This window comes from Apteryx rowi, unplaced genomic scaffold, assembly GCF_003343035.1.
Source record: "Apteryx rowi isolate R43461 unplaced genomic scaffold, aptRow1 scaffold_233, whole genome shotgun sequence".
NCBI classification, from domain to species: Eukaryota; Metazoa; Chordata; class Aves; order Apterygiformes; family Apterygidae; genus Apteryx; species Apteryx rowi.
In genome coordinates, this window is record NW_020448675.1 from 924,511 (window position 1) to 1,027,278 (window position 102,768).

The window sequence follows — 102,768 nt, forward strand, 5'->3', positions numbered from 1 at the left end:
GGGGGCGGGGGAGGCCCTCGAGTCCCGCTTCCCGCCTTGCGGCCCGGCTGCCGGCGAGGTCGGGTTTTGCTTGCTGCGTGTGAGATTTTTTTTCCTTCCCCTTCCCCCTCCCCTCTTTTTTAGTGGCATTTTAAGTCACCCTGGCAGCTCACCGCTGCGGTCTCCTCAGCCAGGAGCTGAAGGCCGCGTTCAGTCACGTTTGCGCCTCCGTAGGTCCCGAGGCCGCCTCCGGTCGCTGCTGTGCGACTTTCATTCAGCGGGCAGCGGTGTGTTTCTAGAGGCTTGTGCTTGGCTAGGTGGTCACTTCTTAAGAAAATATATATACTGGTTTCAAAACATTATTCCTGTGTCGAATCCTTAAAAAATCCTTAGTTCAGTAGTTCTTGGGTGGTGAGCTCTGCAGAGATGAGCTGCTAATCAGTTTTGATTTTGGAGTCATGTAAAATTATTAATAATCAGCCAGGTTCCTCTTGTGTTCTCTAGTGAGCTTTTTATTCCTTTATTCTGACTGTTAACTGGTGAGGAAAGGAGAGAGCCCAGAGGAAATGTGACCCCTTGTCATGCAAAATATGTAATTGCACATAGTTTGTTTAAAATCAGGCATTTGAAATACAGTCTCTGCATTTTTGTGTTTGAGAGGATTTTATTGGGAATTGAGAGGATGAGGAGCAGAGAAATTTGGTCATTTTTACCATTAAGTTGCTCTTTGCAAAGAAGCATTTTGGGGGGGGTAGGTGATAGGCTTCTTGATCTATTTCTGTTTAAGGATGAGTTAGTTAAATTTGTTGATTAGAGTCCTGGGAAATGTTTCTGGTCAAATAACCAGCATTTTTTTTCTACAGTGTGTAAGTAATTGCTGCTTTCTGGCAAGCACTGTTTTTGATAGCCATTATGTGATAGATGCTATACAAATGGTAAAGCTGGCACTGTGAAACTTTACTAGCAAAACTCGCTTTCTGTCTTGCTTGTGACCGTTTCTGAGTCCTATTGGTAAAACCAAAACTGCTGCTGGTAAATTCGAACAAGTCCCTTAACAGCATAAGATGTGCTGGTGCAGTTTCAGTGGCACAGTGCACACAAATAAGCAGAATACTTATAATACCTGTAGAATCTGGGCGTGCATCCTCTGACATAACTGTTCCTGCTATAGTGTCCAGACTGATCAAACTTGAACTCTAGGGCTAAGGAATTCAGTGACTACAAATCTGACCCCTGTTTACAATCCACCCATTTGTTGGGAAATTATTTTCTTCTTGCTCTCGCACCTTTGCGAGAATACTGAYATAGGTCTTACTCCAGGAAGAAATCCAGATAAATACTATGTGTTTGCTTGGTCTAGGGAATGGATTCTGTATTTGCTTGATCTTGGAAAGGATGAAGAATTCTTTGAGAATAGAGATGTGTATTCCAGACTTGCAAAGACGATGTGAAAGGTAGGGTATAAATGCTGATGCCAAGCAAAGAGAAGAATGCTGCAGCTGTGCAGCCAGTTAAAGAATAGTTAAAGCCAGTTAAAGAACACAGAGGACTGCACTGGACCTTTTTTTTTAATGACAAACTTGATATCATATGGAAGAGGAATTCCATGGCTAATTTACCTCTAAGAGAAGATGTCACCTGTTCAGAGAACGGTGTGCCAAGGAGGAGCTCGCTTGGGAGGGCAAATGATGGTGTAGGGCAGCAGGAAAGCCGGAAACTCTCTGAGGCCCTTCAGAACCCAGATCCTCAACTGAATAAAGCAGAATAAAGGGACAGGGCCTTGAGTGTTTTATATAGCAAGCATTAATGAAGGGCAATATGATATATATAAAAATGTGTGTGTGTACACACRTTTATTTATATGTAGATGTGTGTGTGTATATATATATAAAATCTTTTATTCAGTGTTCTCTTCAATTCAGTCTAATTCCTGTCCCCACATAACAAATGAAAACATGGGAAGTGCAAGCCAAGGGTTAGGTCTTAGGGTTTCCAGCTTATATTAAGAGCATTAGAAAAAAATGGCAGTATTTGGAACACCAACAGAAAGAGAACAGGAAAAAGCATCCCAGGACATCCCAAATACTTTTTTTAGGTGACGCTTTTGCTTCAGAATACATAATTTTACAGACAAGCTGTCAGTTTGCAGCTTTTCAGTATATATGGATAAATACTTGCAATTTACATGCAAACCAGTAACTAACATCTATAAACAAAGATCTTGCAGAAGGTACATTCTAAAGCAACTGGTGTGCAGGTTTGCAAATCCAGGTTGTGATTTTTAGATGCTGAGGTTAAATTTGGGAGGGGATGGATGTTGTGTGCGATCATCTAACTGGTGCTGTTAAATGCCCTAGTTTGTAAGGAGATGTTCRTGTTGCAGTTGGGCAGTTGCAAAAGGAGTCTGTTGCTTGCAGAGAAGCTGTTTTATCATACTTGAAAAAGCTTTTTTGCTGCTGCATCATGAAATTTTTCTAGCAAGTAGTTTTAGTGACTTGGTTTGATCTGCTGTAGGACTTTCTTTCACTCTATTATGCCAGCACAGAATGTAATTGCTGTCTATGTCTCCCCTGCCAAAGCCAGTCTCAGTTAATGTGTCTACATTGCACTGCGGGACAGGATCAGGCTTGGTAAGAGCTTCAAGAAGGAAACTGTTCATACCGTAAAATTCTCGTGTTGCTGCTGATCATTCCTTCTAGGTCTGGTTCCAGCACTTGGGGCTCATTTCATGAGCCTGAGTCCACTGTCTCATTGCCTGCAGTTGGTTGATGAGTATCCGGAGCAGCTGGCCGACTTGTGCGCTGTTCTGTCCCCTGTCCCTCTCCTTCATAAGTCTCCTTCATAAGTTCATAACTTCTGAAGAAGAACAGGATGATTTGCCCTCATTTTGGAATGTAAAGAGACCTCTTATGATTTGTTTGGTGCTGGTACTTTGGAGGCAAGATAAAGGCTTTCAAAAAAGGACAATATAGGAGGTTATGGGATGGAACAGAAGAATTGGTGAGAATTTGATGCCAGACTTGCTATTTGCTGAGAATAAACCTGGCTAAAAGAATTCCAGTGAGGTTATGCTCTAGAGAGTGATGCTGGGAAATCAAGATATTTATATGTGATGCCAGTGTCTTTGACTGATGTTATTTGATTTTGTGGTGATTCTATCTGCAAAGACACCCGTACATGGGAACATTTTAGTGAAGTGCTGCATTATGCTAGCTGGAGTCATTCTGGTAAAATTTCATAGTGAAAACAATTCCTTACAGTATGATGTCTAAATTACTTTTGAAAATAAGGCTATAGGATTTTATTTGATCAGAAACTTCTCTAACAAATGATGATGTAATGCAGTATTCACAGACTATTAAATGTAGAATTTATGTCCTGATGAAGACTTTTAACTATTTGTGATGCTTACAATTTGAAAGGCACAAATAATTTGAAAATATATAATATGCATTGAAAAAGAATTCTGGGTAATATTATGATACTTATTCCAAATTTAATTTGCATACTGATTAAATAAAAACACCTGAGTTTTGCAAGACTCCCTTGCTTTGGAGAAAAAGCAGAACTTTTTTGTCTGACATTCAGGGGCAGAAATTAAAAAAAGATAATAGTGATGTGTTTTCATTGTGTTCTGTACTGTAGGGTCTGTTTGGTGTTCCAGAACTGAGTTGTCCAGAAGGATTTCAAGAAGCACAGGACAAAGCATTGCAAGAATCAGAACAGCTAGTCCAGAAGGCATGTTCTACACCACCTGGGCCTGAGATTGTGATGATCTTTGATCAGCTTTCAGATGCCTTGTGCAGAGTAGCAGACTTGGTAAGTTACTTTTATATTACTTGAAGCATTCTTTTAAACTGACTTATTTTAATAGTTTACACCATGTTGTTCTGTTTTATGATTTTCTGCACTGCAGTAAATAGTAGATCAGCTCTGTGAAATTCTGTATTAAGACAGAAAATTAAAAAGGCCCTCTTAACTGAATGAATGTTAGTTACAGAGGCTTTTACTGAATGATCCATAAAGAACTTAGGCACTGAAAGCAACAGGTAAAGCTAAATAATATTATCTTTTATTAATACGGAAAACAATGCAATTGCATTTCCTAGGCTCACTGAATTAGAACACTTGGTCTGACATTCTGTGTATTGCAAGACATTCAGTTTTACCAAGGCTCTTAGTATTGCTCTATAGAAACTGTTTGTCCTAAGCATATCTTTTAAAAAGCATCACTCGTCATTTGAAAAGAGCAGTCCCAATGTTCATACTCACACAAGTCATTAATAGTTCTCTGAATGTTTTGCCTTTGTTTTTCACTTTTGAATTTCTCTGCATGGTTTCCATTTTCAAATACTGTTTCTTATTCTTTGCTAGACTCCAGATCTCTTCTGTTCCAGGCACTTTTTCCTCATGAAAATACTTATGCACTCTGTCAAGTCACTTTAATTTTCCCTTTGTCTCTTACTATAATTTTTATATGGACTCCAATTAATTCCTCATTCTAATCTATCAAAATCTAACTAAAACACAGCTGCCAGAATTCAATTGTCATTGTTTTGTATCACTCTTCCTGAGTTAAAATTACCTCAGTTCCTCATATATACTGCTTTCTGGTTTACACATCCAAAGATGGCCTATTTTTGCAGTGCTCCATCTTGAAGTTTGATGGTGGTTCTCTGTTGGCAGGGTTTTTGAGATCTGCCATTTAGCACATACTCTGTCAATATTATACAGGATTTTAAACAGGCGTTTTTGCCCTAAGAAGTAAAAGTCTTAAGAGCATTACATTTCTTTTCAGTCAAACTGCAATCATGCTGTTAAACAAAGCTGACTTTGTTTCATGTACTTTCTATAAAATCATGTTGAATGGCTTTAATGTATTCCTAATCTTCCGTTCTTTATCATTTGAACACCAGAACCTTCGATTGCCTTTAATTCACATGGGCAGTCATGGAAGCTGTTCTTCTAGCCCCTTTATAGCTTTCTTCCAGCCTTCTGAATTCTTTTAAGTATTTGGAGACTTCCTAAAAATCAGTATCAACAGGAGTGAAGCAAAAACCTATTCCAAATCCAAAAGAACTTCTGGCTTTTATTTTTAAACATATTTCTTCCAACTAGGTACTGATCTCAAAGCTTAACTTGATGGTCTGTACACAAGTTTGAAAACAATCTCTTTACACACATTTGGTGTTGTGCTTTCTTTTGAACTGTGAAGTTTAGTTTTAAAAATGTTTTGTAATAATGTTTAAAGACATCAGAGTATTTCTGTGTTGGAAGGACCGTTTCTGTAAGGTATGCATCTTACTAAAATAATTTCAAGGAGTGTATGGGTTGAAAATTTATTTGGGAAAGAACCGTAAAACATTCACCATCTTTTTTAATAGTTGTCAGCAAAGTTTCCCAATAGACTTAGTTTTTGAGAAAAAGGTTATGCATGCAGATTGCACAGAACTGTAGAAAAAAGTGTTAATATAAGTGGAACAACTTTAAACTCCATTTTGTTTATAAGACAAGATTTTTAATTAATCTTTTTGCCTCACAGTTCTTTTCTTCCTTTTACCATGTCAGGCTGATTTTGTGAAAATTGCCCATCCTGACTTTGCGTTCAGAGAGGCTGCTGAAGAAGCTTGCAGGAACATTGGTACCATGGTAGAGAAGTATGTTTTCTTCTTTATTTTTCAATTGCTGTGTATGTCTTCTATAAATTACTGTTTTATCCATATATGACAATAGCAATCAGAAAAAAAAAACAATAGAAAGTATTGGCATGTGAAAACAAAGTGTCACTCTTGTAGTTATGGGTATTTAAGGATTTAACTTCATTACGGACTCTTATAAAAGGTTGTTCTATTTTGGTTTCAATTTATATTCTGAAGAGAGTTTAAGTTACCAACTGTGTCTATGTTGCTGAAGCCCATCAAAGACTCAGAGCTACATTTTTCTAAGACTCATGACAATTAACTAGCTGTTGTGAAGCACATGTAATACTAATTTGGTTTTAAGATTGAAGCCTTTATAAATCACAACACTTTTTCTCCTGGTATGCTGACCTCTTGAATTCCAGCTCATGAGTGGGGTATGTGAAAGAGGAAGAGGACAGTTTCCCACTAAATAGTGTTTCTATTGTGTTGTCTAATAGAGTTTCTATTTCTGTTTCTAAATAATTTCTATTTAGGACTCTGATATATGACTGAGCTACCCTGGCATGTGTGTGTGCTCTTTTAAAACTCCATTTTATAGAAGATGTTCTTAAAGTTGAAGTTTGGAACTTTTTTTTTTTTTAATCTCAAAATCCGTTCCTGAAAGTTGCCTCTGATGCTCTTGAGCACAGTGATTTGATTTACCTCTCTTTTCCTCTTGACTGCTGAGAAGGTGGAAAGGGATGATCTTTACTCTGTGGATACAGTGTCCTTTCAGAATTTCAGTGTCTGCCCTTTCCATGGCATTCAGGAATAGCCTTCTTAAGTAAAAGCTTTGCCAAGCATCAGTGTGAAGGTGACCCAGACTGCTGCTTCCCTCAGGATTCCTAATAAGGGAAGAGGGAGTGACTGGTTCAGCTGATGTCCCAAAGTAAGTTGCAGAGGCAATGAGGCCTTCTGCACTCTGTGGGAGACAGCAGTGCATCAGTTTGTTTGGTAAGCTTTGCGACTAAAATGGCTGGCTAAAAAAGACAGATTTCTAATTCTAAGAATTGTAATTAAGCAGAATTTATTGCTTTGGTTTTACTCACGTTTGGGAAACCTTTCACTCGGAATTGGATTTTTCAAGACTTAAAGGTTGAGCATGCCACCTGTAGCAGTATGACCTTAATATCTGAATGCTACTTCAGATATAAAATTTGTAGAAAGAAGAAAAATATTCACAAAYTAATCTGAATTTCATAGATTTATAAATTACTATACATGTACAGAACTAGCTGTTGCTGAATGTTCCTTTTCATGGAAAAATGGTATCCCTCAGTAACCACTCTTGTTTAATAGTAAGACTTTGCTTTTGACATTTTGAAAAAGAGATGACTGGGGATAATTCTGTGGAATCATGAGTAGATTGGATGGAGGGGGGTAGTAATCAGTTGTACATTGCCTCTTCCCAGAAAAGAACTAGTGGAATGCAGATTGAGAGCATAGGAAAAGAGGTGCTTTTTCGTTTGCAGTCTCATGAAACTTTGAGACTTCTTGGGAAATGTTGTGTATGCTAAATTTTTCTTTTTCTATTGTGGGTTCAAAGGAAGACCAGGAGCGTTTTTGGAAGAGTGACTGATTGAAGATTGCTAAATACATAAAAACCTTATCTGGCTCATGATGTCTCTGAGTCATAAATTGATGGAGGCTTAAAAACATTTGGGACAGTATTATATACGTTTAGCTGGTTTTGGTCACTTCAGTGGATATCTGCTTTTGGCCACTTTTTGACAAGATGCTGGATTAGAGGGACGTTTAGTGTGACCTAGCATGCTTTTTTCATATGTTTTTATTTAGCCCCTTCCATACGGGGCCTTTTCTGAAGCACAGGCATGATGTGATGCCTTCATTCTGTCTCTGAACTGTGTATTAGTAATTACTGAGTACATTTCACAAAGAGGGATGCAGAAGCTTCCTGCACCCCAGCTGATTTAAGAAGTTAGTGCTCAGAGCTGCCAGGCTAAGGGCTGCTGTCCCCCACAAGTCTGCTGGCGTATTGTGCAAGTGTTTGGTTCCCTACCCTGGATGTGACCAAATAATCCAGGTCAACATATGTGCTTGTAAGAAATGTGCCAGCAAATGTGATGGAAGTAGTATTCTTTGGCATAGGGGCGGTGATGAACAGCTGGAAATGTTCTGGAGATGGTAAGCTCTTACTCTGCTTCTACTCTTTCCTTTAATGGAATTGGAGTTCTTTCACAGTAAGGATTTGAAAACAGTTCTCCCACCCCTGTGCTCTAACTGTGATTTTCATTGCACATAGAAAATAAGCTGCCATGCTTAGACTTGCTCGTATTTCCACAAAATGCCATCCAAAAGTATTTTGCTACTGTGACCTCAGGACCTGCTTCAATGCTAGTGTGTCTGCACATCCTTTGTATATTAATTTTACAGTTTTTAAGTGTGGTGTGAGCTAGAAATCATTTTTAAAATACTGTGCTTGGTTTGGAATGTTGTTTCTGTAAATATTAAGCTCTGCCTTTGAATTAGTAATACCAAGAGACTAAAATATTAGTGTTTGTTGCTAATGCATGATTCTTTTACTCTGTATCTTTCCAGATTAAATACAGATGTTGAACTGTGTCAGAGTTTGAGACAGCTGCTGGCTGATGAAGTTGTTATGGATTCCCTCGATCCAGAAACCAGGTACTTATTAATGCTATAATTTCGGATGTTTAGATAATTCAAATCATTCCTTATTGTGTTTGTGGTTGGTAGTTTGTTAAATTGATTAATACAACTGTGAAACATACCAGGTCTCTGTTACTGATTTAACTTAGTCACTACAAAATTACCTGTACAAGAGTTAGGAAGTTCATAGTTTTGCAGTCTTGGAAGATGTGTGTGACTGTAGAGTGTGAGATATGTTTAAGTTGCATTACTGAGATCTGCAAAAATAAATAATGAGACTGTAAGATTTTCTGTAATAACACCAGCTTGATTAAAATTAGGTCTACTGTGGTGTATATATCAAACAAAGTAAAATTTAACAAGAAAAATAGGGAATAGACTATATAATTTGATTTCAATTTATGCAAACTGAAATGAGAGGACTTCTTTATTCAGTCTGAGAATATCAGGTGTAACTCCTGATTTAGTCTAGAATGCACTAGAAAATTTCGTAATACATAACGCCAGTGTTAATATTTCAGAAAAATAAAAATTCATTTATCATTCAACTTGTGAGATGCTGCAAGATGAATTCTCATCTTTCAAAAGCAAATTATCAGTGGATTCATTTAAAGCTTTCTTTATGTTTGCTGCAGAACACTTTAGTTGCTGCTTATTCAGTTATAGATTTGAATAACTTCTTCCCTGACATGGTAAGACTAGCTTAATGCCTAATGTTTGCCAGTGTTATGAGTATAAGTTACTTCCTTCTTCCTTCTTTAACCACAATCCAAGATGTTAGATTTGAAGGACTCTTTTTCTGATCTGTTAGAATAAATGAAGTGTCGAATTAAAATGGTAATTTGCATAAATTAGTTAAACATGTACATTAATATAGTAGAATTATTTTGAAAGTTGTTTGCAATGCAGACGACAAAAGAAAAATCCTATTTCATTGAGTAATCCTATTTCATTAATAAACTATTAAGGGAATAAAACATAGGAAGTCTGTGTCCATAATAAATATTCTGATATAACAGTTGGAATAAGTAATTGTATTCTCTGTCTCAAGCCAAAGTATAGACTGTAAAAGAYGTCAGACCTAAGTAACTACTAAAAGTAAAAACTGTTAAGAAATTCTTTGCTATGAAATGAGGCTGTTTTAACAGGGATTTACTGTATTTTTAGGCGAGTGGCAGAACTTTTTATGTTTGATTTTGAAATCAGTGGCATTCATTTGGATGAAGAAAAGGTAATTTTTGGCTATAATATATGAATAGACATTTGCCTGACTATGAAAGACCAGATAATGAAACATGCAGGACATGAATCATATGATTCTGTGCCAGTTTATCCCCTGAGATTCCTATTGACCTCAGTAAAATTCTGTCTTCTCAAAAGATGGTTAATTTTGTCTATTTAAATCACTTACATAATTTTTGTTGTTGTTGTTGTTGTCTTAGATATTAATTGGCTGTTCATTTCCCAATTTGGCCTCAAAACTCCTTTTGCTCTTCAGGAGAGTTATAAGCCAACCTGGGAACGTGCTTCTTTTGACTGGTGTCTGCACCAGATATTTTAAATAAATGCATAGCTGTCTGAACAACTTTTTTACAGAGAGAGTAATGCAGCATCCCATGTACTGTGATGATGGTCTAATCAAGTAGAGTATTTTAGAAAGGATCAAGTATATGTCCAGGCTATCCCTTTGGTGCTTACGTAACTAGAAGTTATARATTTCATCCACCTTTGAATGTCTGGGCATGGTCTGATACCTCTTTGGAGTTCTTTACTCCTTTTTGCAATGGTTAATGATGGATTTGCCAAAACCAGTGGCTTTCATCACGGTTTGTGGTATGGGTGCTGTGTGGGATGTCTGTTCATAGCTTGTGTGCCTGTATAAAGTAAATACCTTATTTATTTAAGTCATCCCTCCAACAAGATCTGTACAAAGGCTCTTTTACCATACCAGATTTAGGTGATAAAGTCACTCTGAAGAGCATTGCTGTGATGGTGGTTTGCAACCTGGAAAATGCTTCTAGAATGTTTTTCTTATAATTCCTTTGTACAAATAGCTCGAAACTTGGACTTTATTTCTGATTTATCATTTTTTCCTACGTTTAGTAGCTCTATGAGGCTTCATCCCCTCTCAATTACAGCTTCCCTTGCCTCTTATATTTTGCATATTTCCTTCTTCCCCTGCCTATTCCACTTTTCATCTTCTATTGCTTGCCACTCAGTTTTTCTTTTCTTTCTCATTTCAGACTCCAGACTCCCATCACTATCTAAGTTGAAACTTATTTTCTCTGTTATAAAGAATTACTTTCTCTGTTATAAAGAATTTCTGCTTTTTATAATAAAACTGAAGATGTGCTTAAATAGTAAGGGTGGAAGGGGAGGACTGAGATCTGCAGGTTTTGTCATTCTTTCCACTTTGCAAGTATGTTGTATCTATTACCCCAGCCTTTTTTTTTGAACTATCATCCTGCTGACAATAGAGAACATATTTTACTTAACTGACATGAGCAAGTCCACTGAAGTAAATGAGGTATCTTACAGTAAGGTTAAATATCTGAAATACTGGCATGATAGAAATAAGATCCTAAATTACCAGATTCTCAGGAAAAGGTTGAAATATCATAAATGCATTACTGTTTTCAGAAAATAGTACAATACAACAGTAACAAGAGAACTGTAATTCTGTATCTGTATCTGTACTTAGATTTGTTTAGGGTATTAATAGGATTTATCCATCTTGAGGATCTTTTTCCTCCTCAATGTTTTGCAGAGCAATCAGGTTAGGTCATAATTTTATAAGTGCTTACCAAGTATTTAGCAAAGCCTTTTGTGCATTTTTCTTATTGCAGAAATATAGGCATTTTCTTTCAGAATGAAATCCTGTATGAAATTACATATCTGTATGCGCATTTGATCTTTCTCCTGTTGACTTCAGCCCTCCATTAGGATTTTGTTGATGCTGCAGGTCTAATCGTAAATGTACTATTTTCTGCCCCACTTCTGGAAAATTTCTTTTAAGATTTTGCAAGGTTTGAGGCCTACTTGTACTATGTCTGAAGATATTATGTGTGTTGTACTTTGTTTTTCTTACAGCGTAAAAAGGCAGTCAACCTCAACATCAAAATACTGGATTTATGTAACGAATTTCTGACAGGAACTCACCTTCCCAACAAGATTGACAAACACGTTTTGCCAGAGCACATTCGTTACAATTTTACAGCTGAAGGCAATTACTTACAAGTTGCTGGTCTACATGCTGACTGTCCCGATGATCTGGTGTGTATTCCCTGACTCTCCTATAGCATACTCTATAGTAAAGGTGCAAATCAGTTATTTTAATTGTTATTGAGGCAAGTGCTTATGATTTATGATTACGATGTTTTGACTAGCAAGGAATGTCCATTGGGGACATGATAATTGATGGCAGCTTTCACTGTAGCAACTGTGAAATAATGAAGTTGAAGATCCCAAAGGGAATCAAGAAAGGGAGTAGCCGAATACAGACCCTGAACTTCAGGCAATCAAGCTACAGCTTATTCTGGAAACTGGCATATTGGATCCTATGGGAGGCAGGTCTGGAGGGTAAAGGAGCTCAAGAAAGCTGGCAGGTCTTTAAAGACAGCATCCTCCAAGTGCAAGAATGGTCCATCCTGATACTCAGGAAGAAAAGCAGGTGTATCAGGAGCTAGGCTTGGCTAAGCAGGGAACTCATGACAGACCTCCATCTCCAAAAGGTAGTATACAGGAGGTGGAAGCATGGACAGGATACAAAGGAGGAATTTAGAAATTTTGCCTGTGCACGTGGGGATGGTGTCAGGAAAGTCAAAGTTCAACTGCAGTTGGGACTTGCAAAGGATGTCAATGACAACAAGAAGAGCTTTTACTACTACGTTAGTAGTAAAAGACTGAAAAAGGAAAATTTGGGCTCAGTGCTGAGCAAAGTGGGCAGCATAGTGATAGGAGACACAGGCAAGGCTGAGGTACCCATTGCTTTCTTTGCCTCAGTCTTCACTGAGAAGATTTTTCAGGCCTCTGTGCTTAGTTAAAGGGTTCAAGGAGGAGAAGAATGACCAGCCCTAGATGAGGATCCAGTCACGGATTACTTGAGAGAACTCGACCCCCACAAGTCCATGGGATCAAATGGGCTGCATCCAGGGGTGCTGAGAGAACTGGCTGATGTCCTTCCAAGACTGTTCTCTATCACCTTTGGTAGGTTGTAGAGTTCAGGGGAGATCCCTGATGACTGGAAGAACAAATATGTTCCATCCATCTTCAGAAAGGCTAGTAAACAATTTGGGGAAGTACAGGCTGTAGCTTGACTTCGGTCTGTGGGAAAATCATGGAGCAAGACCTCTTGGAAGGCACTCCTGGGCACGTGAAGGAGAAGGTGGTGATTGGGAGCAGTCATCATGGCTTTACCAAGGGCAAATCTTGCCTGATCAATCTGAATGCCTTCTATGATAATGTGATTGGGCATGTGGGCAAGAGGACAGGGAGCAGTGGATGTTGTTTACTTTGACTTTAGCAAGACTTTTTACACTGTCTCCCACAGTATATTTGTGTCCAACTAGGACATTACAGTCTAGATCAGTGGAAAACTAGATAAGTACAAAACTGGTTGGATGATCAGGTTCAGAGAATAGTGATTAATGCATCATACTCTGCCTGGAGGCTAGTAAAATAACAGAATTGCAGGACATCTATCCTGGGACCTGTTCTGTAATGACCTAGAGGAGGCGACAGATGACACCAAACTGGGGGAACAGTGATACACTGAAGGGCAGGGATGACATTCAGAGGAGTCTAGGCAGGCAAGAGGAATGGTCCAACAGGAACTTTATGAAATTCAAGATGGACAAATGCAAAGTCCTGCACCTGGGAAAGAAGAACTCCTGACAACAATACAGGCTGGGGACTATCTGGCTGAGGAGCAGCTCTGTGGAAACGGCCCTGGAGGTTTGGTAGACAACAAGAGCTGAGCATGAGCCAGTAGTGTGCCCTTGCAGCAAAGAAGACCAACAGCATCCTGGGCTGTATGAACAAGAGCATAATTAATAGATATAGGGAAGCGATTATCCCCATTTACTCAGCACTCATTGGCACAACACATATAATACTGTGTCCAGTTTTGGCCCCCCTAGTACAAGAAGGACATTGACAAACTGGAACAAGTTCAGCAGAGGGCCACTGAGATGGTCAGGAGCTGGAGCAGTAGCAGCGTGAAGAGAGACTGCAGGTGCTGAAGCTGGAGAGACTGGAGAAGAGATGACTTTGGGGGGCCTGACAAGCAGCTTGCCAGTACCTACAGGTAGGTCACGGAGGAGATGGAGCCTGACTCTTCACAGTGATGCATAGCGGGAGACGAGTGACAACAGGCACAAGTTGAAATGAGAAATTCCAACTGGAGAAACTTTCTCAACAGTGAGGACATCCAAGCAGTGGAACGGGCTCATGCAGTCCTCTCCATTCTTGGAGATTTTCAGGCCTGACTGGATAAAGCCTTGTGCAATCTGGTCTTACTCATAGCTGACCCTGCTAGGTTTAGGAAGTTGGACTAGAGACGTCCTGAGGTCCCCCTCCAACCTGAATTCAGTTATTGCTGTTGAATGTTTGCTCAAAAGAATTCAGTTAGAGTTACTTTATAAACTGGAAATTAATTTAAATATGACAGTGTTTCCTTAGTCTTTGAGATGTGACTCAAGGATCAGGAATGTATTATAATACTTGAATGTTCTGTTTTCACTTGGATATAGTTAAGTAATCAGTTAAAACGACTGTAAAATCTTGTTTGTCGTGAAAGAGAAAAAAGCTGATTGTGGTAGAACCCAAACTATGTCATGTATAATCTTTGTAAGAAATTAAAATTGAATTAAAATTATGACACCGATAGGATGTAAATAAGGGAACAGTACTCATTACATACTCATTACTACTCTTGTAGTCTTGAAAATAGTATGATCTGCCAAATTGCTATTGAAGCTAAGAATAATACCTTAATTAAAGAATGTACTTCTCAGAGTCAGATATTTGGAGAAGCTCTTAGGTTGGAAGGGACCTCTGGAGATTATCTAGTCCAACCTCTTGCTTAAAGCATGGCCAGCTAGCTCAGGTTGCTCAGGGCTATGTCCAGTCGAGTTTTGAACAATTCCAAGGATGGCAATTCACAGCCTCTATGGGCAACCTGTGCCAGTGTTTGACCACCTTCACTATGAATTTTCTTCCCTTCATATTGGATGGGAATTTTCCATCTTCCAGCTTGCATCCATTGCATCTCATCTTCTTGGTGTGAACCTTCAAGAAGAGCCTGGTTGCATCCTCTCCATGTCCTACCACTAAGTAGTTGAAGATTAAGATGTCCTCTTAGCCTTTTCTTCTTAAGGCTGGACAAACCCAGCTTTCTCAGCTTCCATTCTGTGTCATGTGCTTCAGCCCCCAACGTCTTGGTAGCCTTAAACTGAGCTTACCAGGTCCTACTCCACAAGTGTCTCACAAGTGCCGAGTAGAAGGGAATTATAACTTCCATGGACCTGTTGGCTATACCCTAGTTAATAGAGCTCAATATGCTGTTGGCCTTTGCTGTGAAGACAAACTTCTGAATCTTGTTCAAGGAAGGGGGACGGGTATCTCTATCTCACTTACTATATTTGCATTTTTTATCTCAAAGCCCAGTTGCAGAAAACAGGTGGGAAATGACAATGAACTTTACAATAAACCCAGGACCTGCATTTCTATTGGGTATATGATCCAAGAGGGATGCTTATTGCAAAGAAGACAAATTTAAGTTGTTGTCTGATTTCTTAAGCCTATTCAGTGTGTAAAAAATAAAGATTGTCTTCAATTGGTTTGTGAAATATAAAAAAACATTTTCCCAAGGTTGCTGAGGTTTGGATGATCTTGTTGAGAGTTACAGAAAGGATCAGAAATAGGAGAAAGAAACTGATTGTTCATTGACAGACAGGCAGACTAAAGTTTGCTGTTTTAAAAGGGGTAGGGCTTTTCTGTCCCTTGTATTTCTCTCCCCTGCCCCTGGCTCTGGTTTTAATCAGATCCTTCTATGAGCCAGTTTAACTGACATGTAGAGAACAATCTGACTTTCTTTTGGGTTTATTTTCAGAAGTTTTAGTGAGTTAAAGCAACTCTAGAGTGGTCTGAGAAGAGCAGATGTTGGCAGGAGAGTGGCAGGTAGCAGAGAGAGAGACTGCAGACAGGAGGAGGGAATAGGACCCTTTTTGGGCAGTCTGGAACAGTTAGGTTATCTCACTGCATTTCCTCATTCCCTTTGTAATAGAAAAGAGAGTGGTAATTGGCAGGCAGTCATAATTATCATTATTAAAAAAAAGTTTTAGGCCTTTTCTTAACAATATCAGTGAAATACAGCTTTAATGTGAGATCTTTTATTGCTTCACTTGTTTCCTTTGTGAATTATGCTATAGTAATGTGACCTTTTTATTTTTTCATATTAGGTGCGAGAAGCTGCTTACAAGATTTTTCTTTACCCAAACGCTGAGCAGTTGAGCTGTTTAGAAGAACTGCTTGCTAGTCGAAACAGTCTGGCACAGTTGGTTGGATATAACACCTTTGCCCACAGGGCTCTTCAGGGAACAATGGCCAAAAATCCAGGTAGAAGATGTGTGTGATAGGATATGCTGAGAAATGAAGTGCACTGCGTTAGGCATGAGGATAAAAGCTGTTAGTCTGTTTTGCTAAATTTGCAGAATGTGGTTCTTCTGGTGAAATATCTTATTGCAGTTATGTTTTGCTATATAAATACTTGTGTTTTCTGTAAATGGCAGTACTAGCTGAGTAGGGACCAGGCTTTTTTATCCAGAATCAATGTTCACTCCTTACATTATGAAGTTGCTATTATCCCAGCATCTAGCAAAGTAAGCGTGGTACTTGCATATTCTCTCGAATGATGGCACAGTGGTCAACAGAGTAGTTAAAATCTCTTGTTCTAAGAAATCTTGTTTTGCTTGGCATGTTTTGATGTAAGCTAACACCTTTTGAAGGAAGGAATCACTGTTTTTTTCTCATTTTATTTCTAGAGACAGTAACACAGTTTCTGGAGAAGCTTTCTGACCAGTTGTCTCAAAGGTGTGTCTTTTCCACTAAATAATTTTTCTAAACAGACTTTTATTTCAAGAATAGAGAGACTCGTGCACTAATAAGTAAGTCAGTACTGCATATTATATGCTCTGATGGAAAGCAGAAGTAAAAAGTAAGACTTTATCTGAGTTTTGAGAGGAACTATCAGCCAAGAATAAATTCCGTGGCTATGAGCAGAGAACACCCGAGACTGAATGTAACAAGTGATGTGCCCAGAAATGTAGGCAACAGCAAACAGGAAAACCAAGTTTAAGTTCTGAAGTTCTGATGCACCTTTCCTGGTCTTCTCCCATATGTATACTTCCATATATTTTACATCTATGAACAAATTTCCCTGTTTGTCCTGCTTGCTTCCCTTAATTCCACACAACACAAAGAGTTTCATCACTGTATATGGTTGGGTATATTGTAAGAAAGAAAATGCTTTGGAAGCACATGACCAGTGTAAGTGGGACTTGATTTGAAGGCACCTGAATGAGAGAAGCAGAACGGAAAGTGCTTTTACTGTAGTATATGGGCCTGTAATTTCAGAGTTCGACCTATCTCTGATGATAGATATTTTCTTATGACAGAACATTCTCACATACTGTACTCCATTAATCAAAAAACTTTAATGAACACTTTCATCATAAAAATATTTTGCAGAACGCAAAAAGATTTTGAAATGATGACAAAGATGAAAGTGAAGCTTAACCCCCAAAATTCAGTAAGTTAAGTTTTCATGTGTGATTTTCTGGCTTTTTTTTATATATATAGTATAAGTTAATGATGTTCTACATGAAAAATAACTCAATTTTAGTATACAACATACAGCATAATTACAGTGAGAAACTTTCCATCTTCTGGCTTCAAATGCTTTTTGATTTCTTAGCTCCTATTAGTATTAAAACCAAGCACTGAGTGCGAGATAGCTGTTAGTTTATAAAAAGTGATATTTTGCTAGCCAAAACTTAAAGTGGTGAAAGTTAATATTGCTTTGTTTTGAATTAATTAATTGACTCATTGAAAAATAAGGGCTATACTTTAGAGTAGGTGCATGTCCAGTTTGCATGCCATCTTATATACATCCTAATTCTGTTTGTAACTATGTTTATCTTTTTATTTTAATTATGTGTATTTCTTGAAATCTGATATGCAGTCCCATATGTATTTGAATAGGAAATGCCATCTTCAAACAAACATTAAAATAGAGGATTCAAATTGTGGCATATGATGCTATTTCCAGTGATGATGTATTTAACACTGAATGTTTCTCATTATGTTTTGAAGTTCTGTGGCTTGTAGAAACTACAAAAATATGCAAAGGAAACAAAACGTTTGCTATGAGTTCATTTGCTGTTTGTTATTGTAATTATAAAATGGAATTCTCTTTCAGAAATTGATGCCATGGGATCACCCTTACTACAGCAGTGTCCTGCGAGCTGAGAGGTAAGCTCCTTATGTTTATGATTGTAATGTCTTTATTTCATCTCTTACAATAAGGATAATGAAAGTCCTCAATGTAAACAGGTTTTCCCTCTTTGAAGATGTACTTCAATGTGAAAAAAATAAAGAATATCTGGAGTGGCAGTTGTAACATTTCTTAGTCACTGTTGGAATGCTTGTAAAAGTTTTTGGCTCCTCTGTTGTTTTACACTGAAATATTGGCCCTCTTTGAAGATATAAGAAGATGAAACAGTTTCAGAACAGCTACAAAATCCTCATTCTAATTTTGCTTTTAGCTCTTAGCTGAACTGCAGTAATGTTTAGAAATAAATTTTGGTCACTGAATACAATCCAGCTCCTGTTCATATTACTGTATGTTGCTTCTTACTGAATTTTCATTCCCTGCCACAAACTTGAAATAGAAACTTGAGTAGACTTTCACTGTTTCACTGGGTGGAATACATTCTCATCTGTCCTGCAAAGGCTGGGGGATAGATCCACAACACAGACTTCAATAGTGCTCAAGAATTTTGTACACAGTGAGATACCAACTGTGAAAGTCATGAGCCCTGCATGTTGCCTTTGTTAGATCAGCAGTGGTGACCTTTTTGATTTGCACTGTAAAAGATACTTTAAAATTGTGTTTCTGTCACAAAAGGGGGGGAAAATCTTGCCTTCACTGCAGATTTGTAGGTTTTTGTTTTTTAAACAAACTTAGACTGGAAGTGTCTGATTAAAGAAGTTTACTCTGGATCAGAAATGTATAATAGTATAAACATGGCATTATGGAAGCAGTGCCAGCAGTTGGCCTGGTTGTTTCGCTGCTTTCTTGTGCGTTGACACTGAGACAATGGTCTTATGAGCAGCAGCTCTAATGTTGGATTTCTCTTAAGATACTGCATGCTTGGGTAGCAGTTGATCTATGTACGTGCAGTACCATTCATGTCCTGGTGCACAGAACTTGCTGTGCAGTGGAGCTCGAGGGATGTTCAGCTGCTGGCTTTGCTCACAGTAATCAGTCCAGGAACATGCAGCACTCCACGGTATATGCGTAGATTACTACTCTGTGACGTGGCATGGGAGTGGCTGCTTTTGCTTTAAATTGGGCAGGTAGCAAACTATTTCTGTGAACACAAAAACAAAATAGTGGTTATTCTGGAGGAGATTCAAGGTCCATCTAGCTCCAAATCCCATCTTAGCAATGGCAAATAGCAGTCTATGGAAGAATGTTGTGATACTTGTTCAAAATACTGTCCTAACTTTTTTATTTCCTAATTTTCTCCATTAAAGCATCTATTTTTAATAATACTCGAATCTCTTTCTAGATTTTACTGGAATGCTAAAAATAAGATTGTGTTAATAAAAGCTATAAGGAATATGTACACATATGCATTTCCTATAGTGTCTGCTTTTCCTGGTTACAGAATTAGTATGTCCCATAAAGGTTAGATCTTTAAGTGTGAAAGGCTCAGTGCTTGTTTTTCTTCCTGGGAGGAGTACTGTTTTATTATCCTTCTTATATMTTCTGATGAAGCTGATCATATAGTAAATGATTTGTTGATGATCACAAATAGATTATTCTGCTCATTTTGGCATTGGGAAGAAAAGTATCTCCTTTCCTCATGGGATTTTGTAAAAGGCACAGTAAAGTTACTTTATTTTAAGAACAGCATGGTAGTCTTCATGAAGTACTCTAGGTAAATGTGACTGCATATTTGTGACTTTCATATTTGTACTTTGTTTACCCACACCCTTTCTTGAATGCCCCAAGAAAGTTACGATATCCTCAGTTCAACTTTTTTTAACTAGAAGATGAGAACCATATGTGTCACATAGCTTTATATGCTAGGAGTTTGACTTTTGGCTATTTGTTTTTACTGTCTCTTTCTAATTGAGCTAATTATAATGTGATATAAAATTATTTCTCTGAGGAGAAGTGATGTAGTTTTCTCTAGGGGGGGTCGCTGAAAAAATCTTTTATAATTTCAGATTTTCTTTTCTTGTATCATGTTTTATTTAAATTTTATTAAAAAACCTAAGTATATTTAATTATAAAGTTTATTTTCTTGTAACATGGAATGACAAAATAGGTTTCCAAACAAGACTTGTTTCCCTGTCATCTCTCATATGAGGACAGGCTGAGAAAGCTGGTACTATTTAGCCTGGAGAAGAGTAGACTGAGGGGGGATCAAATCAATACATATAAATATCTGAAGGGAGGGTGTAAAGAAATTGGAGCCAGACTCTTCTCCGTGGTGCCCAGTGACGGCATGAGAGGCAACGGGCACAAACGGAAACACAGGAAGCTCCATCTGAACATAAGGAAAAACTTTTTTCCTGTAAGGCTGATTGAACACTGGAAGAGGTTGCCCAGAGAGGTTGTGGAGTCTCCATCCTTGGAGATATTCAAAAGCCATCTGGACAGGGTCCCGGCCAACGTGCTCTAGGTGACCCTGCTTGAGCAGGGGGGTTGGACTAGATGATCTCTAAAGGTCCCTTCCAACCCCAACTGCTCTGTGCTTCTGTGACCTGTGGAGATCATCTAGTCCAACCCCCCTGCTCAAGCAGGATCGGCTAGAGCAGGTTGCCCAGGACCATGTCCAGTCAGGTTTTGAATATCTCCAAGGATGGGAGACTCCACAACCTCTCTGGGTAACCTGTTGCCAGCATTAGACCACCCACAAAATAAAAAAGTTTTTTTTTTTTTATTTTGTTTACCTGGAATTTCCTTTATTTCAGCTTGTGCCCCTTGCCTCTTATCCTGAAAAGAGTCTGGCTCCATCATTTTTAGTTTCCCAACTCCCCTCATCTTTATAGACATTGGTAAGATTCCCCCCTGAGCCTTCTTTTCTCCAGGTTAAACAAACCCAGCTCTCTCACCTTTCCTCATATGTCAGATGCTCCAGTCCCTTAATCATCTTCATGGCCCTTCATTGGACTTGCTCCAGTGTGTCCCTGTCTTCTTGCCCAGGACTGAAAACAGCACTCCAKATGTGGCCTCACCAGGACTGAGTAGAGGGGGAGAATCACCTCCCTCAACCTCCKGGCAATGCTCTTCCTGTTGCAGCCCAGGATACTGTTGGCCTTCTTGGCCACAAGGGCACATTGCTGGCTCACATTCAGCTTGTTGTCCACCAGGACTGCCTTTTTTTTTTTTTCCTGCTGATTCTTTCAGTCTAGTTCATGTTTATTTAATGTTGTTAGGTTTGATTCTGAATACTGCATCTGTATTGCTATATAGGAGAGGAACAGGGAGTTGGCCTGGTATTGGACTGCTGGTCATCTGCAATGCTTAATTGTTAACTTGCTCCTGATACTTTTCTGCACTCTGCACCTAAGAAGGTCCTCCAAGACATCCTCCCAGGCACAGTTTTGGAAGTAGCATGTACCAGGGACTAATACCAGTAGTCTGTATGAGGCAATATCATGGAAACATCACTGACCTGCAGCACAGCCCTTATTATTTCAGGCTTTTGGAACTGAAAAAAATGACCGGGGCAAAAAAAAATTGGTGCTGTCTTGGGACATGGAGCACATGCAGGGCAATGTACGGTGTAGGTGGCCACTGCCAACACATGCTGCTTGGCTTCAGGGCTGGAGCATGGTCTCTGGACATTTTCTGTTTAGCAGCATAGAATGTAGTTGACTTGCTTGGAATGGCTACCTATTACCTACACGGGTTCAGTCCTGTGTATCTCTAAGTTTTGTGTGGAAAAAATGCTTCTGTGAATGAATAACCAGGAGAAAATGTTAGTGAGGAAAATAGCTGTCCTGAGGCTCCTTTAAAGTAAAAAAAAAAAAAAAAAAAAAAAAAAAAAAGTTGCTTTTAAAGATTTCAGCACACAGAGAACTGCCTAAGTCTTTTTACCCTTTCCACATTTGTGCCTTACTAATTACACTATGTCCGTGAAGAACTTGATTTTATCTTGTCCTTTTGAAAATGTAAGCAAGCATTAGACAAAGTATTCCTGGTCTGATTTTTTACTTCTTCCTTCATTCTCCAGATTTTGATCACCTGTATTAGTTTGTCTCAAACGGAACTGAAACTCATGACTTATTCTGTAAAATTACATCTTCTCAAACTTCTTTTAATGTGTTTGTCCTATACTAGAACAGTATTAAGGCAACAAGCTTTTGTCAGATACCTCAGAATTAGTTTTAAGGGATGGATATTATATTCTGAAGAATATAGAATGTTCACATCTGTTTGGACTATTGAATTCTAAGGACATTTGCTGTCAAATCAGTTGTCTTCACTGTTTCTGCAGCTGTTACTGAACATTAGTGCTGTTTTGTGGGTTGAACAGCAGGAGGAGCTCCAGACTCAATTCTGAGAGCATGTTTTTTCTTTCTAAAGACTCGTCCACAATAATTTTCTTTCTGTCAGCTTTCAGCAAGTCTTTTCCCTGGAAACTTGATCCCACTTCAAAAACAGAAGTCTCCTATTGATGGTAGCAGGATAGTTTACTTCAAAAAAAATTTTTTTAAATTATATTAAATAGCCTCTCTGGCTTCAAACCCACATTTATGAAAGCTTAATGTTTTTGTAGCTATAGTTTAAGTGGCAGAGAAAATAGATGTCAGTATAAATGTACACTTAACAGAAACCAGAGAAAAAAAGTCTGAAATGCATGGTAGTAGTATCTTGTAAGAAGATAGAGTAATTAGGAGAACCTCAAGAATTTTGGCAGGCTGTGGGTAATAAAACAGTGAGTGCTAGAACATGCTTCAGCCTCTAACAAGTAAGAAGATGTCTAATATGTATATTATAAAAATAATAATACTGCTGAGTTTTAGTGCAGGCAAGTACCATAGTATTAATTAAATCCCATTACTTCTCAGTGAGTGCTGCTGCAGATATAAATAGTTCTCAAGGYCCTGATTCTGCAAAGATGTAATAGCTTTGCTCAACTCTTCTGGGTCATAAAAAAAAGAATGCTGGAAGAAACCTTGGGAGGTCAACTATTTGTCTTGAAGGTGGGATTGACTGTACCTAAACCACCTCTGACAGTTAGAGGCATATAACTGTTCTTAAGAACTGTCAGTGACAAGGTAACCTAGCTGGTGTTGACTCCTGTTTTCCTAACCTTTGTTGCTCACGAGGCTGGGCTGACTTCGCTGGCTGTAACTCACTGTTGGGACTTTTGCCAAACTGTCAGAGATTTTATCCAAGTGGTGACTGGGATATGCTTGCAGGCTATCGCACTCTGCTGGTCAGAAGTAAATGAAACTGGCCCTGGGGATGAACAAATCAATGGAAAATAAGCCTGTTTCCTGCTGTATAGAAGAAAGAAGCCACTACACAACTGTAGGCATTTTGGATCCTGGGCAGAAATTAGGGAATAATTCATTGTCTTTCTTATGGATAGGCTGTAGATAGGCTTCTGGCTTCGGTGGGAGAAACAGGAATTTAGGTTTTTTGGAGGGGTAGGGACAATACCAAGGTACCTCTGGCTCTGGGGATATTTTAAAGACAAATATGCTGAAAGCTGCAACTAATATTGAGGTATGCAAGTTACCTGTAAACAAATTAGTTTACACCTGTTTTTTGTTAAATTATTTTTGGCTTAGGGAAGAATATTCTCTGTTGAGAAGACCATGTGGAAAAATGACCCAGACCTTTTGTGGATTATGTGAGAAAAATGTCACTTCTGTTCAAATTGAAAACTGAAATGGAAAAATGTTGCAAGATTTAAAAAGAGCCAGGAAATCTTCCAACCAAGATGCTCATAGAGAAGGAAAATATCCTATAGCTATCTGTTTATAAGCAAGGAGGGGCATATCTTCTATCAATCAACTAATATAGTTTGAAAAAAAGCCCATTTCACTTAGCAGTCACTAAGCTAGTGGACTAAGTTTGTTGGAGGAAAACCTGAAAGTTATTGAAAGGGCTTGCTGTATTTCTGGAGAGAGAATGGTTATCTAAAAAATATTAGCTGTGCTTGTGAGAAAGACTTAGTGAAGTGTGAGTCTTTTTACATATTCAGACTTGTGCTTGTGCTGTTTACTGTAGAAGATACTATTAGTTGGTGGTTTATATAAAATGTTTTAAACTACCACCGTAATGCCATTTCACAAATAATTTGTTACCTTTTTCCTTCCTACTGTTGCTCAGTACTTAGTTTAGTGTTTTCTGTTCTTAAGAGTTGAAGGTGTTAATGTGGAACAGCCAAAGCATCACATATGTTAAAAACATTGTAACAAGTCTTAAAATTAGTAAGTATTCTTCCTGTTTTTTTAGACATTTTGCTTGCTTGATGAGTAGTTCAAAGCAGAACTTAAGTTTCAAGAATCATCTGTTTATTAAAAAAATTTGTGGAAAGATGAACAAAGTTGGTGATTTGAAAACAAAGTTAAATCTAAAAGTCACATAAAACATTGAGAGCAAACCAATCATCTGAATTATCCCTGACCCTACTCCAAAAATTCTATGAAGTACAATTAACAAAAAGAAAAAAGGAATGTAAGAAACAGGTGCTAGTTTATGGCTGATGAGAGTACAAAGGCTTTCTATTATTATTATTACTATTTTTAAGAAATCCGGAGTCTTCTATAAATCATAGTTAAGAGTCTCCCTTCAGGTAAAGAATTAAATTTCATAGTCTGGCATGTAATGAAAATTGGAAGGGGTTTTCCTCGTCTTGATCTCAAGTTAACCTGAGGGGTTCATCTCGCTTTTATCTTCCACTAATGAGTTTTTTTTCAAGTTTCCTTGAAAGTTTTGAGAGAATCTGTTTTATTACATATAGTTAGTAGAGGTGTTCTGTATTTTTATGGGTGTCTACAGGAAAATAATTTTCCTCAAAAAAGAATTGAGGTTGTCAGGGACTACATTTAATAGCCACCAATAAGAATTCTTGCCAAGCAGCTAATTTGCAATTGTTAAAGAGTCTGAATGCTCATGCTTTAAAGAACAGTGATACTTACTCAAATATCACTAATGTCCAAGTTTATCAAAAGCATTCTTAATAGAATAGATGAAAGTCATGCTACACAAAACAGTCTTAGTTTCTTTCCAAATGTACAGCTTAAATGAAAGTGATTTTAGAAGTCTGCATTTTATTTAGACTTGGTGAAGTCATACAAGCTTAGAAATAATTATTTATAATGACATACTACATCTTTGTTCTTCACAGCGACACAGCCTTTTTGTCTGAAGCCTGCTGTTCTTGAAGAATAACCAAACCTCACTGTGTCAGTTAACTACTTTTTTTAAATTGGTTTGCCTATGTGACTTCTTTTAAAAATAGTGCCGAACTAACTGCATACTGTAGAAGTAAGGTGTCTGGATTTTTTAACGTTGTTTATCCTTTAATATAACACAGGAATTTACATCAAAGAAACTACCATTTTCCTTGGTATTTTTATTTTGTTTAGGAGAATACTGAGATTTCTCTTTGTGAAGTTTCTGAGTTCACGTTCTGACATAAAATAAATATGAAAATTTTCATTTTTTTGTGGAGTTTGTTATAAATACAAATGCTTTGGCTCTTGAAATCAGACATTCAGAGTGAATAGCATATTGGAATATGTTTTAAGACATAATGAAAGTAAACCAAACTTCTTTTGTCCATTTTTTTGATTCTTTGTCGTTCAGAGTTTTGGAAGTTCTGAGCATACCATGTGTTATGAAATTCTACAAGAACAACAGAATAATTTAAGGTTTGTTATTGCCTTAAAATGGACTACTTTTAACTCTTGGATTTTTTTTTAAACTCAAAGTTAAAAACTGAAAGTTTGGCATAGAGAAAAATATTCTTTTCCCCAGTAATGAAGACCTTATATAGTTATTGATGATGTTTCTAATTTGCTCAGAGGGAGATTTATATACTGGTGTTCTTTATTTTTTTCAGACATGAAACATGATATTTTCCTACATCTAAAATAAAAGCAATCAATTTTTTAATATGTGATCCTGTAAAAATGCCTTCTTGATTTCAGGAAGTTGTATTTTAGATTAATAATTGTGTTTTCTGGTGGGTTTATCTGTAATGAATAGAAAACTCTTTTTTTTTCCTTTTTCCTGCTCTTCTAAAAGGGCGTTCAGCTCACTCAAGTTCTACATAAGGACTTAAGAAAAATTAAATACTTAAGTTCTAGGGTGGTTCAGAAAACTCTTTCTAGCGCTGTAGGTTCCAAAAATCAATCAATACGTGAATTTTTGGTACCTCAGAGTGCACAGAAGAAAGCTTCTGTGATCAGAAGTCTTTTTGACTGGGGATGTGCATCTCTGCTAAGTTCTGTTGTGATTCATCATACCACTGTTGTTCTGTCTCCTTTGCCTGTATTTTCAAAGGCATCTTTCCACAGAAAAGGCTCTGACCTTCATCCTTTTGGGATTTGGGATTTGGGTATGTAACATGCAGTCCAGTCAGGGAAGCCGAAGTTCCAGAGAAGAGCAAGAGCTCAGACATACCTGAGCTTAAGGCTTCTGCTGCGTAGCTCTGGTTGGCACCTTGCTGAACATGCAAGTTGTATTATACTGGCATCTGCCTTTCCCTGGTGACGCAGGCATCCTGGGTGCCTATTTTAAGCACTCTGAATAACCTTGCTGGGTCCAAGAGCTGGCACTTTAGGTGATGTGGCATCCAAACAGGATGTCTGATTCTTGCCCTTGCTTGCTTGGCTGATCTGGTTCCTTTCTCTTCCTTGCTTAGGAAGTGATGTAACTGTGTTTCCATGTATTTGCTAGCTTTAGACCCAACTGTAAAATGTTCTGCTAGTGATGTTAGTAAGCCATRTGCACCATGCTCCCTACTGAATTCTGCCTGTCTTCTCAGCTGGTGTAAACAAGCTGCAAATTACAGCATATAAGAAAACACAAGGCAGTTCACTATAGTTTTGTTGCCAAATGGAGCTCAAATTGTTTGCTGGTTTCCAACATAGATTTTAGCTGTCTGTCTCCAGAACATTAACCTTTTTTGCTAGTAGCAGGAACCCTTAGCAGAAACTTTACTACTAGCAAAATGCCTGTTAGCGTAGTTCAGTTTTGGTCCTGATAACTTCCTTTTTGATTTCTTTTCCCCAAAATACTTGAATGCATTTCCTGTTGGAGATAAAAATTGTAGCTTGGCTGAATAAATATAGAGGCAGCTTGCCAAAGAGTGACCAGAAAGAATGTGTTTATATTAAAGCATCTGCTTCTTGCAGTTTTATTCAAATTTTACATTAACTAATTGTTTTAAGTAGAAGGAACAAAACTAGACAACTGAGTCCACAGTTGATAACAGCTTGAAAATTTTGGATAAAGTGATTTTCAGAATGGTTGCTACTTTAACATCTAGTATAAAAAGATGTTCAGTAGGGTCATCAACAGTTATTAATATGTAGATTATGAAAATTGCTTTGCTCTGACAGGTGAATAGTTGTTGGGCAATTTAAGCTGAAATACTTTTGTAACTGTGTTCCATCTTAGGTAGGGTCTTGCACTGTGTCAGTGTACAGTAATTCATTAGCTTACTTTTTTGTTCATTTATCCTCTCAGTTGAGAAATATATGCAGTGGAATGCCTTGTTTTGGCAGAGTTTCATTGGGGAGCTTTTGTGTGCGTTTTCAAAAACACTTAGTTTCACATTTGAAACAAAACGATCACAGAAATGCCATATACCCGAGACAGAACATGGTGACCTTTGTGTTTCCCCTTTAGCTTCAGGAGAAATTCATTTTACAGTCTTGGATCAGTCCTCAGAAAGGCTCTGCATTCTACACAGACAAGCTCTATCTTTGTTACAGAGCATTTTAAAGTGCTAGAAGAGTGTATTGATAAAAGTCTTCATCATGGAGTTCTATGTGTTCTTTAGAAAACCTGGCCTGGGTCACAGAGCATTTTGAAGATGAGACATGAGACTCTTGAGCTGGATCAGAAATTTCATTCAAAGCCATTAGAGGGAAGAGAAGTTTGGCTTGGTGTCACAATCTCAATCGCCATTGCTGCCAAGAAGTTGTGCTACAGTGTTCTAGATTAGCAGAAATTTAAACACTGAAAAGTGGTGCCTGGGATATGGTGTGTTCTTGCAGGCTTGCTAAGGTGGTGATGCTGTGAATCACTGAGGTTAGGTAGTCATTGGTTAGCAAACAGATGTTTTTTCCTGTCATCTGGAAGTGTTGAAGTTGCTTACGGCTGCTGCTGTATGAATGCCTGGAATCAAGAAAGGATCTTCAATAAGGGAGTGTGTAGTGTGTCCGCAAACTCTTCCAAATACTTTTCTACCCACACCCTCCAGCCAAACTTAAGTTTTGCAGAAGCTTGAGAAAGATTGTAGGATTTCCTGTTTTGCTCATTGAATATTCTTTTCTGGAAGGATTCAAGTCTTTTAAATTAATTTCTTCCCTTTTCCCCATTGTCCTCTAAAATTATCTAGTGCTACACTGTTCATTCTACAGTCAGTAGCGTTAAATCTTGAAGGTAGGGGCTCGGAAAAGGGTAAGTCAAATACTTGCTCTTGCCACTGAAAGGCAAGATCATCTATTAATGCCACTATAATTATTCTGGGAACTGAATTTCTGGTTATATGGTATCAGTTACAGATAGCTGAGGTTTTGGCTAATTTCTGTTCCTAAATAAGCTCAAAGAAAAAGTTTTCCTGGAATCAATGCAAGTTTGGGGTCAGGCTTTCTTCAGTTATAGCTGGTCTTACTTGATTGAGCAAGGGAGATTTCATATATGAGGTAGAACCGAATTTGTAAGTTGTGGATTAAAACTCTATTTTGGTGTCCGGAAGGAGTTCTGGTTGGTGGGTACAGACTGGCGTTGGAGAAGGATTTTGAAGAGATAATATCCACTTCCTGGATTAGTAGTATTTTTTCAGCACCCAATACTCATTTTAAAGTATGTTAGCAATTATTATTGTCTTATTGTAAAAACCTCGTTACAGTACAGTATTTTTATCCACTTTCTTCCTAACTTCTACAATATTGCAATGGCAAGCCCCCCCCCCCAAACAAAAAAAGAAAAAAAGAGCTTTCAATGCCAGATAACCTAAGGTATGATACTAGCCACTGACTGGTGTCAGGATTGTCCAGAAGTAATTTAAATATCAGACTGGTGTCATAAGACACTAGTGCTATTTGAGGATATTTCAGTGTCTTCATCTTTGATCTTTGTTCACACACTGATGTATTAGGCAAGGCAGAAGTAGAGCAATAAGTGGGATCAGAACCAGAAGCAATTTTTTTTGTATTCTATGTCTAAAATGTTGTTTCTCAAAACCTTTTTGGCAATTTTGGTGGCAAGAGGGATATTAACATGTATCTTTCATTAGATGTGGGAGAGAGGTTTGATCCTGTCAAGTTCTACCAGAAGTGACTGACATTAACTCTGTGTTGGTATTATAAAGGTGTTTTTTTAACCAGGGCCTCATTATACTCAAAATGATAGATTGTGACATTAGCTGGTGTAGGGGACTGTTTCTCCTGTGGAGTCTGCCTCAGGCCAGTGTAGACTCTTCTGTTACAGGTATTTTCATCTGTTACAGCTRTTCTCATGTGTGGGTGGATAAATATTCTGCTTTTCCAAAAGACAGAACTATGACAGACTAATTTTTCTCCCAGATTGGATAGTTACAGTTTATTACAAAATACTTACAACAAAGCCTTCTCCCCATCCTCTTCATAATGGGGTAAGTTCACTGGGACAACTCACGCCTTAAGGAGTGCTGCGAATGAGGAAAAACGTGACATTTACTTGTCTCTCTATAATATTTCAGCCATTCTTTCCCATGAAGAAATGCCACTACTTTCTCCTGCTAGCATGTATCTGCTTTTGTGTATCAGCAARAATTTCTTTAACATGTTAATCCAATATTTCAGTTGGGTGTGGGAATCCTTTGCAGTTAGGATGAAACATACTGCTCTCCTCTGATATAGCTGAAATATCTTGTATTGCAGTTATGCGGTCTTAGTCCTAGGCTCCGTGTCACCTCTCAGAAAATTCTGAGCAATCTGGTCTCTCTTGATATTGCAGGTCTCTCTTGATTTTTCTTACTTCCTGTGTAAATGTGGCTTAATTTCATGAAGTCTTTCCAAGGGTGCTGTTCTTCGTTTTCTTACCATATTCATGCCATATTTTCCTGCTCTGGCAGCTGAAATCACTGGTAGGAGTTACATGTTTTAATTTCCTGGAACTGTGAAAATCTGATGGTTTGCTGTGTCTGTGAGCTGTTGATGGAGTTGCAGTTTGCTTTACTGAAGCACGCGTTTGTAGAAGTGTGCCGTATGGTATCTTTCTCACCGTATCTACTACAGTCAGCTCTCTTCTCCCACCTGATAGGGAGGAAGTGGCAGGAGAGAGGGGGCTGGAATATTTTAAATGGTGGAAACCCTGGATGATATGGGATGTTTGGGAGAGGGGGATATGAAGACACTAGATGGGCTTTGCATGGAGTCAGCCCAGTTCCATCTGGGTTGATTAAACCAGGCCATACAAAGAGCCCTTGTGGAGCCAGATTGGCTCCACGTGGAACCGCTCGAGTACGTCCATTCCCTGGTTCTAGGTGGTGCTTTAGCTTGCAAGTGTGGTATTGTGCAAATGCGGAGCCAGCCCTGGCCTTGGCCTGCACCTGAATTAATAAACCCTCTGGATCCCCGAACAAGGTACAGAGAAATTTGAGTTGCTCTGCAGGAACCAGTGTGGGACCAGCAGGACTGAGGCAGAGCCAAAACTAACAAATCCTGGTCATCTGAATTGGCTCTGTGGAGATCTAGCTCTAGAGCATGATTATCATATTATCATATCATAATTTCATCCTTAATTTAATTTGAAATAAATATTGTAATTTTTTATATAAGGATAATCATATTTCCTGCCTTGGAGGTGTGTACGTGGAGAAATCTTGCTTCAAGTTACAATAATCTTTTATTGAGATAGTATTTCTATAGTGAACTTTTAATTTATGGTCAGTCCTTAGTTACAGAAGCAATTATTTGAATTACAAATGGGAAACTCAGCCTAGTATTCATAGTAGCATGTGGGATGGTAGTTTAAGATTTTAAAATAATGTGGCAAAATCAGTCATAAACCATTATGGAGGTTGTTACAATGACTTGCCACTGGAAGATGGGGTTTTCTTTTTTTCTTTTATTAAAAGAATAATTTTAGCAGACCTTGCAGTCTGTAAGCAGGGAAGGCATCGAAGTGGAATCAGTTTGAGAAGCAGGAGAACAGGATCGAAGCACTTAGTGGTGGTTTTAAGTTTTCATAGAAACTTTCTGAACAGAAGAGGGTGATGCTGTAAATACTGAGATGCATCTACTACAACTTGCGACAGTGCCACTGCTGAAGGAGCTGCAGCTCCTGGGAATTACTGACTTAAAGATCTCAGGATATTCAGCACATACACTRTAATTCTGTACTTCTAGGGGCTGTGTGTGTAAAGAGACACCAGTGTTTCTTGTACTCAAAATTTCTATGGCTTATTACAGGAAAATTAACTCTTGTATTGTGCTTTCTTTAAGAGACTTGCTTCCAATCTTTTTACCTAATGTAATCTAAAATGACTTTTAGCATGTTCGGTTTTGTTCTTCTGGTGTAAAGACTCTTTTTGATTAAGGAAGAAAATGATTTTTATTGCAGTGTGCAGCGTGCGAATTTGAGTGTTGCTACGCATCTTGAAGAAATAATGCCAGTAATGTCAGTATGGTAGAGTCAGAATGTGGTTTGTTTTCTGTGTTCTGGTATAATGAAAAATAGAACGAAGTACATCGGCTTCTAGCTTCTTGCATTTGTGATGTGAAAACATGCAAGATCCTGTAAGTGAAAATACCTGCAGTTTTCAACAAATGTTGCCATAGAAGTTGCAAAAGGCTGTGAGAGCATACACTGGAGATAAGATAAAGGATGGTAGAAAAGTAAAGCGAAATGCAATGAAATGTTCAAGAACAGGTGCAGTGGCTTAGAGAACCAATCCTACCCTGCTGTGCATCACAATTTAGTGAAGTTGTGTAGTGAATTGTAACTGCACTTGTAAGCAGTGTTTTGCCAAAATGCAGGATCCCAAGTGGACTTAGTTTTTAGGCCTTTTCTTTTGTGTGCAGGGGTGGGAAGGAAGGAAGGATAGGGAAGTAAATGGATAGGGACTAGCTGACTCTTTCACAGCTTGTCTCTAACTAAGCCTTTTGATCACAGGCCTTAAAATAGTGGGGTTCTAATGTTTGATGTTCAGCCATTGTAGTTTAGCTGATGCATGTTTAAATTTCAGTGACTAGTTACTGTGTTATTAAGAAGCAAAACACATGAGCATGAAGGAGGAAAGGAGAATAGGAGGGACTGTGAGCCTCCAGCATTAAGAGAACAGAATTAAGAGCAAGTTTATGCTGAACCCCCCCAAAACGGGATAAGTAACTTAACATTCCTTTTTGGAGTTTGTATGTGAATTGAGAGAGCAAGAACATTTTTGTCATTTGGGGTGCATGCACAAGTACAAGCAGAATATACTTCTGATTTTGCTACAGTCTCCACAGAATTGCATGGCCACGGCCAGCTTGGGTAAGTGCGGACTTTCCAGAACATTCATCTGTTTGGTACACTTGCAGTTTGCTTACTTTTTCAGGTCAGAGTCTCAGGAAGTTTGAGCCTGAGTAAAGGCTGCATACATGTCTGAATTACTTTTGTAATTGCTTTTTGTTCACTTGTGGGTTTGTGTGTGTGCATGGAGGTATGTGCTGTCTTCATCCTGACATGCATTATCTGTGCTACAGTGTGTTGAAAATACTTGACTGTTTGATGTTAGGCTCAGGAAGCTTGGCCACCTTTGAACTATGAGTCACATACTAAAATCTTAGCATGGCTTAAAGCTGTAGGATACTTTGTACGTGGTTCAGAAAGTCCCAGGAGCTTGAGGCATGATCCATACGTTGGAGGTGATAGAGTCTCCCCTGTATTCCTCCTATTGCTCCAGCAAAAGACAAGACTGCGGAGTCAGTGGCTCCCACTGGCTGGTTTCCTCCCCTAACTAGGGACTTGATTTACACAGCAGCCAGTCCAGCTCCATTTTCTTATCAGTCCTGTGGCATAGCCTTGGCATGGGCATTTGAGGGCCAGTGGCCTTCTGTGGGTCAAAAACCACAGCTTGGCCACCCATAGTGCTGCCAGGGTCAGTTCGAGCTATGCATTCTCCACATCTCTGAAAATTATAGTCACCATCTTCTGAATTTGGCATCAAAAACTAAAAAAGGTAGTTATTATGAAGTGCTGGGCCATACCTAGTCTGTGACTTAGTTTCACTGTTTGAAAAACAAAGCCAAGCATGCTCAATAAGGCCTTGAGGGCTTTTCAGGGTTTTTTTTGCCACATCTTACAACTTGGTAGTGATGAATGCAAACAGTCTATAAAGAAGTAGTTCGTGACTATAGTTTATGTAGTTAAACTAACTCATTGGGTTTGGATTCTTTTATTTTCTTAGGTATAACATTGATCCTGGTTTGTATTGTCCCTTCTTCTCTCTTGGGGCATGCATGGAAGGTTTGAACTCTTTGTTCAGTCAGCTCCTAGGAATCTCCCTTTATGCTGAACAAACCCAGAGAGGAGAGGTTTGGTCCGAAGATATTCGCAAGTTGGTAAGCATTCTTGTTCCCAGCATCTGAAAAGACAAAGGGAAGGTTAGGCAGGATTGTTTGTTCCTTTAAGAGCTATGAGTCAGATTTTGTTTTTAAATTATTTGGGCACCTATGCCTAGGATTTCAAAATGCACACCAGTTGTCTAATTTTAGTTGAAGTTAAGCCTCAAGGGCTTCATACTCTCTCTAAGTGACTTTTATATGCTTGGTATTTAATGGCTTTAAAATATGTCTCTGTTTAAAGGGTGCCTGAATCAGAATCAGTTTCTCTTTTGAGAATCAGTTTCTTTTTTCAGAGATTATTGTTGTACCTTTCACACAGCCTTTCTGAATGAGACCTTTTAGTTTTAACTTGTAGATGGCTATAGATGACTGGAATGTTATAGGTGTGTATTCTAGCAGTGATTTATCTTTTCTTTCTTTTCTATTCTGTGTGTCATCTTTACCTTAGATTACATTTTACTTCTTTGCTTTTCTGCCCTCTTTTTAGGGGAGGGTAGAAAAAAACCCTTGGCAATTATTTACTCATCAGTTCCCAGATTCATCTGTTGTCTTCCCTCCTTGTATTCTCCACCATTCTTTCCAGTGAACGCTACTGTTCTTTATATCCTACAGGCCAATTTATAGTTACTGCTTAATTATTTTTATTCCAATGGTAAATCAACTGTTGTCGCTCTTGACTTCTGAGAAGTCATTTAGGGACTACGGACAGTATTTATTTTAATACTAGTCCGTGACAGTAGTCAGTTTTGTATAAGATGTAGGAAYGGCTGCAGTTTGAAGGACAAGCTCTGAATCTTGTGTATATATTTTTTCAACTAAAATAAGCAACAGATTTTACATTAGAATCATTCCTGGATTATTTGTCATGTATGCATTATAAATCTTTGGATTAGAATAATATTTCTTACATTTACACATCAGTGCTGTTACTGTGGGAAATTATCCTTTTTTTTCAGGCTGTTGTTCATGAAAATGAAGGTCTGCTAGGGTACATCTATTGTGACTTCTTTCAACGACCTAATAAACCACATCAGGTAACATCTGTGATCTGTTTTCAGTGTGGGTTGTATATGAGTAATGACTGTAGTGTTAGGGCTGTATGCTTTTAACATAAGTTTAGGAGATGTCTGGATATATCATAAACAAATTTAGACATGGAAAGACTATAACTTCAAACGTGGTTTTAGGTAAAATAATTTTGTGGATAACTTTTCATTTAGAAAGCATCACCTAGTAGGCTGAACTCAAACTGTTTGTACTACAAAATGGTAGGCACTATGAAATTTCATACACCTTTGTCTAGAGAAATGGTAGATTTTTAAACACCTATCTTCTGGCCTGCTATCTAGGAGTAAAAACAATTTGACACTTTAATGCCCTCTAACTTAAGATGAAAAGTCATCGTGACAACTAATTCTTATTCAAAATTCTACCCAAACCATAGATGGTTCCAACTGGTTAGGCTCACTCACTGGCTCACTCACTCACTCACTCACTCTAATGCCAGTATATTAACTGTATGATGCAGTACAACAGACCCTTCACTCTGTAGAAACATCTGCAAATTACCGCCTTTTATGAGTTGGTAAGTGGACAAATCTTAAATCTGTGTTATACTTTCATGCATTTTAAGTATAGTCTGTTTTGCTAATATTTCACAGTACACTGTGGATGCTGTACAGTATACTTTATAAAGGAAGTTATTGCTGAAGAATGAAGAGAAAACTTTAATATATAAATTATAGAATTGGCATATCAGTAATGTTCTGTGAGCTAGTGGTTTTTTTTTAGAAAAATAGAGTTTTGATATTTATAAAAAAATCTAAACTTAAATTTTGTTTTCTAAAAGAAGCAGTCTTTTCTTGATGGATTAAGGTAGTTTTCTTACGAATATGAAGCAAATAATAGAGATGAAGAAACATGAAGATTTGAGTTCAAACTTCTGTTCTGCTATTGAACATTACTGTTAACTGAATTCAGCTTGTGTAATTGAGTACCCATTAAGGTTTAATTTAATACTTTCACCATTGTTTTAGTGTCGTGGATATAATGACATTGGTCACCCATATGTTTGCTTTTTATCTTCAAAAGGATTGTCACTTTACAGTTCGTGGAGGCAGGCTAAGGGAAAATGGAGAATACCAGCTGCCTGTAGTTGTTCTTATGCTTAGCCTGCCCCATTCAACGAGGAGTGCACCAACGCTGCTAAGTCCTGGCATGATGGAGAATCTCTTCCATGAAATGGGACATGCTATGCATTCTATGCTGGGCCGAACTCGGTACCAACATGTCACCGGTGAGGAATTTAGAATAGTGATTTTTTTGTTTTAGTTAAATGTTTAATTTATGGAAGAAGGAAGTACATTAAAAAACAAGAAGAAAAGATTAACCAGACATGATAGAGTCATGTTGATACTTCTGCATCTTTACTGACTTGAAAATTACAGTATCAGATCCCCAAATATTACCTAAAAAACAAACAAACAACACTTGAATAGTCTTCCTCTCCTGATAAAGATTTGGCTTTTGTATTTCTTCTTTCTGTGCAGCTAATCTTTTTTCTAGTCATGTTATCCACTATCTCGCAAGTTTACCTCATGGGCAGTATATAATAAAGGAATAATTGGAGGACTGATAATAAATTGAGCTAAACTTGTACCTGCTATAAAAGCACAATGAATCCTGGGTTGGAAATGATTTAAGAAATTGAACTAAGAAAAGTTAGTAAATTAATTTTCTGAAAGGGTACACTCTGGCAATACTGAAACTCTATAAAGCCAGGCATGTTTAAAACAAACTCCATAAATTAGAGATTTATTTCATCTGCAAGTATGATTAACTGGTGGACCTTCTTGTCATAGGTAAATGAACATGAATCAATATGCAATCAGAGCTAAGCAGATGTACAGAAAAGCAGTCCTGTCATTTTTCATGTAGTCATTTTTCTCCAGCAATGATAATCAGTGTATGGGCTGATGGCTAGCAGGCTGCTGTGACCTTGTTCTGCTTCAGTTGTGGCAAATGGGTCAGAGCCATGTTCTGGTTAAAGCTGTTCTGCATGCTACTTTTCTTATCTTCAGACAGCCTGGTATGTCGTCTTATATAGCTGTGAGCTGGAAATGAAATGTTTGGAGTAGACATTTATTTACTCATTTATTAATTAAAAAAAAAAAACAAAAACAGAAACAACTCAGATGAAACTGTAGCTCCCTTATCTGAGGGACTGTTTTATGTTATACCCTTTTTGTACTGCACTAATGGTAATAAGAAGGGTCCATGTTAGAGATATTTGTTACCAACAGATGCATTGCACACAAAAAAAACAAGGAATCTTTCTTAAGTCTCCCACTTAACATTAAAATAAACTGAGTTGTTTATAAATGTTACTACTGGACATTGTTAAAACAAATAAACACTGTATACACTCTTTCAGTACTTCTCTCTCCCACCCCTTTCTCACACATGGCCTCACTCCTCTTGATCTCCAGGGCATTCTTGGTACTTATATCGCCAAAGTAACTGCTTTAGTGAGGGTTCTGCTGATGTGGGTGAGAGTATCAGATGTGTATGCATGCCAGAAAGTCTTGAAGGGGCAGGAAATTGCTGATTTTGAGGCTCAGACATTCCAGGAGCCCTTGTGTATGGTTTCAGAGTTGCCTTAGCTGCAGGCAGTCTTGCTTCCTAGGGGATTTCAGTCCTGATCTAGTGTTGCAAAAGCAGCATCAGAGGCCAGTCGTGTGTTTCTCCAGAGAACATTTTTTTACGTTTTGGAATGTGTGATAATCAAATGGCTCATCCCAGACACGTCTGTTAGGGGCCATCTGCTCTCTTTAGGCACTAGAATAGCAAAGTGTGGAATCAGATGATTACAGGCTATAGTGAGAACAAAAAATGTTAAATTCCAGTTGAGATGAACTGAGTATTTGACAACCTCCTTACTCTTCTGCCCCCCCCCCTTTTTTGATTACATTGAGGAATATTCAGGAACCTATTCTGCTACCAGTAGGCCCCAAACTTGGATAATACTGGACATAGGAAATTTATGACTTAAGATGTGCATCTTTTTCTGCTAATCCTTCATTTTATTGTACAAATTTATTGTTTGTTTACTGAACACATGTGAAAAAAGATTCTTATTTTTAGCCTGGTTTGTATTCCATTTTAATTTACAGTACAATAGAAAATAGCTACATTTGTTTTACAGGAGGAATAACTTATCCCAGATAACTGCCCTTTTACCTTTCTGACTTTAAGACAAAGTAGTTTTCAAAAGTCTCTCTAATGGTTAGTAAAAGATTTCTGTCACTTTATAAAGGAGGACTGGGAAAGCATACATGGCTAGAGAGACATCAGTGTAGCGCTGCAGGCATGCCTCTTGGGACCAGTCTTGTTTTAGGCTTTCCATTAATGTTTTTCAAACAAAAGGGAAAAATGTACTAATGAAATGTAATGACATAAAAGAAGGATTGGGATATTGTACAAGAAGAACTGGATGGCTGAATACTGCAGTGTTAGAAATAAAATGCAATTCAGAACTGCCTGGTGCAGATCATGCATTCAAGGAATACAAAGAAAATTTCTGCTGGCAAATGGAGCTTATCATTTAACAGTGGTGGAAGAGCAGAAAAACAGTTTTGTGTGTTAACACAGGGCTATAAATAGCTAACGTGTGGTGACTGCGAAAGGAGGGAAATGTGATCTGAGACTGTATCAGATGTGTTTCTATTAGAAATAGTAAGTATTAGTATAGTTAAGAAAGATAGTGGTGAAACCTCATATAGCATGCGGTGCCTAGTTCTGTATCTCTGCTCTCAAGGTGAATTCAAACTGAAGCAGGTGCAGAGAARACCTACAGGACAATGGACAGACTTTTGGACTTTAATTATTTTGCCTTAGGAAAATGATGTCTGAAAGAGAATATAATTTCTCCCAGTTTAGGATAACTAAATAACTGGGAAAATGGTGTTTATACTGAAGAGCAGTGTTGATCTGAAAATTTGATTACAAATAGATTATGAATTCAGATTAAAAATTAGAGAAAGATTTTTAAATTCAAAGGAGTGATTTTCACAAATAGGGTCCAAGAAGGAATAGTAGAAACAAAAAACATAATTACATTTAAGACAGGTTTTGAATGTTGAGGTTGTCTCTAGTAGACAGGAATAGAGGTGATGACCCAGTGGATCTCTGTTATTAAAACAACAGCTTTGTACATCCCTAACTTTTATATAGGAATTAGAAATGCAGTTTTGGTTTGGTAATGGGTTACATAATGAAAGTTGCTAAGACATGTAAGGTACTGATAAAGAATAGAATAAAGAAGGTTTTTGTGAAAGTGCTTTTTGAAAATACTGACTGCAAAATACTACTTCATTGCGCTTAGAACATGTCTTGAATCTGCAGGAGTTTTCTTTGGATGATTGACTTTGTATTGTAAAGTGAGGTTAATATGAAGCATAAGTAAGCTCAGCAAACAGATGGAAGGTAAAAATTTTAACTGCGAATGGGATTAAGGCAGAGTTTTATTTACATTGTAGTTTGATTTAGGTTTAGGACAGCTAAATAGATTTGGTGTTTCATGTAGGGCCAGTTGGGCTACAGTCTGGTTTAGTTTAAAAAAGGGTGTGATCCAGAGCTTTATAAGGTGCCTCACCCAGCTGTTCAAATATTTTGTTTTACTTTGTGATTTATAATAAAATATGTAGGATTATAATGAAGCTTTTCTGGCAATATGTACAATAATGCTATGGAAATAAAATATTGACTTAATAAATGGAAGAACATTACAGTTCACCAAAAGTCCAAACTGAAAGTTGCAAAACCTTTTGGGAAGAGTTAGCTATTTGTGTTAATGGAAATGACTATATGTTAATATGTTCAATTATTCTACCTCTAGGAACCAGATGTCCTACTGATTTTGCTGAAGTTCCCTCAATTCTGATGGAGTACTTTGCAAATGACTATCGAGTGGTTAATCAGTTTGCAAGGCATTATAAAACTGGACAGGTAGGGAATATTAATATGTAAAATATTGAAAATAGGATTAAAGGTATTCAAGAAAAAATCAAATTTTCATGTGTTATTTGTTAGTAATGCTTGAAGTAGAAATAAACTATGGATATAAATTATTGTAATTATTCAGAAAAAATGTTACTGCTCTCATTGCAGAAAAGATAAATGTAATCAGTAAAAGAATACCAGCTCCTTAAATATGAAGTTCTAAGTTTCAACATTTTTTTTTCTTGGTCAACCAAAATTTAGTCTAGTAGGTGAACAACTTGTCTGTAAATTATGTCATGTGGAATGTTTACTTTAATTGCAGGTAAGTGCTGACAAAGATAGTAATTCAGTATCAAACTGTGTGAAGTCTGTCTTAAAATAAAGCTCAGATACCAAATCATGGATGATATGTAAATGATCTGCAGTGTTAAAACAACATTTTTAGCACAGTGTAGGGTAGTGTTTGAAATATTTTCTGATAAAATTGTACTGCTTTATTTAGGACATTTGGTAGTTAGATCCTGGCAATCAAGAATCTCTGTATTAAAACACTGATTCTTTTTTACATATTTTATGCCAGTCTAATGCAAGGATCTACTTTCTCCYAGAAATTTAGAAAACAGTGCTCTCTGGAAAAAGGTGGTTTTCAGTGGCTGCTGATTATTTATGCATGGCAGCATAGCATGAGTTATGTTTGTACAACCATGTCAAAAATACAAACCAGTAAACAATAAACACAGATCTTTTTCAAATGCTTTTGATTGAGGCAGATTTCAGAATACTCAGATGTTGCAGTGACTGAAGAATAGACTACAGATCGATGTGAAAACAAGAAAGCTTTTTAAAATGTATAAGGTTACACTTTCTGTAAGCCTTTTATCCAGTACTAGACATTCAGCATATTTCAGTATTATGAAAGTGGAATTATGTTTGCCTCTGCTGTAACTGTTCAGTTAGAAAAATAGTTTGCATAACTTCCATTTTGATAGATATTATCGGGGAAATTTGCTCCATAGATCTGCTTTCTTACAGAGCAATCAATCCTGCTGAGCACTAGGAAAGCCTACTTGAAAACTGGGAGTTACAAATACTCAGTTCAGGAGTGTTCATCGTTTGTATTTTTGAACTCACGTATTAAATTATTACTTTCTAGTGTTTTCTATAAAGTTCATACAGTGTTTAAACATTGTGGAGTTAATCTGCTTGCATATGAATTCAGAGAATGAGCTTGAGTAAAACATCTGAAAGAGATTTGTGGAACATTATTTATGGCTTTGTGTCTTCAAAGTGGCTTAACAGATCTAAACCRTGTTTTGTTGCAGTGCAAAAGCTAAGAACCAGGCCCTGTGTCCCATTTGGCACTTCCCAAAAATTTCTTCTGTTTATTGGTGATGAAATCTTGCCCTTTCAGAGAGCAATTGAGTGAGCTTTAATGTAGAAATTCAATCTTGAAGGGGGACAAGAATGGATTATGCTGGAAGATTAGGAAAAGAGCCTGAAACTACTGTGTGTCTCTTGAGGGTTTTAGACTGCTTCCTTTTAATTGCATTTTTTTTCYGAATTTAAAATGTATTTTTAAACCATTATCTAAATTACATAAATCTGCTTTTGCTTATGTTGATTGATCTAAGCCAGTTTTAAGAGGTTGATACCAGATTTCTATATCTGTGATCTAAATACAAGTAGATTGAAGCCATCTTTTCTGTTCATGAAATTGTTATTGTTACAGCAATTACTTATATTGGTTGTGTATAGGTTGCAAAGTACTTGGAATAGTAAATCCTTACTCTCTTACTGTTAAAACTTCACAAAAATCCTTTTGGGGCTTATGTTTCCTGTTCGTTCCCTGAATCATTTTTTTTGTATGCATATAGAAAGTTTAATCAACATTTTCTTCTCCAGTTTTTGAGCTATTTGAAAGAAAAATGAGTCCATTTTTCCCCCTTTTAAAGCAGGAGTAAGGAAGCTGGGTGAAAAACAGTTAAAATGTGAAATTTGGAAAGACATTTCGTCCAAATTTTGTTCCATATGAGAACTTCTATCAAGTTTCCTCTTATGAATAAAGAGACACTGAGCTTTTACATGCAAGAAGAATCTTTCTTGCAATAACTATACCAACAGAGTTCTGCTAGGGGTAGACAGAAAAAGAGGGTTTTTTACTGACCTAACTTCTTGTTGAAGAGGCAGTACAGATAATTTGAAAAAGTATTCTTTTGGCATTGCTGCATCTATGCTATGGTTTTTACACAGAATTGTTGAATTAGGTGGTGTGATTTTAACACTCCTACTAAACATAATTATGTCAGTAAAACTTCGTAGTGTAATCTCAGCTTCCGATTGCTTTTGCCATAAAAGTCAATTGTAGAAGGACTGGTCCTGAGCTGCAGTCCTCACTGAGGATCAGCRCTTTTGTTTATGGGAAGAGGAGGGGGAAAGGGGTGTTGTTTTGGTTGTTGAAACATATGAACTGTTGAAAACTGTTTGTTGAGTAACACTGAAGGAAAAAAAAGATTCTATGGGCAAGTTTTCCAAGGTGGGAATGTATTATGCACATAGATGTGGCCAATAAGGATCTGACCTCAAAATGCTGAAGCTGATAGGAAGCCTGTTTCTGCTTTCTGTGCGTTTTGGACAGTTCTGCTGTGAGTACTGAGGAGCTCAAGAGCTTGCAAGCTCGTCTGGCAAAAGGAACAGGTCTGGTGAATTTAATTCAGAGAACTGGTCAGCACAAAAATATTTTGTTCCAAGAAAGTAGCAAGCCTATTTTTTCCTTTCATCTTAACCCAAAACAAAAAAACCATGAGATAAAAAGAATATAGAGGACTGTGTTAATTAGTTACTCAAGTTGAATTACTAAGGTAAGCTCATGAAGTCGAGACATACCAAAATGAGCTTGTAACAATGTTAAGTAGACAATCTGGGGAATGTGTACCATTCCATCACTGTGTTTGTTTGTTTAGTTTTGTTTGTTAAATGCATGGGGATGTGGTAGGTCTGTTGAGCTAACTCATTTTAAGCTTGAGTGTCTTTTGGAGGCTCTCTTGAACAAAGGCCAGTATTTCAGCTGTTCAAATTTGAACTTACTTCATTTTTCACAGAGATGGAATTACAAAGGCAGTATTGTATTATCGTGATTATAAGAATAAACCCACAGATAGTAAACAGTCTTAACAGGTCCCTGTTACTACATAGCAGTAAAGAGTTAAGCATGCCTTGGGAATCTGGAACACAGGGAATTTTGTTCTTTTAGCCACCATGGCAAACATGCTGAAAAATTCATGCCAAGATCTTAAAGTTACTTAACATAAAAGGAAGGAAAAGAAGAACCCAAAGTAAAGCATGCAATGTTTAAATTTAAAAAATGGAATGGTTATTCGATTAAAATCATTTTAGCCAAAGCACTGTAAAATCTTTCTTTTGGAAAGAAGATGACAGTTTGGCTCTGGTTTTATCAGATAGCTCATCTTTCAGGATAAAAAAAAGAATCCTTTTGCTGCATTTTTTCCTCCATTCAGCTACCTATTAAGGACCTATATGAGATCCTAACAGAGTATGAGAAATAGTCTCTGTTACCTAAAACAGTACACCTTCCTCAGTACATTCAAGACCTTAGTATATCTGTATGCCTGACATGCACAGACACAAACTCCGGAGTGGAGTGGTGGTCTTTGAAAAGACTCTGCAGTCTAATTTTCGTTCCCTGAAATCTTAAGTTTTAAAATCCCAGAGGTGCTCTGGGAAGAATAAGTGATCTCCTCTTTATCATTCTTTCAACTTAATCTAATTTTTGCCATTGTTTTTCTGGTGTCAAATTCTGCTTAGTTTGTGAGTTATGATCTGACGTGATCTGTGATCCAGATCATTAACCCTGTTTGATTAATACAAATACAACATTTTTATCTTTCTCCTGTGCTTTTTTGTCAATAGGTATTGTCATAAGAGTGATTTCCTGTTAATTTTTATCTGCTCAAACAATAGGGTTTGATCTTCAAGGGAACTCCAACAGAACTGGCACAACTGTGAATACAGGGAACGCAGCAGTAGCAATTTGCTATTGCTACTTTTGATTTGGCATTTATGTGAGAAGCTTGTCTGATTAATGAGTATGTCCTCTGCTGTGAGTTGCTTGTGCTGCTACTACACCTCATACAGAGAACAGAGGCAGAGTAGATCTACATTGATTGTTTGATTGTAGGGCTGCTAAAAAAGATAAGAATTTTCTTCGAGGCTCTTGGTATTATCTACATTTTACTTGGTCTCTAGAAAGTGATGCTAGGCCATCTCCTGTGCAGAGAGAATTGGGCAACTTTGAACGTTCTCTTTGGTGAGTACACCAGAATCGTTAATGATCATTTCTGGTTTTCCCCTTAGGAATGCAATTTAGAATATGATAGACACTGATAGCAGAAGGTAAAGGGGAGATGGGTGAATGCAGAGGCTGCCTTTTCAGTAGTCTTCCCAGCTATTTGCAGTACAGTCAAAAGTAGGCAACAGTAAAAACATGACAAGGAGGGTCTGTAAGGAATGGTTAGCTCTGAACTGAGACTTAGACCTGCTTCAGGAGTTTCTTGAGCAGGGCTGGRTATGGCCGGCTGCCTTGGGTGGGTGTGTGGTGTCCGTCCGCATTGCAGACCCTTTCTGCTCTCTGGGAACTTGGATTCCCGATTCAGTGAGGATCTGTGGCATTGTTGTTTACCAAAATGCCAATTAGCAAAGTCTTGAGTGTTCTTTGTTTTGTTTATTTTGTGTACCAACTAAAAGCCTGTACACTTAACTCCTCTTGCTGTTACTTAATACAGCTGAAATATAAAATTGAAAATCCATTATGTTGAAAGAACTGGTTTGACCTTAATTATAGGAGTGCTCTTGACTTTAACATTATTAAATTATAACTGCATAAAATAAACACGTTCGCTGTTGCCAACCTTTTATATTTTCAGCTTTTTTAACACTGAAAAGTTACAATTTAAGAATTCCCATCCAGTATTCAAATACAAGCACCCCTAAAAGAAGTCAGTTTTGTCTTATTCCATAATGCACTGCTTTGCTAGGAAATGAAAACTTCCAAAAAACTGTCAACATTTTCTGATAGGTTTCGTGCTTATAACAAAATATGTTCAAAATTTTATAGGCTTTGTTACACAGAAAAAGGGGTTTTCCCATGACAGCTAAAACTGTGTTATTGCAAACCCACTGCACTTTAGTTCCAGGATGAAAAGTTATTGAAGTACATGCTTCATATGGCATATGTAAGGGAATAAGACACGACATGTTCATAGAACCAGGAGAAGAGTTACCCAGCCAAAGTGCTTTTTACCATTTGCACATCTTGCTATCTTACTGCTTGCCTTAGCAGCCTTTCTACATAATTAAGTACTGTTTTAAATACTACTAAATCCAGTATGGAACCTCAAGGTAGTCAAGTGGTGACATCTTTTTTTACAGTGGATAATTGCCCATTTACTCCTACTCTAGTGGTCCAAAACCATCATGTAATTTGAAACAGAATTTTTGTATTTGGGAAGGATAAATACTGACATGACAGGGATGCACTGTAGGACAGACTTTATGTTCATTGGTTCATTTTTCTGTGTTGAAATTTAACAACTGTGCACATCTATGACAGGGAAAATAGTGGGTGTTGTTCTATCCTATTCTCGACCCAGCTAACGTTTATCTTGGAAAAGAGGTAACAAGCCTTGGCAAGCTACTACATAAAACAGCTGTGCAACTTGAGAGTTTTTTCTTATCTGCTTCAACTTCCAGATTCTGGAGAGTTAATTGATAACATTTTCCTCACTTACATATGACTTTTGCAGTTAGCTTTTTATTCTGTGAACATCATATGGTTTGTCTTGAAGTCATATCATTTGCACAGAATCTAAACACATGTCTCTGCCATCAGAATCTGTAAACTTTGTATTATTTCTTAAACACTTCAACACACTGTAAAAGTATAGGTATGCTTTTAGAGTTCTGTGTAATACCAAACATCTGTATTACATTGAACAACCTGCAATATCTTTTCTAATATTTCAGCAAGAACTCAGTTATTTTAACCAAATTTAATATTCTGGGTTAATAAAACTGCTGGCAAAAAGGAATATGCTTACTAGGAAAAACATATATTGAAAGGCTTCAGGAAGCCCTGGCAAGAAATGTAAGGTCAAGGATTCATACACAGGTATTCTTAAAAATCTGGCATTAAATAATCTTTGGATGTATTTCCAGAGATCTGGATAGAAAGTCAAAAGGAGTTTGCTTAATGACTTGAAAAATGTCTCTCATTTTCAGCCTGCGGTGTCATGGGTAATTGGAATATGGAAAAAGTGGAATAAATTCAGCTTTGTTAGAAATTTCAGAAGGTAGATATTTTCTGTTCAGTATCCACATTTTTATGTAGATAAGGATAGAAGGCCTGATTCTGTCCCAGTTGAAGTTACAAAAACCCTGCTGGCCTCAGTGGGATGTGTATGGGGATCCATGTAAGTCTTAATAAACTATGCTGAAAGACCCCCAGGAGAATTTACTGTACAATCTGCTATTGAAGATTAGATGGAATGACCTGGGAAGACTTTGACAGCCCCATCTGTTGTTCTTTATTTCTAGAAATAGTCATAGTTTTAACAGGCATGCGAGGGAACAGAAGATCATTTTATAAAAAATCAAACACTGAGGTGCAGTGATATCTTGATTGCTATGTAAATTATTGCCAATATCATAATTTCCCATTTAATGCTTTGTGCAGAAAATGAGATTTCCTTCCTCCTTCTTAATTCCTCAGTGCAAAGCACTTAGAAGTCAAAGATGTTTTAACTACCACCATGAGTCTTTTCTGTGTGTCTTAAGCCTTCCTTAGTAGTAAGCCTACTATTTACAAACTTTTCAACTATTCTAAATATGTGTTGACTTTTTTTTATTCAAGCCACTACCAAAAAGCATGGTGTCAAGACTGTGTGAATCCAAAAAAGTGTGTGCTGCAGCTGATATGCAACTCCAGGTATGGTCTTTGCATTCTAGTCTCTAGTCCATATCCAAAACTTACAGAAAATATTTTGATCTCTTAAAATTTTCAGAAATGTTTATTTTAATATAAACACATATTATCTAAATACATGCAAATTATGGAAAGTGAATTCTTTTTGACATTCATTTTCATGTGTATTTTGCTTAACATATTCTGTGCTGTTTGAAGCTAAATGCCTGAATGTATAGGAAAATACCTAACTTGAAAAACACAGCTTTTGAAAATGATTGAATTATCAGAATTCCCAAATATAGTTTAAGTTTGAGCTCTTAAATTCACRGAATCATTTAAGAAGAACTCATTGCAGTAATGCAAGTGTTGTGCACCTTTAGGTCATTTAAGTGTAGCAGGGCTGAGAGATACAGGGCACCTTAAAATCAAACTAACTTGCTTAATTACTAGAATATGATTCGAGATCATTGTCTTCTGCAGCTCCAGAATGAAAGTGGCAGGTTGTTAATAAAAGACTGCTGTCAAAATTGGTGGCTGAGCTATAAGGCTGAACAGTTGATACACTTTAATTACTGCTGCTGACTTTGCACATCACCAAACTGCTTCATACAGTTAAAATAAATGGTTAACCCTTCTTTTTAATTTGAAATTAGTATATGCTCTCAAATCTTTTTTAGTGTTTCRGTTTGGTAAAGAAAAAACCTTACCTTATTTTGATAAAGTATAAAATGATTCTAAAAATAAAGCGAACGTAACAAAAATGATCTAAAATCAGATGTACTTACTTTGGACATGATGTTTTTAATATAACTTTGTCAAAAACCAGATCTATCCTTGTGCTTTTTTTTTTTTTTTTAACTGAGGTGATTCAGACTTCTCTCTCACAGTGTTATGAGCAGTAAAACTTGTGTTTTCTGTGGAGAAATGTGATTGATCAGTCATTCCTGTAAATAAACTACTAGTTTTGCTTTTCTTCAAAGGAAGTAAAGGAAATTCTGGTGCTAAAATGGGAGTTTAATTTATTTCAGCCCCACTACAGGAATTCTCAGATGTGAACGGTAACATTAGCATTCAGTCATGTTTTTTACAATGGGAGTTTGGCTGTGTTTAGCATAATACAAGCTTYTGCTGTGTGATTTTTTTTGTGATTTCTTTTTCTTCTTTGTCTTCCCTTAAGCCAGAAGCATTTAATTTTTCTTACTACAGTTGGCATAGTGTTTAGATGAGATAACTCTATTACCTCTGTAAAAGGTAGTCATTATTTTTGATTATGCTCATTGAAGGGTGCCTAAATGATTGTAACCCTGTCTACAAACATGAGTTGCACTGGTTAACTAAGATTGATTTAGAAAACAACTTAGTTAAATATATGCAGTTTGCTGTGAGCAATGATTTTTAGTGATTTAAAACTAATCAGAACACTTGAGTGTGGACCTGTAAATGTATACGTCAGTCACACTAATTAAACCCAGGCTTACACTGTTTTGAGTGTGTGCGTGGATTTTTCACTGGTTTAACTTAATGGATTTTTAAATTATGCTTTCAGTGCAACACTTGTTCTCATTGTGGCTAATGTTGGTTGTGCAAGCAGTGTGAACAAGAAGGCACTACATGTGGTTATACCTCTGTGACATGAAAATATTTGAATCCTCTCTGCAAGTCTGATTTTGAAATGGACATTTCTGTGTCTAAAAGTTTCTCATATAGACATAGATGAAAATCTCTATCATCCAAAAAGAATGTGGGCAATAATATGATGAATTTATGAACAAGTTTTGGGGGAAAAAAYAGTTCTGGGTCAAAATAAAATTTTGTACCAGGAACGCTTAGCTGTGGACGTCTATTCCGGAGGTCCACCAATTTAGAATAATTTGCCAGTGTACAGATTAGTAGCTGCTGAAGTGATGATCAAATGCATTCACATGCACCAATTCATTTATTCTGTGTCTGTATAGATCTGACAGATTTAGCATTTAGTAAATATTTGCTGTATACCTGTCACAGTTTGAGACCACATTGTCAGTGTGGAGACTACATGGGCTTACATACCAAAAACACTTTTAGTCTTAATAAAAACACTTTTTAAATTAATATATCTCTCTCTGTACAGAATATAGTGACACATCTTCCCTGGCCCACAGTGGGAGAGACAGAGCAGTCCAGAAGGAAGTCTGGCAGTTGGTGCGGCAGTCCCAGCATGTGCTGCCCACCCCGTGTGCCAGGCTGTGAGGCCCCCCACGCCATCGGGGATCTCTGCCAGGTCTCTCCCTGAGCGACTCTGGCCTCCGTAGTTTTAGGGTTGAAGAGAAAATACTCAGTTCTGATTGACTCAGATTCCTGCAGCGTCGGACAACTGGGTGTCTCTGTTGCTGGCGCTCACAGTCTGCCCCTCTGGAGGGTTCTCCACACTTTGGCAACTCTACAGTGATTAACAGGCTGTTTACCCTAAAATTACCCTCCTGTAATTAAAGTTCAACCAGTACCAACCCATGCCAAATTACCACAATACCACGCTCAACAATATTATTCATTTCCTATTCTTAACAGAACGTTTTTAGAGATTCCAATTGTAATGCCTGCAGAAGTAGACACTCATTCCGAAAGAGACTGGCTGGCAAAATCATTCTGTTTATTAATTCAGCAAAAATGTCCCAGAGAAGTTGATTGCCTGGTAAATATAAAGTGCACACATTCCTTTGTAGAAGTGTGTATTGTTACTCATACTGATTTGAAAGTATAATAATCCATTTAAGATAAATTTGCATTTTAATCTGCAGATGCCGAAGTATGTGTGTACTATGTGTATATATATATATACATATATATACACCTGAAAAAACACCATGCATGCAAATTTGCAAAAATACCTGTAGGTGTTTATACTCAATGACTCTAATACCTCTTCTTTAAACTTAGAAAAAAGTGTATTCCATATGGAGGACTAGGTGCTATGTGTGTGGTATTTGACCTTTAAAAAAAAATAAAAATGCTTATGAATTTTCCAGCAATGGGGAAAGCAGCTAAAGGTTCTTTTGTGATCTATTCAAAAAATAAGTCTGTGAGCACATGAAAATAGTTTTTTCATCATAACTATAGGATCTCTGCATTTTCTTCCTGCTCATGTAATTCAGTTAGTAAAGAGGAAAGATAAAAGAATCCACACTTTTTTTATAAAGCTTTTGCCATGCAAAATAAGTCCCAAAGTCTTTAAGTCAAAGTAATTTCGCTGGAAAATGTATGTCTGTTTACATTTTAATGCTAATAAGCAGACAAGGAGCTAGAAAGAACTGGAATCAAATTAATACCGATGTCAGTGTCAAATGGAAAGACATAAGTATAAAGATAGATAACTACTTCATGACCTTTCTATATTTTAGCTTTTTGGGGAAATGTGTTATACTGAAAGTAGAAATGATCTTCTGACTACACTTTAATATCAAGTGTTAGTGTGCTTCTCAGCGGTATCACCAAAAATCCTGTGACACTGGGATGTATCTCCTTTTCCCATTTCAAAGGCCTTGTGTAAACACACAGAACTGTGGTTCATAGATGTGAATGCTTATGGATGTAAACTTCATCCAAGTTTATTTTCAGGGATGGATTTTTTCACTGCGCTCTCCAGGTGGCCTGGCTCATAACTTTCTTCCCACGCTTTACATGTGCCAGGATGGGGGGAAAGCTTAGAGCTGGCTTGAGTGACTCATTTCCCTTGCTCTCTATTAGCACATTGTTCTTTAGGCAGCCCAATTCACTGGCCTTCAGTTCTCGCTTCCCCACTTCCTGGCTGTGAGCTGAGCTCTTGCTCCAGCTCTCTGACCGCAAAACTGCTTGACTCCAAGTTTTACTGTAGAGAAGGTCCACTGCAGTGTAGTCCGCTCCATCTTGTGAGGAGCACTGAAGAGCAAGGCAACTACAAACAGGTCCTAGCAGAACAGGGAGACAGAAGAAAAGAGGATCAAGGTTTGGCTGAAATAGGATGCCAGATTTTGTGATCAGATGCTGAAGTTTCTGGTGTTTGGTTTGGAGTTTTGGAGAGGTGAGGGAGACAGGGAAATCAGTCTGAAGTAACTCCTGCAGAGCCACAGAGGCCTATACTCATAGAAGAAAGTGAGTTTTCTAGGGTTATTACTTCAGGTAGTTTTCAGACCTATTCATGGTGCTTCTGTTGGTCATATTCTCAGTCACCCTTGCTATCATAAATACTGCAGGAATTTTGTTAAGTTTGGCACTGTCTTCCATGCATGCTTATTTCATATTTACTGTTCAAGTGCCAGATGTTCTGCTTTGCTGTCTTTGCCTGAAAAGTCTGTTCATTGGTGCTGCTTTCTTAATCTCCAAACGCATTAGTCATTCAGTCATGCATCTGTATTCTGCTTCTGTGAGTTCATGTCATAGTTTACATGCTTCTGCACGAAAATTGCCTATGAACCAGCTCTTACCTCTGCAGCAAACTACCCTACTGGTGCAGTTTAAAATCATGCTAAGTTTACACTGCAGTAATTTATTCTTCTGTTTGTGGGAGCTAAGACAAGGGAAGCATCAGTAGCTCCACATGCATCTTCTCATGTCCTCTGCCTGGACCATATCTTGCCCCTGCAGATGTGATGTATTCTCATGGCCATGTGCATGGCATTTTGGAATGGCTTATTTTGTTGTGTCCACTTGAATGACTTTCAGTATTTTTACCAATTCTATCAGTCTTTGTACTAATTCTATTTTAAAACATTTTTTAAATGGGAATTTCTAGGGGGCTTAGAGACAGGTCTTCCAACTTTGCTTAAAAATACAGGAGATTTAGTACTACTAGTGTTCTCAGTGACCTAAACACGTGTTTATGCTAGGTCATGTGGATGGTGCTTAGGGTACTCCAGTGACCTGCTTCTCTCCTTCCATGTTATACTAAAAATAGAAGATTTAAAAAACCTTAAATATTTAAACTTTTCCCTCTCCCTTTCTTCCCTCTCCCTTTCTTCTGTATTTGTCTTTCTTGGTTATCAAAGGCCATGTGCCAAAGGTAAACATGTATTTTATTTCTTTAGGTCTTTTACGCTGTCTTGGACCAAATCTACCATGGGAAACATCCTCTCAAAAGATCAACCACAGAAATTTTAAAGGAAACACAGGAGAAATTTTATGGATTGCCGTATGTGCCTAATACAGTGAGTAGAACTGTAGCAGCTATATAACCTATGCTTTTTTTTTTTTTGGTAGAATATTTGTACCCCTGCTTCTCTCTCTGCATACTCACATGCTTATTGTTGTATTGTAATTTCTTTTTTTCAGCCATTTTCTCCAGTAGAGAGTTGACATTTTTCAGCTAAAACTCAAAAAGTTACTTATTGTGCATTTTTGTGTAAGTGTAGTCTTATCATGCTGAACTAAAATACTTTTTCCTCTGTTTTCTCATCAAGGAAGGCACTGGAAAAAAATATATTGGAAATAGGGTTTATTTTAGCTTTGCAAGGGCCTATTTGTAAAAGACAATAAATCAGTGGGCTGTGTATTGTTGTGTGCTGTGTGTTATTTTTTTGCAATGTCAGTATGTGAAATAAAGTCAAGGTGAAGTAGGACTTGGAAGTGAGTTTTTCCCACTGTACTGCTGTGACTTTTGGCAAGTCACTTACTCATTCTTTCATGTTCCATCAGTAACATGGGCTGAAAGTGTTCCTTAAAAAAGTCTTGAGTTCTGCTGAGCTATGGTGATTTTGATCTACATCATGACTAAGAGTGCATTTACTGTTCTAGGGTTTATGTGAGTGTCTGCAGATGCAGTTTGCATAGATTATAGCCAAGAGATTTCCTGTTCTGTCTGGGGCTGACTTCTCAGCCAGAGCATAGCCTGAATAACTGTTTGACACTTTGGTCAATCCCTCTCTACTTCCTGCTGTCCAGGAAATGTACTTTTATCCTAATCAAAAATGAGATTCTAATTCCCTAAGAAGGGTATGAGCATACCCATGCTTCAGCCCTTTCCTCATTGAAACTATACTGCATCTCCTGGCCTGGCAAATTCCTTAGCCAGAGAAGTGGAAGCAGGATGTCTTCAGAGAATGACACCTGACTTCAGAGCACTTTTATAAGTGTTGCTTTACACTGTTCCTCTGCAGGTGTTAGTTATCCAGTGAACAGAATAGTTTCTTCCTTTCAAAGTTAGTCTGTATTTTTCATTCCATTTAAAATATTTTTTATTTAGTTGTTTCCCTCAAAGGAATGTAACATCTTGTAATGGACATATCCTCAATATCCAGAAGTATAGCAAGTTTTGGCCTGGGACTTTTGAATTGGCAGAAATTGTATGTTCTTTAAATTTACTGAATTTAAATTAGTATTTCTAGGCAAAAACTGTAATACAATTTACATCTCAGCAAAACTTAGCATCTCAGTAAAACAAGCAACATTAGAAGAACCGTTAGTACTTTCTGTAGAATAATTCATGTTTGTAATATGGCTTGCTGTCCTCTGCAGCTCTTACTTCCAAACCTGAGATCTGTTTTCAGTTTAATTTGTAATCTAGAAAAGAAGATAAGCAGCATCTTGAAAGTAAAAACCTTTTTTAGGTAAAGAGAGTATATTCTTCCTTTCATTTCAGAGCTAGTCATTAAAATAGGGTAAGAGAGACTGGCTCTGGTTTTTTTTTTTTTTTTCATCTACCCATTGCTAGGCACATATATGTCTGGTAGAGGAAATAAAATATTCTGATGATTCAAGTTTTACCTGCTTTTTATAAGTTTAGATTCAATTGTGGCTTACTCTGTCAAGTTTGTATGTCTTAAGTTAGTGGTGTTAGGTAAAAATAACTGTTTCCTAGTGAAGCTCTCACTGCATTAACATGATTATTCTGTAATAGCATTGTCTGTCAGGGCTGCACAAGCATCCTTTATTATCTTCTCCTTCTTTGTGACTGTATAAAGAAAGAAATAGTGGTAAAACTTCCTGAATTCCCTCTTACTGCTCTTGACAGATAAGAAAGCTTGGTGAGTGAATATCCTGCCAAATATGCTGAACTTCAGTCTCATTTAGCAGACTCATTTTCTGAAATAAAGTTACAGCAGGTATCTTTAGCATATGGATTTCTGTCTTCCAGAGGCACAGGTCAGGATGATTTGTGTATCCTTTTAATGGAAGGCTTTCAAAATGAGGAATATAAACTATATCTAAGTAGTTGCTGCCTCACCGCTGTGGTGATATCTATTTAAAGGTAACTCAAATCGTCTTTCACAGCAAATGTCCTGTCTCATGTGCCATCAATAGGAGAAACACAGGGAAGAAAATCCTGTCATAGTCTGTGCTTACCACTCAGACTTTATACAGGCATTGGGGCAGTTGGATCATCAGGTAGTAATATTTACACTGGTTCTGCTGACACAGTCACAGGAGCTAGTGCCACATGTAAACGCCAGGTGAGAAGGACGGATAGAGCAAAGACTGTACAGAGTCTCTGAAGCACAGAGAAACAGCATTCCACAAGACTTGGTTTTCCTGAAGAATGCAGCTCTCAGTTTCTGGCTGGTCATTGCTTATCTGTTCAAAAGTACACGGAACTGCTGCTGGCTCCTGGAGCATGACATTCCATTGGGGTTTCTTGGCTTTATTACTGAATCCAAAAGCTGACGACTGCCAGGCAGGGGGCAAGGAAAGGTATGTTTGCCTGTTTTTGTAGTGTCTGGTGGTTTTGTTGCCAGAGATGATCTATGTTACTGGGTTTGGAAATCAGGTAGAAATTTTGCACAAGCTGAATTCTTGATTTTTTGTGGTGGCTTTAAAAAGCTATGAATCTTCAGTTTGACTCTTTTAAGAAATAAAGAAAAAACAAATAGTAACCTTTTCCTGCCATTTCTACCTGAATGTACTCAGTGTTGAAATCTGTATGCTCTGGGGAATTCAGTACTGTGCTTTTGCTCAAAACTTTTCTTCAAATTATGGCTTGTTTTTCATCTCTTGTAAAGCCAATTTCCATTTAGCATGGCCTGCCTTGCAATTGAAAACGCTATCTGCTTTTAGAGTATCTCTCCTGGTCTCTTATACCTTTGTCTCCAAAATGCCCAAAGAGTCTTTCTTTAAAAGTATCAGGTGACCCTTTGATCAACCTGAGACATGATCAAAGTTTCTCCCCATGATCTGCTGCTTAGTCTCCTGCCTGTCCCGCAAGTTCAGACTTGAAAACTACTTTTCTTTGAGACAGTCACCAACACTTAATGACACACCATTGTTAGTCCTAAGCCAAGCATAATAATTTCCTATCTCCTGCTGTGCGCTATAGTTCAATATGGAAACAAAAAATGAGACACAACTTAAACAGGCTTTGCATTGATAATGGAGATTGCAGCCTCCTGCAGCTACAGGAAAGAGTTCCCAATATTGAAGTATGTAGTTTTACAATAAACACCAACTGCCCAAATCATCATACTTGAATTTTCTGTGTGAAATAATGAACTAGTTTGAAAATGTGCTTTTCAGTTTTCAGAAAGTTTACTGTGGAGTTCCATAGTAGTGGTCTGTCCTTCATAACAATCTTTCTTCCTTCTAATCTGGAAAGTTGGTGAGGAATGCTGGTTTGACTTGTCATTGTGGGGAAAAATAGTCTTGAAAAGTGAGGCACGGTGAATCTGGATTCTTTTTTAGATCACTGCGAAGCAGTCTATTTTCCAGTTTTAAAATTATATTATCATATGGTAAGCTTGTCTTCCTGAAACGTACATGTGTCTTTTATGTAGTACTTGAATGTAAAATACAATGTTAGAATTAACCCACAGAAATCATTATATTTACATGTGATAGGAGGGAACATGTGACTGTGTAGTGAGCCTTTTGACATTTTTTGGAGCACTGAATAATGTGCTAATATACCTATTTGTTTCAGCGTGTTAAGTACACATTAGTTCAGAAAGACCACTTCTACTGGTGGCCTAAAATTTCCCTTAGGTAACAGGTTTAATTATGCTTGTATACTTCTGTCAAGAGAATAGTTTTATTTGGCAGTATGAGATTTTTTTAATGGCCTATGGTTGCTAGTGGTTGGAGAGACCAAAACATCTGTGAGACCAAATATCTTACCCAGCCAAGTTTGCCAACAGAAAACAAGGCAGGGATTGTTACAGTTACCTTAGAGGGAAGAAGTCAGTGGAAAATGGTGCATCACAAACATGGCTGTTAGTCTTTCTTCCTCCTGCAGCTGGGGGGATTCTGCCCAAACAGGAATCCTGATCTTGGAAGGCTCCACCTAGATTTTGTCTTAATTTGCTGGGATTGTGTCCATCATGTTCCTGTTAAAGGAAATCAATGGATGAGATGCAAACTAATATTTGGACTGCTTGCTCATGGAGACTGTCAGTCACTACAGGAAGATGTAGCTTGCCAGCGGGTTTTAGGACCACAAGGATTTCATTAGCAAGATGCGTGTAAAGATATCTGGGAAGTTAGTGCGCTGAAGAGGTATTGGTGGCACTAGGTAGAAAGAACTAGCTTCTCTGCAGAGAGGAAACAGGTTCAAACCTCCTCCTGCAGCACACAGTGCCGTCTTTTGCCCAAGTCTCCTTTAAATTGTATTGAGGTACAACCTGAGAGCAAAAGAAGAGCTGTATCCTTCTAGCCTTTTCTTAGGGTTTGAAGGTGACCTGACCTCATGCTTAGTTATGTAAAATAAGCCAGAGGCCAAAAATGGAGACATTGTGGTTTCTGAAGTTCTATGTCACAGTCTTGTACTAATCATGATCATTGTCGCTAGCGGTGCTGCAGCAAAGAGGAGAATATCATTAAGACACCTACTCCTCTATCTACTAAGGGTTGACAGTTTGAGTGAAGCATCTTATGATCAAATATGCCATCTGTATTATCGTGGCATCTGTTGTCTTACGATTTCTTGTTAGGTCCTTGGAGTGACTAATAAGAGTGTGTAGGCATAACTGCTATCCTGTATAACATTTCATTTGAATATCAGTAACACCATATAAAGAGAACAGTTAGGCTGGGCAAATGATGAGCCAGCTGTCCTAAAATAAATAGTGATAATCATTAGCCTCTGAAGGTGAAAGTGATTTTTAATTCTGAAACATGAATCTTGAAATTATTGGTAAGGAAGGCTAAGAAGTGTCTGCCTATTAAATTTAAACTATGATTGCACTTCCTGCTTGTTTTATCTAAAACCTTTTTCCTAATTTTGTCTTAGATTTGTTAAGTAAAACTAATATGGTCTTAGAACCAAAGCAAAACTGACACAAACTGAGCAAGGTTAAAGGAAATAAAGATGAACAACTAAAAGGTAGAATTGTTGCTGTTGACAAAGAGTTTTTTGAAAGGACCTTAGATCCTTGGGGGATGAGGGAATAAAATTTATGGTGCCAATCAAAAAGATTCTGAAAAGAACTGAAGGTGGAAAAAAGCCTGTACATTTGAATATTGGAAAAGGAGGTTATTAGAAAACTAGAAGCCACATAAAAGTTAGAAAAATATGGAAGAGAGGATAAGCTTTAATGGGCCAAATGTAAAACTACAGAAGTTTTGAGCAACTCGCAAAGCAGAAAGGTCAGTAATGATTTAAGAAAATGCATCAGAAAGTGGAAGCTTGCCACATATTTGATGGAGTAAGAAAATAGCTAAGTATGATGATTCAAAACACATTAAATAGGTATTGAAGAGACTGAATCAAAGACAAATTATTCTGATACAAAGAAGATTTGAGAATAAGGTACCAGAGTAAGTGTATTGCAAACTCTTTAAAGACCTTATAAAGACCATAAAAAATAGAAATGATGATACGACTAAAGATAGCTATTAAAAGAATACAAGAATTCAGAAGAAAAAGGCTAGAAATGCTGAGTAATAAAAAGTTCCATAACTACTGAAGGAATGAGAGGAACGGGGAGAGTATGGATTTAGTGGGGACAGAAGAACAACAAATGACAGAGAAATCAGAAATATTCCATGGCTTTGCTTCAGTATTCTTTAAAAAATAAGTGAACTTTGATTAGGTAAGTAATGCATGTAGTTTTTAAGAGTGGGGTAGAAACAATTGAGATTAAAGAATGAAAATTTAGAGAATAATTAGGTTAGATGTAGTCAGGTTTTCAGAATATTTAAGTTTGTCAAAGCAATCACTAACCTGGAGGAATTATAACTCACAAACTCAGAAAAAAGTGGGAGGGCTATTATGATAGCTACTATTATGAAAAAAAGAGAACTTGTGGACCTGCAGACTAATCTTTCAGACTTTGTTACTAAAGAAGTAGTAGAACCAATTATTAAACATAAGCATCTAGAGAACAATCAAGTGATTAAAAAAACCATAGTTTTGTTGAAAACCATCTGAGATGGAAAAATCTACTTTTTTTCTCTAATAAATTGATTGGCCTTGGAGGTGAGAAGGAAGCAGTGGATAGTATAACTCTAGACTTAGCAAGCTTTCTGACACTGTTGGAAATCATAGTTCTACAAGCAAACTATGGAGTTACGACAGAGGTGTCATGCAGAAAACATGCTGAAAGAACAGATAAAAGCCTAGTTTCAATCTGGGAAGATATTTCAAGTGGAGGTCACCAGGGGTCTGTCCAGGACTTGCTACTGTTCTGATGATATGGATGAGTGTCAGGTTATCATGTTTGTAGAAGATGCTCCAATTGACAAAGATTGCAGAAATCATGAAAAGCGGAACTTAAATGATCCAGAGAATTGGGAGGAATTGTTCAAAATGTTGAGAATGTTTGTTTTTTCAAAACAAATGCAAAGTAATTTGCTTTAGGAAAGCAATTAAAAACAAAAATACTTGAAGAACAGTAGTAGCCAAAAGAGCACTACTACCAAAAGAATCTAACAAAGTGAAGTGAGTTAATCATGGGATGCTGTTAAAGAAGATCATATCTAATTTTTTAATATTTTGGTATTTGGTGTTGGGAACTCAGTAATTGGGAGTCTTGTGTCCTATAGTAGGTATCTGAATCTTAAAAAGATATAGACAATTGGAAGGAGTATAAGGAAAGTTGAGGAAGTTTTCATTTGACTGGCAAAGAGAAAACTAAATAACACACATGATCATGTATGTCTTCTGGTATTTAAAAGCTTTTAAGAAAAGAAGGTTGTTAGAACTAAGACAGTGATCATTTGCTTCTTACGAGCAAGGGCACAGTAGAAGGGAAAAAGTAACTTAATTTACAGCAAATGGGATTATGGTTAGTACCGGATCTTTCTAACTCATTGTTGAAGAGGGAAACAGATACGCAGTAGTTCTAGAATCTCCTTTGTAGGGAGTTTTAAAGAAACCACGGCTCCAGACCAGAGATGCATATTTCATAATAGAGGCACAGAGCCTTCAAAACAGATTGCTCTTCCACTTTCTCTCTTGACCAGCTGCTTGGAGAGACACTGATGTTGCTCAGATTCAACTTTTTGGAGTGTTTTGAAGAGAGATGAAGTCACAAGTCATTGCTCAACCTCTTGAAGTTTGTGTAAACCCTTCAAAGTAATTTTTCACATTGCAATGTAGGAAATCAAAGTTGTTTACACAAAGTGCAAATCCCTGCATTAGTTTTTGTATGGACCTTCTTAAAAGTATGTTATAAAATCAAGTCGAAGAGTCTGGGTTAGCAAAAAAGATTAATAAAGGTATATGCAGAGAACTCTGGAGAGGCAATATTTCTATAATTGATTAATAGCTAAAAGCCATTTCAAAAAGGTTGTTGCCCCACTGAGTACTAAAGTAGATGCTGGAACTTTCAAAAGCTCTTACAGTCACCCGTGAAGGTTTGTTTAGGTTTCTATCTTTTTGGAGTTGAGTTCAATTTATGATAAAGAAAATACTGATAGTGAATATTGTGAAGGTTTGTTTTCTAGTGGTTATATGACACTATTCACTGGGCAATGTATAGCAGCAGGGTGTTTACAGATACCATAAGATATAAAGCACTTCTAAGGAAACTCTTTTTACAAGTGTTAGCCCCATGAAACTCAAACATACCTTAATGATAATATTTACATGTAGCAGAGCATTTTAAGCAACAGTGCAAAAAGTAGTTGCATACACCTCTTAGTAACGTTTTGAAATACCTGTATGTTCTGTAGATTTACCTTAAATATATATATATATACACACACACACAGTATAAATGAAAATTATTTTGTTTAGTTGTTCGTATTTCTGTTCTCACATCTCAAACTTGCATATTTTTAAGGATTGCAGTACTGGAGCTGTATGTATTTGATATTGATATATATAATTGAATATCATCATTTATATAAACACAGGCTAGAGGGCCTCAAATGAGATGTCTCCAAACATAATAGGAGATTGTTCTTTCTATGAAAAGCTTGCAATCAAAACAGAAAAGAATGAGAGAGAGAGAGAGAGGAAGGAATGCTGCTCTCGCTTAACAGGAGTTGGCAACTAGAATGAGAGGGTAAAAAAGAAATAGTTTCTTCAAGTTCATATTACAATTTGTGTCGGATTCAGGATTAGAATAGTGATCCCCTAGATCCCCATCTGGTATGGCCAGATATTCTGGCAAAAGATAGTAAATGAACTATATTGTAAAATAGTAGCTATCTCGTCTTCCGTTGTAAGTAAAGATGCTTTACGTGATTAAACTGGATTAGCAAATATATTTGCAGTTATAGCTTTGCTTAGAATTTTTCTCATTTTTGTAAGAACTTATCTTAAGCAGTATTCATGATGTTTATTTTAAAATAATAAGTCAATACTTAAAATCTGATTTAATTGTAGTAAAGAAACGTTGGGCTTCAACCTGAAACTGTACACAAAGGAAGCCTTGATGACCTGACTGTAGTTGTCTGAGGCTTTTGAATCTTTAAAACTTAGGTCGTAGTAATAACTGTTCATTGTTATCAGAATGGTGTGTGTGTGTGTATTGCATATGTATGTAGATAGACTTGTCTGTCAGAACTTGAAGGACTCTTGGAAATTTTCAGATTGCATATTTTTAGTATTTTACTGCTAAAACTAGTTATAATATTTACAAATAACACCGTCTCTCAACTTGTACAAATTAGGTCAGCCATGGGACAGACATCAATTTTCATATCTCTGCTTTTCAATCCAAATTTTAAGGATTTTGGAGCAATGCAAAATCGTAAATGTAGCTTTCTGAAGTCGGTATTTTTGTGTTCTCCTCCCCCTCCCCAGTCCCTTGGTGGGAAGGAGAGGAGAGAGTGAAAAGTAAATAGTTTTAAATGGTTTTGCTATAGCAGCTCAAATGCATTAATAGATTATAAATAAAAATGAAATATTTTAATTTATATAATTCAAAGACCATATGGTACATATCTAGAATCATCTAAGTGGTTAATTGCATGTTAAATTCCTTTCCTCTTCTCCAGTGTAAACAACTGCAAAAATATTTACATTCCCTGCCCTGCTAGATTTATTTATCATTTCATAATAAAAACACAGAAGTGTTATAAATTGAAATCTTAATCTCTTGTTTGACTCACTTTCTGAAATGGCAGTGATGTCTCCGAGTTGGTTTACTTTGCAGTCTCCCACTGCTAACCCAGAAATGCATGACACTGGAAAAACTCTGAAGAATATTGATGTTAAGCAAGTTAGGGGGGCAGCACAAGATGTGGTTTCTTGAAATTAACTTTCTGTTATTCTAAACAAGATTAGAAACTGCAGCTAAGGAAGTGGCTTTAAAAGTCTTCATTGGGCTCTTTTATTATTGTGTAGCTCCAGAATGGTGATGATGTAATTCTATAAAACTCAGAGGAGTTCAGCCCAAACTATGGAAAAATAAGTTGAGCAAACAAGCAAATGCATACCTACTGAGAGGACTGTCCCTGCCAGTCAGTGACTGCTCTAGCTTTTCCCCAGAGGTAGCCACTGACACAAATAGTTTGCAACCTCTACAATCCAAAGCTCATTAAATTGCTTCTTCAAGTGAGAATGAATGCAGGATGTCTTCAAAGCATGCTGTAAACTTACGTAACAAATTAATATAATAAGGAAAAAGAATCTGTGATTTGTTTCCGAATGAAGGAGAGAATTCTTTAAGCTGTAAAGCGTATGTAATAATCCTTTTCTCATTTTGTAAATTAAATGAGCTGTTTAAATAGAAAAGTGGAAAAATAAATTCTGTTACGTGACAATTTGGCCTCACCAAAATAAACACACCCAGGAGCAGAACTTGTACTTTGGAACCTGGCAGCCCCACAACACAGACTTCTGCTAGCAATGCTGTTTCTCTTGTTCCGGTTACTGGGGCGGTGGGGAAGAAAAAACCCTATGAGAAGCTTGTCTGCAGACTCGGTTCTTTTAGGAAAGTGAACATAGAGCAGCTTCATAGAAGGGGCATTCCTTCACACTAATTCTGAGACATTGCAAGGAGAGGATGAGACTTAAATTTTCTGTACTTGGTGACTGGATGTTGTTGTTCCATGCTGTGAAACTTCTTAAGTATCTTTCTTGGAACAGGAGAAAAGTGATACTGAACTTCTGTCTGGGATAGGATATAGAGGGTATGAAGAGTAGGAAAATGCAAAGAGGAGTCAAAGGAATAAAAGTGGGACCAGCTCTTCTGGTCACCAGATAGTAAAGTTTTTTCTTTTGCTAAAAACACTTTTTCCTTTCAATACTTTTAAAATAATGCCTTCACAGCTAGTACAGTGGAACAGGAAATCCACTAAGCTAAAATGTGTAGTGTCCAATCAGATCTGCACGATGCAAGAAATCCACCATTTTTTTGTGTTGAAAAGTGACCTCAGAGTCCTTGATCTGTAAGTTCCAGCTCTTTATGTTCTGCTTCTGACTCTGGCTACATGACTGACACAGTGCCACAAAAACGTTGCCAGTGATAACTTTGAATGTGCTTTTTTGCATGCTGGAAGCAGTATTGTCCTCAAGTTTCACTAACACTGATGATACTGTGCTTCTCAGCAGAGGTAAACAGCCTGTACAGATTGCTGTGCTAGTAGGGCTGTTCTCTTCTGGCTAGTCCAGTTACCTGAGCCAGGAGCTTCTTCATGACTCTAAGGAGTTTTTGACCCATGTTGATAGCCAAATTCAAGGGCATTAGAAGCAAAATGTCAAGTTGGTGCCAGACCTTGGGGTTCTCCACCCAGTAGCCCCTGAAGGAGATAAGTTGGCTGCTCCTCCATTGGATTTCCTGCCAGAAAATTAATTAATTTAATTAAGAAGGGGGGGGGCACCAAATATCATCTCCATCAAATATTCTTCCTCATGGAAACTGTTCAACAGCTTGCTCATTGGTGTAATTACTGCAGCACACATTTTGTAATTAGAAGACTTAAATGACGTAAATACTTTTCTTAATTTAGTGTTGGATCTTTTCAGGTTATCACTTGTGATTTTTGTCTTAAGATGCAAAGCGAAATGGAGACATTTAAATATACTTTGAAATAGCTAGCAACTAATGGAGACTAAGTCAAAGCAGAGTTTTGAAGAACATTTTGAAAAGTCTGAGTGCTTGTCAGAAATACTTGAGTAGTTTTGCACAACCTTCTGTAGGTTTTTTTCCTTTTTAAAGGATGTAGTAGCATTTTGTAGGATGAATTCTATGTAATCAGTGGAATTCCCCAGAGCAATGATTACCTATAATCAAACAAAAACTAGGTTAGTATGTAGTAAGTTACCTAACACTGTTCTATAGGTTTTTTTCTTTCATTTTAGTCTTTTTAGGACCATGTCTAAATTTTTGTCAGTTGATTTTTGTAAATAACCTTAATGTTTCTAAATCCAGAATTCAGATCATTGAATCTTATATTAATGTTTTTTATCTTCAAAACAGTTAAGTTTCACTGATCCTACTGTATTGGATTTCATTCATTAAAGAATGATTTTATTTCATTCATTAAAATGAATGAAATGGCTTAACTTTTAAATAACAGATAAGACTTGTAGTAAATTCTTTTAATTTCTCCTAGGGCAGTAGTCCTGTCCCCTCTAAAGATAAACAGGGTGAATACTTTCTTCTGTCCCCTGACTACAAAGGACACTTACATGGCTAGTTTGGAGAAGACACCTTATTTAGGTAGCTAAAGTGAAATGAACTGAATCCTGTGCTAAGAAGGTAGCCTGCAAGTACTTTATTTAAAATTCCTGAGAAGGTATAATAATACAAATGCATTGGTGAGRTATGTTTGTTTGCTGTTGGAAAGGATGAAAAGCCATTGCACATGGGATTTTGGAAATATTCCTGACATGGTTATAAGGGAAGATTGATAATGTTGATGGAGAAAAGGCCTTTTTAATAACTGTAGTGGATCAGGCACACACCTTTATTTCAATCTGTTGTGTTGTATAAAAAAACAGGCATGAACATGACCTTTGGATGGCATATTATCATAACCCATGGGCTATGCTGTAAAATGCACTGTTTTATAAACTCCTGGAATTGGTTCATGAAACTTTTTGAAGTAGGTGATTACTCAGAGTGTTCATTAACTTTCTAGCTGCTTACCAAAAAGGTGTTTATTAAGGAGAGTGCCCTAGCTGAACATGTCTAACCTCTACCCTTTCCAAAGGGGAAATTGATATGTCAGATTTTTTTTTCTGGATATGGAGAGATCAGTCAGTGTTGGAAATAACACAGTTAAGAAATCAAGACAATTTGCATCTATAGGTAGTTTTATTAAAATAGAATTTTATGCTGAAAGGCAAACTTTAATTTGAAATAGTTATAATGATGTGGGGTTTATATAKAGAGAGAGAGAGATTATAGAACTTCTTATGGGACTGTTAGCCTATATATGCTTGGCCTTTTTGATTTTTTTTATTGCRTAGATACTAATCTCATCTGTACAAAGTAGGAATACCATTTTAATGGAAGAAGGAACTTCTTGTGAGTTGGGGTGATGCATCTTAATGTTTAAATGTTTTTTTACAGGGAGCAAACTCCAGTTTTGCAAAGTAATTGCTAGAACATCATAGAGTTGGAAAGTGTGCTTGGGTAATGTTGAAATATTGAAGATATAGGATGAAGGGATTAGGAATTCCTGATCAGCAACTTGGTGCGAGAACTGAGAAAAAAGCGGGAACAGGGAATTATGACATGCTAGTTACTCATATTCTAGAGTGGAAAAAATCTGTCCTGTTTACGAAACACATTTAAAACTCCAATATATGCATCAAACCTCATAGAGAATAGCAGTGTTTGTAATCAGATTTCCTCAGCTGCTGTTTGCAACATGAATAAAATCTCAGTTGCATGATGTCTTTAAGAATGGCAGTCACCTCACCTAACTTAAGCTAACCAAAGTAGGTTCCTTTTGTAATCCAGTGAAGAAAGAGAGAGTCATCTATATCTTATGTGTCGTAGGCACCTCTCTTATGATAGGTTGACTCATCCTCTGTTTTGTCTCATTTTTTTTGATACTATCCCATTCCCAATGAGTTTTTCTGTTTTCAACCTCATCATATTTGAGGGCCTCTGTAAATGCAGGGAGGGATGTGACTAACATCTTTGCTTGGTCTTTATCCTTCCCATTTTTCTTTTGAAAGGAAAAGATTTGAAGATTCTTACTTAATTATATTAGCAAAGATAAGGTCAAACAAATATCTCTTACATTTGGACAGAGGATACTGAGGCCTGTTTTAGGTACAGACTCCAAAATAAGCTGGACAAACTGCTGAGAAGCTGTTCTTCTTGCTTACTTGTGCTGAAGAGTTTCAACAAACCTGATGAATAGAATAGTCGATCATCTTGGAGGTGAAGACATGAGCTCTTTTAGGCGCAGACTATTAAATGCCATAAAAATAGAGTAAGTTTTCATATTTGCCAGGGTATTCTGTGAATGTTCTTCTTAGGGGCGGCAGGAATATTTGACAATGGCAATGTAAGCTGGGCTATTGAGGAAGACACACTATTCTAGTTACAGCTTATATGATGCATTAAAATCGTTCCTGTCTGATGGGGGAGGTTGAAATGTTCTTCCATATGCCAAGCTCAGAGAGAATGTTTTTTCTTGTAGCAGAGGAAGCAACTTGGTCTTTCAGGAAACTGATCTATTTGGAAATTATTTACATTTCTGGGTATATGAAATCAATTCATCAGTAAAGCTTTCCCCATTCCTGAGAGTTATACTTTCAAGTTGAAACTTTTAATCCTCAATTGGAAAACTTACTATAGAAGAAAATAAAAACTGACATGTTTTCTTCCTCAGTCTTCTAAAAATACAGGCTCTCTGATCCGTTTCAAAATGTGTTTTCAGTTAAGTGATTATGGTTATAATTAAGGGACTAGTTAGAAAAACTGTAGATGTTAAGTGTAAATGCAGCAACCACAATACTTTTCAGAGCAAGGTGGAGAATCTGTGTCCAAGCTGAATGTTATTGAGAATTTGAATTATAATGAGATATGGTACAGTAGAGTTTGCTTTAAAGAAGAAAATCATTCTTAAGTATTTGCATCATGCCACAAGACTCACAGGAAAATCGGTAACATTTTGAAAATCGGTAACATTTTTTTCATCTCCCCTAACTTTGCTGCCCAGAAGTTAGGCTTCTTCTTTAAGCTGGTTGTCTAGGCTCCCAGTAAAGTCTAGACTGGTCACCCATAGAGAATGATTTTGTTCCATCTATCTTGGACACCCGTCTTAGGGTGGAAGTAACATTCCTTTTAAAAATAGCTTTTTCGTGGCTGAATTACAGCTAACTTTGAGAACATTGTTTGGCAGATGTTGCTCAGAAAAGGGAGCTAACAGCTTTGTTTCTTATCACCTGTTCACAATGATATGGGTAATAGGCAACTATTCTCTACCTTTTTTAAGGTATAAAGACTGATTAAAAGCCATATACTTTCTTTTATCACCATGATACTCTTCCTTGGTCAGTTTATTTAACATATATGTATGACTTTGACTTGCCTAATGGAGAATAAGAGGATAATCAGCACTTTCTCAAATGAAGAAACTTAGTTTATTTCAACTGCCAAAATTCAGGAGAATGTTACTTAGCGTGTAAAGAAAATAGTCAAAGATAAATAGTTCTGGAAAACTGCTAATACCCTCTCACTTTTCTATTTCACTGCTTCCAAATTTCAGCCATCAGGTTTAAGATAAGGAAACAAGCATCTGACAGCCCATGTCTTTAAGTTTAAAACATCTATTAAGCTACTTTATTGTGTCTTCCAGTTCCTCTTTAAAACTCTCTTCTGCAGTACCTACAAAAATCTTGACAACAGTCATATTACTAGAATATTAAGATCTCTGACTTTGGATAAGACGTACGAGATGCATGACTTGACTCCTCTCGTTTCCTCAGAATGCCAAAAGGGCAGAGTAAGTTTCTCGCTCTTTCTTCTACAGATTCATCCACCTTCAATTCAAAATATATATATATATAAACCTGTAGGGAGATTATATATTTTTGGTTTAGATCTGCTCCCCTTTTCATGTTCCACCAGAGAGGTTCTGGAAAATCTTCATTCTTGGAGATGCTAATAATTTGACTGGACAGGGTCCTGAGCAACCTGATTAAAGTTGGCTCTTCTTTGAGTATGGGTTGGACCAGATAACCTTCAGAGGTCCCTTCCAAACTAAATTACTCTGTTACAGACAGAGAAGAAAAAATGGGATTTTCCAATGGGATTTTCCTTCTGTGAAAATAAGTCACTTCCAATTTTCCATGCTAAGGAAAGAGAAGAGAACAGTCAACACCAAACAGCATTCAAAAAGGAGTCCACCAACACTGGAATGAGTCACGAAGACAAGTGACAATTCATAAATGAATAACAATATAATTACAGATAGTAATTGCTATGTGTATAAATTTTAAAATGTGCAGACAAATCTGTGAACAATGACATTACGTGTGGATATAATTCATCTACCTCTGAGTCTTTGGCATAATGGGAAGCTGGATTTTAATATAGTATCAAGTACAAGTCTCTATGGTCATTTTGTTTGTGGGAACCATTTATAGACTGAACTTTTCCAAGTGTGACACTGCAATTATCCACATGGAAAATGATAAAATGTGGTGTTACTTGTAATAAGTTAATTGTGGCTTTCTTTCAACACAAGCAGAACAATATAGCTGTTATTAAATATGACTACATTTTTTACTGCTTGGTTTTCTCTCCTTCTGAACCTATTTATTTGTAATTTCAATTATCAGCATGCTGGATATACACTATTTAGTTGAAAAAATGTGTTCATTCTGGAATTTCTGGGTTTTTTTGTTTTTAATCATTTCTTATTAGTAGCATTAGATTTCTTCCGTCATACTTAAGAAATGCAGAACACTTGGAAGGACTTAAAAGATGTGACTTCTGTTCTGTTTTTTGTTTGTTTTCTCCTTACAGGCCTGGCAGCTGAGATTCAGCCATCTTGTGGGCTATGGTGCGAAATACTACTCCTACCTCATGTCTAGGGCTGTTGCCTCTATGGTGTGGAAACAGTGTTTTGCTCAGGACCCATTTGATAGGTAAAAGTAGACAATAAATTAAATAGAATGAAGTGGCATGCTACTTGCTTCTGGAAAGCAGGAAACAAATGTTGTACCTGGGGCAACATAGGGGTTTTTTTTGAATGCCATAGTTATTTTTTAAACTTTTTGTTGATTTTAAGAGTATAACGAAACAGAACATAACCATAAATATAAAGTGGGCTTTGGGACATGCTCATTGATGCAAAGAATTCATGTCAGCATTTTAAAATACAGGTGTGCAAGTTGGGAGGCACTGAAATCCATATTTAGATGTAATTAGGGAGCTTGATTTTCAGAAGTGCTTAATTATTTGTAATTTTCTATTGAAATCAAAAGCAACTGCAGGTATTAAACAAGCTTCATGTCACCAACTTCAAAGCTACATATAGGTGTCCTACTCATTTTGCTACATGTAATTAGGAAGTAAATTGTTAGATCAAAAATTGAAACTGTTCTTTTACCTTATCTAAATATTCCGAACATTGTAACAGAGTAACCTTTCCCCTTGGAGCAATGAAGACTAAAATGTTGTTTGCAATTTAATTTCTATAAATACCAAAACATACATATAAAATTTATCTAGTTCAGTTAATCATAGTATAATTTTGAATGTCATCTGAATTTGAGGAGTTGACATGGGATTAAGGCAGTCTTTGTTTCAGGATAGAAGTTTTCATTCCATCTCTGCTTCTGAGTTCTGTAGAGAGCCTAGAAGCAAATATGACTGAAAGTTGAACAGATTGTGCTTGCAGTTGACTCTAACATCTGTATTTCTTCAGGGCAATGGGTGAGCGTTATCGTAGAGAGATGCTGGCACACGGCGGTGGAAAAGAGCCCATACTTATGGTTCAAGGTAGAAAAAAAAAATAGGACTGTTTTATTCCCTTGGTCTAACAAGAAATAATTTAACTGTATTTTCCATTTCAGCCTTTTTAATTTAATCATGGTTTTCATAGGATTTATGAAAGAAAACATGTTGATTTATTTACTTAAGTGGACTGGTTGACAGCTTTGTTTCGTGTGTTAGTAAAACTCCTAGTGATTCATGGAATGAAACAGACACAAATAGTTGGGGTGAAGTGTTGGAAAGGGTTGTATTACAAAGCAGTCTAGAGAATTCAAAAGAAGAGTGTCACATATTTGAAGGAGGATAGATGACACCAACATAGATACCAAAAAAATAATATCTTTTACATGCATGAAATTCATAATAGATGCAATTATTTTGTATACAAGAATTTGAACTTTTTTTGACCATGTCATTTTGACATCATAGGTTGGGTTGTATCAGTACTTTGAACACACATTCTGATGAAATGGGAGCCTGAAGATTCTAATAAAGAAACATGGTTCATTATTCCTCTTAATACCATATTTGCCCTTTGAATCTGGAAAATAACTTTTTTTTAATCACTCATAGCAATAAAAAATACTATGTCTCATGTATTAAAAAAGTAGGTCAGGAGAATGAAGCAAGTTTGAGAAACTGCAGATTTTTATTTAGAATCTGTCGATGTGGTCAAGATAAAGACTTTTCTCTGTAATATTGCAGTATTCAAGCAAAACAAGTTTGCATTAGTATCAATATTCCATACCCGAGCACTTGATATGTGCTTCATATGATGGAGCATCTTTCAACTCATTCTGAAATTGTTGCCAATGTATTAATATTAATTAATTGGCCTCTGATCACTCCAATTTGGGATCTTGGAAGTTGTGTTTTTCTTTTACAGATAAGTAGGACAGTGGTGATGTGTCTGTATTCCATCACGAGGTCACCACGGTTTCATAACTAGAACATTCAGTTCTTTGACCCATCAGTTTATATTTGAGGCCATCTGCTCTCCCTAGAATCATCACACATATAGTGACTAGATGGTCATATAGTGGCTAGGTTAGCCTATTTATATGTCTGATATATAGATCAACTTTTCCTTCAGCATGACTTTTCAAATTTAAACTTACCTTTTTGTTTACCACTCTTGAAGAATCTGTATTTGTAACCTAACTTCAAAAACTGCAGCCCAAGATTATGGTTTAAGTAATTGCAAGAAAGAAACGTACAGCTTTACAAGCAAATCCAGTTATACTGTAAGTACATATGGTAGAGGGAGAAAGATTGTTTTTAAACACCAATTATGTTCATCATCTCTTTTATTTCTGGGATGTATTTTTAATTTCAGTGAGCACTGAGTCTTACTGGAATGTCCAAGAGGTTATGCTGAAGTTGCAGGCTGAGAGCTCACCTGAATCAGATATTGTTTGAATAATATAGAACTACACCTGGCCTTTCCTCCTTGCTGTAAGAAAACACAATAGAACTATGGTATAATCAATTTGGGGTTGAGAGTATGCATCAGTAATTTGGGGTAAAACTTATTGTTGGAATTCATCAGGAAAAAGTAGCATCCAGGAAATTTGAAATTTATTTTAAATTTAAAGGAAATACAAATATGATAAAGTATGAAAAGATACAGTGAAAACACACAAAGAAGTTTAACTGTGTCTTGTAATACAGTAATCAGATGTTTTAGGCGTTTCAGTATTCATAGTCCTCATACTCTTAGCCCTGAATTCATGTAGCAGTACAGACAGTTCATTCAGTTAAGAGCAATGGTGAATGATGGGAGAAGCAATGGCAATGCAACCTGGGATTTGAAGAAGAGAGTAAGCTATGTTAAAGGAATAGCTGAGCATATTGCAGGGCAGTGAACTTCATGTTAATTGTAGAGTGGTGGGATCTCTTAAGATGTGACCAAGACATCCATGTATATGAGACACAGTTTGATTTTTATTTTTTTCTTTAAATCAGTAAATTCTTAAATCACTAAACAGAACTGTGTGTCAATTTAAGGTTGGTAACTGTAGTGCCACCTGCTAGCATGTTTGTTCAGGTGTGAAAGGAGAACCAGATAGCAGTAACTCCCCTGCGTGTATCAGCATTAGCATGAGTGGTACCTGTGAGAAGAATATATAGACTGTCCAACTACAGAAAACAGCAGAAGTTTACAAGCTGTTTTCGCTTTTATATTCTGAATTTTTTAATATGACTTTAGAAAGAAATTTAAAAAGATATTAAAGATCATAAAAATTAATGGATAAATGCTTTTCTTAATCAGCAGAGTCCTCGCCTGTGTGTATTGCGACTTTCGCTTGTAGACAGTGCAGAACTTAATACAAGCATACTGGAATGATTGTCCATGAAAAATGAAATTTAGGTGACTCAGGTCTCTGACATTTAATAATTTAATTGCTTGTTTTGGATTATTTGGGTTTAAATCATTGACCACATATGATGTAAGAGCTTATTATGTATTTATACTTTATCACTCCTTGTTTATTACAAAAAATTGAGAATTTAAGCAGAAAAGAAAGAGCAGTTATTCCTCCTTTAATTTTTTAGGTTACTGTTTTGCTCAGCTTCTTATTTCTCTTACTTCATTTTTCTTTCTTCACTAAGGGTATTCCAAAATACCTGAATTCCATTTGTTGTTTGTTTTTATCAGTTACAAAGCCATGCTCCCACAGCAGATCACCAGACAGATTCCTGTTTACAGACAGATTCCACCAGACTTTAAAGCTTGTTGATTTTGCTCTTCTTCAGGGAAAAAGCTGAGAGTCTGTGGTAGTAAGTGCCATATTTCAAAAACTTTACATTATGTAGGCCATTATTTCAGGAATTTTCTTTATAAAGAAATGTGCTTTTACAAGTCTGACTTCTGGATACATGTATTTGGCCTCACCCTTCAAGAGCTTCCAGATCTCATTGTGCAGTTAGCCATATTCATTGACTGTTTGATAAAAGATAACTTCATGAGCACATTTCACTTATTCAGTTTCTTTGTTATGGTTTTCTTCTCAGAAGCTATCTATTGTCTTTCTTTTGTGTTTGGATATGACCCTAGCTTTTCATCTTGTTCCCACACGATTCCATAGCTTTACTGATTAGGAAAGATAAAGGATCTGACCTGCCTTCCAGTGGAGTCATGACAAGATTCTTGCTTGGACTAGAAAGCACAGTATACTTTTTTTTGTTTGGATTTGATTCTCTTGGCTTTTGTTTCCATTTAAAAAAAAAACACAAAGGCTTTATGACACCTTTTTTAACATTTTTTGAAGTGACCCCTTTTATCTTACCTCTGTGATAACCTACAAAATTCAAAAATAGTCACAATTACAAATAGGAGTAGCAATAAAATAATGAATGGATAGTGCTTGGTCCAAGAGGCTTCCATTTGTTGTTTCTAAAAGAGAGAAAATAGTTTGACATGAACTTGATTTCTCTGTCATTATGGGATGGCTACATGGCTCTTTATGACCATCTCCTGTACAGCAGTACTTGGAGTTAGGGATTCCAAACCCCTTTAACAGCGGATAACCCAGGTGTCCCTTCCAGGTCCAGCTGTGTGTGACACAGCTGGTTGCAGGTCAGAACAAGATCCAGGTGTATACCATCCCTCCCCCTTGGCACTCCTGGACTGGAAGGAAACCCAGGTGCACAGATGGGAAGTGAACTGCAGTGTAGCAAGTACCCAGGCTGGATGATCTGGAAACTGAGAGCATGCAACACATCCTGGAGCATGCTGGTCCTGCAGTTTTGATGCAGTCACATTGCCCCTGGGTATCTGAAGACTTCCCTCTAGATAAGAGATTGCAGAAGCACACATGCAGAACACATGTGCAGTTGTATTCTTGATTCATTAATGCTGCATTACATTGCAGATAGTCATATTCAGTTGTGTGCATTCATGGTAATCTGACCAACTGGATATATAAATAGGCATGCATTTGCTCAAATGCAGTTTGAAAATTTGTTTTTCCCTGCCTAAAGTGTACTTGGTGGAATAATTATGATGTGAAAAAGCTGTAAAGATATTCATATAATGATTGTATGTCTCTTTGAAAATATAAGAAGTATGCATAAGTCCTAAAAGGTGCTATGAATGGCAATATATGTTAACTCAAACTACATGGACCCAAAATAATTAGTGTTCCAAAGGGGCAGAGGCCAAATTTTGCCATAGGCTTTATTCTTCTCTCATTTTCCAGTGATTGTAGGTTGCAGCTAACCATCTCTCAAGGGGTGTGGTTAACCACAGTGCTGTAATGTGAGAGAAAACTTCAAAGCAGAGAAGATAAGCTATGCAGTTGCCTTAGGCTTGGGAGAGACTGATCTGAAATAGAGTTGGGCTGAACATATAAAATACACTCCTAGATTTTAAAACTGCAGCCATCAAACCTTGTGGACATCTTACTAAATCATTTAGACTGAAGTGCTGAGTACATACTGATCCTATATGACCATTCTTAACATGTCTGATTATTGTGGAAATACCATTGTTCTCTGTCCCTTGGAGTCATCTGCTCTAAAATCTGTAGTTATTTGCTTCATAAGGGCATGCTCTTTTTACTACAGCAGTTCTTCAGTGATAATTGCAAACAGTTACTCTTCATCCTTCCCTTTCAAAAGCAACATCTGCTAGTGTGTACTTTTGATAGCACTGATGGGAAAATAACAATGCAGTAGACCACTAATGCAAGATATCTGAAATCTGTAATATCAAAACTTGGAACTACTGGATGGGGGGCCATTTGACATCACTATTGCAAGAAAGATTTCAAATTCTCCTGCATATTTAAAACAAATCATATGGAATCTAAATGAATGTAATTTGTAGCAAGTTTTGAGTGAGATTTGGTAAGACTATATTCAGCCACACTAAAATCAATCCAAGTGTATTGTAGTTATTTATGTTTCTTTTATTCATTTTGTAATATCCAGGGATTGAATTTCTTATGATTTGCCATTTTTATTCAAGAGGGAAATTAAATCTAATTGAAGGTAATCCCGGAATCAGTCTGTTCTCTTCCTCCCACCCACAAATTATTCATTGTACTGTTAGCTTTTCTTCTTTTGCAGCACATTGATAGTCATGCTTTTAAGAATAGTCCACAGCAAAATAAAATTTAGTGTGTCATAGAATTAAATAAACATCGTCTGGACAGGCTGATTTTTATAAAATCAGTATTGGAAGGGTTTATTTGTATTTTGGGATACAGGTTTTATTTATTTTTTTTTCTATCATGGCCATTTTTATACTTTAATGAAAAACACTGTCTTGACAGCAATATAGTCATCCCTCCCTGTTATATCTGATAGAAAAGGGGATATTGGCTATAGAGAAATGGTTCTTTATGGAGCCACATCTTATAGATTGGGAGGAAGAGATCATGTCACCTAACTTTGGCTGTTTATACCTGAGATAGTCATCCAGGTTTCCTTTCTGGGCTATGGGGGAAAACAAGCACTTCTTAGGCACAGTTCCTCTCGTTATAAAGGAGGCCTGTGAAATTGGTCAGATGAGTGGTGCCCATGAAGCTCCTCCTTCTGTTCAGTCTCTAGAAATAGAGCCAGTTAGTTCAGATGTAAATGTCTGTGTAAATGGCTAAGGAAAGGCAAGATGACTTGCACTGTTGGGACTGGGTTGCTCCATCTCAATCAAAAAACAAAGCTCCAGTAACCATGCATGACAGTACGTGTTCCACAGGGCTGCCACCAGCGTCACCTTCTTAAAGGGTTGTCTCCACTTCTAGGAAAACTGCAGAAAAATAATATGGGTTTAAACTGTTTGTCTGAGGGAAATACTCCAAGGCTGTTAGGGAGCAAGTATGCCTGTCCCCCAGCCAACCCGCTCAGGAACCTGAAAGAGTGAGACTGTAACAGGTCATGGATCTCTGGGGAAGATGGATGAGTAGGTGGTATCGGGACGCATCTGTTTCTCAGCCCTGCATATAGCATGCCATTTTTCATTGTGCATTAGAAGTAATTCCACCCCAATTTTACTAAAATTAGAGTAGATGACAAATTTACCGAGTAGTTAAAATATTCTGTTCTCTTTCATTTTGAAAATAACTTAGTGCAGGCTTCACTTAACAGCATTTCAGTCAACCTATATATAGTATGAGGTTTGTTTTCCTTTTAGTGCTCAATATTAATCTAATGTGTCAAGGCAGTTTGTGTTGACACTTGGAACATATGTTTAACTCAGATGAAAATGTTATTCTCTGAGGTCTTAGCGGGAAACTCTTCTAATTGCTCACACAAAATTACCTGAAGAGCTGCTCTGTTTCTTGTTGTTTTTTTCAGTCATTGTGTTATAGTAAAAAATTCTGTTTTTGAGAAGAGCACAATTCTAATTTTCACTGAAAGCAAATATTGTTGAGGATGTGAAAGAATATAAAATTATGTACAGTAGGTGTGCCTATTAGGGTAGAACAAGGTTATGTTTACATTGGCAGTTGTCAGAAAGAACAGATCACTTCAAAGAAGTACACAAATTAAATTTTACATTATTTGGCAGCTGTACTTTTTTTTTCTTCATGCAAGCAATGTGCCAAATCTCTGTATATAATCATGAAAATATTAGTAACAGTGAAAAGACCAACAGTAATGTAATGTTCAGTACAAAGAAATATCTGAAAATAATTTCCAGGGTGTATAGTCATGCTTTCTAGAAAAGTTGTGTTTTGGGGGAGGAAGGCATGAGACTTAGTTGGTCTCTTTATAGAATCACATGACAAAATACGTGAGCCTGATTCTTAATTAAATTTCCCTGTCTGTTATCCTGTAGCTGTATGATACAACTAACATACATAGAAATTATAGTTTTTAATAAAAGGTTAGCCCTTGTCCTGTAAAAAAAAAAAAAACAAACCTAAAAGTGCAGTGTACAGAAAATGCATTTGTTTGGGTTTTTTAGATGTGTAACACTTTGAGACTATATGTTGTTTTTTCTGGCGACAGTATGTTTTATCTGGCTCTGTCAGGCCTGAGACTCAGCAGATAAGGATTTAAATCCTTGCTCAATCACTGATTTTTTTCAGTCATTTGGAAATGACCGAGTCTGGCCTGTGTCTTGGTTACATTACTTTAAAGTGGACATAATTCCCAGCCTAAGCAAGACTGTAAGGATAAAGATCAGTTCACAGTCATGAAACCTGGCAATTTTGTGATAATGTGTAATGGATAGTTAGAAAAAATTAAATATTCCTTACATGGTATAATTGCATTTATTTCTTGTCAAAGAAACATAGTGGCTGTTGCTGTCATATGAACTGTGGCATTAAAAGTTAGTTAGTATTAAGCTTTATCATTAGCAAAACTTTCGAGCTGATGGTATTCTTGCTAAGAGTCTATTGTCTTTTTGTTTTTTGTAGGTATGCTTCAGAAATCACCTTCAATTGAAGACTTTGTGGATGCCCTTGTTTCAGACTTAGACCAGGACTTTGAAACGTTTATCATGGACTCATAAAAATGTAGAATGGAACCTAAAGTTTTTATGGAGGATTGCATACATCTTAATAATTGCAGATACAATATTGTTGTTATTGGTTTAGCTTCTTGGTGAACACTTGTAAATGTTTGAATATTCATGGTGGTAGAACAGTATTAAATAATTTCAGTGGAACACCTGGTTTCATTTATGAAGAATGATGGCTTTCAGCTTCACATGGGCTTAAGCACAGAATATGAGAGAACAAATACTCTGGCACGTACTATTTAAAAATTTGATCTTGTAGGAGCAGGTGGCTAAATGGGAATCAAACTCATCTTCAAGGTGGGTGGAGTCATATGAATGGTCTTTCAGTATGTATTTACTGGATTCAGAATTAGTACATAACTGTCAAGTATCAYGACCAAGAATTGTTTGCACAGTCCATTCTCACATGTTCTACATGAATATTCTGTTAAGTGTGTTTAACCCTATTCCTTGCAGGAGTTATATCAGAAAAGCAAGTTGTTTTTGCTATGGAGAAGAAAAAATAGAAAGAAGGTAGAAATGGAAAACTAGGAATAGTGTGTGAGATAAGGAGAAAAAGATGGATGGGAGAAGAAGAACAGTATTCATACAGGTATCTGAAGGATGTGAAGAAAAGAAATACCTTGCAACATGAAAAAGGCAAAGAAGTGAAATAGGTTCCCCATATATTTTTCCCAATGGAAAATTAGTCATGCTTTTGTAGCTGTGATGATCCAGTGTGGGGGTATATGTGTGGCAAAGTTTGTAAGTAAAGATAATACTTTTTATTAGACAAAGCTTGTGAGCAGGTCTTCAGGTTCAGAGTGGAAGTAGCAAACTTGAAAGCTAAATACAAAAGATGGACCATTCATCATATCAGGAGCACAGAAGGATTGGGAGTAGGACTACAGTTTGTAAGGTGCCATAAAACTGGTATTGCTATTGAATTATTCATATTATCCAGAGTTAGAATTTAGCTCCTAGGCTCATCTTTTGTAGATCTTCCTTTGAGGATCAGTAGTCATGTATCAGGAATAGAGCCTTTGTTTTGTGAGAAGTATTCTCCCATTGTTAACTGGGTGCTTTTGTCCTTTTATCTGTTATCTGGGTGTGTTTGTTTTATTGTGTAGTGGTTGTTTAGTTTTCCCTGCATTTCCTAAGTGCATAGGTGCACTGGGTGAAGGATATTATGCTTTGGTGAATATGGGCTGATCAGCATTTTGATAGTTCTGTTGCAGAGAACAATTAATGTGGAAATAAGTTGGCAAACTTTGCTGTTTAGGTACAGCCTGTTTCCCACATCTTTGTTCACAGCAAGCTTCTTTTCAGTGATGAGCGGAGGGGTGTTGGGGGCTGTTTAAGGTATAGAAGAGCAAGTTCAGGGGGAAAAGAAGTCATTCAGAACAAAGATGTTCTTCCAGGAACAGTTTAAGGTGCAAGCATAGTGGATGATAACCAAAGAAGACATTATCAATGAGGGTTTCTTTTTATCTTGAGGTAAATTATGAAATGCTATTTGAGGGTTCATTTAAAAAAATGTGATCAGTTTTTCGCTAGGGAAACGGCCTCCTCTGTTAAAGGTCTTCTGTAGGTTGTTGCAGTAAGTGTCCTGCTCAGAGTAAGTGTGGTGAAAGAACCAAAAGATGGAATAGAAGGCTGAGAAATGAAGGCAAATAGCTGGAAGAGAAGCAAAAGTGGAGACGCTTGACCAAAAAAAAGTAGATGTTTGGGAAGGGATAAATAAGGATGAGAGCTGATGGAGTGGGATAACAGACTACTAAATGAAGGATAAATGTAGATGGCAAAAAGGAGAAAAGCCATTAATTTATTTTCATTTTCTGGTTAGTAACTTGTTTTTTTAACGGGATTTGTGCTATCAGGTATTATTTGATATTTTGCTCTACCTTCTCACTTTGTTTATTCATAATAACTGTTCGGGGAATTTGTCTTGTATGAATAGTACTGCTGTTCTCTTAGAACTGATTTGAGCCATTTTTTAGATATGAAATGTCTTTCACTGGACAATAGCAGGCATGTTTTCAGGCATGTACCACAAGCAGGTTTCTCTGTTGTATGTTTGACTACATTCTGTATCTGCAGTTGGTCACTAAGAAGAAAGAAATAATGGTTTCGCTTAACAAACTAGGTGGGTATTTTGTTACAAAATAAGTGATAAAAAGACTAAACAGATTTAAATTTAGGTGTAAGTAAAAAAATGTTGTGAAGATGAAAAGTTCTCAAAAGGATACAATAACTCATGAGGATGAATTTAACAGCCCCTTATAGAATAATGGAAATATGTGTCAAAAGGAGTTAAAGGGTGTTGGCAGGGGAGTCTTTTGTTGTTTTTTGCATGTTTTCTGTGCTGGAACAAACTACCAATAATCTGGAGTTGGCACATGTTGAAAGATTCACTGTGACAAAAAGAACTTAGCAAAAGGAAATCCTTACCCTGACATGGGCCTTGGAGCATTACTGTAAAGAAAATAAAGCATCATAATTGGTGGAATAATGAGAGTATTTAAACTTAAGAGATCTCCCCTAGATTTCACTTTGAAAGGAATTGAAGTCATGTAGGTTCCAGAGTTTAGATACACTTTGCCAAAATACATATGTGAGTCATTGCTTTATGCCCATGACTGCTGTTATTTCCTTAATTCACTGTCTCTTTTGATCCTTCTGTAAACAATGATCCTTTTTTATCAGAGTGGCATCAAACAGCTTCTTCCTAATACTGAAATCAGATATAGACAAAGAAAGGGAAAAAAATCTCATATTTTGCCACAGCAAAGTGGACTTCAACTTATTGTCACAGAGTCATAGCCTTTGGGACATTTGACAAAGACAAGAGCTGATAGTAAAATAAATATAACTCAGAATGACAGCTTTTTTTGTGAAGAAACTTTGTTGACTCCAGTGTTTTTTGTTTTATGAAATACCTTTGAGGATTGAACAGTAGACAGGATTAAGTCTCCTGAGAACATATTATATCACCACTATGATGCTTACTGCAGAAAAGGAAATATTATTCTAAATGAATTTTTTCTCCTCTTGGTAGTTCTAAAAATGCTTCCAGCTGTTCAAATGTCTGATGCTTTTTCCTTTTTTTTCCCCCCTCTTTGAGAGACTTTTATTTTCCAGAAAATATGTGTACTTTCAGTAATGTGAGATCTCTCTTGTGACCATCAGTGTAACTCTCCTTAAACGTAAAAACCACTGTAATCCTTTTTCAGCATTCCATATTTTCCCATTGGGGCTGCTGAATGAGTTGTCCAAAAGTTGGGTTTGTAATACTGTAGCTCAGTGTCATAATTCTAATCTGAAAATTAGAAGACTTACATAACTGGAGAATTGTTTGGTATTTTAGCTGCTGTAGAAAGTAAATAGTGAACATCGTTAGAAGAAATAATACCGTTATGCAATACTGAAATAATAACATATAGTTAAGTCATATAAAAAAAAAAAGCAGCCAACATTTGATACTGAGGTGTCAGCTAAGCTTTTTTCCATATTTAATGTGATTATTCTTCTGATTCACCTAAGACAGACTGAAATATTGTTTAATAATTGCTTGCCAGTGAAATAAACTCAACTGGTGCTTCATGGAATTTTAAATTAAAATTAAAATTGAATCATGAATTTTCTAAATGAAATTTCTAAATTACCTAAAAAGATAAAATGAGCAGAGGGCAACAGCTCAGTAGGCAAGGAGGAGAATAAAATAGGTCAAGGAAGAATTGAATATAAATTAGAAACCAGGCAAGAAAAAATATTGATAACAGAAGCAAAATGACCTGTGGGTCACAAACTTAGGGAGAACAAAAAAAGGGTTTTTTTTCCTTTGTGTTTTTACAAAGAAATAAGTATAAAATGGAAATAACAAAAAAGGCAGACGTGTTCAAAAATGCTTCTGTATTGTCTTCAGTGAAAAGTCAGATGGAAGAATTATTATCATGTGTTGATAAAATACTTTCCTTCCTACTGCTAAAGATATTAAGAGCAGCTTGTACAGTGGGTCAGACTTGAATCAGTGTGCAAAGATTTAAAATGAATGTATATTGAAATAATGGAGCTCCTGGCAGGACATGCATAATCAGAGGGTATTCAAATGCTAAGCAGAACGTGTTTCCAGAATATGGGTCCTGCCACAGTAACCTTTTTGTAATGAGTTAATAAATTCTGTTGAAAAAATAATGATGTTCGTATCATGGACTGTGAGAAAGAAATTATTTAATAGTGCACAGTAATCTGAATAAGAAACAAAGTTCGTAGATGATACTAAGACGGAAGAATGAGAAGTAATGAAGAGGATAGATCATTGTTACCCAGCCATGTAAAAGCCTCAGAAAATCAAGGCTCAGCAAATTTGCATTTCAGCTGATTTGACAGCAGGAGCAATGGAGCATTGGAACACACGTGTAGGACTCTGCTGTGGATGACTGGTCATCACTAGAAATGTAAATCAAAATTGGACAATTTTCTGGAAAATATGCTCTAGGTTAATTCAAAGAAGTCCCACAGCCTTTGTTATGCAAGAGGACAACCATCTTTTATGATCTTATAAGCTATGAATGAGCAGAATATTTTTGGAAAGAAGTTCTGTCACGAGAGTAGCGAGTCTGCGCTCCTGGGGGAGCTGTCCTGCTTCGGATTTCGCCAGTAAGAAAGGATACCTGAGCAGAGAGCTGGAAAAGCGGCAGGATCCAAAGAGCTTCCCTTGCTTGTTGTACAAGTGGGAGGCCCCGTGCATCTGGTATTTCAGAACACTTCTGGGCAAAGTACTGGAGAATTTATTTTCCCAGAGCCAGGAATTTATTTACATGGTGTTGGGAACAAGTTCAAGTAACCACTTTTACTCTGGCAGATTTACAATATACCAAAAGAGAATATTACATTAAAATTAGAGGACTTACAGAACTGGAGAAGAGAAACAAAATTATTGCAGAAAGAAAGCGCATAGATTTCCCTGTGAGAGGCACCGTGGGAGAACAACCAGTGTGCTGAGGGAGGAGAGGGAAGCAGATAAACGATAAGGAAATATAAATCATCATCAGCAGGACTGCCTGTCAGCCCTTCTGATCTTCCCCTGTTTACCTTTTAAGTTTGCTGTGGCTGTTCTTCTGCAGATGGCTCTTTAAAAGGAGCATGGGCACCCTACAGCTATGCCGTTGTAGGAAATCGTTAAGGCTTGTTATTCGGAGGAAGTATCCGAGTAATCTGTTAAAGACAAAATACTGAAACCAGAAACAAAGTGCTGATACAGACAGAATAAATGGTGGTTGCCCTTCTTGTGTGGAGTTGTGGAAATACTGATGAAATTTAGTGGCATGTCTCTTGCCTAACTTAGCCTAGAAGACAACTTGTAGAATGCTAAAGCTTGCCGTTCAGCCTTGCTTTAAGACTGATGAAAAGAAACAGGCATCTCCTAAAGAGATATATCCTACCTGCTTTGGGATGGGACGAGCCATCTCTTGCAGATGCTTTTTCTTGCTCTGATAACTATAGAGGAAATATACGTTGCTAAAAATACAGATGTCAGGAATTCTGTTTTAAATTCAAAAAACCTTAAGCGCCAAACTTTTTTTTTTTTTGAGAAGTTACCATTTTTCAGTAGTCAAATGCCACAGTTGTTTGCTTTTTCTGTCATTTATGACTGAGTTGATGTAACTGTCTAAGTACAGTATTTTAACACCGTACTATACAATACTGTTTTTAATTTATAGGATAAAATGTTTTTAGCTAATCTCAGGACATTCAGAGTTTTAGGAAGTGGCTTTTGGCACCTGTCCCTCCGATTCCTTACAGCCCTGTCACCTTACACCTTAGACACTGCCAAATGCCTCCCTTCTGCCATGACTCCTACAGCTGCAGTGGGGGCAGGACCCGAAGGGTGAGCCAAGAGGGGAAGGGGAGGGGCGCGCTGGGCCGTGGCTTTGTCCTGGAGGCTGCGCTCATGTCAAAGAAAAAGCTGTTGGCACGTCCCCATACAGCCTCCAGTTACTCTCATGTTTGAACAGCGATTCTCCCTGACTTCCCCAAGCTGTGGGAGATGAGTGTCGGGAGCGCGGGGCCGCGGGGAAGTGCACCCAGCATGACCTCTGTGCGGGCCAAGCGTCGCCAAGGCAGTGCCAGATGAAGTGGACAAGCCCCTCTGCTTTGGGCGCCATGGGACAGCAGCTGCGCCTATTGAATAATAGTACTTTATGGGGTAGGTATCTGAGCATTAACTTGTCCCTTCAGTATAATCAGAGGCTTTGTTTGGCGGATGTTTGCAACAGCCTTTAATATAAGGGTTGGGCAAGCTCATTGACCTCTTTTAGTACAGTCACAATAGGTTAGCAGGGCAGTTTTTCAAAAATAAATTGTGTTCATTAAAGGTGCCCTTTAAAAATAGCTACAAGGGCTCAATGGATTCATCATAGCTACTTTCAGTGATCAAAATGCATATGAAAGAAAAAATGTTTATAAACTCAGAAGTGTTTTGTGGTATGCTGTAGTGCACGCTCTGTATCCACCCCTGTTTTCCTCCTAATGGAGGCAGAATCCAGTCAACTGACTTTGCCATTCTCAGGATGGAGCCACATCCTCATCCACTATAAATTTCCTTAGCTCAAATGAAGTTATTAAAGACCTATATTTACACCTGGTGAGGATTTTCCTCCAAGGTTATTTGAAAGGCATTCCAGCTCCATGTGGCTGGGTTGCAGAATCTGCTCTTGACAGTAATGAGCTGCACAGAGGCAGTTTATTGACTGTATGGGAGGAAAAGAAGATCTTCCAGCTCTGAGCAGTGGGAGTGCTGAAACCTGAAAGTGATCTCATTTCTTCACATAGATTTTAGAAATGAAAAATGCAGCAAAATTTACTTGAATGTCTTGTCTTCAGATGCTTCTCTTAGGTTAGAGATGTGCTCAGTTGTCTACGTTTTCGTTCTAGAAGAATAGAGCTGTAACAATTATAAGAGCGCCCTGGGGGAATACAAGTGATATAGCAACTTTTATAACATACTAAAACTTCTATAAAACTAATTATGTATGTTATCAGAATGATTCATGCTAGCCATAGTAAATCCCATTTGTTACAAATGAGAGTTTAAATTACAATTCACTGTCTTTTGAGAGTTGCACAAACATCATGCACTGCAGCTAAGGGGTTGAAAAAGCAATCTGTCACCTTTAATTTGTTAAGAATTTGAGATATAACTGCATGCTTCAAGAAAGAGGGAGCGCTATTAGGATCTGTCACCTAATTCCCCTTGGTCAAAAAAAAAAAGTCTCTTGTGTTAGGTGTCTTTAACCACAGATAAGTTCAGATCAGACCTGTTTCCTCACCATCCTGAAGAACATTCTTCCGAGCTTCCTGTAAGTTTAATTTGTCATCTTGTCTTGCCCTGATGCAAGCCCAAAAGCCAAGTCCTCGTTTATTCCCAGGAAGTGTCGTGTGCCTGTAGATATTGCTCTTGCTGAGACTATTTAACATGGAAGGCATTTTGCTCAACAAAGTACTGAGCTGCTGGTGGTGCTTTCCCTAACTAGGGATTTAGATAACTTGTTCTACTTAGTCAAATTAGTTATCTTTGATTCTGTCTGTTTTTTTAACCCAAATTCCCAAGACAAAGTAGTTTTAGTACAATTTTCGTTTTTAATCTCAGGTTCTTGAACCAAATCTGCTTTTATTTTTTTTCTTTCCTTTGTTTCTGACTGCCTGGAACATATGTGAAGAACCGATGTTGGCTGACTTGAGTACAGAGCTATGGCTAATTTGACAGCCTTAAATACAACTTCTGGAGCAATTCCTTATTTCATCTGCAAGCTTTTCCAAGTCTTTCCCTTGGTCTGCCAGAAGTGGCTGTTAGCTGTTCTGAAATCTTAGATCACACACACAGAATCACAGAATGGTTGAAGTTGGAAGGGACCTCTGGAGATCATCTAGTCCAACACTGCTGCTCAAGCAGGGTCATCTAGCATATGTTGCACAGGATCGTGTCCAGGCGGGTTTTGAACATCAAGGAAGGAGACTCCACAACCTCTCTGGGCAACCTGTTCCAGGGCTCTGTCACCCTCACAGGAAAGAAGTTTTTCTCGTGTTCAGATGGAACTTCCTGTGTTTCAGTTTGTGCCCGTTGCCTCGCGTCCTGTCACTGGGCACCACTGAAAAGAGTCTGGTCCCATCCTCTCGACACCCTCCCTTCAGATACTTGTACACGTTGATAAGATCTCCTCTCAGCCTTCTCTTCTCCAGGCTAAACAGGCCCAGCTCTCTCAGCCTTTCCTCATAAGAGAGATGCTCCTGTCCCCTAATCATCTTTGTAGCCCTTTGCTGGACTTGCTCCAGTAGTGCCACATCCCTCTTGTACTGGGGAGCCCAGAACTGGACGCAGTACTCCAGATGGGGCCTCACCAGGGCTGAGTAGAGGGGGAGGATCACCTCCCTCGACCTGCTGGCAACACTCTTCCTCATGCACCYCAGSATACCATTGGCCTTCTTGGCCACAAGGGCACATTGCTGCCTCATGCTTAACTTGGTGTCCACCAGCACTCCCAGGTCCTTCTCCGCAGAGCTGCTTTCCAGCAGGTCAACCCCCAACCTGTACTGGTACATGGTAGATCAGTGAGTCTCAATGGTTTTTTTACAGATTTTTATTTTCTTCTTTTACTTTATGTTTATTTCTCACCCTGTCTTGCCTCTCCAGCTTTATCTGTTTCATTTGGCAAAAAAATACCTTTCAGTTTGTTTYTGCCTGTCACAAACGAAATTGGTCAGTAAAAGCTAAACTTTTTATAACTTTCTGTTTATCAGGACCCTTTGTTCCAGCTGAAAACATTTCAGATTCCAGTCACCACATTCTAGATAACAGGTTCAGAAACAGAGGACATGTTCAAATAAACAGAACCGTTGAGGTTTTCTCCTGCTTTTTCATTATTCACCCAGGTGGTGAGCTGCTTTGCAAAGGAAACAAGATGCACCATCGTGCTTGAACATGCACTGTCTCTGTTTCCTCCATGGACTTTTGAACCCATCCAGTCAAATCCGATGAAGAGCTGGAAGTCTCATCTCAAAGGTGATGATGTCCCTGAGGGATCTATGGAAATAGGTGGCTGAGGACAAGGCAAGTCTGCGTGCTCCTGCGAATGTCCTGACAGAGGTGAAGTTTGTGGTCGGAGCTCCTGGTTTTCTGTGCTGGAGGCCCCGGGGGAGTGAGACCACCTGGATGCCCCAGTCAGGGGAGGAGCTCAGTCGGGACTCTCAGGCCACCGAAACGCACTCACATCCATGTGAAATGCAGCTTTATTAGCACTGGTGCTCTGAATAAGTGTTTAAGGGCCAAAGTTGGTTTTTGTGATTTCTTGAGAGTCTTTGTCAATAGTGGGAGCTGCACATATAGCATATTTTTCAGGACCTGAAACAGTGATAATAGTATGTGCGAGGAAAGAGCAGACATGTAAAGTTGGGGCTGCTGGCTTGGCTGAAGTCCCAAAGTTTTATTTCAACTCCTCCTAAACTAGGAGCAAAATGATGGGGTAGGTGAAACGTTTTGTATTTCTGCCTGTATATTGGAGAAAAGTCCATTTTCTGCCAAGTCATCTGAATTAGCTATGGGCCCTCCCTTTTATACTGTTGCTGCTGTTTACCACCTTCCCCTTCCACTGAGCTGAAACCTGTATTTTATTAATCTTTTAGATTTGTTTTGAATGTGTTTTCTTTGTTCTCTTTTAGCATCCATTCAGAAAAGGATTTGAATTCTCCACGCCCAGGAACACCCAGGGCTTCCTTGATTGTAGTAAATCCCCCAAATTAATTAATTCTGTTTACAATGACTTACCCTAAAGAGGAATCCCATCTGGAAAGCCGACAGTGCTGCCACTTCCAGTGTAAATGGTTTCTGTTTGGGCCAGTGTGTTTCTGTCAGGTCTTTTGATACATGGCTACACTGCAAGTCTGGATTTTCAGTAGCAGAGGGAGGGTGATCAGCGAAAGCGCTGAGCATGGGCTGCAAGTTGGGTTTCTGACTGTGCTGCAGCTGAACTCGCCATGGACAAGCTCCTTAGGGGTCTTACTGGTCTCCAGTGGCACCACCCAGTCAGCTAGGCTAAAGTCAGGTGAGATGACACCCAAATCAGGGCAATTCATTCCTGCTCTCTCAAATGCAGGCTGGAAAAACAGCTCCCTGGATACACTGTGCTCTCTCTCTCTCTCTCCTCCCCTTGATCGCAGAGTTGAAACCAGGCACGCTGAGGGCTGCAGTCAGGGAGGAGGAGTGACACTGAACTCATGTTGTGGCCTATGAGATGGGATTTTTCTTTTCTCTCATCTTTTATTTGCCTTTTCTACCTACACCATAGATACTGCACCCTCCTATGCATTGCTAGTTGTACAAATACTGACACAAAGATGGGCAAGTCTGGCAGGGGAGACATGCAGCTGTCTGTAGCCTCCTTCTTCGTTAGTACTGTGCTAATGCTGTAAATGCCATTAAAAAGTTAAACAAACACTATACAGAATATCAAAGAAGCTTCAACTAGTAACCTGACTTGCAGAAATGCTAGGGGCATTATTTTTAAAGGTAAACCAGAAAACCAGGCAGTTGGTGTCTTAAGTATTATAGCGAGACTTCTGAGAGCCCTGGCTTTCCAGCTAAAAATGTTTGGATTCTAATATTGAGGCTGCTGTATTGATGTTTGATTATGAAGATATTGTAGATGCTATTATATGACAACTATTTCATTTGTATGAAGGTCTGTGGTTGTTGGAGCAAGATGCAGTCCCATTTCTATGAATGCTTGTGCATGTGGGACTGCATGCATTAAAATTTCACTTCAGTGGATGTATTACTGGATTATGTTTGTATGTGTTTAGAAACATTTGCAGCCCAAAACAGTGAGGATCAGTTATTCAGTGGAATCATTTCCACCTGGATAWTGCAAAAGGTTCTGTAATACTAGTGTCTGTACTTCATTAAGATATTATGAGATTTCCTTAAAATTACATTTTTAATAACTATCTGTGTATTAATGTTGGTTCGGCCAATTTTTTGTTTGTTCCTTTCTGAAAGGTGTTCTACTTCCTTGTTGGCATTTAGCATTTTCTTCAGGTTTCCTATTGCAGCCAGAGCCCACCAAAAAGGGAGACTGCAGCACTGATAACTCAGTGGCGTTATGATGACCAAGTTGCTCCCTCTCTACCTGACGCAGGGTTATACCTATTTACAGCTTGTTATTTTCAGGTCCCAGAAAAAAGGAGTGGGGGACCAGATGAAGGTGCGCTGCAAGCCAGATTTGGCCCACAGGCTGCCTTAGCGTTGGCACTCTCGCCCCGGGCAACACAGCCGGGGCTGTTTGCTGCTGTATTATCCGCGTAGAGGAGCTCCTAGTGCAGCAGATACAGCCCTGAGACGCAGGCCTGGCGATGCAGCAGCAGGAGCCTGCAGGAGAGCCGGGCTGCTGCTGGCCGGCATGATGCTGCTCTGAGGCTCTGTCACCAGGACGCAGCTCCCTCATGGGGAGAGGCAGAAAGCCCATTCCCTGCTTGCACACGCTGAAACGGTGGCGTGCATTTCTGAAATCTGGCTCTGCAAACCTAGTGTACTTCCACGTGGAAACCATTTATTTAGCGGCGTAGGACCCAGCACAGCAGTTGCAAGTTAAGGCTTGCAGTTTAAGGCTCCCTGAGCGTTTCTGTTGCCCCTGTTCCTGGCCCAGGGGGGTGCTCGGCTGTGTGTTTGCAGGGATTTTTGAATTGCAGGGCTTTTCAAGTCTCCTATTTCACACTCTTTACAGCTTCCAGAAATCCCTCGGAGTTTGAACCAGCGCCCCAAGGCAAACAGCATAATCCAGCGCCAAAGCCTCCCTCAGTCCGTCCCCACCAGCGAAGCCCCGCAGCGGGTGGTCGCCAGCAGCTGCAGTGGCAGTGGTGCAGGGGCCGCCCTTGGGGCGCCCTCGCCAGCCCCCGGCAGCCCTCGGGGCACTGTATGGAGTCTCTGTATGGGACTTCTTGTCTAAGAAGAGGCGACGTTTACAGAGTTGTCTTTCTAGCCACGAGCATGTTTGTATAAGGTTACTTATTTAATTAATGGGCCAAATGTTCCTGCAAGGGTGCCTGAGCTGCGGAGGAATTAATCCCTGCTGGGATCTGAACTAGGAACCTTTGGATTTGGCAGCACTAGTCAGTCATTGGAGTTACAGGAGAATTAATGTTCAAATGTCTGAGTTGCTGTGGAGCTACTCTGCTTAATAAGCTGCCAGAGAATGGGGATAACTGAGCAGCAGGATTTATTTTAACTCACTGAAGGTTTCTTTTTAACAGAAAATCTTTTATTTCAGCATGCACTTCTAGGGAAATCCCTTCTTATGTTCTGTTAAGCTTTCAGAAGTGCTTAAGTGACTTGGGAACATAAACAGTTACTAATGCCCGAGTCACTTCTCAAAGTGGGATTTGGACACTTTCAAAAATGCTCCCCAAGGTGATGAACTTGAATATGCATTTGGAAGTCAAGGCATGTTATCATTTGCTCCTTGGGACTGAATCATTGTAGCTACAACTGCCATTACACCCTTATTTACACCCTTATGCTCCTGTAGCATGTCTGTGACCTGTTGACAGTCCCGAGGGATTCCTAAGCTCAAAGCTTGCCTTGATATTTTCTTGTTCTTCCCACACTTGGGCTGAATGTTGTGTACACACGACTCTCCTAAATATAGAAAAGAATGCAAAGAATAAAGGCTCTTGGATAAACTTTGCTGATGCACCCTCTGTGAGCTGCTCAGCTGGTTTTGTACATTATAAACATGTTATGGTCCAATGTTTAGCCACTAGACCATCCCAGAACAGGCTGGAAATGAGACACATTAGATCTATTAGACAATGCACACAAGCAGGTCAGTACAAAARCGTTAGTACAAGTATTTTATAGTGGCAACACACTTGGATGATTGAATCAGATGGCTGGTCCAAGCTGCCCTTTTCTGAATCCTCAAGGTGGAGGCACTTTGCTGCAGATGTGTACATAGCTTGTACACATACAAGCTGTACACAGAGCTTGTCCAAGGCCTCGCTGTCTGCACGCTGCCTGTGGGCTGCCGGTGTGTGCCAGCTGGGTTCAAGGAGATGCGGTTGCGGTTGCAGAGGCAGCTGACAAATTACTGTCCGTAGATGAACCTCTGAGCAATTGAAATGTGAATAAACTAACAAGGCACGGAAAGAGGCCCTGGATCCAGCAGTGACGGCTGTTTGAAAGGAGTCGGTGCTCATATGCCCAGAGGCCATTTGGGGCAATTAACAGTCCAGCAGCGCCACTCCGCCTGCGCGACCAGGATTTATGCAGCGGTGCCACTTGCCGTGTCAAGCTCCTAAATCACTGCCCCTTGGCTTGGCCATCTCCCAGGCCTGGCAGGCTTTTGCGGTTGCGTTTCCTCCTTGTGCTGCTGTTTGGCACTTGGGCTTGAACGGCAGGTGCCGGTGCAGGAAGGGGAGGTGGCGCCCGACTTAGTCCGGAGAAAGACTGCTGTGCACTTGGCCTGACACTGAAATGCGGCCCCTTCTGCATGGGCTGGGAGACATTCATAAACCGGGCATGGACATGGAGGGAAAGGTTAACGACTGGCTGCTTTTCTAGGAAAGGACGTATCTCATGTGTTCGCTTTGCTCCTGCCGCTGAAGACTTGCTCCTGATCCCACTGATGATGCTCAGCAGTGCCTAGCATTAACACACCAAGTGCACATATGTCTGCTGGGGCTTTTCCTGTCCCTCTGACCAGTCACCRTGACAGAGGCCCTGACCTGCTGCGTCCTTACAGCAGTCACCCTGGGAATCCTCTAAAACCGCGCTTGTCGTTAGGGTGCATGCACGTGCTTTCTGTGTCCACATTACTTGTGAATCATACGTGACAGGAAGCCAGGAGGCAACCAAAGGACTTGCTTTCCTTATTGCTGCTCCTTGTGCTCTGCAGTGCTGCTTGAAGCACGAGAGGATGCAGCCTAGGCCTGGAGGAGAGTTTAATGCCCTCCGTACAGCACCCTACCCAGGACACTCAGCATAGCTTGGACACAGCCCTTGTGTAGTTAGCACCATCTTTGGCGAAAGTTTGATTGAATTAAGCATGTAAAAAGATATGACAAAGGGACTTGGCGATGTGGATGTGGGAAAAATATGGCAGAATAAAAAAAGGCTCAGTAGAGCCTGGGACAAAGACGCAGAGGACAAAATGGCAAAAAACAGGTGTGGGAGGTCAGTGAAAGCTAGCAGCTGGGGGTGAGGGGGAAGTGGCTGGACGAGCACCGTATGGAAAGCTCTGGACACAGGGATGTGAGAGATGAGGAGCTGCAGTCAGGAATCGGGAAAGCATACAGACATTTTTGGACCAAACAGGATAAGGTAGGTAACAGGCTGGGTTTGCAGATGAGAGATGCAAAAAGCTTCAGGGCTGTGTGACAGGGAGGAGGCTGTGGCTTGCAGCAAAGACAGAAAAGAAGAAGGGCATGTGATGCTTGTGTCACAAAATGGCCTTGAAACGGTGTCGCAAAGTGAGGGGAGCAGAGGCACGAAAGCAGAGAACTGGAAAGGTGGAGCAAGTGCTGGAAATGAAAACGAGCACTGACAGGCAAAGATTTGCAGGTGTTCTCAGAATTAATAAGTAACTGTAGAAATAATTTTTGAATGGAGGAAATGAGACTACAGTGCTGCGCACCAGCACTGGAGAGACAACAAGCCTCTGTTGTCTTACAGCTTAATGCTGTAAATGTTGCATGTGAAATCTTCTGTACAGAACAATGTTCAACAAAGTATATATATTTAAGGACAACTGCTTTTTCTCTTGGATAAAGCACAGTTTAGATAGCTCAAGGGCCTCAGAACAACTGTCCTGGGTCAGACAAGGTCCATCTTCCTTCTACCTCCCTGAAGGTCCTGTCCCAAGCAGTGCCTACAAGTAGATGTCCAAGGAGGAACAGAAGAGTGGGGCCACCATACAGTGACTTTTCATGGACCTTCCAGACTCCTGAATCTGTGCCTGCCTGTAGTAATGCTTCATTTGCTACAAAAGAATATTCTATATTTACATGGGTGAAGGAGAACCAAAGAAACATAAAAATCAATAAATTATGGTTGACCTTAAGCAAAAAGCTATCTTAACGTCTTAAAATATGGGAACACTTGGTTAATCACCAAATAGCTGTAAGTTGCTCCTGAGAAGGATTAAAGGCTGAACTGCAACTGTAAACTGAATCTACCTGCAACTTTCCTGTTTTGGTGAATTCAAAAGCAAAAGCTGCAGGAGTTTTTGGGTGTGTTGTATTGCAATTTCCAGGTAAATCCGCAAAATGCTTCTGTGAAGACCTGTGCAAAGTCCAGGTGTATCTTTCACTGTGAAGGGCAAGGTCAGCTGTTAGAAAGCTGTGTTGTTTCCCTAAAAGAAGTGTCTCTTTTGGTGCTTTTGCTATTCTCTGCAAATGCTTCTGAGCTGGTCAATGGTGTATGGAAGGCACCCAAACTTTTCTAATAGGAGAGCGAGGGGCTGCCTCCCAGAAGAAATTGTCAAACAAAAATATTTCTGCTTAGTGAAAAAAAAAAGTGTAATGAAAATGATTCAAGTGAGCTTCCTTCTTCACAGGGAACTAAGTTATATTAAGTGATAACTGCTGTTGGCTTGCTCAGTTGGAAGTGTACAGTATTTAAGGTATAATTGCAGTTCTGCACTGTTAGGTACAGGCTGGTGCAGTGGCATCAGCCAGGAAAAGCATAGGTAATTAAAGGACCATTACAGCAAGCTAGTCTTAACTTTGCAAAATGGAGACATAGTGAGCCTGACTAACATCCTTGTCTCAGGCACTCAGAAAAGCACTCAAATGCCTTTGTGAATTCAAAGATCAGGAAATGTGCTCTAATGAGTAGTTTTTGAACTAAAAAGGATACATGAGAACAGCTGTGTTCGTTCAAAAAGGAGAATTATCTGAACCTCTAAGTGGGGAATTAGAGCTTCACAGGCCAGCCAAGAAAATGCTGAGAGCTTTCATTTCAAGTGGAAACACATAAATCACCTGTACATCAGAGTCAAACTGTTATCTGAAAACCGCTTTCAGAAACATTTGTTCAAAGAGACCCTGCTGTCATTGTCCCCCTAYGTTTTTAACTGAGATCTGATGCATATTTTGTTCGTTCGTTAGTTTAGTTTGCCTTCCTTAACGGGCCTTTGTGCAGTTTTGTACGCTCTGCATTGCATTTTGTCCCCTCCTCTTCCTCCTCCGCTTTCGCCTTCCCACGGCTCCCTTCCCCGTATTAGCTCCCTGTCTGGGCGCTGCCTGTATTTGCCCGCTGGTTCCCAGGCGGCCCCGTTTGAACTGCTCTGATTGCCCTCGCTGCTGCGAGCCCCCAGCCCTCCTCCACTCGCGCCTGACACTTCTCCTCGCTCAACTAGCTGAGAAGAATAGCCTTGTTGTAGCGCGCTGGTGTCAGGGATCACCCCCCCGGTATCCGCTTTTCTGCGTTATCGCGACTCTTCAGGGGGTGCTGGGGATGTCCGAAGAGCCTCCTGAGCGCACAGCTTCGCATCTACTTGTGAGCGTTTGGATTAATTTACAGTTGTCGCCTTCCCAAGAAGAAAGGGTTGGTGTTGGTTGCTGGCATTAACAGGCAACAGTTAATGCTGCCAGCATGCTGCTGTTTTCCAGGTCAGATAGCACGGCACCGACAGCAGCACCTACACGGGTTACTTAGGCAAGAGCCTAAATTTCAAATATTCCTGTAGAAAAGCCTCAGGTGAAATTACATGGTAAATTGAGAGAAAGCGCTCAGAGCACACCGAATTGTGCTGTCATTAAAATGTGAATAAGGAGAGATTTGTTGTGGCTCCTGGGCTCGCTGGTGACCTCCAGTCCTGCAGACACGGCGGTGGCCGGAGCAGCCTGCTGGGTCCAGCGCCGCTTTCCAGGCGGGAACCGGCTTCTGTGCAGATCGGTGAGGGGGCTGCATCGTGCCCTGGAGGCCAGATTAGAGATAGCTCTTATCTTCCACCTCCACCAACGAATATACCCCAGTGCGCTTTATACCCTGAGTCCCTGCACTCCTAGGACACTTCCACTTCACAGTTCGGCCTATTTTGATTTCTCAGTCTTCAATGATGCCTTAGTTTATTAGAAAAGTATACGCTAGGCTACCAGTTAGCACTCCCAGTGCTCACAAATACAGAACAAAAGAAAAGAAAAGAAAAAAGAAAAGAAAAGAAAAGAAAAGAAAAGAAAAGAAAAGAAAAGGAAAGGAAAAGAAAATGACACATCTCTAACAAAGTCTCAAGAAAGGTTCTAGCAAAAACAGGAAATCAACTCCTGACCTATTCTTGTTCCAGCCTTCCTATTACTTACATGTCATCAAGTGTATATTGCTTGCTGGAGCAAGATATTTCAAACTTTTTTTGTTTTATAGCTGTACTTAAAGCAACCAGATGGCAAATTAGCCTCCAGGTGTTGGGCCAAATTCAGGGGTGAGGCTACGCTCATGTAATTTGTACATTCTTCTGGGCTCCTTAAAATTAAAACTGTTCCAGGTTACACAAACGCTTACACCCACGCTTGTTCTAGCTGCAGCTTTGCCCGTCCTTTTCTCCTCACCTCCGACCTTGGCCCGCTCAGTCTATAGGGGACAACGCGATTTACAGGCCCAGGCCCAGCTCCAGCCCACAACATCTTCTCGGCTTGGGCCTCTCCCCGGTGCACGCGTCTCTTAAGGTTTTTCCGGGGCGAGATGTATCAGCGAGGACTTCTTTAGCCTTGCTTGAGCTCAGGGCTCAGTGCAGAGGTTGCGGTTAAACCTGTAGGGGCACTTGTGCGAGGAAGAGCATCCGAACGCAGGAGGTCCCAAGCTGGACATGAGGGGGGTTTAGCTGTCGGGTGGATGCAAACGGTGTCACTGCTGGCGCCCTGCCACCGACCGCTTCTGCATGGGGCTGGCATTGCTCGTCGTTGTTGCGATTTGTGCGGGTGTTGGGAGTCCTCCGCAGCCGTGCAGCCACCTGGCCGCGGTGCCCCCTCTGCAGACGTCACGGCCCCCAAACCACGGCTGCAGCAAGGACGTCCCGGGGCAGCGGCGAGAGCGCTCCAGTGGCTCTTGGCTTGCGGGGCTGCGTGGGACGGGGCGGCTTCCCTGCGGGGCACTCGGCAGCTGCCGGCGGGACCCATCGCCCCTGGCGTGGCCGCCCGGGGGCCCGAGCCTTGGGCCGCTGCATCGCCTGGGGCTGCTCTCTTTCGGGCAGCTTTTCAGAAGCAGCGAGACTAGGTTAGCAAGAAGCAACTGCTCGAGAGCCAGAACAACGCTGTAAGAGCTTGGAGCGCTGTGATGAAAATAGCAATGTTTTCAGAGGGTCTGAATCTGGGTTTTAAAATACTGCCAAGCCAAGTGGAAGCCAAATGTGGCTGGGGAAATTGATAATTAAAGCAAATTTACCCTGGCCCCCAAAAGCTGTCTGAAGGCAGGTCCTCAGCATTCCTAATGAGAAAAGGGAGGAAAAATCCAAGCGAGTAGAGTTTAAGAGTAAATTACTGAATTAATTACAACCAGGAATATATCCTTCCACCAGCAGAAGCGAGTGAGCAATGATAACAGAGGGGATCATTCACTGAAACTGGTTTGCGGTTTCCATCACCTGACAAGGAGCCAGAGCCAAGCAGGCTGAGTGCAAATGCTTTAAGATTTCCAGAGCTGGGAACTTTCTGCTCTGTAAAAATGGCACGGAGAGTCACTTACGGAGCTGCTGGCTTCGCTGCTGACACTGAGGCAGCTGCGTACCTGCTTTGCTGAAGAGGAGTGAACTAAGGACGGAGCGAAGAGCTGCTGTGAAAGCTTTAAACCGCTACGAGGAAAGATTTCTCTCGCATGCTCTGTGGCGTTTGGGTAGGAGCCCTAGTGTGGCTTGTGACCGGCTTAAAGACTAGCGGCTCACAGCAAACATCTGGACATCTGCAGGCACAATAAGGAAGACAAAAGCTAGATAAAACACAAGGGCTTTCATGTGGTGGCACAAGCTCGCAGGCTCGGGGTGGCACGGGACGGCGCTGCCAGGCCGAGCAGGATTGCGCCCGGCAGCGGTCTGTGCTGCGAGTCACCCGCAGGAGCCGCGCGGAGCTTGATCTCGGGGTGCCTTGGAGAAAAGGGGCCGTCCTGCTTGCTAGCATCCTGCCTTCGGCCATGTCAAAACACACATAGCTCCTCTGTGCCRCCTGTAGTTCAGAGCAGCCACAGACACTGTTTTCAGGGGCTCTCCCTTAAGCGTTCTCCAGCAACAGTTTTGTGGCCGCGGGATGAGGATTTACAGGCAGAGGTTGCTGATATTCAGCTCCCTGTGCTTTATGAATACAAGGAAAAGTTGGGCAAGTTTACAAAAGTTACAGGAAATTTTATTGTGGTTTATGCAAAGAAATCTTAGTGTCTATGAATTTATGTGGAAGGAAGAAATCCAACTCTCTACGCCCGGGCAAAGGGAAGCCAGAGCCACAAAGCCGGGTGTGTTGCAACATGTCGCAGGCATTAGTGGAAGGATCGAATGGTTTGACTGTCTCCTAACAGAACATCACCAAATCAAAATAGAGGCCTGACTTTTAATATTAATTTTACTGTTTATTACCAAACTTCCTAATGCAGCGGTACATTCTAATGTAGTGTATGTTTTCTGTGTAAAATCCGTCCACCCCTTGTAAGACGTTGAGCAAAGATCAACCTGCCATCAGCAGGTCTCCTGGGACCGGCTCCCTCGTGCCCAGGGCATCTCCTCGCTGAGCCTCCCAGGGCTGCTGCTGCTGCTTCGTACCAAATTATATTGGATTCTTTGCTTCACCTTCTCCATCTCATTGTTGTTAAGTTTTAAAGGGGTTTAAAACATTAATATTAAAATAATTTTGACACACGTTTTCTGTTGAACCAACAAACAAGTAACTTGTACTTGATTGGGGCTAATTTATAATTTAGCGGTTCTGAACAGGAGCCTGACTGTGCAATCCTTTCTACACTAATTCACTTGTTATTTTAATGCTGTTTTCTACCAGCCTGTTAGGTGTATAGCAGGGAGAGCTGTTGTATGGCTGAACGTACCAGTTGGTGCAAACTGCTTTAACTCAGTTCAACAAATTAAGTCAAGCACTAACTAGGTCAGGGGTATGCAAGATAGATCTGATATGAATGACTGTATATTTTGCTGTAATGTTTTGTGCTAAGGTTATCTCAGAGAAGAGAAAATGACAGTTATATACAAAAAAGGGGGTGGTTTTCAGTCAGTTTAAGCTATCATAATTCCTCAAAGTCCTTCCTGTGTCCTTTCCAATAGATAAATATTTTGCAGCACTTTACTGTAAGTACCATAGTTAGTAATTTTTGCACACTCATGTAGTTAGTTTTGTCTCATCCGGCTGCTGTGACTAATTCCTTCTCCCTGGTTTTCACAGAGGGTTCTGGAAGAAAATTCCTGATCAGCTCATGTGGTCACCATTTTAAGCAGTCAGTGTTTATCTTCCATTTTAAAACCAGCTGTGCACAGATAAGAATCCAACCAGATAGATTCATGGGCAAGCTGGCTTTGAATTTGAGCTTATTTGCTTTTCTAAAAGTATGCTTTATTGAATAGCACATGGGCCAACAATTTGGCATTACAGCTGGGTAGTTTTATTTCCCCTTTCCTTTATTTCCTGTGCTTTCTATAAAGAACAGAGCAAAACCTCAGAGATGCTTTGGATGTTACATCCTCCAGGTTCGTGAAATTTACAGCTTAAACCCACAGTTCTGCTTTTACATAGCGATAAGGGAGCGGACAAGCTAGTGGAGGCAGAAGAAAGGGAAATGCAGACCTGGAGGAAAGGAGGCAAAGAAATACCAGAAAATTAGAGTAGTTATAATGAAGGCAGAACGGTAGGGAAGAGTGATGCAATAGGAGTGTGAAAATGGAAAATTCGGAACAGGCATGGCGAGAGCTATCATGGCAATGGCCATAAAARGGGAAACAAAACAGATGACGGGGAGGGGCAGAGCAACAGAGACATTCCCACTTCTAACCTCCTTGTGCCTGGCTTTCTAGGTTTTGAGAAGATATGACACTAAGGCTCTCAAGAAAGAGCAGTATCCGTCCTGTAATGAAGAGACACCCAGGCAGAGCTGAAGGCATCTGCCGGGAGCTGCTGGGCAGGGGTGATGGTGGTGGTGGGAGTCTCAAGGAGCCTGAGCCACTTCTGTGTACACAACTTTGTAGTTTGTACCAAAGCTGCCAAAATCAGCCTGTAGGCAAACACGGTTCAGTTGCTGTCAAAGCTAAAGGATTTTTTAAACCTGAGTGGATATGAAGGAGGAGCCTCATGCACGTCTTGTGTTACTGTCTCTGGTACTGTGCAGGGGATGGAGTGGGCAAACCCTCGTGCGCCAAGAACGTGGAGTAAGTGCTGCATGGGTCTACTGTGCAAAAGCCATTTTTTTTACAAGAAACTAAAATGCCTGGTCTGCTCAAGGGGCAGAGCAGTTATAAAGATCTGAAGAGTTTTCCTTACTTGTCTTCCCATGCAGCCCAAAGTCATTTTACAAAACTCTAATACACAAATGGGAATTTTGCTGAACACCGTTCCAGTATAATTCTTTGAGGATATTTTTCAGTTACATTATCCTGTCTCCAGCTGTCTGCTCTTTTGTATTTAAACTACTCATAAACCACAGTTCAGTGACAGATTTCTAAAGAATGGCTTGATGATGTGAGCTTGGGTGAGAGAGTTATTTTGATTATTCTGGCCAAACTGATATGCTAGGAGTTGAAGTACCAAAGAGGGACATTGGTAACATGGCATGAATCAGCATCTGATTACCTGGCTCTCTTCTGGGTGGCTTTTGAATAACTGCATTTCTGTTCCATGAAAAAATGAAATTGGAGTGGTATTATGGGCAGCTTGTGTGTAATGCAACTTATGCAAAATTTATCTTTTTTTTCTCCAAAAATGTACATAATTGGGAAGAAAACAGATTTTGTCGGGAATTTAAACCCTCTTTCAGGTCTTGCAGCATAAAACTAGGCCAAACTGAAAGGTAACTTCTTAAGATCATGTAAGAATTGCAGTGAAATCCTCAAGACTTAGTACCTGTAGGTCTTTACCTACATGCAGAGGATGCAAGCTAACATTAGAAAGCAGATCCAAGAAGGCCTCGAGGCCAAAAGCTTAAGGTTTTTTTCATTGTTTTTTTATTTCAACTAATAGGAGGTATTAATTTCTTTTTGTTTATAGCTTTCAACTGCCACAGTTACAGGACCAAGGCATCTGCAGAAGATATAATATTGCATTTTTGGGGATATTCAGGCTTCAAAGCACATTTTCAGCTAATCTCTGCACGGCTGGGAGACTTGCAGTGAGAAATCAGACGTAACAAGCTGTAGTGCACTGCAGACATGTCAGTCCTTCACTTTGCTCTTATGGGCTTCCTTGGACATTACTACTCCCCCCTCTGCCCCCAGTCCACCTACTGCTGAAAGGAAATAAAAAGGCTTCTTTTGTTTTCTAGGAAAAGAAATCCTCTGCTTGTGAATGTAACAAGACCTCATCAATGACATTCTATGTATTAGGAAACATCATCTGGCAGACAGATATATTCAGGAATGTCTATCGCAGCACTTGCCAGCATCTTTGAATAAACTCAAACACTATCTATTTGTTGTTGAAAGCCACAGGATATCTAATTTATGTCGTTCTTGGGCTCTTCCCTGCAGATCCCATAGGCTGTTTGAACTAAAGAGAGTAGGTGGAATGCATAGGCTTGCTTTTTTTTTAACCCATCAGTAAAATAGGTATTATACCATCTAAAGGATCTACGATTTCTTCTGCCTGAGTCCTTCAGTCCTGCTAGTTGAAAGTGAAAATAATGTGGGGGTGGTTCTTGCCCACAGGAATGGGTTAGTCCTCTTAGAGGACTAACAAATCTTCTGAAGTTTAAAGTAATTTTAAAGATACAACTTTAATTAATGTTGAGAGTTTAAAATTAGGGTTTTTTTTCTTTTCTTTTTTTTCTTTTTTTTTTACCTTTTAAGAAAATATGAGCACTCAAAGAATACATCCTTCCTAAATGGCTAGGATTTCTGTGGGTCTGATGTCATGTAGGTTCATATGAGCATCACCATCACCAATAACAGAAAAGATGTTGGTGTAAACCATGCCAGGGTAACATGTCTCTTCYTCCTGTTCTTACATTATAGCAATCATCAGGTTAGTGAAGTTAGTTCTTTAACCCGAGTGGTTTCCTGGCAGAGCCTGAACCAAGATGCATCAGGCACACATTCAGCCATGAACATGGTCCTAGCTGTCCTGAATGATTTTTACAAACTAAGAGAAGTATCTAAAATTCATATTAGCTGAATGTGTCTTTGTCCCCTTAAGTAGAGGGTCTGTTTAAGATACTAGCTATACTATATTAAGTATATATTAATGGAGCTACTCCTTTTWGCTCAATCCATAGAGGCTTACGTTTTTGGTATAAAAGCAATAATCTCACCAAGTGCTACAAGCTCTTTGCCATGAATATGGTGGACTGAGTTCAGATCCCTGCTCTGTTACAGTACCTTTATGTGCATATATACATTCTGTATTTATATATATTTATCATTAAGTTCCAATGACCTTTGAAGAATGCCTCTTTCACTATCTAATATAGATCTTGAGCAAATAAAAATGATTTCTTTACTTACAATGATTTTTTTTCCCTAAGATTTAAATCAGTGCTCTSCCTTAAACTGTTGATTACATAAAGGATTTTGGTATATTTTCTCATATACATAGGAGAATTTTTGCATATTCAGCATGTTCTTGTCTAGCCATAAACTGAAACTGGGACCTGCGGTGAAGAAATATCTTCACAAAGACTCAGGCTCAGAGTAAGCACTTTCTTCAAGCTGTATTCCTTTTGCCTGCTTTTCCACCAATGCTTTAGAAAAATGTCATTTATAAACTTTTGAACATGCCGAATCTCCCTTTGTCATATTAACAAAAAAAAATCCAACTGTGATAAGGAAGAATTTATGAAATCAAATGATGGGAAAATCTAAATGGTACCAAAATGACCCTAACGTTGAAGCTGTGTCACTTGCTGAAAGCCTTAGTGTGCCCTCAATCAACTACCCTCTCTGTCAGTACACTATTAGAAAACATTTCTACTAATCCCACCATTCACCGCTGCTGTGAAAAACAGCAGGATCCCTAGCAAATCCACCCACTATTATTTTATCCTATTGTAGGCTCTACCTTATTGGACGTAATCAAAATGGCTCATATGCAATATGAAGACCAAGTGGGTTTTACCAATACTCATGCTGAAACTAAATATGGATTAAATTGCCCCCCGCCAGCACAAAGTGTGCATTGTATGGCTTTGTCAAGCAGTACACAACCACAGCTTGCTCCATGTCTGGTAAAACAGTACATGCTTCAATATAGGGTCTTATTTTTTGTAAGACAAAACAAAGCAGCAGTGTCTGAACTGGAATGTGCTGCAGGTACTGAGCTGAACCTCCATCACCAAAGTCAGCAAGAGGATTAATTTAATGCATGAGGGTTGTTGCTTGGAGGGACTTCACAGGAATGCAAAACCAGGATCCTCAAAGAGCCCACAACAAAAGGAAAAGCCATACCATCTAAAATGCATGCTAGGATGAGTAGTGTTGGATTAAAAGCATGGCCTACCTTGTAGAAAAGGCAGGAAACATCATTCTCCTGAAAAGTAATGCAAGAAGGAAAAACATTTTTTTGTGGTGGCTTTTTTTTTGTAGACTTCTTTCAGAAAGACAGTTGGACAAAAAAAATTGCAGTCTTGCTAATGGCATCGTTATTATATCAGATATGACCAAAGCCTGTGAAAGTCTTATGATCACATATGTAACTTGTTTTGCATTGTGCATTTTTGTCTACAGTTTTTGTCTCCAAATAAAATAATAAAAATGTCTGCTTTTCAATTCCTTATGGTTGCAAAGCTATCTTTGTCAATGCAAACAGATAAAAGTGAACTAACAAAATATGTCATGTGCTGCTATGCAGATTCACAAGCTTCGTGAGGTCTTTGGGTTAGCTCATCCCCTACATCAAACCAATACCCCTGACCCAACTATTAATCTGCTGTTGAAATTTGGTGTCCCCATGTATACATGGTCTTAATTTCATTGCGTATGTGAGAGCCCATTGAAGCAGGATGTTTGGCTCCTCGGGAACTTACTGACACTTGTGGTGTGGCTAACTTTATAGTTAGCCATTGTTGGTGTTACTTTTAATATCATCTTTTGCAGATTTTTAAAGATTCTCCAACTGTGTCTAGGKTATATCTTCTTCAGGCTGCCACCTGACTGACAAATAAAAATGTGGGTATTTTTGAGACAGCTTAGCCTTATGCAGCACTGAGTTATTTTAGATTAACAAGTCCTTATGTGAGAGTTGAGCTGTCATAGACAACAGTGCTCACGGCCTTTATTCAGAGTAAATGCAAAAAGTGAAACGTTAACATAAGCCTCTTTCACTGAAGTGTCGCTAACAAATTTTGTAAATTTATCATGGCCTGCAAACACAGTAAACTTGTCTGTGCTGTTGCACATTACATGATTGGACTATTTTGTTGAATAGTGTCTAATCAGTTTTCTACAGCTGAAGAAAAAGCTGAAATGTACTTTAATGTGTTTGAAAATATGAGCTTGTTGGTGTTTATGTACAGCTGAAGTGCCTGTAGCATCTCCTTATTTTATATCTATCTTTGCTTGTGTATGGCTCTCAGTACTGCAGTGTATGTTTTTTTTTAAAGGAGATATCCAGGAATAAAAGGGATGAAAAATGAGAGCCTTCTTAATAGAAGTATCACCCTCTGCTTTCCATACCAAACCCATAACTTTTGCCAGGGCTAACCTGACTCTTTTAGAAAAAACATGCAGTTTTGATGTAGTTGTCCAATGGTATAGACTTCATCACATCCTTAAGTAACAGGTCTCTATGTTAATCATGTTAAAAATATGTGGCTTACTTCCAGTTTGGAACTGTTTAGTTTCACCTTCCAGAAATTGATATTTACCTGGCAGGGGAGACACCATGATCAGGCAGGTGGTTTTCCCAGGGCGAGGCTCATCCTTGCACTCTGGGTGTGCTGACCTCTCTGATTTCCCCAAATGCGGGAAGCTTAACTGCATAATTTGTGGTAGTGGGGGACTGCGTTCTCATTCTAATTTTTTTTTTTGTCCCCCAGGGGTCAGTACTGGGTCCAGTCCTGTTCACCTTCTTCATCAATGACCTGGATGAAGGAACAGAGTGCACCCTCAGCAAGTTTGCTGATGACACAAAACTGGGAGGAGTGGCTGATACATCAGAGGGCTGTGCTGCCGTTCAGAGGGACCTGGACGGGCTGGAGAGGTGGGCAGAGAGGAACCTCATGAAGTTCAACAAAGACAAGTGCAGGGTCCTGCACCTGGGGAGGAATAACCCCATGCACCAGTACAGGTTGGGGGCTGACCTGCTGGAAAGCAGCTCTGCGGAGAAGGACCTGGGAGTGCTGGTGGACACCAAGTTGACCATGAGGCAGCAATGTGCCCTTGTGGTCAAGAAGGCCAATGGTATCCTGGGGTGCATGAGGAAGAGTGTTGCCAGCAGGTCGAGGGAGGTGATCCTCCCCCTCTACTCAGCCCTGGTGAGGCCCCATCTGGAGTACTGCGTCCAGTTCTGGGCTCCCCAGTACAAGAGGGATGTGGCACTACTGGAGCAAGT

General features: G+C 38.6%; 1 protein-coding gene and 1 non-coding gene across 2 annotated transcripts; both read left to right on the forward strand.

Annotated features, from left to right (window-relative positions):
- Positions 1-3,185: 3,185 nt before the first annotated feature.
- MIPEP (mitochondrial intermediate peptidase) lies at positions 3,186-80,235 on the forward strand. The gene is made up of 19 exons (XM_026065924.1): positions 3,186-3,206; positions 3,625-3,798; positions 5,548-5,636; positions 8,220-8,306; positions 9,459-9,522; positions 11,382-11,564; positions 15,752-15,908; positions 16,334-16,382; positions 17,040-17,100; positions 17,770-17,822; positions 33,218-33,371; positions 34,331-34,408; positions 35,466-35,670; positions 39,271-39,380; positions 46,300-46,374; positions 51,393-51,512; positions 67,617-67,738; positions 68,521-68,594; positions 75,959-80,235. Exons 1-19 carry the CDS (start codon positions 3,186-3,188, stop codon positions 76,051-76,053), a joined length of 1,971 nt encoding a protein of 656 aa, XP_025921709.1. The 3' UTR covers positions 76,054-80,235.
- A 21,839-nt stretch (positions 80,236-102,074) lies between these two features.
- On the forward strand, positions 102,075-102,229 carry LOC112966135. Its single transcript, XR_003253522.1, has one exon. It is a non-coding gene; the product is annotated as a U1 spliceosomal RNA (small nuclear RNA).
- The last annotated feature ends 539 nt before the right edge of the window (positions 102,230-102,768 follow it).

Excerpts from the sequence above, each read along its gene's own strand:
- MIPEP (XM_026065924.1), top strand. The coding sequence starts at position 3,186 with ATGCTAGCTGGAGTCATTCTG. Across the intron at positions 11,565-15,751 it reads CTGACTGTCCCGATGATCTG|GTGCGAGAAGCTGCTTACAA; the intron begins GTGTGTATTCCC and ends TTTTCATATTAG. Across the intron at positions 46,375-51,392 it reads CAGCTGATATGCAACTCCAG|GTCTTTTACGCTGTCTTGGA; the intron begins GTATGGTCTTTG and ends TTATTTCTTTAG.